This window comes from Episyrphus balteatus, chromosome 1 (genome assembly GCF_945859705.1).
Source record: "Episyrphus balteatus chromosome 1, idEpiBalt1.1, whole genome shotgun sequence".
NCBI lineage: Eukaryota > Metazoa > Arthropoda > Insecta > Diptera > Syrphidae > Episyrphus > Episyrphus balteatus.
Window position 1 is genome coordinate 88,998,772 of NC_079134.1, and position 144,179 is coordinate 89,142,950.

Here is a 144,179-nt window from a genome sequence, read left to right on the forward strand (position 1 = left end):
ATGGGTAAGGGAAGGGTTTAGGGAATTACGGGTTGGAGTTAGTGTTGTGGGCCTCCCTGAACCATCCTGAAATTTGGATAAATTTCAATATGTTTTTCAGTGGCAAGGACGAGACGTCATCTAACTCATCGAAGAAGTAATCTCCGAGAGTTGTTTTCCTACTTTTTGCTAAGCTGGGGCATTCACAAAGGAAGTGGTATGAGCCCTCCTCCGCCTCTTCGTCTTGACACCCTCTACATAAGTCTGATGAGATAATACCCATCCTACTCATGTGGGTTCCCATTGAGTTGTGACCCGTAAGGATACCAATCAATAGGGACAACTGAGGCCTGCTTAGCTTAAGTATGGTTTCAGTTTTGTTCTTAGAAATGGTCGGCCACAGATTTCTTGAAACACGACAGGTTTCAAGAGCTGACCATCTATCGTTTGCAGAGTTCAAGAAGCTTTGCTTTATTCTGCTTTTTTCGTGTTCCATCCAGCTCTGGTACACAGATCATATCCTGATACCATTCTGTACGATCGTGCACCACACTGCTGGAAGTGTAAGCAGAGGGAACACCGAAAAGAGAATTGCCGCCGACCATACCGATTGTTTTGCTCTTTTTGTGGAACAGATGGAAAGAATGGAAGAGGGCACAACATCCCTCCCCACCTGGAGGAAGAACTCAAGATAAACCGGATGGCGATCGACAAGATTAAATAACATATATTTATTTTTCATTTTCTTATAAATATATGACAATTCATTTCTTATTTATGTATTTATATATAAAATTCAAACCATTAATTGGGTCGACAGAACACCACGTAAAGGATTCTTCACACTTTGTGTTGATTCTCGGTAGCTTAAGATTCGAAGAGGATGAAGTAATGGTGAGCTTTGACGTCACATCACTTTTTACAAATGTACCTGTGCAATAGGTGCTGACTGTTATCAGGGAGCGTTTACCATCTACCAGCATCAACGACAACTACATGCCGCTCCTGGAGTACTGTCTATCCTCGGGCTATTTTTGCTTCAGTAAAAAGTTCTATTTACAAGTTGACGGGGTTGCCATGGGTTTACCTTTAGCACCCCTTGTCGCAGATTTGTGGATGGAGTATTTTGAAACAAAAGCCCTAAATGATTTTCTAGAGAAACCCAAAATATGGTTGAGGTATGTTGATGACACGTGTATGTTGATGAGACTACCCATTACTCAAGAACCTTTAGAAAGCTTCACCGTCCACAACCCGATTCATAACCAACTTCATCATGCCTGACGATTTCGAAGAAGAACAACCGACGGAAGAGTATAATCCATACAAAAACCTCGGATTTATTTACTTCCTTAAGAAAGCAGAACTCATCGAAGTTTTGGCAGCCAGAAATCTTGGCACCAGTGACAATATGCAAGAACTCAGAAAACGTTTAAGCCAGCACTTCAAAGACCTCCGAACTCATAAATCGACACAGAATTTGTGCGAGGAATGGGAAGGCATAGTCGAGGAGAGAAACAACCTCCCGAACCTCCCGAAGATAAAGAAGATAACTCCGCTGGCAAATAGCCTTATACTAGCCAGATCAACATTAATATTCCTCCGCCGCCACCCAAACCGCGGTTATTCATATCGTTCTCCGACTTCAGAAAATCGTTCAACGTACCAAAAAGGGCTTACCAGTCAACGTACTCTCCAGTAAATCAACCGCCCGTTTTTACAGACCAGTCAGCTTCAGGATCCATATCATACCATCAGCCCGGTCCACAACCGCATACAGTAAACCGTCCACAGGAAAGTTACGAGGCTGAAGTCATGAACACGGTCCGTAAATGGGGTTTGAGGTTCGATGCCTCAGGCAACCCGCTGGAATTCCTAGAAATAATCGAAGAGCTGATGTCCTGCTATAACATACCACTGAACGATATGATTCGCCCGCTACCCGAAATATTCAGAGGGAACGCTCTGGAATGGCTTCGAATTAAAAGAGATTGTATTTCGTCATGGGATGAGTTCCGTAAAATATTCCTGCAGCATTTCTTACCCGCACGTTACGTCTTCCGTCTTGAGGACGAAATTTACCGAAGACGCCAGGGTCCCAGAGAACGTGCAAAATAGTTTATAATGTCCGTTCAATATTTAATCCGCCAGCATCCCAGCCTGAACGTATCCGACCTCATAGACCGAATTTGCGAAAATCTCCGACCCGAATACTGTTACTATGTACGTCGTAGAGACTTCAGTACGCTGGACGAACTTATGACTCTAGTAGAGGAGTTTGAAATAGTAAAGAACTACGAAAATAGAAACCAACCCGCGCCTGCTGTCAGAAGCTCAGCTCCGATACAAAGGGCCGGACCAGCTGCCGTCATGACTATACGTGACGAAGAAGTTCATCTTCATGCACCTGCAAATTTCCATACGTCTCCAGCTCTGGTACACAGATCATATCCTGATACCATGCTGTACGATCGTGCACCACACTGCTGGAAGTGTAAGCAGAGGGAACACCGAAAAGAGAATTGCCGCCGACCATACCGATTGTTTTGCTCTTTTTGTGGAACAGATGGAAAGAATGGAAGAGGGCACAACATCCCTCCCCACCTGGAGGAAGAACTCAAGATAAACCGGATGGCGATCGACAAGATTAAATAACATATATTTATTTTTCATTTTCTTATAAATATATGACAATTCATTTCTTATTTATGTATTTATATATAAAATTCAAACCATTAATTGGGTCGACAGAACACCACGTAAAGGATTCTTCACACTTTGTGTTGATTCTCGGTAGCTTAAGATTCGAAGAGGATGAAGTAATGGTGAGCTTTGACGTCACATCACTTTTTACAAATGTACCTGTGCAGGAGGTGCTGACTGTTATCAGGGAGCGTTTACCATCTACCAGCATCAACGACAACTACATGCCGCTCCTGGAGTACTGTCTATCCTCGGGCTATTTTTGCTTCAATAAAAAGTTCTATTTACAAGTTGACGGGGTTGCCATGGGTTTACCTTTAGCACCCCTTGTCGCAGATTTGTGGATGGAGTATTTTGAAACAAAAGACCTAAATGATTTTCTAGAGAAACCCAAAATATGGTTGAGGTATGTTGATGACACGTTCTGCATCATCAAAAAGTCCAATATTGTGAGTTTCTTCTAACATCTGAACTCTCAACATCCAAAAATTAGTTTCACCATGGAGAAAGAAAAAGACAGTTCCATTGCATTTTTGGATGTGAAAGTCATTAGGAAAATAAATGGTACATTAGGGCACACAGTATATAGGAAAGAAACGCACACTAACAGATACCTACAGGCTACATTGCACCACCACCCAGCGAATTTAAGGTCGGTGGTTTCGACACTAGTTCAGCGCGCTCACAGAATTTGTGACGAAGAACATCTGACGGCTGAGCTGAATTTGGTTGACAATGTTCTCCAGGCGAATGGATATTCGAGGAAACAAAGAACATGGAAACCAAAGGTGTCACAGGAGAGGGAAGAAAGCAACCTGGACAAAAAAGCTTTCTTACCATATGTCAAGGGGTGACAGATAGAGTTGGCAAGGTATTAAAAAGATATGGAGTAAAATCCATATTTATGCCACCAAAAAAGATAAAAAACTATCTCCAGTCACCAAAGGACCAATTTCCCTTGCAAACACCAGGCGTGTATGCTGTTCCTTGTAGCTGTGGGTCGTGTTACGTTGGACAAACACAAAGAAGCATTGCCACTCGCTTAAAAGAGCACATAAGTGCGGTTAGCAAAAGCCAACGGGAAAAATCGGCAATTTGCGAGCACTTATTGGACAATCCAGGCGAACACCACTGGATACACTTCGACCAAGCGAAGGTGTTAGCTCAAGAGTCGCACTACATTCCACGGCTGGTACGCGAGGCGATTGAAATAAAAGGCCACAAAAACTTCAATCGTGACGATAGTTTTAAACTTTCGCGTTCATGGGATACCGTCATCAACACCTCACGGTCATCCCAAGTTGAAGTGATAACACCCTGTGATATAGTGAGCATTGTTTGCTCCCAACAAATTCAAATTCAAGAAGAACCCCAACAACAACAACAACAACCAGAGTTAGAACGGCCTACGCACAAATACAACTTGCGGAGCCGATCTAACCAACTTTAACATTTTATGGCAGTTTCCCGGTGACCACGCTCAATGAAATTTGATGCGAAACGTTCGGGGTGAGTGCAAAAGTACTTTCTTTGTTTAAAAAACGCGGCTAATCCGAGAATTTTAAAAATTATATCAGCAATACTATCAATTATGTAACTGTTTTGCAGAGATCTCTCGGCGTTGGAATATTAATGTTATAACCTAAATAAGTTATACCTTGGGATAACGCAGTGATTAATATTTGAACTACCCTTGTTAACGTTTTGAATGAGACTCAACTTGTCGTGTCATTCCGATAGTCGCGAGCCCAACTTCCTCAGTGGTTAGTCATCGGCACGTTTAAAGAGTCAGCACAATTCAACTGCAACTGGCCTTGTATCATTGCAAAAGTGCAAAAGTGTAAAATCTTACAACACTACAAAAACAAAATATACGGATTAAAATTTTACAACAGTCTTGCCGTTTGCTATACCCTAGACTATTGCAAAATAAAAATACAATAGAGTGAAATTATTTTTGACAGATGGCAGCTCACCGTCGCGTCGCCCATGATAAACAGTTTGTCTTTTTTATTTTGTTTATTATGGTTGTCGGCTTGTCGGTACTCATTTCCCGTAATTTAGTTTCTTTTGATGTAAAATAATTTGTGAAAATTAACTAACCCGAACAAAACAAAGAATTAAATTATAAAAAATGGAAAAAAGAAGAAGCAACAGTGGAGGAACAACCATGTTAAAAAAAAAACATCATGGATTTCATTCATGCTTCAATATTTACTATAGATAAGAAAAGGGGCGTTCACGACCTATTGTAAAAAAATAAAATTTTACATTTTTAATAGGCCTGTTGCACCAGATCGTGAATACCCCTATTGTCTTATTGCACTTTGATATTAGAGGATATAATATATATATTATATCCTATATATATATATCCTATATATATTATATCCTCTAAGGGCCAGTTGTACAAATTGAGGGTTAACTCACGGATCAGCTGAACTCGAGTTAACTCTTGAACCAGGTTCAACTTTGAGTGGGTTGTACAGTTGTGGATCAAGTGAGAGTCAGTTGAACCGCAGTTCAGGTTTATATACAAGAAAATTTTAGTATATATATACCTAATGTCACTGTCAGTTGTTGTTATTTTATAAAGCACAAAGTTCGTAAAAATATATCGTCCATCTAATAATTGTGATTTGGAAGAAAATACACAAAAATAAAGAATTATTTTAGTGAAAATAGTTTTTTGCCACTTCTAATGGTGGCCGGACCATCATCAAGTTATCTGACCAGGACGAGGAGGATTATCTTGGGTGGTTGTTTTATTTGTTTCATGTTATGTTTTTTTTTTTCTTTTTTGGAGAAAATTGTGTATTCATTTATGAAAATTAATAAAGTATTAAAAAATACAAATAAAAGTATAAAAGCTGTGTTATTATTTTATTTATTATTTAGCATCACAAACACATCCAAAACAAATAAAAAACAAAACACCCCAATCATTTGGGAAAACCATATAAATTTCCACCAGCTTTTAGCTGAACTGTCAAAAAACTCGGATTAAAGGGAGAAAGCAACACTTTTTCCCTTAAAAATCACCTGATCCATGGCTGAACCACTACTAACTCACCAATATCGGTGGGTAACTTCCGATCGTGGTTCAGCAGTGGGTTAAGACCTGAACCTCGATTGTACAACACTGCAAATGAGTTGAACTGAGTTCAAACGTTGATCCGAGGATGAACCACGTTTGTACAACTGGCCCTAAGGACCAGTTGTACAAACGTGGTTCAGCCTCGGATCAGGAATTTAACTCGCCGATTTCGGCGGATTAGCAGTGGATCAACTTTGGTTCAAGGATGGATTTAGCTATTTCAACCTTTATTGACCTAGAACCTGTGCTAAAACTCAAAACTACCAGCGAATTCAGAAGATAAAAGTTGCTGAACCACGGATTAAATACACTGTGCAAGTCGAAATTCTTGACAGGCGCGCGAATAACTGTTTCGCCCTATTTCGGACCCGAGAAATCCATTGGCATCATTTGTTTTTCGATTTATCGGTACGACTTCGAACAAAATTTTTTATGAAAGTTTTTTCAATTATTTTGAGAGTTTCCCACTGTTTTTAGTCATTTTTCAACCAAAAACAATATTTATATTGCTAATAATTCTGCTCAAACGTTATTTGCTACCAGTAGAAAGACATTATAAACAATTTTGAACAATTTATTTGAAAATTTAGTGATTTTTTTGAAAAAAATTAAAAAAATCGAAATATTTTACATTGTTAATCCTTTTTTCGCTGTTTTTGTTCTCTTTTGCACAAATACATGGCATGTTTTCCATTAAAAATTAATTCAACTGTTAATTTAGCGTTGGTTAAACTTCGACAGTCTATCGATAGCATCGATAACAAAAAAATATCGAGTATATCGATACTTCACAAAACTATCGATAGTTTCAATACTTCCAAATTATTTTACCACAAGGCTACCGATATTATCGATAGCTTTGAAATTAATTAAACACAATTTGAACTACAAGTTGAGTTTTCGTTTGACATTGGATAAAAACAACGAATTAACATGGTGTTTGGTAGATATCGATAGTTTCCATTATCGATTGTATCGATAGTTTTGAGAAAAAACTATCGATAATATCGGTAATCTTGTGGTAAAGTAATTTGGAAGTATTGAAACTATCGATAGTTATGTGAAGTATCGATATACTCGATATTTTTTGGTTATCGATGCTATCGATAGACTGTCGAAGTTTAACCAACACAAAATTAACAGTTAAATTAATTTTTAATGGAAAACATGCAATGTATTTGTGCAAAAGAGAACAAAAACAGCGAAAAAACGATTAACAATGTAAAAAATTTCGATTTTTTTAAATTTTTTAAAAAAATAACACTAAATTTTCAAATAAATTGTTCAAAATTGTTTATAATGTCTTTCTACTGGTAGCAAATAACGTTTGAGCAGAATTATTAACAATATAAATATTGTTTTTGGATGAAAAATGACTAAAAAAAACGGAAAATTCTCAAAATAATTGAAAATCTTTCAAAAAAAATTTTGTTCGAAGCCGTACCGATAAATCGAAAAACTAATGACGCCAATCGATTTCTCGGGTCCGAAATAGGGCGAAACAGTTAATCGCGCACCTGTCTCAAAAAAATTTTTCAACAAACTTGCACAGTGATATTTGTACAACTGGCCCTAAGACTTTGATTGACCCAAAACAATATCCGAATGGACAATCAATGTGAACATTATAATTGAAGTGTGCTGAGTTCAACGCACAAAATTCTGAAATTTGGAACATTTATTCAGAAAAGGATCACAAGCATTTTGGTACATAATTCTTAATTTGGTGAATCTTAAGTTACATGCGATTTTGTTTGTTTCGCGTGCGTTTGGGACCATTTTTGAACTTCCGCAGATGATTATTTGAAAAATATGATTCACCAAATTAAGAATTATGTACCAAAATGCTTGTGATCCTTTTCTGAATAAATGTTCCAAATTACAGAATTTGGTGAATCATTCTATTCAAGTAATCATCTGCGGAGTTTCAAAAATGTTCGCACGCGAAAAAAACAAAATCGCATGTAACTCTTGAATTAAGATTCACCAAATTAAGAATTATGTACCAAAATGCTTGTCATCTTTTTCTGAATACATGTTCCAAATTTTAGAATTTTGTGAATCATACTTTGCAAATTATATTTCAAATTATCATCATCGAAAATTGAACAATGTTCAAGAAGCATGCGAAAAAAAAACAAAATTTTTCTTAAGCCTTTTAATTACAATGACCTAAAAAGTGAAAAAGTGGAAAATTTACAATTTCTTTCTTTCTAGCGCTATTTGTTTTTGGAAAAAAAGTACAAAAATTGTTTTTAAACCAAAAAACAAGCTTTTTGCATCATTATTTTTGATATTGTGGTGGGAAAAACTGTCAAAAAATGAGTTTGAAAATTTTCACTTTTTCAATTTTTGCAAAAAGTGGCCGTCCCTACTAACAATTTTGCTTCTATAATGCTTTACAGAAGCAACAATTGCATCTGTAAAGCTTTATAGAACCAAAATTGTCTGTCGGGGTAATTATTTCTTTATGGGGAACTTCCACTGAATGTCAGTTCTGGGCTGGTGAAGATGTAAACAAACGTTTTTTGTATTATAAAATAGCATTTTTGTAGTAATTCGCATTGAAAATTTTCAAATCAAAGTCTACCTTGTAAATGAAAAACGTCACCTGAACGCATTGTCATAGTATACATATATATTAAGTGCGTTCAATGTGAAAAAATCTGAATTTAGGTTCAGTTTTGGTGTGTTGAACTCTGCCATTCTCATTGGTGAGGTTTGTGTAGTTACTTAGTTAATTTTTCTATTTTAGTTATTCATGTCTGTTAGCGAAGACCATAAACAAAAAATACCAAGACTGGAAACTCGGCGGTCAACTGACGTTTGCCAACAAGCTGCGAGGTGTGGTGAATGTCGTGAACCTATCGTTGTAATCGTGTCAAATGTGTGGTGAATGTCGTGAATCTATAAATGTGTGCGTGTTAACGTCATTTATCAACGTGGTGGCTTTCACATATATTCACAGACAGCACTGTTCACAAAAGGGTTTCGGGGGGAAAGACGTACGAAAGTTTCCAGTCTTGGTATTTTTTGTTTATGGCGAAGACGCAGATGCACTGCGGTGGGAGTGAGAGTCACTTTCACAAGAATTCGTATTACCGAAGCCGCCGGTGCGGAAGTCATAGAATGACATTTGGCTATGTACGTGTCAACATCGGCGTGATGTTCAACTAACCGTTTTCTATTCTTTTGGGCAAAAGTTTTTATTTCTTCGCGAACCGTGGGGATTCCAAGATCCCTGTGAAGATCTTCGTTTCGTATATAGGTACCAGGGCGCATTTTCAAATGATCTTAACATTGAATAAGAAGTACTGGAAGGGGTGTTTATCCAAATAAGTGAAGCCGCTTTTTATTAGTGTGAGTTGTACAGATGCACATGTATTGGTAAAGGGTCGGAGTGCAGATATATTGTTCACTAAGGGGCGCCAACAGAAATGTAACTGGTCTCGTGAGAGACTTCCATATAAATGCTATTTTTTATCATAATTATATACGAATTTTAAACTGTTTTTTTTTTCCTAAACTAAAAACAGACTGAAAATTGTTTTAAAATCATCAAGAGTAGCTAAAACATTGGCGGTCAATGATTGCATCGCCTTGTCATCACTAATAAGAGTGAGTTCGCCTCTGGAAAACGAGCTCAAAATTTGACAGATTATATAAAATTTTTGACAGTTTATATAAATTTGTTTTTTTTTTAAATTTTTTTGTGGCTTCACTCGCCAACTCTATAGGTGTGATATACACCCCTTCCTGTACTTCTTATTCAATGGATCTTAATAATTTATTTTCAAAAGTTTGTAATCCTTTAAATTTGTATCGCGGGTAGAACCCCAGAGTTTTAATACCATATATTGGGCTTTTAAGCAATCTGTCTTTGTCTTTTTCCTTTCTAATTTGACAGTTAATTAAAGAAGAACAAGACAAAACCAACTAAACAAATCGAAGCAATTCTGAGGAAAACAAAATAAATGCGATTTTCATTGCAAAAAGGCGGTCGAGTAAATTTCTCTTATAAAATTAATAAAATTAATAGTTTTCCGTGCTGTGACGTGTTAAACAACATAAATAAAATATTTTTTAACAATTCGATCGTGTTTGGGTTTTGATTTTCCAAAACTTCACAACTTTCTTTTAGATTCGAAATTCGATCAAATCAAATTCTGCCTTGAAATCTTCCTCAGAATTGAACTGTCAAAAAATTTTTTTTTCATTCTTGAAACTGACGTCTTGCTTAAAAGCCCAATCCAGACAGGCATAAGTACTTGCTTGTCATGATACAACTAAACAGATAGCGCACTCGCGTTTATAATTTTGTTTCGTTCTGCGCATCTACGTCACAGACTCTCAAAGAGCTTGACATTTCTTCTTCAGCATAGGAATTCAAAGCAATACATGTCAGTATTTTGGTTTGCAGTTTTCTTTTTTATATTAAAATGTTAATATACATTTATTTTTTCATAAATGGATTTAAAAGTTTAAAAAACTGTTTTTTTTTGTCGATTAAAGCAATTTTATGTTGTTTTTATCAATTAAACGCACCTTAAAAGTAAATACTAAATGCAATACCAACAGGAATTAGAGTGAAATCGCGCCAAAAATACCTACTTGCCTCAACTCAGTGACGTCATCGACGAGCACAAAATTGTGAAAAGCAACACCAAACATGCGCAATGCCATATCTTTGTGCCTGGCTACACGGTGATTTTTCAATCGCCTAACCAGTCAGGTTGTAGGCAAGAGGGGTGAGGATTTTCCTCTTTTTGACATTTGTTCCTACAAAATGTGAATTGGAACGTGATTGGGCACAACACTGTGTAGCCAGGCACTTTAGTAGTTGTATCATGCTTGCTTGTAAACTAATAATTTGTTTTCAATACTAGGTCTAGAATGTTGTCCGAGCAACCAGTACATTTCTTTTAATTTCATATTTAACTGATCACATTTATTTTTAACATGCGGTTTCTGTTTTAATTTCGCGTAGAGAGTCATCCCGAGATATTTTGCCTCATTTGCAAACGGGACCTGAGTAGTATTAATAAAATTTATAGATCAAAATAGAAATTTGCCAAACGAAAACCCCATCGGTATTTTGGTTGAAAACACAACAGGGAAGTAAGCTAAATCTGGCAGCTCCAACTTTGATGAATATGACAAATACAAATTTTAATTTTAATCAAACACGGGTATGCATTTATCTGAGAGCAAAGGAGAAAGAAAGTTCGAAAAAAGGGAAGGAAGATTTTCCACCCTGTGCGTCTAGGTCGAAAATTTTGAGACTCATTTTGACGTTTCTTTTTTGTTCTTTTTTTTTGCTGCTTTGCTTTATTGATTTCGTCGATTGCAGAGTTCGTTTCGTCGGATGTATTGTTGCTGGTCAGTGGAGGGGAGAGGAGCGTAGAAGAGGAAGAGCCGATAAGGCAGCAAAACTACCATACCGTGACAGGAACATCTGGAAAAGGAAAGAGGAACACCAGGAAAAGGGAAAGAGTGTCTACTCCCGAGAACTTGGCCTGCTTGCTGTGCGCAGCGTCAGCTCGTCGGATGTGGGGGGATCTTGTTCCCGGAATTAAACTTCACCAGCAGCCAAAAACATAAATCAGGCCGATAACTAACAACTAAACTCAAAATTTGACGCGGACGGACGTTCACCACCTCAAGGGCCGGTGTTGTTGCAGTGTGGCCTTTTACCCACCCAACCATGAGAATCCTCGGCCATTTTGGATTCTCCCAAATACGTTGTCGTTCCACGGGAAATCAGGTCCTTACCATCGTTGAAACTCAGCTACCATCTGCACCCCTGAAAATTTCTTTAAAGAATCATGGTTTCACCCAAGTGAAACAGAAACAAAACAACCAAAAAGTTTCTTTTTTTTTCCCAAAACATGGGCGTCTTTCAAGTTTTATTCTTTATGAAAATAAATTTAAGTTGATAAGAAATAATTTGTAACAAAATTTAAATTAACAAAAAAAATAAATTAACAAAAAGATTAAAGCAAAAAAAATGAACACTAAAAACAAAGGCAAAATACGACAAAAAAATGATTCCTTCGAGTCAAAGAACAACAACAAAAAAACTAGGATACCCTTTGCGGTACTAACACCAACCTAACAACAAAGAAAACGTCCCAGGATTCCCTACCCCTAGAGAGCTCTTTGGAGGTTGGTTTTTACCCCTAGGAAAAATAACAAAAAAAATTTCCGACAACGCGCCGACCCCTGAGGAATGATTTTCTATCACTTACAAAAATTATTTATAGGTATTTATGAAATTATAAAATAAGAAAAAATATATATTTAAAAAAAAGTAATTATTTTCAACTTGGACGCCAATAACAGTAAAAGTTTTAATAAATATAGACAAACACAAACACACAGATATTTTTAGCCGTCCGAATATTGTTAGAAACGTGGTGGCTTTGGTGAACTGCTCTTTCTTTATTTCTTTAGGTTTATATTTTTTTTGTTGTTTAAAGCAACTTACTGCGACTTTATTTCTGGTACTTAAGTAATTTTTTTCTTTTCTGTTTGTTTTAGGTTAATTAGTGGGTGCTCTTGAACCGACCGGCTCTCAAGTAAGCCGGGGGGAACTCCGATGGACGGCCACTAAACTGCAGTGTCAGATTGAACTCCTCAGTTAAACTCCCTCCAGATTGAAAAATTCGGAATAGTACCGGCTCCGGGGTTAAATGACTCCGAGCTCAAAAATTCGATTTTTTTGTTGTTTTCACAAAAAAAAGTTGAAAAATAATTTTATTCTATTTATGGTGCGGCGGCCCAGTCCTGGAATTATAATCTGGGACCGCCGAAAATCAACCTAAAAAATTATATTTTTTGGTAATACCTTTCAATAAAAAAACTAAAAGTTCTAACAAACTCACCACGTTCACACTTTTGTGAAATTTAAATTTTTTCACCACACCAAAAATCAAAGGAAGCGAATTTCCAAACAAAAATATAAATTGTTCTAAGAAAACAGGCAAAACAAAAAAATTATTAAGCAAACACTCAAAACTTTATTTTAACTTTAAATATACCTATAAGAACTTTACACTAATTTTAATTCTTTTTGTTTTATTTAAAAAAAAACTTTTATTTAATTAGACTTTCACTTTCAAGAGCAAAAGCTCATCCGATCAGCTTCTTGATTAACTTTGAAATGATATCGATTCACGTGTACTATGTATGAGATGTAAAAATTTCAATCTCATAGAAGAAAAAGGTAGAGACAATTTTGACATTTGGCGGAGAACCTCAAAAAATTCGTCACCCGATTCACATCTCTCAATATAAATTTTATATACACTCTTGTAAGTATTGGTGAACATTTCTATATCCCCCTTTCTATCTTCGAATTCGAACTTAATTATAGGGCACGTTCAGAAAAAAGGAAATTACCTTGTTGCAACCATCAATCAATAGATGGCTTGTAAGGTTAAGGGTGTGATTATATTGGCTTATTGGAGGTTTAAGTTTGGTTTGTACGTAAAACAGCAAGACTAACCGGTGACATGAACATAGACAAAAAGTACGTATTGAACAATTAAAAGAACTAATTTGAGACACCTTTGGACCCGTTTCTGAGCCGAATTCGGAGTCAGCTCCGCCCGAGGCGGAGCGGATTCGGACCGAGGTCGGACTTGTTTGCTTGAAGGGTAGGCACGAATCGGCCCATTCACCTCGACCCTCATGTAACCACATAAAGTACGAACTTTTCAAGCAAGAAAACGGAGTTCAGAAAAGACACTCCGACCTCCGACCGCGAAAGACGGGGTTGCACTCACACACTTGCAACTTTTTGTATATGAACACAAAGTCGAAGGAGAAATCGTGGTGAAAAAACCAATACATATAAAATCGGCTCCGCGGTGATTCTAATTTCCATACTAATTTGAGCCGCCTTCGGACCAGTTTCTGCCACGAAGTCGGACTCAGCTCCAGCTGAGGGGGAGCGGATTCGGACCGAGGTCGGACCTGTTTGCTTGAAGGGAAGTCTGAAAAATGGTTGGTCGGTGTCAGTCCATACACTATAATTTATGTCACATCAATTTGGAAATTCAACATGGTACGTAATTAAATCTTGATTTGTTTATTATTTTAGGCTTCATTTTATTGTTTATTGTACTAATAATTATTATTTTGTCTTATTCAGGTTTTAAGTTATGCTTCCAGCTGGAGTTTTCATCGATGGATATCGTCACAAGTAGGTCTTGGAGGCAGTTCAACAGGCGTCCGCAACAGTATATTATTTGGGTGTCGTGTATAGTAACTTTTTTCAATTTATTGAAATGTTTTCGTTGCACATAGAGCCATCTGGAGTTGTTTTTTTAAATATTTTTTTGTGCTTATTTTGAAAAAAAAAATACATATGAAAACGATAACAGATTAAAATAAAAAAAAATTGCTGTCAAATTTGCGTCGTATAAAAAATACAACGTGCAGAAGCGCGCGACGCCGACGCACCGAAGGGAAAATCAAAAGAAAATTCGAAGCTAATTTCTGCGCCTTGCATCTTCGTGTAGAAGCAGACTAAATTGTTGCTGACTGTTTAAAGCTGAAACACAATCACGCTTTGCCGTCGATTTTGACAACTGCGAAAAGTTCAACTATAGGAAATCTGTGTATCCTCACACAATGACGCTTTTCTTACGTACGCTTTTTTTGACAAACGTAAGGAAACGTAAGAAAGCGAGCAAAAGTTCAACCAGACTGAACTTTTGCTCGCTTTCTGACATTTAACAGACATAGTTACATTCACAGTACACATAATAAGGTAATATATTCCGAACGTTGTCAAAATTTGTTTGTCAAAAATGGGCACCAATCTGTCAAATCGGCCTTTGATTTTTATATTTTAATCGCAGTAAACAGGAAATTTGTTTTTGTATTAATTTATAAAATGTCATTTAAGATAATTATAAATGGGAAAATAACAAATTTTCTTGGTGTTTCTTCGCGGAAAATGGTCGATAATTGTTAAAAAATTAGTGTTGTGCGTGGTTTTTCGGTTTTTGTGCGTTTTTCGTCGGTATTTTAAAACAATTAAGAATTCGATAGCTGACGTTGGTCGCCAAATTGTCATGTTTTGACAATTTGGCGAGTGAGTTACATTCACCCACATTATTATTGCGCCAAATGTTAATAAAAAAAAATAAATTGTTGCAAAACTATGTGTGTTTTTTAATTTCTCTATATAGATTTTGCACAAAAAAACGACATCGAGATATTTTAAATCAAAACAATTTACGTATTAAAAACAAAAAAAAATTAATGATGTTTTAGACTGAGTTTTATTGTTAAAAACAATAGGGGTATTCACGATCTGATGCAACTGGTCTAGTATCATTGCAAAAGTGCAAAAGTGTAAAATCTTACAACACTACAACAACAAAATATATGGATTGAAATTTTACAATGGTCTTGCACTTTTGCTATACCCTAACCCTATTGCAAAATAAAAATACAATGGAGTAAAATTATTTTTGACAGATGGCAGCTCACCGTCGCGTCGCTCATGATAAACAGTTTGTCTTTTCTATTCTGTTTATAATGGTTGTCGCTACTCATGTCCCGTAATTTAGTTTCTTTTGATGTAAAATAATTAGTGAAAATTAATTAACCCGAACAAAACAAAGAATTAAATTATAAAAAATGGAAAAAAGAAGAAGCAACGGTGGAGGAAAAACAACACCATTCATGCTTCAATATTTACTATAGATAAGAAGAGGGGCGATTACGATCTATTGTAAAAAAAATTAAATTTTACATTTTTACTAGGCCTGTTGCACCAGATCGTGAATACCCTTAATATATTTTGATTGGTTTTGTTTTTATAACTATAGAATTAAAGAATAAACAAATTTCTATGCATTTTTTAAACACATTAATATCCTTTTTCATTTTCCACAATTAAATCAAGATAAAGACTTGGCCCAATAATTTTGTGAGTGACTGTGTTTTTCTTATTTGACAGCAGATTTTATGTTGCAATCAGCTGTTCAAAGTCAAAGTGACAGAAGCGCGCTTTGAGGATTTCTCAACGTAACGCAACGAAGCGACGCCCTAAAGCGTGATTGTGTTTCAGCTTTTAAAGACTCTTGATAAATTGATTTTAGGCCCCAACCCATAAAATCCGTTGCGTCAATCAATCCGTTGAAGTTGAAGGATGGAACAGATTAGGTGACTCATAGAATAAATCGTATAGAAGTAGTAGTAGTAACTTTATTGAGATTTTTCTTTATACACTTTTTAGTTATGGATGGATTAATACATTATTATATCAACTAAAGATAATGAAATTGTTGTCTAAATTATGACAAATCAATTAAATAGAAAGAAATTAACACTACTTTTTTTACTTTTAGAATTGTGTCCACTCAACAAGACACCATCTTTACAAAAGAAAACTTAACCTAAAATAAAAAGGAGGATAGCGAAAAGAGGAAATAACAAGAATGAAATGCAAACATAGATAGATACGACTAGTCGTCTCTATCTGAACACTATATGTGTGCAAGTGAAGAGGACAGATGGCCCTGTTTTAATTTTTGATGCTGCTTAAATCTATTTGTTTCATTTTCTCAACAATCGAGTTATTTATTAGCCGTTTTTTATTATCACTTGATCCATATATATCATTAATTAAAATGTATTACAACAACTACATGAGATCTTGCTTTTCATCAGGATCACGAATCGTGATCTTGCTTTTCATCAGGATCACGAATCGTGATCTTGCAAGATCTCATGTAGTTGTTGTAATACATTTTAATTAATGATCTATATGGATCAAGTGATAATACAAAACGGCTATTACATCTATGTATACGTAGTTTTTGAATTTTTACATTTTCTTTGTACTCTTTTTTTTTTTTTTTTGTATCTTTTTATTATTTTGTCTTATTTTTTTTTTTTATTTACATTTTGAAAGACGATTTAGGTGATAGCTTAACTTATGTTTATTAGTTTCACAGTAATTGGTATGGCTAAATTAATGAATTAATATCACCTATCAAGTTACTCTAGTAAAGTTACAGTCTTAAGGCAGGTTTTTTTTTGTTTTTCCTTATCCTTACTTAATTCTAGTTAAGCCTTAACTACATTCAACTTCAAAAAGTACAAAAGTGAAAAAATGTTTTGTCCTTCACCAACACACTGCAAAATTCTATCTTTCATCTCAGAAAAACAAAAGTGAAAGTTAAAACATTTTTAACTTTTACTTTTTCACTTTTTGAAAACACCAACACATGTAAACCAACAACTTAAAAAAATGATTGCTAGATGGCGTTGCAAAGGATAATTTTCAATGAACATGCCTTTTTTTGACAGATGATTTGTTGAAGACAAAAAAAAATTCAACAAAAATTTATAAATTCGAAACAAAGTCCAATCCAACATAATCTTTCAAAAGGTTTGTTGTAATTTCAAAAGGTTTTTCCTTTGTGATTTGATGTACAAATATATCATTTCTATAGCCTTGGAAGCTGTAGCTATGCCACATAACTTGATACAATCAGTATAATACAATAAATGAAACCCAAAACACATGTTTTTAATTTAAAATTTTTCTTTGCCCAAAAAAGGATGCATAATAATTGCTTATTTCACTTTTGTTTCTTTTTTGATTTGTTGCTTTTCCAACGACTGAGGAGATGGTATTAGCTCGATGCTAACCTCCAATTAGAAAATTCTCCCGGGCACCGCAACACTACTCCAATAATAATCTATCCTTAAAGCTTATCATAATGGACCACACCATCACCATCATGGTGTTTATTTCCAAAATTTATGTTTGCATGAATAGCGCAAACAAAATCCAATTAAAGTTGGAAAACACCATGTCGTGATGCTTCTCGGAAAAGCGGAGACTCTTTGGTTTGGTTGTTGTTTTCTATTCCAGTGACAGCGATGAGCTAGATGAACTACGGAAATGAATACACACAGTTGAATGATGAAGTTACTTTATGCATACATATATAAAAGAAATTATTAAATAAAAATAAAATCTTAAGAAATAAAACAAAAATTGTTAATACTCGAAAGACCGCAAGACAAAAACAAACTGCACATTGGACAAATTTTTTTTTTTTACAAATGACAGATAATCTTAAAGTTTTAAACACAATTCTGATACTCATTTTCGTATGAAGATGTCACTAGAAGTATGTGTGTATTTTTCACTTTTTGAAATCAAAAAGTGAATGTAGTTAAAAGGCTTAACTACATACACCACTTTTTGAAAAGGTACAAAAGTGAAAATATTTTTTTTTCTGGCTAGCGCAATTGTTTTGTGAAAAAGAGTATACAAATTGTTTATTAGACCAAAAAATAAGCTTTCTGCATCCCATAGAGGAAGGAATACCTAGAGACGCGACTTCGGTTGGTTTTTCTCTTCCACCCTACAAGCTGCAATGAGAGGAAAAACTCCACAGTGCTTATATGTGGTAGTTTTCCCCTGCATTTTAAATGGCACCAACACATTCAACTGTGGAGTTGAGCTCAAAGCAATTAAAAACAATTTAAGTGCTCAGTAGAGGAATTAATTCATTAAAAAATAATATAATAAATTCAAAACACGAACCTTTTTTTTTATTTCTGTACATATTTATTGAAAGTTGGGTGTCTGGAGTGAGCTATTTGAGCTATTCTAGTTCATGTACAAACCAAAATCATGTTTAAATTCAAAATTTGTGAGGACATCTACTGGTGAAAGGAACATTATAGCTTTCACACGTATTCACAGATAGGAAAACAAGAGAAAAATAAGAGAGATGTATACCAACTATCTGAAATTAAATTTGGGGGTGCTTTAGGCAAGGGGGGTACGAGTCGGCTCTCTAGGTATTCCTTCCTCTATGCTGCATCCTTTGTTTTAAATTTTCACGCTGAAAAACTACACAAAAATGCGTTTGAAAATTTTCTCTTTTGTGCTTTTTCACTTTTTGAGCCAATGTAGTTAAAGCCTTCCCAGCAAACGTAGAACTACAGAAAAAACCGGTGAAATATGTACTTAAAAGAAGTACTTCTTTTCCACTGAAAAAAGATAGGAGCTCGGGAAAAAACTCAGTTATATACTTTCTGTATATAAGAATACGTGAAGCAGCTATCTCTTTCTTGCATGCAAGATGAAATAAATTTCCCCTCCATTGATAGTACAGACAAATGTACTTCAAAAGTGCATCAGCGAAGCACTTCTGGAAGTGGTTCTGATGTACATTTTCCAGTACTTTTTTACCTACAGAAAAAGCACTGAAACTTGTACTTTTAAAGTACTTATTTGGAGCACTTTCATGGGTTTATATCCGTATTGCTAAAATCCATATTTTAATTTCATCTGAAAATAAAAAAATCTTCAAAACAAACAAACAATTCTTTAAAACAACTATTATTTAATATTTTATTGGAAAAACACAAAATAGTTTTTTTTTTAAACAAAATACATAAAAAAAAAGATCCTTGGGCACGCGACTGTGGCCTGACCAGTTGAGAAAAATGAAAAAGAAAAAAATACTCTGCAGTCTGCACTTTGGTGGTAGTTTTTGTATCTTGTTTTGACTTTTTTTTTTCTAAATGCTCAAGGCTGAAGCTGCTGTAAACTCAGTCAATGATGTCTGGAATTGATCGCCACTAAAAGACAGAAAAATCAACAACTTTATAATTTATCAATTTTATAATCAGCATACCTTTATTTTCCAAATCAATTGGTGGTTGTTTTTGTATCATTTTTGTATTACTTTTTTTTTCTAAATGCACAAGGCTGAGGCTGTGCATTTTGATGGTGGAAATAAATTTTTGTGGCGTGCCGAAGAATTTGTGTGGTAGATATTGTTTGGAGAAAATAGTTTTCACAAATAACACTCAACACTGAGAAGATTATATATTTTTTAAATTAAATTGTTTTAATTTTTATTCTTCAAATGGAGCAGCGAAAATTTTTTTTGATGTTGCTGTGGCTGTGGCTATTAAGGTTTTACTGGTTTCACTAGAAAATATAAAATGTAGGAAAAGTCAAATCAAACGCGAGCCGCCATTACAAAAGAGACAAAACTTTGTGCATTGCATACATCGCGCTCTTTTCCTCCCATTTATGAAAGAAGAGTTTATTTTTTCAGGAGAAACAAAACTTCTATTTTTGGAGGGGAGAGATTTTGGTAAATAAGGAAACACATACATCCTCAACATAAGCTTTGTTGGTGGTTGTATTTTCCCCTAAACTACTGAGGTTTGGTTTGCAGGGTTAAAGGCTTAAGGCTTAACTACATTCAACTTCAAAAAGTACAAAAGTGAAAAAATGTTTTGTCTTTCACCAACACACTGCAAAATTCTATCTTTCATCTCAGAAAAAAAAAGTGAAAGTTAAAACATTTTTAACTTTTACTTTTTCACTTTTTGAAAACACCAACACATGCAAACCAACAACTTAAGAAAATGATTGCTAGATGGCGTTGCAAAGGATAATTTTCAATGAACATGCCTTTTTTTCACAGATGATTTGTTGTAAACAAAAAAAAATTTCAACAAAAATTTATAAATTCGAAGCAAATTCCAATCCAACATAATCTTTTAAAAGATTTGTTGTAATTTCAAAAGGTTTTCCTTTGTGATTTGATGTAAAAATATATCTTTTCTATAGCCTTGAAAGCTGTAGCCCTCCTGCCACATATCTTGATACAATCGGTATAATACAATAAATGAAACCCAAACACATGTTTTTAATTTAAAATTTTTCTTTGGCCTAAAAGATACATAATAATTGCTTATTTCACTTTAGTTTCGTTGCTTTTCCACCGGCTGAGGAGACGGTATTAGCCCGATGGTAACCTCCAAAAAGAAATTTCTATTGGGCACCGCAACACCACCACCAATCACAATCTCCTACTCCAATAATAAATCTATCCTTAAAGCTTATCATACTTGACCACACCATCATCCAGCAAGTGGTGTTTATTTATAGCGCAATAACAAATTCCAATTAAATTGGAAAACACCATGTCGTGATGCTTCTCGGAAAACCGGGACTCTTTGGTTTCTTTATTGTTTTCTTTTCCAGCGGCGGCGATGAGCTAGATGAACAACGGAAATGAATGCATACAGTTCAATGATGAAGTTTATGCCCACATATTAAAAAGAAATTATAAAATAAAAATAATAAAATCTTAAGAAATAAAACAAAAATGTTAGTACTCACATCTTAACCGCAAGACAAAAACAAAAAACTGCACAATTTTTTTCACATTTGACAGATAATCTTAAAGTTTTAAACACAATTTTAATACTCATTTTTGTATGAAGATGTCGCTAGTAGTATGTGTGTATTTTTCACTTTTTCACTTTTTGAAATCAAAAAGTGAATGTAGTTAAGCCTTTAGGCTTAACTACATTCAACTTCAAAAAGTACAAAAGTGAAAAAATGTTTTGTCTTTCACCAACACACTGCAAAATTCTATCTTTCATCTCAGAAAAGCAAAAGTGAAAGTTAAAACATTTTTAACTTTTACTTTTTCACTTTTTGAAAACACCAACACATGCAAACCAACAACTTAAGAACATGATAGCTAGATGGCGTTGCAAAAGATAATTTTCAATGAACATGCCTTTTTTTGACAGATGATTTTTTGTAAACAAAAAAAATGTTCAGCAAAAATTTATAAATTCCAAACAAATTGCCTTGCAACATAACTTGATACAATCGGTAAGTACAATAAATGAAACCCAAAATTTATGTTTTTAATTTAAAATTTTTCTTTGGCCAAAAAAGGACACATAATAATTGCTCATTTCACTTTAGTTTCTTTTCCACGGACTGAGGAGACGGTATAAAGCTTGATGGTAACCTCCAAAAAGAAAATTCTCGGGCACCGCAACATCACCACCAATCACAATCTCCTACTCCAATAATAGAATCTATCCTTAAAGCCTATCATACTGGACCACACCATCACCCAGCAAGTGGTGTTTATTTCCAATATTTATGTTTGCATGAAGAGCGCAATAACAAAATCCTATTAAAGATGGAAAACACCATGTCGTGATGCTTCTCGGAAAAGCGGGGACTCTTTGGTTTGGTTGTTGTTTTCTTTCCCAGCGGGCGGCGATGAACTAGATGAACAACGGAAATGAATACACACAGTTGAATGATGAAGTTTCTTTATGCCCACATATTTAAAAGAAATTATAAAATAAAAATAATTAAATCTTAAGAAAAGAAATGTACTCACAACTCACAAGACAAAAACAAATAACTGCACATTTTTTTTTTCACAAATGACAGATAATCTTAAAGTTTTAAACATAATTTTGATACTCATTTTCGTATGAAGATGTCGCTAGTAGTATGTGTGTATTTTTCACATTTTCACTTTTTGAAATCAAAAAGTGAATGTAGTTAAGCCTTTAACTTTTACTTTTTCACTTTTTGAAAACACCAACACATGTAAACCAACAACTTAAAAAAATGATTGCTAGATGGCGTTGCAAAGGATAATTTTCAATGAACATGCCTTTTTTTGACAGATGATTTGTTCTAGACAAAAAAAAATTTCAACAAAAATTTATAAATTCGAAACAAAGTCCAATCCAACATAATCTTTCAAAAGGTTTGTTGTAATTTCAAAAGGTTTTTCCTTTGTGATTTGATGTACAAATATATCATTTCAATAGCCTTGAAAGCTGTAGCTATGCCACATAACTTGATACAATCAGTATAATACAATAAATGAAACCCAAAACACATGTTTTTAATTTAAAATTGTTCTTTGGCCAAAAAAGGATGCATAATAATTTCTTATTTCACTTTTGTTTCTTTTTTGATTTGTTGCTTTTCCAACGACTGAGGAGATGGTATTAGCTCGATGCTAACCTCCAATTAGAAAATTCTCTCGGGCACCGCAACACTACTCCAATAATAATCTATCCTTAAAGCTTATCATAATGGACCACATTATCACCATCATGGTGTTTATTTAGAAAATTTATGTTTGCATGAATAGCGCAAACAAAATCCAATTAAAGTTGGAAAACACCATTTCGTGATGCTTCTCGGAAAAGCGGAGACTCTTTGGTTTGGTTGTTGTTTTCTATCCCAGTGACAGCGATGAGCTAGATGAACTACGGAAATGAATACACACAGTTGAATGATGAAGTTACTTTATGCATACATATATAAAAGAAATTATTAAATAAAAATAATAAAATCTTAAGAAATAAAACAAAAATTGTTAATACTCGAAAGACCGCAAGACAAAAACAAACTGCACATTGGACAATTTTTTTTTTTTTTACAAATGACAGATAATCTTAAAGTTTTAAACACAATTTTGATACTCATTTTCGTATGAAGATGTCACTAGTAGTATGTGTGTATTTTTCACTTTTTCACTTTTTGAAATCAAAAAGTGAATGTAGTTAAGCCTTTACTTTTTCACTTTTTGAAAACACCAACACATGCAAACCAACAACTTAAGAACATGATTGCTAGATGGCGTTGCAAAGGATAATTTTCAATGAACATGCCTTTTTTTGACAGATGATTTTTTGTAAACAAAAAAATGTTAAGCAAAAATTTATTAATTCCAAACAAATTGCCTTGCAACATAACTTGATACAATCGGTATAGTACAATAAATGAAACCCAAAACTCATGTTTTTAATTTAAAATTTTTCTTTGGCCAAAAAAGGATACATAATAATTGCTCATTTCACTTTACTTTCTTTTTTGTTTCGTTGCTTTTCCACCGACTGAGAAGACGGTATAAAGCTCGATGGTAACCTCCAAAAAGAAAATTCTCGGGCACCGCAACATCACCACCAATCACAATCTCCTACTCAAATAATAGAATCTATCCTTAAAGCCTATCATACTGGACCACACCATCACCCAGCACATGGTGTTTATTTCCAATATTTATGTTTGCATGAAGAGCGCAATAACAAAATCCTATTAAAGTTGGAAACACCATGTCGTGATGCTTCTCGGAAAAGCGGGGACTCTTTGGTTAGGTTGTTGTTTTCTTTCCCAGCGGGCGGCGATGAGCTAGATGAACAACGAAAATGAATGCACACAGTTGAATGATGAAGTTTCTTTATGCCCACATATTTAAAAGAAATTATAAAATAAAAATAATGAAATCTTAAGAAATGAAACAAAAATTGTTAGCAGTACATAACGCTTATAAGAAACTCAAAAATTGCACAATATTTGTTTCTTATAACCGAGTGTTTCTTATATTCTTAGAACGGATATAAGAAACAAGTTTCTTATACGGATATAAGAAACAAGTTTCTTATACACATCTACTACCCAGTAGCATGGTATAAAAAGACAAGGTATGATCATTAGAGCCGCCATCTTACAAAATGGGGTAGTAAGGTTTTGACGTTTTATACTTGGCAAAGCCAAAAGCAACAAATAATTTCCAAGACAAATTTGATTACAACAATTTCAATAGGCATTGTCAAAACCTTAAGTAGCCATTTTTAAGTTTTGACAGCTCTCGATACAGAGTTTGTTCTAATGATCATACCGTCTCTTTTTATACCATGACCCAGTAGTATTACAAACTTATCTTCGCCTAAATATTCAATCCAATTATATAACTACATAATTATGTAGCTATTTTATATTTTTCACAGATTTCTTTTCTATTTTTTCCCGATTTAATTTATTCAAGGATTATGTATCAATTTAGTTTTAAGTGAAATATTAGCTGTGTTCCTTTGGCCTAAGTATCTACTGCTAAGTTGTTCTGCTTGTATTCAACTCCATTTCTTCAATAGAAAAAAATGTCTTTGAATGGATTCAGATGCACTAAAAAGTACTTTGCTGAGCAACATTTTTAGCAAAGGTAAACACAGCAGGGATATAAAGAACACAAACACAACAAATAACAAATTAACCACTGAACTGAAATTCTCTTCAAATAATGTCAAACTCAAATGACATTTGCACAGGTTGCTTTGAATTTTTCTTTAGGGCTTATGTTTTTTTAGTTTCGTAATTTTTTTGAAAGTTTCTTAAATCCAACCAACTTTATGTGTGTGCAAGAAAGTCCGTGGTTTGAAAAATGTTTCTTTTATCAGTGTTTTTCTTATAAACGTGTTTCTTATAAACATATAATTCAACATTAAAATATATGGTAAAGTACACGGTGATTTTGTTCGAGTTTCTTGTAAGCGAGGTTTTCTTATAAGCGTGTTTCTTATAAGCGATAAATACTGTACTCACAACTCACAAGACAAAAACAAATAACTGCACAATTTTTTTTTTCACAAATGACAGATAATCTTAAAGTTTTAAACACAATTTTGATACTCATTTTCGTATGAAGATGTCGCTAGTAGTATGTGTGTATTTTTCACTTTTTCACTTTTTGAAATCAAAAAGTGAATGTAGTTAAGCCTTTAAGACGATTATTTATTTTTTCAAATTAAATTGTTTTTTTTTTTTTTTATTCTCCAAATGGAGCACAGAAAATTTTTTTTTGCCTAACTTATATGTTGCTGTGGCTATCAAGGTTTCACTAGAAATGCAGGAAATGCCAGCCGTCATTACAAAAGAGACAAAACCTTGTGCATTGCATACATCGCACTTCTCCCATTTACCAAAGAGTTTATTTTTTTCAGGAGAAACAAAACTTCAATATTTTGAGGGGAGAGATTTTGGTAAATAAGAAAACACATACATCTAGAAAGTAAAGACTTTGTTGGTGGTTATAATTTTCCCTAAACTACTGAGGTTTGGTTTGCAGGGTAGGGCTTATTTAACACAATTCACACACGGCCTTATTCACGGATACAAACGAAATTACAACACGAAATTACCCTTCAAGCAAGAAAACGGAGTTCAGAAAAGACACTCCGACTTCCGACTGAGAAAAACGGGGTTGCACTCACACACTTGCAACTTTTTGTGTATGAACACAAAGTCGAATTAGAAGCGTGGTGAAAAAGAGTGAAAAGGAAAAAGGGACGTAGGAAAGACAAAGGCAAAAAACAAACAGCGTCATTTTGTTATTCCATTTGTGAAGTGTCTCGTGTCGTGTCTTGTATAGTTAATTGTTTTTAAAGTGTATTAGATAATAATACAAAAATATGTAAAATTTACTATGAAAAATGAACTATGAAAAATGTTGTGTTTGCAAGTCGCTATTTTCAATGTGCAACCGGGAAGTGGAAGTTCGAAAAATGAAAATCAAAAATATTTTGGCGTGAGACGACATCATTAGCGAAATGAAAGAATTTTGCTCAACACCAACAACCAGCAGCAACAACAAATTAATTAAAAGACTTATTGTATTTTAAGTTTTAAAGGCTTAACTACATTCCCAACAAACATTATCCCTTCTATAAAGCTTTACAGGAGCAACATTAACACCTGTAAAGCTTTATAGGAGCAAATTTGTTAGTCGGGTTCACCACTTTTTGAAAAAGTACAAAAGTGAAAAGATTTTTTTTCTCGCTAGCGCAATTTTTTTGTAAAAAAGAGTTTACAAATTGTTTTTTAGACGAAAAAATAAGCTTTCTGCATCATTTGTTTTAATTTTCTCAACTACATTGAGCCAATGTAGTTAAGGCTTAAGTGCCTGGCTACACGGTGATTTTTCAATCGCCTAAGCAGTGAGTTTGTAGGCAAGAGGGATGAGGAGTGAAGGGGGAAGATGCTCACGAAGGGAACTGAATTTTCTGAGGGTAGTACAGTTCCATTGCTAAATTTTTCCTCTTTTTGACGTTTGTTCCTAGAAAATGTAAAAGTGGAACGTGATTGGGCACAACAGTGTTTAGCCACCGCATGTGATTTTTCAATCGATTGAAAAATCACTGTGTAGCCAGGCACTAAGGCTTAACTACATTGGCTCAAAAAGTGAAAAAGTACAAAAGTGAAAATTTTCAAACGCATTTTTGTATACTTTTTCGGCCTGAAAAATTAAAACAAAGGATGCAGAAAGCTTATTTTTTGGTCTAATAAACAAACAATTGCGCTAGCCAGAAAAAAAATATTTTCACTTTTGTACTTTTTCAAAAAGTGGTGTATGTAGTTGTAGTAAGTTAAGCTTGTTCCAGAAGAATATTTAAATAAAATAAATAATTCGATGTGAACAGTTTGAATAATTTTAATGAAGTAAAGAAAAAATATTTTTCAATAAACAAGTTTGTTTGATAAGCTACTTAGATATTAAATTGATTATATGAGTACACAGTACAGTATTTCAACATCCCCACTTAATCAATACACTCATTAAAAATTAAATAAGTTAAAAAATTAACAATCTCAAAATATGACATGAACAAATTAAGTTTTAACAAACAATCTAGTATTTAAATAAATTATACAAACATTAACCAAATTATTTAAATAACAGAAAAATATGTTCATTAAGTTTCTAAATTAAAATAAACCCATATTCTTGTTTTTATGACGAAAATAAACGTTAGCGTCTGTTTTGGAACGAGTGTATCCAGACTTAACCATGACATCATTCAATTTTGCATTCCATTGACGAATGGCTTGCTTTAACCCATATATTGCCTTTCTAAGCAAACACTCTCGTCCACTTCCATCATCAAAACTTTCTGGGTGCTTCATATGCACCTTTTCTTTAACATCCCCCTGCAGAAAATAATTTATAGATTTTCTATCTTTGGGCTCCCAAGTCCGGTTATCTAATAAAGATCTCATTGCAAACTTCCATTCATTGCTATTTGAACTACTCAAAGCTTCTTCAACTGTCAATGGTTCTTCAATATTGCTACAGGCTAGATACGACACAAAGCCAGGAAATTCTTTCTTTTTTCGTTCTCTTGATGATCTTCTTAATTGTGTTAATTCGGTATTTGAATCACTGTCTGATAGAGTGTTGATTGAAGCATCAGTATCCTGAACGCTGTCAGATCTACTTTCAGATTGATTCATCAAAACATCATCAGTCGAACTCACTTCTGCCACCTGATCAATTTCCTGAACTCTTGTATCCGCAGTGTCAGAATTTTCTTCTTCGGTTTCAGAACTATCGTACACAACAAAATCGTTAGTATTATTTGAATCAGAAAAATTACCTTTTTCCAAAAAAATGACATCTCGACTGTTTATAGTACGGTTGGTTGAAGAATCATACACTCGATAGCCCTTGGTACCCTCCAGTGGCGAAGGGTTCATATAACTCGATTATTTCCGTCTTACCTTTTGAAATTCTCAAACTCAACAACATTAACTTCTGGCAACATGAATATAATTTCAATCAACATCTGCACACGCTGTCAACATTATTTCAAATACTCTTCTTTCAGTTCTACTCTACATACCTACCTGCTTTTCAACTCACTCCATAAACAAACACAAAACTAGAGGAAAAAAAGGTAACCCGAAAAATGCCGTCTTATGAACAATAGAACAAATTTGTTTTTTTTCCTCGTTTTTCATTTACTTATTACTGCCCTTGTGACCTCTCTGTTTAATACACGCTTTCTTATGGAAGAAAATAAGACGATATTCTTCGTCTTACTTTTTTGGTGAATTTTTATGTATCTCTCATAATTTTCGCTCTGGGTTAATGAATGCTCAGTGCGCATGTCAGTGTCTGCTTAAGGTAGGTTTCATTTTTCATAGGAAGAAAAAAAGGTAGAATAAGACGGTTTCCTCCGACTTATTTGGGGAATTTGTTTGTATCTTGCAATCGCTGAGCTGATGAGCCAAATTATGTTGCGCAGGTTGTGGGTGAGGTAAGTTTTATTTGAAGAAAATCAGTTAGGAAAATATAAAAGGTATAGAACAAGAAAATAACACGCTCCTTTTCGACTTATTATCTGAATTTTTATGTATCTCTCCACTGGGCTGCTGTGTCAAAGGTTTCCACTATGATAAGAAATATGCGTGGATGTTATATTTAATGTCATAAGGCATTTTTGTTGGCAGAAAGTGCATAAAATAAATGCAATTACCATAAAGTGGCACAACTGCCCCAATTGAATTCAGCAAGTCCCAAGCAGAACGCAGTGAAATTTTGAAAATAATAAAAATTTAGATGATGCAAAAAATTGTGAAAAGTTTTTGGATAGTAAGAATTGTTGTTTTGATTATGAATTTAATATGATTGTTCGACTAACAAAAAAGTCGAGAGCAAGAACTTTGCTATGGGATTTTTTTTAATTTAGTGTTCTGAATTCAGAAGTCACAAATTGTCATTTGCTAACCTCTATGATTTTGAAATATAAATTTTTATTTGCAATAATCTTTGAAAAGATATAAATATATTGTAACGATGAATTACTGAACTACTTTTAAGATAAAAGTCTGAACACACTACCTACTACTGCAAAGGTAGAAATGTGAACGGACCTTTAGTAATTAAGAAAAATATCTCACTGAACACATCTAAAAATATCCCACTGAACATATCTCACTGAACACATCTCAAAATATCCCACACTGAACACATCTCAAAATATCCCACTAGACTGGAAGCCTTCCTGGAAAGGAAGTTTCGAGAGACAGGGACGAGAGCCTTCGAGGACGTTCTCGAGTCTCGAGATTCCGGTATAAAAGGCAGCGTAGACACCGACCGGACACAGTTTAATCTTGAAAGTGAAAGAGTACAGTACAAAGTGAAATAAAGTGTTGCGAATTGTTAGTAGTAAATAAAGTGATTTAAAAGTGTGTTTGTTTGAGCGAATAATAAAAGTAAATTGAGTTGAAATAAAGTGTGTTCTTATTTGAACGGAAATATAAGTGGAAATTAAATAAGTTTTATTGTGAACCCGGAATAAAACATTACATTGGTGTCAGAAAAGTGGAATAAAACTTATTTATTTGTGCGAATCAGATAATTTCGCGAATAAAGTAAAAAGTGCGCGTGTGTTTTAAAAATAAACAAAGTTTAAAACATTTTGAAATAAGTAAAAGTGCTCGCGTTTTAAAAAGTTAAAATGGGTAAGACATTAAATCAGTTAAGTTTGACTGAGCTGAAGGCGGAATTAACTAAGCGAGGTCTTCCTACTGCTGGATCGAAAAATGACCTCATTATTCGTCTGCAGGATCACTTAACCCAGATAAACGAAAATTTGGACACATTTCAATTCGAAATTGAAATGCCAGAAGAACAAGTAAGTACTGGTTCCGCTTCCGATATGTCGTCCGTGATGTCTGTTCTCCTTGCTAAGTTCGAGAAAAATCTTCTTGAACAAATTGAAGCACAACGTAATGAACAGAAGGATGAACAGAAAAATCTTCTTGAACAAATTGAGACACAACGCAAGGAACAGAGAGAACAATTAGAAAAACAACAGAGTAGTGTTCTCGAAAAAATTGAGGCACAACGTACCGAGCAAAAGAGTGAACAACAGAATCTTCTCGAAAAATTGGAAACCCAGAAGAACCTTCTAGATGAACAGAAAAACCTCATCGAAGGTAAGCTTGATGCTATCGAGAACAAGTTCGTTGCTCTTGATGCTTCCATCAAAGGTGTTGAAAAACAATCTCAAGAAAAGTTCGAGAAAGTTGAAGAAAAACTCGAAAAAGTAGAAATAAAATTCGATGACAAATTGAAAGGAATGGAAGTGAAAATGCAAAGTTTTACCGAAGAACTTGACAAGGTTCGAAAAATTAAGGTGCGAGAAAGTTCTGGTGAGTATTTAAAGAAGAAGGAAATGCATCCACCAACCTTTGATGGACAAAGTTCTTGGTCGATCTACAAGAAACAGTTTGAGGCAGCTGCCACAACAAATGGCTGGGATGACGAAGACAAATGTATAGCGCTGACTCTTGCTCTTAGAGGTCCTGCTGCTGAGTTGTTACAAACGTTACCACCAGAAAAGAATGGTAACTTTAACGCTCTTGTCCAGGTCATTGAAAAACGCTTTGGAGATGGCCATATGCAGGAAGTCTTCCGCGTCCAACTCAATACAAGAGTCCAGAAAAGAGGAGAAACTCTGCAACAACTTCAAGCAGATATTGAAAGGTTGGCTCATCTGGCATATCCGACAGCAGGAGACGACATTATCAATCAGTTTGCGACAGAAGCCTTTGTACGTGCTGTATCTGATATAAATCTTCAGCGAGCAATTCGAACAGCTGGAAAACGTTCCCTTCCTGAAGCATTAGCGTTTGCACTGACTATGGAAGCAGCAGAACAGGCTTCTCAAGGCGTTCATCGAGCAAGAGAAGTTGCAGTGGAGGAATGCTCTTGTCAAAAACTCGCGTTCCAAAGAAACCAGCGAGACGGAGCTGCTCGATGCTGGAACTGTAACAAGACAGGACATCTCCAGCGGCAGTGCAGATTGCCACCAAGAAGAACTGCTTGCGAACACTGTGGAAACAGGAATATTGCCCAACAACAGGTAAGCGATACAACTAACACTCATGCTCATCTTGATTCCCGGCAGAAGCTGGTTTCTGGTATCGATGGCCCCAGAACCACAATTCAAGTCTCACAGACTAAACGAGACAACAAAAGTCTGACAGTGGAGGCAACCATAAACAACAAACATCACGTGGCTACAATTGACACCGGTGCCACCGCCTCCATTGTACGAAGAGACTTGGTGAAGATGACATGGCTACATAACACCAACAGCTACCGTCTGAAGACCGCCACAGGAGAAGCAGCAAGAGTGTACGGAGAAGTTCGTCTTACGATCCGTATAGCTGAACTAGAGTTTTCACATGTGTTTTTGGTGGCAGATATATGTGACGAGTGCATCATTGGAATCGACTTCATGAAGGAGCATGGAATCATTTTGGATATAGGTAATCAAGTCCTGAAATACAGAAATGTAGAGATTCCAATGGTCTATGGCAACGAAAACTCGACAACAATTAGAACTGTCATCAAAGAAGACATGTGCCTGCCTCCTTCTTCAGAAGTTTTTGTGTGGACCAAGTTAAAGGGGAACTTTGGAAGCCATCGATACCTCATGGTTGAACCAGAAGTTGAGCAAAGTTCCCAAAACATCATCATCGGGAAGACTCTTGTGGCACCAAAGAACAACATGGTACCTGTACGGATACTTAACATCAAACCGTACCCAATCAAGCTTAAGAAAGGAGAAGTTGTTGGGCAATGTGAATCTGTGGCCGCAATAACTAAGATCAACGAGGTGGATACACAGATGACTATGAACTCGGAGAAACTAAAGAAACAAATTCTCAATTCAGACAACCTGAGTCAACATCAGCTTAATGTTGCGGGAAGGCTTCTTCATGAGTATGCTGATATCTTCTCTTCACCCAGCGGGCAATACGGCCGAACACAACTGGTGCAGCATCGAATCGATACAGGAGATGCTAGGCCGATTCGTCAACCAGCAAGACGTCTCCCCTTGGCCAAACAAGGTGAAGTTGAAGAAATGATAACAACAATGAAGAAAGACGGGCTAATCGAAAATTCCAAAAGCCCTTGGGCATCACCGGTAGTTCTCGTCAAAAAGAAGGATGGAAGCACTCGATTTTGTGTCGACTATCGCAGGCTGAATGATGTGACGAAGAAAGACAGCTACCCACTGCCAAGAATCAGTGATACTCTAGATGCAATGGAAGGAGCACAATGGTTTTCGACTTTGGATTTGAAGAGTGGCTACTGGCAGGTGGAAATCCATCCAGAAGATCGGGAGAAGACGGCTTTCTCCACAGGAAATGGTCTGTGGCAGTTTAATGTCATGCCGTTTGGGTTATGCAATGCCCCAGCTACTTTTGAGCGCTTAATGGAGTGCGTTTTAAATGGATTAACCTGGAAATCTTGCCTAGTCTATTTGGATGATGTCATCGTTTACGGGAAAACATTTGATGACCATTGTGAAAACCTAAAGGCTGTATTCCAAAGGCTACGAGAAGCACATCTTAAGTTGAATCCAAAGAAATGTGCACTTTTCAAGACCGAGGTTAAATATTTGGGGCATATCATCTCATCCCAAGGAGTGAAGACTGATCCTGAAAAGGTTGACACTGTGAAGAACTGGCCAACCCCTCAGGACAAGCATCAACTTCGGAGTTTCCTCGGTCTGGCAACGTACTATCGACGATTTGTGAAGGATTTTGCGAGAATCGCCAAAAGCTTGCACCAACTTACGGAGAAGGGTAAACCCTTTAAATGGTCAGGTGAGTGTGAGAAAAGCTTTCAGGAACTGAAGCTGCGGTTATGTGAAGCTCCTGTGCTGGCCTATCCGACTCCAGGCAAACAATTCATCATTGACGCAGATGCAAGTAATGTTGGAGTTGGTGCTGTTTTATCGCAAGTTCATGACGGAGAAGAAAAGGTCGTTGCCTATTTCAGCAAGGTACTCTCGAAACAAGAAAGAAACTATTGCGTGACCAGAAGGGAACTTCTAGCTCTAGTATTGGCAACAAAGCACTTCCATAAGTACATCTATGGACAGAAGTTCCTTCTTCGCACAGATCATGGTGCACTAAATTGGCTTTTGAACTTCAAAAATCCAGAGGGTCAAGTAGCAAGATGGATCGAGATACTTCAGACGTATCAATGTCAGATTCAACATCGAAGAGGAAAACTGCATTCAAATGCAGACGCATTATCTCGACGCCCGTGCAAGCAAGACTGCAAACATTGCACACGAATAGAAGAAAAGGAAGTTGTCGCTGTTAGAAGAACGAGAGCTGATCCCATTTGCGGCTGGAGTAATGAAGAACTCAGAATGGCCCAACAGGAAGATTCGGACATCGAACCCATCCTTGCATGGAAGGAACATCAAGAGAAACCAGAATGGGCCGACATCTCCGACCGAAGCCCCACTCTAAAAGCATATTGGGCACAATGGGACTCACTTCATGTGCAAGAAGGGCTACTCAGGCGTAAGTGGGAATCCGCAGATGGTAAATCCTATGTAATGCAGCTAGTCGTACCTCAGTCAAAAGTAAATGATGTTCTCCGAGAGATGCACGGTGGAACTTCTGGAGGCCATTTAGGCATCAACAAGACGCTGGAAAAGCTACGACAGCAATTCTACTGGTTACGTATGAGAGAAGACGTTGAAAAGTGGTGCCGAAAATGTGATACTTGTGCCGCTAGCAAAGGACCAGCTAGAAAAATCCAAAGCAAGATGCAGCAGTACAATGTGGGTGCACCTTTTGAGAGAATTGCAATAGACGTAGCAGGTCCTTTTCCCGAAACCAACAACGGAAATCGATACATCCTTGTAGTGATGGACTACTTCAGCAAATGGCCTGAGGCATTTGCCATTCCAAACCAGGAAACCAAAACAGTTGTGGATAAGATTGTCTTTCATTGGGTGAGCAGGTTCGGAGTACCCATGGAACTTCATTCCGACCAAGGAAGGAACTTCGAATCTAAGATTTTTCAAGAGGTTTGCTCACTCCTTGGCATCAAGAAGACGCGAACAACACCGCTTCATCCACAATCTGATGGGATGGTTGAGCGATTTAACAGGACACTTAAGGAACACCTGTCAAAAGTAGTCAATGATAATCAACGAGACTGGGACCGACATATTCCATTATTCTTGATGGCTTATAGAAGTGCAACACATAGTTCTACTGGACATACACCATCGGAAGTCCTATTTGGCTCAACAATACGTCTGCCAAGTGAGATAAAATTTGGAAGTGTTCCAAACGAGCCACATGAAATGGATGAGTACGTAGATAAACTGAAAGGAACACTGGCTGACATTCACCAACGGACAAGGACAAATATAAAAGCGTCTAGTGACAGGATGAAAACAAGATATGACGCACGAGCGACAGCAACAGGGTTTCAAGAAGGAGAACTTGTGTGGTTTTACAATCCCCACCGACAAAAGGGACTATCACCGAAGCTACAACAAAACTGGGAAGGCCCTTACACAGTAATAACCAGAATTAACGACGTGGTTTACCGTATACAAAGAGGGGTAAGAGGCAAACTAAAGGTAGTTCATTGTGACCGTTTACATCGTTATAATGGTGATAGAAGCAATGGAGTTGTTCGGGACGAACAATCCTAAGAGGGGGGCAATGTAACGATGAATTACTGAACTACTTTTAAGATAAAAGTCTGAACACACTACCTACTACTGCAAAGGTAGAAATGTGAACGGACCTTTAGTAATTAAGAAAAATATCTCACTGAACACATCTAAAAATATCCCACTGAACATATCTCACTGAACACATCTCAAAATATCCCACACTGAACACATCTCAAAATATCCCACTAGACTGGAAGCCTTCCTGGAAAGGAAGTTTCGAGAGACAGGGACGAGAGCCTTCGAGGACGTTCTCGAGTCTCGAGATTCCGGTATAAAAGGCAGCGTAGACACCGACCGGACACAGTTTAATCTTGAAAGTGAAAGAGTACAGTACAAAGTGAAATAAAGTGTTGCGAATTGTTAGTAGTAAATAAAGTGATTTAAAAGTGTGTTTGTTTGAGCGAATAATAAAAGTAAATTGAGTTGAAATAAAGTGTGTTCTTATTTGAACGGAAATATAAGTGGAAATTAAATAAGTTTTATTGTGAACCCGGAATAAAACATTACAATATTTTATACAATAAAATACGAGTATGACTTTTTGACATCAAGAATTAGTTTTCTAAAAAAGTACCGAAAAATAACGTTTTCTACCAGTTAATATTCAAGTATTTCAAAAACGTGACGGTCCAATGCAATTTTCACTTCGGGAAAATCCTTTAGAAAAGTATGGTTTTGTTCAAGCTCTATTTTGTAACTTTATAGGTATTATTTTTTCTTAGAGGATTCAAATAATTTTAATCAGTTTAGTTTTATGAAGATAACAAAATTGTAGTTAAAGGACGCTCTTACTTAAAGTTTTGTATACACCTAGATAATTGTTGCTTCTATCGGCGGCGTCGAGAGATCTTTATAATTCTAAAGCGATTTCATGCATAGAAGATCTAGCATTGATCTAGCACTTATATTTATAGGTAGAAAAAAACTTCTTCTAAATTCTAATTACTAAGAGTAGACTTGACTTTTAAGAAAAAGTTCTTGCAGAGTTTTATGAAAGAAAAACGTAGAACTTTGCACACTTTTTAATGGAGACTTTATTAAAAAAAAATATATAAGTATGTATACATATATCTTATGTTTTTGACAATTGGTTTGAATTGCTTAATTTCATGGCTTGAAACGCAGAAATATATTAAAAATTTGGAATTGAATTTCTTGGTGACTAATTTTTATTCGACTTACCATTTGAAATCATTCACGCCTCGCCACTGGTACCCTCGCAATAACCAGTAAAAATCAATTCCTGGGATTTTGGATCAAATTTTCTTCTTTTCTCAGCAGGAACATGTACCATTGCACGCGACCCAAAAATTCTTAAGTGACTTATGCCCGTCGTACACTAGGCTTTCAACGCACTCAACGCGAATTTAACAAATTAATTATAAAAAAACGACGCCACTATACGTATACTTTTTAATTAATTCGTTTAGTAGCGATCACCAACTATCTAAAACTTTTTGTTTGAATATAATTGAAAGCACCATTAATTAGAATTTAAGGTTTTAAATTCGCGTTGAGTGCGTTGAACGCTTAGTGTACGACGGGCATTAGATTTGGTCTTGATCCGGTCCATATTTCAATTGGCGTTTTGTCGTTCAAGACACGTGATATTGAATGATTTTTTAAATAAGTCGCCGTTGACATCGCTTCAGCCCAAAACTTTTTCGGAAGATCTGCATCTTGTAGCATGCACCTTGCACGCTCGGTCAAAGTTCTTATTGTTCGCTCTGCAAGCCCATTTTGCTGTGGTGTGTATGGAGTTGACGTCTGCCGTTCAATACAACATGCCTTAAACAACTTATCGAACCTTTGATTGCAGAATTCAGTCCCATTATCTGATCGGAATTTCTTGATTTGGTTTCCAGTTTGTTTCTCAACCAATGCTTTGAATTCACAGAATTTAGAAAATGCTTCATCTTTCGATTTAAGAAAATAGGTGAAAGTTTTTCTGCTAAAATCGTCAACCAAAACAAATGCATAGCGAGCTCCACCAATTGAAATATTTTCCATCGGCCCTGTTAAGTCTGCGTGTACTGTTCTAAAAGCGCCATTGATCTTGATCCAGCTTTCTTGAACGGCAATCTTGATTGTTTCCCTTTCAAACAAGTGACACAAACATGTTCCCCACTGTCTTCAAGAAACGAAATGCCTTCAACAGCACCAGACTTCATTTTCTTCAGGTCCTGATAGTTCAAATGACCCAACCGCCGATGCCAAGTCTCTCTACTTTCAGCTGATGCAATTGCAATGAAACCGCAATGTTGCAAACTATTCAGGCGATATAAACCATCAACCATGGAAGCTGTTGCCAAAATGTTCTTCTGTTGGTCTCGAACTTCACATCGATCTGTAAAGAATTCAACAATATCCACGTTTTGTCATCTGACTTACAGATAGTAGATTCGCTGTCAAGTTCGGAATGCACAAAACGTTCTTTTCTTCGATCATATTCGGTTTTCCATTTACATCAGCTAGTAACTTCACCGAACCAGAAGATTCAACCTTCATTTTAGTGCTATTAGCTGCAGTTATATCAGATATCGCTGGTTTCTCTGCATTGAAAATCCAACTTTGGTTCATGGTAAGATGTTGCGTTGCGCCAGAATCAATATACCAATCACCTCGGTTGAAATTACCAGCCAAAAACGCAGCACTAAAAGAAGCTCCAGATTTAGTTTTTTCATCCACCTTGTTGGACTTCTTCATTGGACAATCGGGAGATTTATGTCCAAATTTGTTGCAGCTATAGCAACGTATTCCCTTTTTCTTAGTGAAACCCTTTTTATTTCCACTGTGTCCACTAAAAAAAATGCACCCTCACCACTCACTGAAGACGCTTCTTGCAACAGTTTGGTTTTTATTGCATCACTGGAGAGTTTGGTATATCAACATTGTCCAATGCCATGACCATTGGTGTGAACTGATCAGACAAACCGCACATCAGAAAAATTGCCAACCATTCATCGTCGACTTTGAATCCTATAGCATTCAAACGCTGAGCCGCCGTAATGATTGTAGCAACGTATGTTTCCATTGAACTGCAATTTTCAAGTTTTGTGCCTGTTAATTGTCTTGCCAATGTAATTCGGCGTGCACGACCCTTGTCTTCAAATGTGGACTTTAATTTATCCCAAACATCTTGCGCTGTTGAAGCATCTTGGATATGTACATAATTACTTGGATCAAGGCTCAAAATTATTGCTGCCCTGGACTGTGTTATCTTATCAGCAACTTTTTCCGTTCCAAGTACTGCAGCCCAAAGACCATTATATTCCAAAAATGTCTGCATCGCAAACTTCCATGTGGAATAATTTTCACGTCCCTTTAGCCTTTCAATCGAAGTCAAAAAATTCTTGTCGTTTCCCATTGCACGTAATTACAATTGATATCAGGATAACCAAAAAACAAATATTAATTATTCAATACAAATTCTTCTAGAAATTTGCTGGTCCCATAACCTGTAGTAAGTTAAGCTTGTTCCAGAAGAATATTTAAATAAAATAAATAATTCGATGTGAACAGTTTGAATAATTTTAATGAAGTAAAGAAAAAATATTTTTCAATAAACAAGTTTGTTTGATAAGCTACTTAGATATTAAATTGATTATATGAGTACACAGTACTTTTTTATTGTATTTAAGGCTTAACTACATTCACCACTTTTTGAAAAAGTACAAAAGTGAAAATATTTTTTTTCTCGCTAGCGGGATTTTTTGTAAAAAAGAGTTTACAAATTGATTTTTGGACGGAAAAATAAGCATTCTGCATCATTTATTTTAATTTTCTAGCCCGAAAAACCATACAAAAATGCGTTTGAAAATTTTCACTTTTGTACCTACTTTTTCACTTTTTGAGCCAATGTAGTTAAGGCTTTATTCTGATCATTTCTTTATTTTTTTGTTCCTTTTTCTGGTAGGTTTTCGCAGCTCCGACTCGGGTACGATTTTCACCACACCAATACATATGCAATCGGCTTCGCGATGATTATAATTTCCATACTAATTTGAACCGCCTTCGGACCCATTTCTGAGCCGAAGTCGGACTCAGCTCCGCCTGTGGCGGAGCGGATTCGGACCGAGGTCGGACTTGTTTTGTTGAAGGTCAGCTATTACATGAAGCCTCAAGAGGCTCGCCTCTTTTCAAAACTAATGAGTGCAAAAGAGAAAGAAGATAAAACAATAAATTATCCAACCGGAGAGTCGTGGGCCAAAATTCTGAGACTCTTTTTTGATGTTTCTTTTTCCACTCTTTCTTTTTTCAACATTCCCTTTCATTTCTTTTTGCTTCTTGGTGCAATACAACAACAATAATACTTAAATCAAAAGAGAAATGTCAAATTTGAGTCTTTGACTCAAGAGGCATCGTGTAATAGTACGCGCCTCACAGAATGATTATCAAAAGAAAATTCGAAAAAAGAGTCGCGCCTCTTGAGGCTTCATGTAATAGCTGACAATGAAACAAATTGATTTTGGGGGGTAAAACGTACGAAAATTTCCGATCTTCTGCTGTGTATCTCTGGTTTTGGCTTTATTTTTGCATTACCGTACTGTCATTTATCTTCCATCTTTCATCTTTGAATGTATCGCAAAATATCTCCAGCTTTAAAGACCCAAAAGGTACACATGAATTTGTTGTTGAAGCTATAATTGGGTGAGTTTTGATTTGGGTTATTTTTGCTGACAAAACATTATAATTTATAGCAAAAAAGACTTTTTATGTAAGATTTGTATTTATTTAAATTCAATAAAGGAGGAGGTATTTTACACAAATATTCAGTTACAAAATAAGAAGTTTGTAAGTATTGATTTTCCTAAAATAGATTTATTATCTTTTATAATCTATATATTTTTATTGACTATTCTATTTCTGTTAAGTTTGAAAATACTAGTTGATCACTGTACTGAGTTTTATAACTCAATAAAATCGTAAATGAAAATCAATTTCTTTAGATAATATTAAGGAATATACCTCTTTAATGTACAAAGTTTTTGTGTTGTATGAAGAAAAACCCTTGCCTCCAACCTTATCTTCAATTTTTCAGTTTGTGTTCTATGAAGTTTTTCAAGTTTTTCTGCTCTGACTTTTGTATACTCATGTCGTAAAGGAGTGAAGGGACTGATTACTTCTTATTCTCAGAGCTAAGATAGCTTGCCAAAGCTAAGATAGCTCGCCAAATCAGCTACGAACCATATAGGTTGGCCAACAAGCAACAAAAAAACGTGAATATTGAAAAGAGGAATTATTTCTTTTGAAAAAATTAGTTTTTTCGTATTATCTGTGTTTTATTTTCCTCGTGATCCAGATATTATCATTGTTTTTTATTAGCTTTAAAACAAAAGCAGGATTTTGTTTTGTTATTGTTTCGCAAAAAATACTATGATCACAAGGAAAATAAAACACACCTATTGTTGCATACCACTTGCATAATCGATTTGAGTTTATTTCTTGCAAATTTATTTTATTTTCAAACAGAAAGGACAGGTTATATCAGCTGATCACTCTACCATACTGCTTATTTTGATCATAATTTCTTCTTGTCAGAGTTCCCCAAGGGTTTTCAAATGGGTTGCAATCTGGTGAGCGAGCAGGCCGCTCCGTTAAATTGAAATTGCGTTCTTGAAACCAATTTAAGCTTTGACGATTTACGTGGATTCGAGCATTATCTTGTTGAAAGATATGCTGAATCCTAGGAAATCGTCTCAGATAACGCACCAAATTGTCCCGAAGAACTTGTGTGTAAGCTTCACTATTCATTCGGGTAGAGGTGAAGGCTAGATCAACTTTACCGCGGTCACAGAAAGCCCCCCAAACCATTCAGCTGCCACCTCCGAAGTTGCTCTTGGAATAAAATTTTTTTCTTTCCCTTTAGGTCGTGCCAATATCCGTTGAACCCATTAGTAATTTTCAGTGACGAAAAAAAGTTTAGCCTCGATGGTCCTGATGGGTTCAACGGATATTGGCCGAGGATTTACAATGGCATTGGCAATTAAATAGATTGTTTAACAAAACTTATTACTTAGTTGTTTAACATTATTTGGTAGATCATTGAAAAGTTTAAACCCTTTATTTTATTATTATTATTATTAACTTCTTTATTTAATAATTTAAATTTCATTTACAAAAAATAATATTTTAAACCCTTGAAAATGTGGTTTAATAATTACATTAGCCGTGTTTTATTGGTAACTTAGTACTTAGCTCAGTAAAATTTTACACGGTTAACAACAACAAATGATTGCTAAGGATAAACAAAAATTTTTTATGTGTTAGTTTACGGAGAAAATTTTTTTCTAAACTTATACATTTTTGACCCTTCAACAATAAAAGATTATTAATAATAAATAAAAGTAATTGTTTATTGTTTTTTACAGCATTAAATGTTTCCTCAGTTAAATACTGAGTACCAATAAAACACGGCTATTATAAATGTTTATAGCAGTAATAGTGTTTACTTGTTTTCGAATTCATCTAAGGAAACCAACTTTCTTTGAAATTTTTTTTGAAATATGTTGTTCAAAACTTAATTTATAATCAATTATAACACCTAAGTACTTTATTTGCAAAACTTGTTCAAAAGTTTCTTGATCTATAGTTATGTTAACATTAACATTATCGTTTTAAACCATACACTTTGTTTTTGATACATTAAGTTTCAGTTTATTAGCCTTAAGCTATACATTTAAAACATCGAGATCTTCTTTTAATATTCTTTCACATTCCTGTGTTGATTCCGCTTCGACAAACAATAGTGAATCGTCTGCAAATAGAGCAAGCTCATACATATGTTCATATTGTTCATGTAGTAGTTAAAAAGGATTGGACCAAGTATGGATCCTTGCGGAACTCCTAGATCAATTGGTTCAGGATCAGACAAAACTCCATTGATTTCGGTTGGTTTGTTGAGAACAGCCCAATAAATAACTTTGAAACCAATCAAACTCAACACCACTGATTCCATACATGAACTGCGAACTGTTTAGAGACAACTTTTTCGATAACTTTTTCGTATGCAGGTATTTTTAATTTTTTCAGTATGTGTTACGATTGAATTTTTCCATCTGCATGGAAAGCAACCCTCTGTTAACAATGTATTTATTATGTTTAGCAATGCTGGACCAACTACATCAAGAGCATCAAGGAGAAGTTTCGGGGATAGAAGGTCACTGTCTTTTTTATTATTTAGTTCTTTAATTGTTTTCATTAGAACAGTTTGATAAAGTTCTTTTTTTTTAATTATTTTTTACACGTTCAAGTTCTTTGGAATAAGTGTTTCGAATAACTCTGAAATTAAACCAATCGTCTAAACTATTCGTAAACAGAGCTTTTCTTTTAGCAACGCGTTTTTTATGTTTAAGCGAAAGTAATGGTTGATTAAACCATGGGTTTTCATTTTTGTTTCTTATGTTTTTGTAATTTTTAAACTGATTTACTACAGTAAGAAGTTTTTTTCTAATGACTTCCGCCGCTTGGTTAACATCAGTTACTTTATTTATATTTATATCACTTTGTTCAAATGCTAATAGTAAATTTTATTTTAAAGTTTGCACTTTGTTTAGTTTTGATTCATGATTTGATTTTTCTTTAAGGGATATTTTTACGCAAAGGGATTCATGATCTACAATATCAAAATCACTATTGACTTGAGTTACTAAATGAAAACAATTTGAAACAACATAATCTATTAAAGTTCTAGAATTACTAGTTATTCTTGTTGGTTATGTTATCAACTGATTGCATCAATTTTCGAGAATTATTTTACAACATTCACTCCTATAAATATTATTTTCATCGAACCAGTGAATATTAAAATCACCAATCAGAATAACATTATTATTGTCTTGAACCAGATAATCCATCAACTCAATGAAATTATCACAAAACTGTCTATTTGATGACGATGGAGATCTACAGTGGCGACAAAATAAATAGCACATGTACCCTAAAATTTCTAAAATGAAAGTTTTTCGCACTTTTTTAACTTAAAAGAGATGTTTTTTAAATGAGGAAGTAAGAACACAGATATATTTGATTTATTAAAAAAGAAATTAAGTACATTGAATTCTTTAACAGAAAATAACAACAAAATCATTAATACAGCTCAAGTTTTTTAGGACAAAATAAATAGCACACTTCCTAAAAACAAAAACAAATTAACAAAAATTTTAACACAGTTAAAAGAAAATAACTAGTATTTGGTTGGGTAACCCTTATTATTTATCACAGCATAAAACCAGCGGTTAATAGACGTAACAAGACTCCGAAATCGTTCAAAAGGTACTGATTACCAAGCTCGTCGAAATTCCTGCCAAAGTTTGTCCAAATTTGAGATATCAGACCTGTTAATCGCTTTTCCCACGTCACTCTACAAGCCCTCAGTAGGATTCAGATCTGGGGACTGGCTTGGCAATTCCATAACACCGATTTTTTGGACGGATAGCAATTGTTTCACAGACTTAGTCTTATGTTTTGGGTCGTTATCCTGTAGAAATGTCCACTTTAAAGGCATTTCCTTTACAGTAAAAGGTAGAATAGTGTCCCTTAGGATCTCCTTGTACTTAAGGTGGTCCATAATACCCTCTATCCGATGAAATGGCCCACACCATGCCAAGAAAAACATCCCCAAACAAGAATACTGGCCCCACCATCCTTAACAGTCTATATTTTATACTGCGGGTCACATTTCAACTGCCCCACGCGGGGAATTTCCGTATGGGGCATTTCCAAATGCCCCTATGGGGCATAAGAGGCATTTCAAAATGCCCCATACGGAAATTCCCCGCGTGGGGCAGTTGAAATGTGACCCGCAGTATAAAATATAGACTGTTAAGGATGGTGGGGCCAGTATTATTGTTTGGGGATGTTTTTCTTGGCATGGTGTGGGCCATTTCATCGGATAGAGGGTATTATGGACCACCTTAAGTACAAGGAGATCCTAAGGGACACTATTCTACCTTTTACTGTAAAGGAAATGCCTTTAAAGTGGACATTTCTACAGGATAACGACCCAAAACATAAGACTAAGTCTGTGAAACAATTGCTATCCGTCCAAAAAATCGGTGTTATGGAATTGCCAAGCCAGTCCCCAGATCTGAATCCTACTGAGGGCTTGTAGAGTGACGTGGGAAAAGCGATTAACAGGTCTGATATCTCAAATTTGGACAAACTTTGGCAGGAATTTCGACGAGCTTGGTAATCAGTACCTTTTGAACGATTTCGGAGTCTTGTTACGTCTATTAACCGTTGGTTTTATGCTTTGATAAATAATAAGGGTTACCCAACCAAATACTAGTTATTTTCTTTTAACTGTGTTAAAATGTTTGTTAATTTGTTTTTGTTTTTAGGAAGTGTGCTATTTATTTTGTCCTAAAAAACTTTAAGCTAAGATTACACGGTCAACGAAATCGGTCAACGCGTTGACTCTCTGACGTCACAAAAAAATCCATATTTTCTCTGTCATCTCACCGTCAATGTTCACAGTGTCAATGCATAAAGCGTTGACTATCACACTATTGACACTATTGCGTCAACGTTGTCCCAAATTACGTTGACGCACAGGTGTGTCAACGTGACGTTTACTTATTAGAATCAAGGCATTGACTCGTAAAACTTTGACGATCACACGGTTTGACACAAAATAAAAAGTCATAACCGTCAAAAAAGAAATTTTTTGTTGAGGAAATAAAATAAATAAAGGAGTTTATTAATGTATCTACATAATTATACATAATTAATGTACATTATATATATATATAATCAGAACGTGTTTTCAATTATATACAAAAAATCAAGACTTTGCAATAAATATATATTTCCGATGGTGTTATCCTTTAGACCCATACATATATTCCAAGGCGATTGGCCTAACTTCAGCGCTAATTTTTGTATCATCAAACACTGTGGTTTGGATGCCTATCAGTCGAAGCTTCTCAAATTTCCAATCGTCACGATTGTTCTTCCATTTGAGAAGATGTTCTTGTACGAGCTATCTCTTTGCTGGGACATTTGCTTTTCTGTTCCTCTAATCGTTGTTGGTGTTTCAGTTTTTTCTTCAGTCGAACTGTGAGTATCGCTTTTTTATTTTCAGGCTTCTCACTTTCAACAAGTTGTTCAGCGGTAGGTTCTCGAAAGAATTCATTTTCAGCGTCATCGTCAACCTTTGCAGGAGATTTTTGTTTTTTGTGCTTCTTTTGATCGGTTACAATCAGGCTGACTGCTTGGCCATTGGATTTTATATTAGGTTTTTTCGTAACTTTCTTTTTGGTGGCAGGGAGCTTCCTTGGATCTGTTGAGGGTGGTGATTTCTTTTTTTGAAAACATCACTTTTCTCAAATTTGTTGTTCTTTTTAGGACTTTTAGATATTTTTAAGCAATCTTCGGGTGATTTATTTATTTTAGCCATCGTCGATTCGTATCAAATAAAAATCAAAACAAAAGAAATAAAAATGAAGAAAACAGAAAACACGTTGAAATTTATATCGACTTAACCGAACTCGTCGTATAATTAAAAATGTTTTTGGCATTATGTCGGCTTTAAAATTTCAATATTTTTTTTAATAAAAAACCCTGTCAAACTGCTACGATGACACGAAATTAAATTCTGCCTCGTCAACGCTGGGACAGGGTCATTGCGATGACACTCAGTCCTGAAACTCCGTCAACGCGTCCCGGTGGCATTGACAGAGAGATTACACGCTCATCAAAAATAGGCAATGCGTTGACCCAAAAATGTGTGTCAACGCGAGTGTCATCGTACTCGTCAACGCAATGACAGCAGTTTTCGTTGACGATCACACGACGTGACACTCTTGGGACAGATTGTGACGTCATTTTTACGTCAGAGAGTCAACGCGTTGACCGATTTCGTTGACCGTGTAATCATAGCTTTAGCTGTATTAATGATTTTGTTGTTATTTTTTGTTAAAGAATTCAATGCCTTAATTTCTTTTTTAATAAATCAAATATATTTGTGTTCTTACTTCCTCATTAATAAAACAGCTCTTTTAAGTTAAAAAAGTGCGAAGAACTTTCATTTTAGAAATTTTAGGGTACATGTGCTATTTATTTTGTCGCCACTGTATATAAACCGGGCAGTACAAAGTAAAATAACCCACATCGTATTTTAATAGATAAATTCATATTCTTTATTAGGGTATGTAATTGTTCAAACTGCAAATTTTCTTTGAAATAAATGGCAAAATCACCTGTATGCAGGGCTTCCTTCGTAGCGTTTCAAAAAGAGACCAAAAAAGAGGATTTTGATAAAAAAGAGGCCCAAATAAAAAATTGTGAAAATAGAAAAAGTTAAGTACGATAGTCACACGAAATACCTCATTTGCGCCTTTCCCGAAAAAGTGTAGGGAAAGTGGATTGGGTGAAAAAAAGAGGAAAAAATCCTCTTTAGAGGCGCAAAGGTAGCCTAGCCTGTATGCCTAGATAAACTGTCACATCTGATTACTTTGTAGTTTTAGATATTAATTTCACTATCTGAAATATTTTCAGAAAACAGGTTTCGCTTAGCACAATTAAAACAAATTTCATATCTATTACACTATGTTCAAGTTCATTAAAATTAGCTATAAAACTTTGAATATTAAAGATAAAAATTACACAAGAGTAATTTCGGTGGGTTGCTAATATTAAATTTTATTCTTTTGAATTTGAACTTTCGTTTTGAAAACCGGACATTCACTACTACGACTATCATAGTCAAAATCAAGATTGAGTTAAATTTGCATTATACTGCACGCAATTAATACATTTATTTTTGGCACTGTAGTTCTTTATGGAATTCACCACATCTAGGACAGGGTGCATCATTTGTACAATTTTTTGTTTCATGGTTATAACCCTAACTGTTTTAGAATACCAAACTGCGCACGCAGCACCCTATTATTTTGTTATCATAAATTGTATTCTCTTAATTCTCACTCTCTTTATGTGTTAATTTTGCGCTTCCCGCTATGCACACATCATACGACTTTTTTTCTATTAAGGGGGGTTTCCATAGCATTTTAATGGAAGATGGTTGACTAATTGTTGTATAACTTTTGCAGTTTATAAGATAATCGTATGCAACGTACTTTTTTGAAAAGGCAATAAACGTATGCACATTTTTGCATCATTTAAATTTTAGAAACATATTATCTTTATTTATGAAAAGTAAAAACACCGTTATATTGAAATTACAAGTTTTAATTCAACAACTTCTTAATTCAAAATAAACACTTTTTATAAAAAAAACAAAAAATTAAATTTATTTAAATAAATAAAAACAATACATTTACATAATTTTTAACAAAAAAGAAAGAGAAATTATGAAAAAGCTAATAAAAAAGAAAGAAAAGAATTTTTACAATAACAATAACATTACAAAGTAAACAAATAAAGAGCACAACAACATCATCAAAAACAATGAACCAACGAAATCTGCCTTTGCACTGCACGCATTACAAGAACATCATCTAACAACAACAATCAATAATGTAAAGCTTTTGAAATGCGTGAACGAGAGCCGCAAACTTGATGCATACGAAAGCCTTTACATACATAGAGATGACTCAGCGTTGAATGCAGATTTGGGGAATATAGAGGCAAACCGTGATTATTTTTAAAAATATTTTTGAATTTTGTAACGGGAAGTTAATAAAGTTTTTCATGCATCCAGTTTGCCAAAAAAAAATATTTTTTTTTATTTACACACTAAAAATTTGATTTTAATAAACCAATATTTGCATCCTTTTTTTGATTAAGGGGCAGTCAAAGCATCCACAATTTATTTTTATTATTTTTTTTTTATATTTCAAATCAGTTTCAAAAAAAAAATATACATATATATTTGTTCACATTATTTTTAATATAAATTGTTGAAAAAGTGTCTATTTTAGCTTTTTTTACTTTGAAAATTCCATTAATCACGCACACATACAAATTTAGTTCAAGAGAATGCCACTGCATAAGCTGGCGCTGATGAACTCTTTCTTTCTGTTCTTTACTGTTTATTGAAAAAAAAAACTTGCTCTTGCGCTCTCATTTTCTCGTTATATTTTGTTTATTTTTGTGTTTACATAATACTTTTTTTTGTTTCCTATTTTCTCACTCAGGCAGGCAGAAATCATTCATGAAATTATGAAGATGCTGCAGAGAGTAGGTAGATAGTAGATATTTTTTGCAAGATCATTATCTTTGGTTTTCAAAAAGGGTTGTTTTGTTCTTGTTGACTCTTGGGTTTTTCCTAACAATACATTTCGTGTTTATAATATCGCACTCGCGCGTGCGAGTTGACATTTTTGGGTTTTTTGTTCTGTTCTTTGCATTGTGTAATATTCACATGGCTCGTGCGGGGATATAGGTAAAGGATTAGATATGTGGGTACATTGGTAAATATGCACTTGTTTGTGTGTAAAAATGTGTATTGGCATTTGACATGTACTCCAGTCAAAGCGTCATTTGACCTTGCGCAGATAGGCACTGTCAGTTTTTATTTCATGGATCGATAGGAGTATATTTAAAAGGCTGAAACCCAATTTCTCACCACCTGATCATACTTATTAGCGGAGTTATTCGCAAAAATGCAATTTTTGGGATATTTTACTTCTAAGCTAATATCTTTGCTCCAGATTGTCGTAGACCAAAAAATAAACATACATTTCCTTCCTTATAATATTTTCTATCGTTGTATGTAATTTCATTGTATTTGAGTGAGTAAATACAAAATGGCAGCCATTTAAAGTCAAATTCTTGTTGTTAAAAAACACATTTTTGTCATTATTTCGAAAAAAGCTTATATCATGATTGTCATTTTACTAATTTATTTTGTAGCCCTATTCATGTCATGCATTTTACCGAAAAAATCAGCTCTTTATCACCAAAGATGGCCGAGCAATTGATAAATGAACGCATGCAAAACCGGTGCGAAAACACCCAAAAATGTCGTTTTTTTTGGGAATAACTCTGCTTCAGAATGTCCTACGACAAAAAATAAAGCTAATGATTGTTCGTTACAACATTTTCTATCGATTAGGTGCACATTATTTTTGTTGAAACAAACAAAAAATGAGTAATATTAAGTCAAAGACGTTTTTTTGTTTAGCAAACTCTTGGCTTATTATTTTGTAAACGGTGCGAGTATTGGCTAAAAAAATAAATTACTGTTGTAGTCCTTTAAATTATCTACAATTTAAAAAAAAAATAGCTCTCTACGACCCACACGTGCCGAGAAATTAATTTTTTAAAAAAGTTCCAAATGCCCAACGAAAAACATGAGACAAATCCTCTTATAACAAGAAACAATGAAAACAACCCCTCTCACTGAGAACTATTATTCGACTTATAAACAAAGGGAAATTTTTTTAAATTTTCTTACGGAATGATGCTTTCTTAAAATTATAATAATTCGGCTCGTGTGGGTCGTAGAGAGCTAATTTTTTAAATTGTAGATAATTTAAAGGACTACAACAGTAATTTATTTTTTTTTATAATAAGGCAAGAGTTTGCTAAACAAAAAAACCTCTTTGGCTTAATATTACTTATTTTTTTGTTTGTTTCAACAAAAATAATGTGCACCAAATCGATAGAAAATGTTGTAACAAACAATTAATAGCTTTATTTTTTGTCGTAGGACACTCTGAAGCCGAGTTATTCCCAAAAAACGATATTTTTGGGTGTTTTCGCACCGGTTTTGCATGCCATCATTTATCAATTGCTCGGCCATCTTTGGTGATAAAGAGCTGATTTTTTCTGTAAAATGCAGGACATGAATAAGGCTACAAAATAGATTAGAAAAATGTCAATCATGATATAAGCTTTTTTCGAAATAATGACAAAAATGTGTTTTTTAACAACAAGAATTTGACTTTAAATGGCTGCCATTTTGTAATTACTCACTCAAATACAATGAAATTACATACAACGATAGAAAATATTATAAGGAAGAAAATGTTTGTTTATTTTTTGGTCTACGACAATCTGGAGCAAAGATATTAGCTTAGAAGTAAAATATCCCAAAAATTGCATTTTTGCGAATAACTCCGCTAATAAGTATGATCAGGTGGTGAGAAATTGGGGTTAAGCCTCTTAAATATACCCCTATCGATCCATGAAATAAAAACTGACAGTGCCTCTCTGCGCAAGGTCAAATGACGCTTTGACTGGAGTATATCTAACTACCGCACAGTGTGGTAATTCGCCAATCTGACTGGACAAAATAGAAAAAAAAAAGTTTAGCCACATGATTTTAAATCATGAGCAGAGCTTCTCAATACAATGGGTAACTGTAATTCATGTTTGGTTTTTTTGTTTTCATCTCGGATTATCGTAAGCTAAGCTTGAAAGTTGGTTCTTGTCAATAGTTGGATGGAGATAATACAAAGTATTCTATTTTTCGCTTGAGTTTGGTTGACGACTAAAAACGCTGTGGTAGTTTTTTTGTTGTAATTGTTTTTTTTTAATTGTTAATCTACATTTGGGGGTAAGGTATTATAATTTTTATTTATTAATTACCATTGCAACTATTTAAAAAAAAATAAATTCTGTATGAAGGCTAGGAAGTGCAAAAAAAAATATCTTTGTTTTTCAAATAGAGGTAAAGTTAATTTTTCCGCATTTTTCCGGTCTGAAATTAATTAATTAGTGTTTGGTGGAGTGTTGTCATTAAGATTAGCTAGTTACATGTCTCGCGTTTTCTCGACCGCCATACAACTTTTTTCACTTTTCAAAATGAAGTCAAGATTTTCAAAAAAACAAATTTTCGAAAAATGTGTCAAAACTGCCAAATAAGATCGAAAAGACAGTTTTTTTGATCTTTTAATGAGCAGGTATCATCTTTGGAACATTTTTGACAATAAATAAAAATTTATATAAAATTTTTATATAAAAGTTTTGTGCTTCAAGTTAAGCGAAAAAAGACAAAAAAGGTGGAAGACACTTTGGACCACTCTTTAAACATGAATTTCATTTTGCTTGACCAATATTATGTGATAACTACATAAACAAAAACAGTAGATAGTGAAACAAAAGTAGAAAAGAATTTTTAAAAACTAAAAAGTGAAGGATCAAAATGTATAAAAGATTAAGTTCTGATCCTCTGGAACCACCTGGAACCACTAGACCACTGGAATTTTCAATCTAATGAGGCATTATCATTGATGAATGTTGCTTTTCTGTCGGAACATCTTAACCCTTTGCTCCCGGACAAAAAATACAAATTTTTTGAAAAAAGTTTTGTTATTTTCTAATTACACACTAAAATGAAAAAATAATGATTGTACTAGTAATAACATTGTATAAGGAATGTTTTGAGCTGAGAGTTCAAAAGGAGAAGTCCATTTTTTAGTAAAAAAACACTAACAAAGTAATAAGTAGGTGGTTTCATGCGGAAACCACTAGGAAGCAAAGGGTTAAACAAGTTCAATGCAAAAAGCAAGCAAGTGTAAAAGGCCAGAAATAGGGTCACGAAGAAATTTAGAGAATTATTAGCTTGAAAAACATCGAAGGTAATATAAACACAGCTGTTTTTAATAGGCCCTTATGTTTCAAGTTTGCATCGCACAAAAAGGAGTTACTTTTTTAAATTATCTGCAGATATTTTTAAAGGTGATGCCATTTTTTTATGATTGTGAAGCATATTTAATTAAAATCATTGCTAAAATTTTAATTTAAAGCATGATATTGAGAAAATAAATCATGTATGTCACCTGGCAAAAACGTGTGTAAAAGTTCTATTTCTTAATAAAACCTAATTATTCTGCCTCTCTTTTTTCGTGAATAGTAATAGAGTTTTTATTTATTGAGATTTTGCAAGCGTTTTTTAAAATAATTAAGTATATCCATAAGAATATGTTTACGGAATCATAAATTCAAAAATGCATTTTCTTCATCACTATTTTAACCCACTTTTTGCAGAAATTAAAGATTTCTTTTTAAAAAATCTTTCTTTTTTATAGAATTTTATCTATTCACATTCATTTGTTTAAAACTGTTTAGAAAAAAAGTCGATTTAACGCGAGTTTTTAATTTTGTCCAGCTAGATTTGTGATTGGCCACACTGTGTACCGTCGAAAAAAAATTTAAAACAAAAAAAAACTTATCAACCTTCTTCTGCTTACACGTATACCTCAAGCACACCAGTCACTTGCTAAAGTTGTTTTTCTTCTTTTTTTCATCAATCTTTAAAACTAGCCATCTCGTCTTCGTCCTGCTTGTGCGAAGCAATCCAGTTGTGAAAAAAAATATATACCCGCACGACAAAACGATCCTTTTTGTTTTCATTTGTTCCTATTCAACTTACATCTCGGTCCTTCGCATTTAAGAAATGTATTAAAAGTAACTCTCTCTTTCCCACTCATGATAAGAACTTTTTTTTTAATGTTGCGAAGGATTTCTGCTTTATTATGATTGACAATTTGAGGGTTAAAATTCATTTTCACACAATTTTGCTTATACACTCTTTTCATATATATATCTAAAATTGTTCTTATTTAAATTATTATTTTGAATCATGTGTTGTTATCAGTTTCCTGAATAATTTAAGAAAAAAAAATAATTCATAGGTTCATTCTCGCAGACAAATGTATTTTTTTAATCTTTTCCTTATTCGTGTCAACATTTAACTACTATCTCGCTTCCTCCCATTAAATAAATTCATCTATAAAAATCAACCCTCTCTTTTCTACGCAGTAATCGAAAAATTTAAAAATGTTTCTCAACAATTTAATTCTTGGATACATGTTTTGGACCTATGGGTAAAATCTGATGGTAGAAAATTTCAAGCACAGGACTTTGTTCTACGTGCGACATCTTTACTAGTTATATGATCTTTGATATAATGTTGCTTTTGTCTGTGGACGTTGATGTTGACGACGCAAAGTGGCCCGTTTTGACTTTTTTGCTTGCAAAATTAATATCTTCTAAACAAATAATGATATCGCCACAATTTTTTTTTTTTTATCTTGATGAAAATTGTGAGTTTCAAAAAAAAAACTTTAAACGGTGTTTCAGAATTTGGTGTTAAAGTAAGAAGTTATAGATAAGGTTGTAAACATAATGGTATTTTGATATACAATAGTCAAAAATTAATTCCTTAAGTAATCTGAGTTAAGTGACAAAGTGGGGAAAAAGGAAATGAACCAATTCGAGTGAAACAGTGGGGAGAAAAGTATTTTTTTTGTTTTTGATTTTTATGCAATTTTTTTATTTTTCTTTATAGAAGAGTACATTTTTAATGTACTTCAGTGATATATTACAAGTCAAACAGTGGAAAAAGATAAGAGTAACAAATTAACATATAAAAAACACTAGATTTCTTTAAAACTATCATCTAAGTCCGGGGTAATTTGTAATAAACTTATCATTTCTGGAGAGTATTGTTCTTTCATATCTTTTTGGTTTCTTACATGCCTTAAGGAAGAAATAAGTGTATCCGATGAGGTTGCAATCATGTTAAATAGGTTTTCATCTGCCGAATCCTTGAAACTTTGCACGTATTTTGATATCTGTACTTCTTGTGTTCTTTAATTTTGCACTCCTGGGCTTCTTCTGACAGTTCTCCGAGTGGAAGTGATTGATATTCGATGATATTTTGACTATGGACCAATATTTTGTGAAGAGTAGGCGTGAGTAGTTTTTCAGGATACTTTTTTTTAGAAGCTCTGCTGTTTTCTTAGTATACTCTCCAAATTTAACTGCATTCACTACTTCCCTACAATTCAAAACATTCAGTAGATATTATTTTCAGCATCATAATAACTTCTCCATTGACTCCAGTTATTCGAGCGGTTGCCTCTGATTGTTCTCCTTGAAGTGTTTCCATTATTAGTATTTCCATAGCCTTGCTTTGGCTTATCCACATTAAGTCCAAGCTCTCGAAAACGCGTTTAGATCGCTTGTTTTCTTCTCTTTTCCATCTTCTTGGTCCCAATATATTCATCAGAATCTTCTCCTTCTTATCGAAGGGTATATACATATATTCTAGCATGCAGTGGAGATATTCCATATTGGATGTTATGTTCGTCCTCATTTGATTCATCTTGATTGTTGAAGCTTTTTTGTGTCCTTTTGCATATCGGACATGACCGCGTAGACTTTGTTTCTGTCAATTCGTTTAAAATTTTTCCGTCAATCATCAGGCAGAAATAAACTCCTCACAAGTCCTAATGTTGACAAAAATTTCAAACACATATATTAGGGTGGGTCAAAAAAATCGAAATTCTTTTTTTTTGATTTGGTACTCCGAAAAATCGATTGCTAGACCCCTCTAGAATATACACACCAAATATGAGCTCTTTATATTAATGGGAAGGTCCTCCGCTTTGCAATTTTCCATTTTTACATCAAGCTTCTACTTAAAAAAAATATTTGTTTTATTAATTGACTTTTTAGCAAATTTCCTTTCAGATTCTTGTAGGAAATTGAACGCTCTACAAAAAAGGTCTTGTACACTTTTTTCGTTTATCTAACCGTTGAATAGATATTTGGAGTAAGAAAATCGAGACAATCTTTAAAAATTCGTTTTTTGGTCTTAATTTTGTAACAAACTGAAAAATTATAATCATCAAACGCGCAAGACATATTCTTATTGGAAATTGACTGCTCCACAAAAAAGATCTTGTTAACTTTTTCCATTAATCTAACCATTCTAAAGATATTCGAGGTCAAAGTTAAACAAAATTATGAAAACATTTTATATTTTAAAAAATTTTCCAGTTCACTGAAAATTCATTATTTTCAATTTAGCAAGACGTATTCTTGTAGGGGCTTAAACGTTCTACAAAAAATTCCTTGGCATCAAATTGATTGCTTTAACCGTTTAGAAGATATTCGTATCCAAATCGCAATGCATACGGGTCATAAGAAAACTATTGAAATCAGTGAGCATTGGTTTGGATACGAATATCTTCTAAACGGTTAAAGCAATCAATTTGATTCCAAGGAATTTTTTGTAGAACGTTTAAGCCCCTACAAGAATATATCTTGCTAATTTAAAAATAATGAAGTTTCAGTGAATTGGAATTTTTTTAAAAATATAAAAAGTTTTTATATTTTTTTTTAACTTTGACCTCTTATATCTTTAGAATGGTTAGATTAATGGAAAAAGTTAACAAGACCTTTTTTGTGGAGCAGTCAATTTCCAATAAGAATATGTCTTGCGCGTTTGATGATTATAATTTTTCAGTTTGTTACAAAATTAAGACCAAAAAACGAATTTTTAAAGATTTTCTCGATTTTTTTACCTCAAATATCTATTCAACGGTTAGATAAACGAAAAAAGTGTACAGGACCTTTTTTGTAGAGCGTTCAATTTCCTACAAGAATCTGAAAGGAAATTTGCTAAAAAGTCAATTAATAAAACAAATATTTTTTTTTAGTAGAAGCTTGATGTAAAAATGGAAAATTGCAAAGCGGAGGACCTTTCCAATAATATAAAGAGCTCATATTTGGTGTGTATATTCTAGAGGTGTCTAGCAATCAATTTTTCGGAGTACCAAATAAAAAAAAAGAATTTCGATTTTTTTGACCCACCCTAACATATATCTATGATTGCAATTTAAACACAAAGAAATTGATACACCAAAACATAAATCTAGGATATTTTTTTTTTAAAGAGCTGAGCAGCGAACTTGTTTTTATTTTAATTTTTATTTATAATTGTTTGCTTATGTTTTGCTATCTAGATTACATTATTTTAATAGCTAAATAAATAGTTAAACAAATTTATACTTCTATACATAAAGTAATCACCATCACTTTCGGAAGAATTATGCATATTACAAAGATCTAACTCCATGAGTAATTCTGCAATTTAACTATTCTTAACCAAGTAAAATTTATATTTGGGTCACTTTTTAAGGATTGGAATTCAGCATTAAATCTGATGCTTTAAATTTAAGGATCTGACGTAATAAGCAAATGATTAATCAAGTCAATAATTGAATTCAACATAGAACTCTTTTGAGTATGATCCAAACTAGCTTTCCATATTTTTTGTACCTTGCTTCCAACAACGCTTCTATCGAAAGAACACCTAGGTATAGGTAAATCAAAAAACCTTATTCTTTTCCGTTAAACTGCCAAAAAAAGCCTCGAAATTTCTTTAAATTTTTTTTTCTCCTCCATTAAGCTCTTCCAAACCAATTAACTGCTAATATTTTGAAAACTCGACTTAAAATTTGAAAATATTTTGTTTTCTCGTATCGCAATAACACATTTTAAATCACCATTAAAAAAAGCCTCACGAAAAAACTATTTTAATTAAAATACCTTGACTATTAATATACACAATTATTAATCCAATTTTTACAGGAGAAATATATTTGCACAGCAATTAGCTGGAACAAAAACACCTTAAAACTCTTTATAAAAAAAAAAAACGGAAAAAAGGCTATGTTCACGTGTATGTATATAACTTATGGACTAATAAATAAATGCAAACATTTTTAATGCATTTTGAGCTTTCATATATTTGGTATAACTTACCAATTAATTTCAAGTACCGCTAAAATAGTTTTATTTTGTAATTATTACCATGAGTCGTCCCACTGTGCGACGACGACATATACGACCATCGCGTCCGCTGACGACCTAGGAGATCGTGTTGACTCCTCCCTCACTTAAATAAAGGCCGTCCTCGGTCTTCTTCGAAGCCTTGATCATGTTTTGCAGGTCATTTTTTCGACGTCGCACATAGGAGTTTTCTGGTCGATTTTCTAAAAATCAAAATTTTTAATTAAATTTTTTACAAAGCGGATATACATAAATATACAGGGGCTCATATGATGCACCTCTTTTTTTTTGTGGTAAATTGTGTGGAGTGACAAAACAAGTTCAAAGTTAGTTGTTTATTTTCTGATTTTTTTTTTTTTAATTTGTGGTGATTTGGTGAGCATTGTTAGGAGACTGATTGTGAGCGAGTGTGCTTTTAAACATAAAATTTTCAAATTAAAAATACAATTGCAGGTATTGAATAATAATTATTATTCAATAATAATAATTATAATTCAATAATTATAATTAAAGAGTAATTATGGAAATATTAAATGTTTTTTGTTCAATTAAATGACAGTTGGAAAAGAGTCTGCCACATATAGATAATTTTATTGATTTTTTTTTAAGTCGTAAGTGCTTTGTCTGCCACATATAGATAATTTTATTGATTTTTTTTTAAGTCTAAGTGCTTTGTTATAGTATACCCTACTATTGAAACATAGATTTATGATAACTTTGACTATTCTTTTAATTTAATATCAAAAATTTGGGTGCGATTTTTTGCGATTAACAAAATAATTTGCGAATGAAATTTTCACTTGGAGTAAAAAACACTCATACGCCCTACGTTTGTTTTACTGGTTGTTAACATTTTCCAGAAATTTGTGTTATTGAACTTGATGCATTTGGATTCATTTAGCCTAAAAATCACAATGGTTCCTTTCTAGAAGCTCTTATAATTTAGATTTTTTTAATTTTTCACATTTTAAGTGTATGAAATTTCATACTATTTTTTTTAGTTTTTCTAATCACGAGCGTTTTTAAAGTTTTTCAACTTATTTACATAAAACCGCCTTTCATTGCATAAATAATAAGTTCTAGCATAAATAAATTGTTTTACTTCAAAAAATAATTTTGTCCAGGTTTTTAATGGAAATACTCCTATGTGCGTCGCGACGTTCTTTTTGAGGCTGTTTGAGTTTAGCAAAAAAATGTAAATTACTCCAATGATTGAAAGAGTAACGCAGGAGGCTATAAATGGGTGAGTCGTCAATATTCTTTTCATTTCACCAAAGTGCAGTTTTTGAGCACATGTCTTGACAGAAACTTCTTTACAGAATGTAGATGCTGTGGTTTCCACACAATTTTCTATTGCCAGTACATCTTTTCCGCATCCTGCGACCACATTATTGCCGTTGAAGTATATAATTTTACCTTTATGCGCAACAGGGAAGATAATTACCTTCTTACAAACTACCTTAGGTTTAGAATACTTAATTATAGAATGCAATACATTTTAATTTTGTAAAATCTTAACACTAGAGGCTTCCATTAGTTCTACAATGCTTAATTGCTTGTTCACTGATTTTAAATCAGCATTTTTCAAAATAATTTTTATTTTATATTTCATATGGTTGTGCAAAAAAATGAATTCTTTTAATCACAAACTGAAAATCACCACTTTGAAGAGCTTTTAAGAAAGCTCTTTTCAATGAAAAATTTGAGAAAATTTAAAATGCTTATTTTCTCTTTGGAATTTTGATTCTTTATTCTCTGATTCTCTTTTACGTGGTCTTTGAGATTGAGTATCATGTCATCATGTGTTTTCACGGCTCTCAGTCAGACAGAGCGAGAAGATCTTTTTGTATGGATAGAAAAGAAAAAAAATCATGGGCATAACGTTCTTGAGTTGGAATCGTTATTTTTCTGTATCTTTGATTTTTTTTCTTGTATTCTTGTTGTGTTTTTGCATTGCAAAATCCCGTTTTAATTGTTTCTTTTTTAAGGCTTAACTACATTAGCCACTTTTTGAAAAAATTTCAAAAAGTGAAAAAGTGAAATCAGCATAATCTAACAAATTTTTGATCAGGAATTCTTCAAAATCAGTCATAATTACTTTGATAAACTTTATTTATATCTTGAATTCGAAGAATAATTTACCTCCATTCATCTTTTGAGATTTCAGTTGAGCTTTATTTCTCAATGCCTCGGCCAGATTTAAAATTGAAGGTAAATCCCTTTCTCTAAATTTATTATTTGAAAAATATTTTTCAATCAAGAAATAGAAGTAGATCCTGAAAAAGAGAAGTAGGGAAGTAGATTTTATTTTTTTCCCAAAATCGAAGTAAATCTACTTCGATCGAAGTAAAGACCGAACCCTGGTAGGTACATACCTATGTCGATCAAATAGTAACTATATACAAACTTTACTTAACGTAGGTAGAACACAGGTATACTTACTCAAATAAACTCTTTTAAACCGTAGTCACTTTCTATACCTATCTATTTGAATCTTAACTAGCGTAAAAGTAAAAGCATTTTTGAAATATTTTGCTGAACTTAGGAAGTAGAGGTTACAACTCGATTTTTCAAATTCAGACTTGATATATAATTTCTTTACATTGACATTTAATAATAAATAATTTATAATTTACATAAATCTCATCAAAGTAAATTTATGATTTATCTGCTGGCTGTTAAAACCATTGATAACACTCCCCAACACACAAAAATTTTCCAGACCGTTGTTTATCAATTCTTACTAAATTTAGGGTGCTGATTCCAAGAACAACATTATTTTTTTTTGTAGCAGCTCTAGTTTTTAAATTATTCATACATGAAAAGGCATAGAAATTTATACAATTTTTTTTGTTACATTTTTTTTATTTAAACATTTTTTTTTGTATTTTTATTTAACTAACTGAATCGAAATACATTACATTAGAAACAAATTTTTCCTACAAAACTTTAAGAACGCTTGTAATAATAAAATCTAAAAAAAATAGTATGAAATTACCCCAAAAATGTGGAAAATTAAAATATTTAAAAAAATAGAGCTCCTAGAAAGCAATCAGTGTGATTTTTAGGCTTAGTGAACCCAAATGCATTAGCTTCGATAAAAAAAAAATTTGAAAATGTTAACAAACAGTTAAAATAAGCATAACTTTAAAATTAGTACGAAATTACTCCCAAAATGCGGAAAACTTAAATATTTCAAAATATAGAGCTCCTAGAAAAAAATTAATGTGATTTTTAGGTTTACTGACCCCAAATACATTAAGTTTAATATAATTTTTTCTGGAAAATTTTAATAAACGCTCAAAATAAGAAAAAACTTAAAAATTATATTTACTTCCCCAAATATGAAAAATTAAATATTTCAAACTAGAGCTGATAGAAAGAAACCAATATTATTTTTGAGCTTACTGAGCCCAAATCTATAAAATTTGATATAAATCGTTCTGGAAAATTTTAAAAAATTGAAAATTGTTGGCCAGTGATCTATGATATTTTACGAAATAGTTTTTTGTATAAGGGGTAGGAAGGCTTCTACAAAAATTGTTTGCTCGCTTACGCTCGCATGTTAAAATATATAAAAAAAAATTTTGCTCTGTCTGAGCTAACCCCTCCCAAAATGAAATCCTAGCTACGGCTATGTATGTAGCTGATAGTACGTATCTCATTGTTGTAGGTACATTATAATAGGCAGGTTTTTGAACTTAAACTTGTTTTTATCAACTTTAGGTTTTCATCAACTACCTACGATTTTAATTCACAAAACAGAACATACAAATTTATTTTACAAAAGAAATTATAAATTCTAGGTACAAAATAACAACACAGAGATTTTTTGGGGTCCGTAGCCAGAATCATGTAGAGACAAAAAATATTTGAAAATAAGTAGGTAGGTAGGTATGTACTTACGAATTTTCAAAAACATAAAAATCTTTAAATTGAAATACATACCTAGCTGCATTAAAAATACCTAATATGTATAAATATGCTAACAAATTTAAGGAGTAGCTATCTACCCATATTAATTAGCTTTTATTTTTAACTTGGAAACAAATCGATATCTTTAAAACATATTTTTAAAAAAATCCTGCAAGTTAGATTATCTATAAAACAAGAACAGCGGAAACGGAGAACATTCAAATGACTGGTTTGTCTTTGATCCATATTGCAGAAACAAAATATTTAAATAACTAAATACCTACTAAATTGAAAAAAAAAAAAAGGAAATAAATTCCTCCTTTCTTTAGTTCTGTTATTTTTCATGTCTTGTAGATAAACGAAGAGAATTACACATTCCAATTTTGTTGTTTCGTTTGTGTAGAGTTAAGGAAATTACTAATTTAATAATAAAATTATTTAGTGGAGTAACTGAACTCAAAAATGTTGTAAAGGGCGGAAACAGATCCGATATTCATGATCTTTTCTTACAAACGTCGGTAATTTAAAAATATTCTTATCTCTATGAAAAATTGCACTGCTTCCCTTTTGCTTTTAAAATTTAAATTACTTAAGACTTTAATTTGTGTTTTCTTGGTTTAAAAAAAAAATCCTGAATGATATGAAAAGATTGCCTGGGTTATTTGAAGACATTGTTTAAGCGACAGAAGCAATTTTCTAACAAATTGACAAATTTGAAAATCAAGTACGGAAATTGAAAGCAGTGTATTTGAGAAACTGGTCCCCAAACTCAGGATTTTGAACTTATCTTTCATTTCTTTTAATATTTAGTAGGTATAACAGAACGGTCACGTAGTGAGCAATTACAGTGAAATTTAAACCTATAAAATTATGAAAATTATTATTAGATACCTAAACCATAAAAAATGATTTAGTTACTTCACTTATCAATTTAATTCAGATGATAATTTAATACAACATGTATTGATTCTGCATCAGCTTCTAAGTACATTAATCAACAGTATTTATTTCGCGCAATATTCTTATAGTATATGCATACAAGAGTGATTTATATGTATAATTAAGTATGAATAAAACAAATTTTTCAAAAAAAAAATCAAAAGTTTTTGAGAAACCCAACCTTTTCTATAAAAGGTTTATTTTGGTCCTAAAACAAATTGATTTTCCCTCTACGGAATCACAAAAAACTCTTAGTTACCAATTTTCAAGTAGGAAAATCGCTACAGATCGAGATAGAGACAGGCAGACAAAATTATTGCGAGACCCAATTTTTCGCTTTTTGTTATCTGGGTAATTCCATGAAAAAGTGGACACGAATTTTGAACAAATTTTGCAGTCTTTTTTACTTTTTTTTATTAGCAAATTACTATTTACAAACGGCAACTCCTTATGCAAGTTGCAAGAAAAGATTCTTTGTTGTATTCCCTTATGGATAGACATAAAATTCAGGGAGTTTAATAATCTTAAAGCATTTTTATAGCATAAGCTTGCCAACAACAGAAGAATTTCACATGAAAATGACGGAAAAACAAGCAAACTGAAAATATGATGAGTCTAATAGTAACCATGACAATATCCCCTCGTGAGCTAAAATAAGTTAACATGTAAGCAAGCTTCGTTACACACTATTCGATAAAAAAAAACTTGAGTGAAAATGCATCTTTTCTTTACTTTTGGAATCAGAAATCGCAGGTAACATGAGTTACCAAAATAATGTAACGTGAGTTACCTAAATATTTTAAAATTTTTCCTCGAAATATTGAAAAAATGTTTGGTTTTGTCACTCATATTAAAAGCTTGTAATTCTGTATGTATGGAATCTTCATTGAAAACAAATTAAGATTCTTAATTTCACATAAAAACTTCATACTGTAGGACTCTTAAAATTCGTGTCCGATTTTTGTAACGTGAGTTACCATCAAATTTTTATTTTTCCCAAGCAAATGTTAAAAATAAAGACAATTTTTTTAGTTAATTATGAAAGTAATAGTTATGCTCCATTCATGGATAGTAATTTCGTATCAATTTACATTAAAATTGAAAAAAAAAAAAATTATTTATGTGTTGGAAATTTTTGTGAATGTAACGTGAGTTACCATGGAATTGCCCATCTCGAGTTTGAATTTTGTACGATTTTTTAAATTGTCCGTAAATCGTAAACCGCAAGTAAAAAAATGAATTTGAAATTTAAAAGAATATTTTTTGGAAAAAAAAATTTAATTGAAAAAAAAAATAACAACTGAAAAAAAAAATGCATCAATAAAAAAAAATTGTATTAGGTACAGTGACGAGCAAAAGTGGTCAAATGTTTTGCCTTTTTTGAAAAAGTTGTTTAAAACTTAGTGTTCTTTACATGAATTAAATCGTTTTTATTTTATTATTTTTCTATATTATGCCAGCATTTGTTTTCCTGATTAAATTTTAAAAAATGCTTCATTGTCCAAAAATGGAGAGTATCATATTGGTATTTGGACTTGACCAATTCTGCTCGTTTTGGAAAAAGGCTTTTGTTTCAATATATTGAGTGTACTAGAATTAATTTTTACCACTTTTAACCACTTTTAAAAATGCCTCGAGATAGGATCTATCAATCTGTGAAGAAATAATTTTGAAATTCGGTCGTATTTCAGCTTAATGGAAAGCTCAAAGCTCATCGCTTTTAGACTTGTGTTTTTTTACTGTGCTTACAATTTCTTCAAAAATTTCAACAGATTTTCAGCCAAAATAGGTCAGGGCCTTATGCTGACTACGCAACTGTCTTAAATTTCTGATTTCCGAAGCAATATTTTACAATTTTAAAGGTTTTGGTGGGGTCTTCATGTAGTTGAAAAATGATATCACACGACACGGAGTCTTCTTTTGCCAAAAAAACTTGTTAAATTGTACCGTTTTATACCAAGATAGATTCTCCTCTTCATCATATCTTTAAATTTTATCAAAGGTCGGGAACTCCCCCCAAAAAAACAGAACATCACCAAACCTTTAAAGTCAAAAATCTTTAGGTTAGATGAATTTTTACTAAAACTTTAACTATAACCACAAAAAAGAATCAATAACCAATGGGAAAAGTAGATTGGATTGACGAGAACACAGAAGAAATAGAATGTAAATCTAGTTACTATCCAAAACTGGAAAAAAACATTTCAGCAGTATCAAGTTTATAGAACGGACATAAATTATTATGGACTCAAGATTATTTTCCGGTGTTATATTGTGGATTGCTAGCTAATTTTGAAAAAATAATGAACAAGCGAACCTATCCTGATATAAAACGGTACAATTTAACAAGTTTTTTTTGGCAAAAGAAGACTCCGTGTCGTGTGATATCATTTTTCAACTACATGAAGACCCCACCAAAACCTTTAAAATTGTAAAATATTGCTTCGGAAATCAGAAATTTAAGACAGTTGCGTAGTCAGCATAAGGCCCTGACCTATTTTGGCTGAAAATCTGTTGAAATTTTTGAAGAAATTGTAAGCACAGTAAAAAAACACATGTCTAAAAGCGATGAGCTTTGAGCTTTCCATTAAGCTGAAATACGACCGAATTTCAAAATTATTTCTTCACAGATTGATAGATCCTATCTCGAGGCATTTTTAAAAGTGGTTAAAAGTGGTAAAAATTAATTCTAGTACACTCAATATATTGAAACAAAAGCCTTTTTCCAAAACGAGCAGAATTGGTCAAGTCCAAATACCAATATGATACTCTCCATTTTTGGACAATGAAGCATTTTTTAAAATTTTAATCAGGAAAACAAATGCTGGCATAATATAGAAAAATAATAAAATAAAAACGATTTAATTCATGTAAAGAACACTAAGTTTTAAACAACTTTTTCAAAAAAGGCAAAACATTTGACCACTTTTGCTCGTCACTGTAGGTACAACAGAAAAATATTTGCATTAAAAATAAAATTATTATTGCAACTAAAATTGTAAGAAGTTCGAGGTTCGACGAATATTTAAAATGAACTATTTATTGCCCACACCCCCTAACTTTGCATTGATTTGTTTTTTCTATGGAGATTTTTTTTAATTTGCAATAGGTACAATTTTTTTTTTAAGGCAAAATATTGTTTTTGTCAATAAAGATGGTGCAATAGTATTTTTTTAATGCAAAACATTATCAAGTTGCAGTAAATATTTGTTTTAAAAAAGATTTTTTACAACCCTGCTTTATTTTTTTTATTTCTTGCTTCCATAAAAAAAAAATAAAGTTCACCTGGATGAATGCAAAAACATGAATAGAATTCGCCAATTCATTCACTCTACTCTATCTAAGAACCTGCTTACCTACCTATCCATCTACCTAAATTTTCAGACCCATACACACCAGACACCACACTTGTTTGCACAACGTAGCGAACACACAAGTATCTTGTCTATGGGCCGCCTTATGCACGCAGACGTCATGACGCCCAACGACATCGGCTTTATGTATACGCAAATACCCATACTATGCTCATGTTTATATTTTACCAACACTCTGCACCTCATATGTATGCCTAGATGTCTACACACAATTGAACAATCTGATCGGTGCCCAGTGCCCATGAAATCTCAAAACCAACCGACACTCTCTTATAAACTATTTTCAATTACATACAGTTTATGTACCTACATATCGTCGGCGTAAAGCAAAACTGTTCTAAGTCCTTAAGAAATCCTATGTACTTAGAACAATTGAGGAGCGTTTTTTCAAAACTCAACAAGTGCATTTTTCAAATTTTTCAGGAGAAGGTTTTTTCTTTCCCATTTGAATACAAAGTCGAAAAGTAGAAATGAGGAGTTATTCTTTCTTGAACAGCTAATCGACAGGCTTGATTGCTATTTCAATATTTGGGAAGATTCGTCCGTATTTTGAACACGAAAACACCGCGTTTTTTCAAAACGCAAAAAATACAGGGGGGTCATTCCGTAATTTTGAAAACGATAATCGAATCGATGATAATCGTTTTACAGTTTGAGAATCTTTATAGCTATTTTAAGTCAATTCTGATTCAATATTTCCTAAATAGTTTATATAAATAAAAGTTTTCGTATCCTTAGAAGTCGTATTAGTCTAGGTGATTTAGTAGTTGCCTCTTACTCGGGTGTCCCAGGTTCGATTCCGGAAATTGAAATTGTTTTTTTTTTTTTTATTTTCTCAATAATCGTCAATAAATAAACGAAAGCTAAATAGGTCTCGTTTTTGGAGAATTTATTCGTTTTTGGATGCAATATTTGATTTTTTAAAAGTGTTTATTAATTTATTCCAATCACAGATTAATTTGCAAACTCCACAAACAAAAAAAATATTAATGAATCGAATAAAACCAATAACAATATGCCTGGACCGTCATGTAAAAAGTTATTACACTCTTTATAAATAGTCAATTACTTAAAGGAGTGAGGTGCAAAAGTAAAAGAATGAAAAATAATTGTGCAGTTTGTGATAAAAGGATCAAATTAATAGGATTGTTAGTACAATATATAACCCTCATTTTAAGATATTGGGCCACTTCTTCTACATAAAGTGGAGTTAGCTTGTTACCTAATCTTCTGTTTGCTTCACTAGGACTCTTTCTCCAACATTGAAAATTCTATTCTTCCTTGTTTCATTTTCTCTTTGCAACTGTAATTCTTGAGTCTTCTGAATTTTATTGTTTACCTTTTCTCTAAAATCTGCCGAAGACGAGTGTATTATATCAATAGTTTTCATGTTTGTTACGGAATGGACGATCCTGTTGTATTCTACTGTTGCTAATAGCAGTAGTTCGACTGTATCTTCGACTTTTCTATCAAGTTTTAGACATCTTGCGTTTTTTAACAGAGTGCTGTGGAACCTTTCCACTTGGCCATTGGATGTGCTGTTTAAAGGTGGAGCATTTTCAATATCAGCATTGAAATGATTGAGCAACATTGACCTTACTGTCTCTGATTTTAAAGAAGCTTCATTGTCACAGAAAATTTGTTTTGTATTGGGAAAGATATTCAATATCTCCATAATTGGAATTTTTACGTCTGTAATTGTACGTGATTGTATTGGTTTTACAACCGCAAACTTAGAAAACTTGTCGATGCATGTTAAAAAATATTTTTTGTCCGTGGAGAATATGTCGACATGAAGCATCTCTCCAGCATACGAGGGTACTGGTGTTACACCAATCAACTGTTTTTTAGGATATCTATCGTACTTTGACTTTGAGCATATTTTACCATTTGTCACAACCTCATTTGCTTGTTTGGTCATTTTTGGAAAGAAGTAGTCACATAAAATTTGCTTTACGTTCTCATGAGCTGCTCGGTTATGTTCCGTAATTATAATTTCTTTTTGCTCATTGGGGTCAAATATATGTATCTAATACAAATTTATTAGTATGCCAAAACTTAGTTGATGGAAATAACTCGACCAAATTGTTTTGAATAAAAGCCAGAATTGGTAACTCACAATGAATAACGTTGACTACATCTGTTTTTCAAAGTGTCAACTAAAGTATTTTTATCGGAAAAGTTTATGAAATGTCTAGTTTTCTTACCAAATATTATAAATGTACGAGTTGAAGCGCTTGGAGCTTCCTCTATAATAATTTGATTTCTGATGCAGTTTAATGGCTTATCTGTTGTTTCGATTGTATAAGTTAGAGATATTTCTCTATGCATTGTGGCAGCATTAGAAGATGATTCATTATCCAATGCATGAATGTTTTGTCGTGAAAGCGCATCAGCGACATAATTCTCTTTTCATGGTTTGTAAAGGCTCCCGGAAATTACGCCATAGGAAATTACGCCAGATTTTTTTTTGGAAAAAAAGCCAAAAAATTTTTCATACAAAATCTGGCTTTTTTCCTAGGCAAAAAGTGCAAAATTTTTCTGGGAATATTTCCAGAATTTCTGGCATTTTTTCCAAAAAAATGTCTGGTGCTTTTTCCATTTCATAAAATGGAAAAAAGCCAGACAATCTAAATTGGAAAAAAAGCCAGAAACCATTGGGCGTTTTTTCCTTTTTTGTTTTTGAAAAAGAGCCAGAAAAAAATACTAAAATAATTAAATTTAGTTTTCTTAACACTCACATACGGTTCACAATGTTGGACAATGTACAAAAAGTATGAGAGTAAGTTAACGGCAGCTGATATGAAGATGCTTCGCATGACAGCAGGAGTAACAAAGCTTGATAGAATTAGAAGTACGAAGATCCGAGGAAGCCTTCATGTTAAAAATACCATCTCCCAAAAAATTGAACACGACCGACTCAGTTGGTATTGCCATGTTCAAAGGAGAGATCCTGAGAACCCCGTAAAAAAAGCGATATCATATAACGTTCCAACACGAAATAAAAAGAAAAGTAGGCCTAAAAACTCCTGGTACAAGCAAATGCAAAAACACCAGCATTCAGTTGGCCTTAGAAACGGAACAATACAAAACCGGGAGGCTTGCCAATGTGGTTGCAACCCGTTACCCGGTCCCCATCCTCCCCCCGTAGTAAGTACACAATCGATCACTTCAGATTACAGCTTGTTTTATTTTTACTTATTTTTTCAGTTTTTTGTTAGAATTAAAAAAAAAAAAAATTTCTGGCCTTTTTTAATTTTCAGGCTCTTTTTCCAAAACGAAATGTGGAAATTTAGCCAGAATGTATTATTTTCTGGCCTAATTTCCATTTCATTTTCCGACTCTTTTTCCATAGCTGTCTGGCACAATTTCCAATATTTCTGCCTTTTTTTCCAAACTATTTTCTGGTGTTTTTTCCAATTTTGACCAAAAGAAATATTCTGGCGTTTTTTTTCCAAAAAAAAAAAATCTGCCGTAATTTCCTATGGCGTAATTTCCGGGACCCGTTTGTAAAATATACAAGGATTATGCTCGTCTACAAAAGCTTTCCAGCGCTTAATTTTTGCGTTTGTGTTTTTGTCTGAAACTGAAAATGAAAGAGGCTGATGATCTGTAAAGATATTAAGACGCTTTACTCCGTAAAGTTAATTACGTAGGTTTTTTAATGACCATACTATGGCCAAAAACTCTCTCTCGTTGGTTGCAAATTTTAACTCTTTGCCCTTGAGAGTTCTTGAAATCATTGTTATCGATTTCCCGTTTTGAGACAAAACCGCTCCGAGTCCGTACGATGGAGCATCCGTCGTTAGATCGAAAGGCTTCGTGAAGTCTGGGTATAATAATATTACGTCTTCTGACGCTAAAATGTCCTTTAGTTTATTAAATGCATCAAATTGTTTGGGACTCAATTCTATCTTAACTTTTTTTTGATTGATTAGCACTTATTTTTCCCTTTTTAGCTCCTAATATATCAGTCAGTGGTCTAGCTATTGATGAAAATTCTTTTATAAAACATCTATAATAACTCGCTAGTCCCAAAAAAGATCTGACTCCAAAAAGTGTTAAAGGTTGAGTGAAATTTTGTATTGCTTCCACTTTATTAGGACATGTTTTTATACCATCTGTAGGTACCATAAATCCTAAGTATTCAACATTTGTTTTGAAAAAAAATGATTTTTCACGTGAAACCCTCATATTTGCATCATACAATTTTTTAAAACAATACTGATATCCTCTACATGTTCTTCTTCAGTTTCAGAAAAAACTATTACGTCATCGACGTAAACATAGCAAATTTTCCCTATATGTTCACGTAGAACATCATCTATGGCCCTTTGTAACATGCTGGGGCCATTTTTTAAACCAAACGGGAGGCGACAAAATTCATATTTCCCTCCATTAACAGAAAAGGCTGTCTTTTGCCGATCTCGCTCGGCTAATTCGATTTGATGAAACCCTGATTTTAAGTCTAAGGTTGTAAAAAATCGCGCCTTGCCTAAATTTGACAGAATTGTTGTGACATTTGGGATGGGATACTTATCATCTATGGTTCTCTGATTTAGCTTTCGAAAGTCTATTACTAGACGTTTCTTTTTATTTCCTATTTCATCAGTGCCCTTTTTATCAACAATCTAAATAGGATTGTTGTAAGGTGACCTTGATGGTCTAATTATGCCATTCCGTAGAAGATCTTTGATTTCATTGTTAACAAAATCTGTTACACCCATAGAATAGGGGTAAAATTTGGAGTAAATAGGATCTTCACATTCGGTACGAATTGTGGCAACTATATTTGTATTGTAAGGCAATGCCTCGTTTGGATCTGCAAATGTTTTAATTCTATTGTTAATCATTTTGTTAAAGTCGTTTTCTATAGATTTTGGTTCATCTATATCCTCTACTCTTGTAAAGTTCACATTCTGACAACTATAAAAACTAATTTTTTCAGATCCAGAAACGAAAATGATTGAGCTTTCCCTTAAAGAAATTGTGGCATTAATTTGCGTTAGCAGATCGAAGCCAATTATCCCATCAAATTTTTCGAGATGTGGTAGTATAAAAAAAGTACTTGTTACCCAAAAAATTTCAAAAAACATTTGGATTCAACACTATTGAATCCATGTATGGACTTAATTAATAACGGAGTATCTACTGGAACAACATTTTTTATTTCGAAAAACTATATTAAGCCGCTACCTTAATATAGTTTTTCGAAGCTCCAGTGTCAATTTAAAACTTCATTATTATCCCTCCTACTTTTCGGTGGATGAATGGAAGGAGGGATCTTCCACTAAAAAATGGAGAATTTGGTATTTCACATTCAAATTCGTTTGATTGTTATTCTGCCAAGGGCTGATAGTCAAACTCTTCTTTCTGAGACGGATTATCCTGCCAGATGTGATTTAACCTCTGACGTCTTTGTCCAGATTGTCTCTGAACACTATTTGGTCTTTTGAACACTTGGCTTTTGTTGTATGAATTGATACCACTTTTGTTTTGTTCAAAGCTTGTAGGCTGTCTAAATCACAAAGATGTTGGGTCAACATCCATTTCCTCAACAGGCTCATTACTAATTTTATATTTTTTATTATTACTATTACTATTATTTGAAAGAAATTGATTGTTCTTCGATCTATCTTGACTAAAATAAGGATTATTTTTATAGTTATTAGCCTGATTGTCAAAGTTATTACCGTAGTAATTTTTATTTTGATGTTTATTCTGTGAGTGTTTTTCTTCAATATTACGTGCAAAATTTGTTGTAAATAAGAACCTTTCGTTATTGGACTCGATTTCTTGAGCCAATGCTAGTGCTTTGGGGAAGTCAGTTGGACAAGCCGAAAATAAAACGTCACTCAATGGTTTCCTCAAACCTGATATAAACACTCGCAGAGCGTCTGATCTATATTTTTCGTTGAAAGCAGTAGCTAATGCACTGTCATATGACATTAGTTTTGTTTGTAAGGTGGTTAAGCTTTTTTTCAATCTCGTCATAATATTCTAGAAGGGTAAAGTTCCCTTGCCGCAATGTACTGAGCTCTTGCTCAATTAAATAAATCGGACGAACATCGGCGTACGTAAAATCTAGCCTAGCTATAAAAGCTTTAGAATTTAAAACTGTACTGAATGAAGCTAGAGCGGCATCGGCTGGACCTCTTATTTTGTTTCTTATTATCCCAACTGCTTGGTAGTGCCTGGAACTACCATCGTATTTTTCAAACACTTTATAAGCGGCGTGTACGGCTTTACGCCAAGAAACATAAGTGCCCTGTTTTCCCTCAAATTCTGGCAACGATTTAACTATATCTAAAGATTCTTCACATTTAACACCCTCTCTTATTTCAATGTCTTTAAAAATTTCTATTTCATTTTCACTATTGCTAACACTTAAACACTGAAAAGTGTCATTAAGTTTTTTCTTAAACTCCTCCTTTTGCGTAGCTAAAGCACCACGAACGGCAGCCTCGATTACAGTTTTTAACTCCGACGCTTTCATTGTTTCTTTCTGTTCTCTTGTTATATGATCACTAATTCTTAAGTCTTTCTAAAGCTTCATCTAAACTTCTACTAGTATCTCCCATGAAATCTAATAAACACACAATAACATTTGCTTACACTGTATTGAACTTGCTTAACAGAATATTATGTTAAAACAATAAACTAATTTGATAATATAATAATTAATTTGATAAAATAATAATAATTTTTTCTTACATTGCAGAAGTTTAATTGATTAAATAAAAGATTATTCAGCTTCATTAAAACATGTAGGTATTTCCAAATGAACGTTGATTCAGCTTCTTTAAAATATGAAGGTATTCCCAAATAAACTTTGGTTCAGATTCCTTTTAGGTAGGTTCAGTTTCTTTTTAAAGTTGGGCGCCAGTAACAACAACACGTTAATGTTATTTTTGTATTATTTGTTTATTGGTTTGAATCTCTAAAAATACTAAAAACTTATATTCTATCCTAATGCTATTTTACCCTGCTATTCTACCAGGAATGATAATATTTTGCAGTGTGTGCAAGATATTACATTGCCTTCCTGTTGCTTGTGGCTGACGACGCACTATGGGACGAAACGGAGTTGAACGTCTCAAAAATCTCTAACTTTTTTGTTTCTTTGAATATTTTAATGAAATTTGGGACATATAATCTTGAATATGTAAGGAATTAATGTATATAATTTTTGTTTACGGTTCATAAATTTTATAGATAAGAAAATGTGTTCAAAGTTAAAAAAAATATTATTATTATATTATTATAAAATACAGTACATTCTCGATTAACGCAACTAATTAAAACAAGGGTGGTTGTAATGACCGAGGTTGTTGCAATGACCGAGTAAATAATTTTTAGGTTCAATATGAGATGAAAAGCGAAAATATCGGAAACGCAACACTAACAAATATATTTAATGCAACAAATTTCTGTCCAATAAAATATAATTGATATGAAACGAAACAAATGGAAGTTAATTCATTACGATAAGTACGTAATTATGAATGTTTAGTTCTTTATCCAAATTTAATTATTTTATTTCGAAAAAATGGGATATTTTTGTTTGGATTTTTTAGTTTGTTAGATTTTAAAAATTGAACAATCAACATTTTTTCAATCAGGGTTAAATTTTGGTCAGTTCATTGTATTTTTGTATTGAAAGTTGCACTTATCGAGTCAATTTTTGTACAAGAGTTGCGATTACTGCGTCAACAATGATAAAAATTGGGGTGTTGCGAAAATCGAGGAGTTGCGTGAATCGAGAGTTGCGTTAATCGAGAACGTACCGTAATATTATTTAAATTAATTTTTTTTTCAATGAAGCAATCGAAAAAGATAAAAACTCGTACGGCACGGTTGCCATTGTTACTTTTTACTTCTTAAATCTGAAAATGAAATAAAACATTTTCCATGAAACTTATAATCTAAAAAAATTCTTGTTGTCATAAATCAGTTGAGTTTTTTGCAAAAAAATATTAAATACTAATAAAGTATTGTGAGTAAGATGACATAAATAATAGTTTAATCGTGTTGTTGTTGATGTTTTGAAAATTGAGTTCATAAAATACAAATAAAAAATGTAATTCATAATAAAAAAAATAAATAACTATAGAAAAATTAATGACCAAAAAACTTGAGTTTCTAAGAAACAATACCTTAAAAAAATTCAAAACAACAACAACTTTTGACCATGACCAGACAATTATAATAATTAACGAAAAAATACCCAAGAAGAATTATTTTAAGTATTTTTTTTTTTTATTTCTCTCAATCACTTTGGAAATCAGAATCAGGATCTTACGATTTGTTTACCGTTTGGTCTGCTAAATGAAATATATCAAATCAATGAATGAAAACGAGTGAATTTGGTCCATAAGTTTCTTCAATTAATTATACCGTTATTTTTTAATTTTTAACACAAAATTATATTTATTTTCAAAGCCAAGAATATGAACTTTTATTGTGCCAAATTTGAACTTTTTAAATTGAAAATTGCAAAAGTAATAGATTTTTAAAGCTTAAAATAAATAAAAAATAAATTCTCTCATTATTCAATTTCGCTTGTAAAACGAAAAAGGATGAAAATGGGAAAGTTTTTATTTTTGTTTCTTAATCTACAACAAAAATAGAATGCAAAACAGTCATTAACTCAGCGGAGGCAGCCGGAGCCAACATAGAAAACTCTAGTTGAAAACGAAATAATGAAAAAAAAAGTTCACCACACTCAATTTTTTTTTTTAAATTAATTGTTCCATTAAATAAAAAAAAATCTTATAGTTTTGGAAAGAAGAGATTACAAGCTTTTCTAAAATGTATAACATTAATAAAGTTTATTAAAAAACTAACGAAATATCTGAGTTCAAAATGTCTCTTTTTAAAAATAGCAAAATATAAAATAACAAAATGCGGTGTTTGAAGGTTGTTTTAAGTACCTACATAGAATAAATATTATGTGGAAAATATTACTGTATCGCAAAGAGCTCTATTTCTATATAATAACCCCATCATTAGATTTTTGGAATTGCGAAATTCGTGAAAACCATTTTTGAGACGCTCAACCCCCTTTCGTCCCATTGTGCGACGGTGTGAACGACTTCGTTTATAGAAGTCGTCGTGTAAGCATATAATGTTGCTGTTCGTCTTATGATCCCACCATAAGACGAACTACCCTCATCGTTATACCAGTTGAGAGTTATATTTTCTTAAGGGTAGTGTCTAAACAAACAGTTTGCACATAGGTTATTTGGCGACATCCTGTCAAGGCATAGGGTTCCCACCCTTTAAAGGTCAAATTTTTTCGACAACGCCACCCTGCTTATATGCTAAGTCTTCTATCACTTTTTGTTAAGGAAATAGCTTTTTGGACTTTTTCTAAATTCACCAATTTCAAAAAATGTATACATTTTTAAATTTAATTTTCTCTGTTATAATATTTTGTTTACATCTCTAAGACTTAGCATATAAGCAGGGCTGCAAATGCGGTCGCAAATGCGAAACGCATTCCTTTTTTTGTTCCTTTTTGTGGTAGGTTTTCGCTGCTCCGACTCGGCTACGAGTTCGGCTCCATTTTTTTGGAATGGAGAATTTCACCACCCCAATACATATGCGTTCGGCTCCGCGGTGATTATAATTTCCATACTAATTTGAGCCACGGTGGAGCCCGTTTCGTTGTCGAACTCGGACTCACTTCGGAGCCGATTCGGATTGATGTCGGACTCGTTTGCTTGAAGGGAAAAGACAAAATGGAGAGCTCGCCCTTCAAGCAAGAAAACGGAGCTCAGAAAAGGCACTCGGACCTCAACTTCCAACTTTTTGTGTATGAACACAAAGTCGAAGGAGAAATCGTGGTGAAAATACCAATACATATGCAATCGGCTCTGCGGTGATTAAAATTTCCATACTAATTTGAGCCATAGTATAAAAAGACAAGGTATGATCATTACAGCCGCCATCTTACAAAATGGGGTAATAAGGTTTTGACGTTTGGCATTTGGCAAAGTCAAAAGCAACAACAATTTCCAAGACAAATTTGTTTACAACAACAATTTCAATGGGCTGGGCTGTCAAAACCTTAAGTAGCCATAAGTTTTGACAGTTCTCGATACTGAGTTTTTTCTAATGATCATACCTTCTCTTTTTATACCATGAATTTGAGCCGCCATGGGTCCCTTTCGTAGTCGGGTTGGGACTCACGTCGGAGCCGATTCGGACCGATGTCGGTCTCGTTTGCTTGAAGGGCGATTGAACACGTTTGATAAAAGAATGAAGTGTGAATGACATATTTAAGTGAAGTTGGTGGAGGTTGAATGATAGAAGTGCAACAAGGTAGGACATTTCAAAAAAATGTGTAAATTCAGAAATTATTGTAGAATTAAAAAATGATGATGATCAATATAATGAAAATAACTAAGTTTTAAGGTGTTTTAAATAATGCCAAAATTAATTCTGTAAATTGGTTGGAAAAAGTATATTTTGTAAATTTTGCTAAACTCATAGATTGTAAAATAGATACCGGTGCAGATTGTAATGTTATATCTGTAGATTATTTAAAAGGGTTAAATGTTAAAATTGAAAAAAGCAATACGAAGCTTAGTACTTTTTATGGTTCTATATTAAATATTATAGGGTACGTCATAATTGATTCAAAAATTAAAAACGCAGTATATAAGGTGAGATATTATATTACTAAATGTAAATCTATGCCGGTTTTAGGGCTACCTACTATTATTGCAACAAATTTGCTGCAGAGAATTGATGTTATTTCTAATTATAATGATATTTTTGAAATTTAAAAAGATTCTTTTGAGGGTCTGGGCATAATACAAGATTTTGAATACGATTTTTTATTGAAAGAGAATTATGAGCCAATAATTGAACAATCACGCAAAACTCCTTTTCCAATAAGTAAAAAAGTTAAAACTGAGTTATATAAGATGGAATCTCAGGGCATAATTAAAAAGGTCGATCAACCAACAGACTTTCGTTGAGAATTTGTTTAGATCCACAAAATTTAAATTCATGTTTAAGAAGAGAGCACACTAAAATGCCACGATTAGCCACGCAAAATTATTCAGTACTCTTGATTGTAGTAAAGCATTTTACCAGATTAAACTATCTGAGAAAAGTGCTTTGATGACTACTTTTTTAACACCTTACGGACGCGTCCACGGTTGTCCAAAATGACTTATCTCGTTGCAAAAATCATAACTTTTGAACGGATTGAGTTAGCGGTACAATTTTTTTTTTATTTGAAGGACATTTCTAGGGCTGTTATACCAATGAATTTCAATAAAATTATTTCACAGGGTGTTTCGGAATCATCGGCCAAAAACAGATTTTCTTAAAAAAAAAAGTTTAAATTAAAATTGATATGCCATTTTGTAGAAATCACTAATCCACATTTAAAAACAAAATTTCAAAAAAATACAATGTCCCGTTTTCGAAAATTTTATTTTTCAAAAAAAAATTTCAAAATTTTTTTAAAAATCCAAAATTTATTTTTTTTTAATTTTATTTTTGGCTTATATTTGAGTTATATAAGTGCTTCTTCACAAAAAGTTTCGTTGAAATCGAATAAGCCGTTTCGGAGAATATCGGATTTGAAAAAAAAACGGTTTAATGGCAGGTACCGTAAAAAATCCATTCGGTTCCATGCATTAAGCCGAATAGGGTGTGTACCAATCAATTGTTGATCCAAAATAAAAATATTTAGCTGCGCATGCTTGCGCACTGCCGAGATTTTGTACTTTGAAAAAAAAATGAAGGCAGAAGGAACAGATTTTCTTTAAAAAAAATGTTTAAATTAAAATTGGTATGCCATTTTGTAGAAATCACTAATCCACATCTAAAAACAAAATTTCAAAAAAATACAATGTCCCGTTTTCGAAAATTTTATTTTTCAAAAAAAAATTTCAAAATTTTTTTAAAAATCCAAAAATAATTTTTTTTTTTAATTTTATTTTTGGCCTATATTTGAGTTATATAAGTGCTTCTTCAAAAAAAGTTTCGTTGAAATCGAATAAGCCGTTTCGGAGAATATCGGATTTAAAAAAAACCGTTCTATGGCAGGTACCGTTGATAATGATTTTGCAAAAAAATTTTTTTCATTAGAAGATAGACCTTGTTTTCAAACTTACATTTGAATTTTTTAAACAAAATCGTTGGAGCAGTTTTTGAGCAATTACAGCTTTACTGAAATTGGTGTATGACAAGTACCGTTATTTTTGGCCCAAAAAAATTAATTCCAAAAACCCCTCTGGAGGGTCTCCAAAAAATGCTACATACCAAATTTGAAGTCAATCGGTCCATCCGTTTAGGCTGTAGATCCTTATACAGACAGACGGACTTCCGGGACCAACTTTTTTGGCATTCTCTATAATCGTAATATCATGGAAAAGTGTAATCTGAACTTTTTTTAGATGTGAATTAGTGATTTCTACAAAATGGCATACCAATTTTAATTTAAATATTTTTTTTTTAAGAATTTCGACCGATGATTCCTAAACACCCTGTAAAACAATTTTCTTGAAATTCATTGGTGTAACAGCCCTGGAATTTTCCTTCAAATTAAAAAAAAAACTGTACCGCTACCTCAATCCGTTCAAAAGTTATGATTTTTGCAACGAGATAAGTCATTTTGGACAACAGTGGGACGTTACTGTTTCCAAAGAATGCCTCACGGTATAAAAACGGCATCAGAAATTTATCATAAAAAATTTAAAAATATTTTTGAAGGCATAGAAAATATAGAAATTTATATTGATGAGATAATAGTGTGGTCGGAAGATGAAAATCAAAATCGAAAAATTTTAAAAGAAGTTTTTGAGAGAGCAAAGTTACATAACATAAAATTTAATAAATCTAAATGTAAAATAGAACAGAGTTCAATAAAATTTTTAGGTCACATTTTTGACAAAAACGGTATTAAAATTGACGAAGATAAAATTAAAGCAATAAAAGAAATGGGTAAACCGAAAGATAAAAAAGCAGTTGAAAGATTTTTAGGTATGATCACAAAATGTATTCCTAATGCATCAGTTTTAACAGAATCTCTAAGAAAATTAATAAGAAAAGACCAGGTATTTGAATGGGATTCTGAACAACAGAAAGCTATTGATAAATTGTTAGAAAGTTTAATACAATAGAAAGTGCTAGCTTATTATGATACAAATTTACAATGTACACTTAGTGTCGATGCAAGTGATACAGGAGTAGAAGCAGTTATTATGTAAAAAGGGAAACCAATTGCATATGCTTCAAAAGCATTTACAGATTCTCAAAGAAACTGGGCACAAATAGAAAAAGAAATGCATGCAATTGTTTTTGGATGTGAACGATTTCATCAGTATATTGCAGGTAGAACGACAGTAGTAGAAAGTGATCACAAGCCTCTAATTCCAATTTTTAGAAAACCATTAAATAATGAGAATGCGATTACAACCTTACGACATAAATGTTATTCATAAATCAGGAAAAGAATTAGTTATAGCAGATACATTATCTAGGACACATAGTAGCGAATCGGAAGAAGATTGTGAAATGAATAATTTAGCAATTTTATGGTTATAATGTAAAGAAAATATATCAGATCAAAGATTACAAGAACTAAAAATCGAAACAGCAAAAGATAAAGAATTACAAGATTTGAATAAATTAATAAAAATAGGTTGGCCGAATGAAAAAAATAAAATACCGGATATTCTAAAAAAATACAATACTTTTAGCAATAAAATATATGAATCGGATGGACTTATTTTTAAAAATAACACTATTATAATACCGACAAGTCAAAGACAAGAAATGTTAAAAAGATTGCATTATAATCACATGGGTTTAGATAAAACAAAAAATAGGGCTAGAGAAATAATTTTTTGGCCAGGAATGGCAAAACAGATTGAAGATATAATATTAAATTGTTCAACATGCTTAAGATTTCAAAAAAGTAACCCGAAAGAAGAAATGATTGAACAAGAAATACCAAAATCACCATGGCAAATAGTAGGTACAGATTTGTTTTATTTCGAAGGAAATAATTACCTAATCGTAGTAGATTATTACACTAAATATATTGAAATGGCCATACTTCCGGATATGTCAACATTTTAAAATCTATTTTCGCTAGACACGTTATACCATTAGTAGTGATAAGTGACGGAGGACCTCAATACAATTGTCCACACTATCCTAAAAGCAATGGCATGGTTGAAAGACACATTGAAGAGACTATTAAAGAAAGCCAGTTATGACAATAAAGATCCATATTTATCTTTACTAGAGTACAGAAACATGCCAATATCGTATGATATACCTTCACCCAACAAACTCCTTTACGGAAGAGAAGTTCGAGGAATATTACCTCAGAAAATAGTACCAGCACAAACCTATGACGAAAACCTTAGAAAGAGACAAATTAAACCAAAACAGTACTATGACAAAAATTCAAGAAATCTTCCTGAATTTAAAAAAGGAGATAGAGTTAGAGTTCAAAATCAAAAAACCTAGATCATATAAAATACTTAAAGAAAATAATAAAATACTAGATACAAATAGAATTCATCTTAGAAGAGATACAAACAAAATGTCAAAATTTAATATCGAACCAAATATGTATTTTGAAAAAGAATTTGAAAACCAGCCAGAAATTAATGTAAACGAAAATGTAAGCACAAATGCATATAGACAAGACTCAAAAGAAAATGAAAATATTAATAATGAAGAATCAAATGTAGTAAATGAATATGTTAATATTAAAGACTCAAATGTAAATAAAAATGTCAATGAGCAAAATATAAATAGAGAAAATGAAACTATAAACAATTTCAAATAGTGAGGCAGCTTAGCATTAAAAAAAAAAGTTCAATCGTGCACTTTGTGATAAAAGCATGAAATTAACATCGTTAATAGTACTCAATATAAGAGTTATTTTGAGATATTGGGCCAAGAGGGTAGAAACAAGAGCTTTTCTGTGTTGCACCCGCATTGTTGCATATCATAGTATAGCTAATGAAACTTTTTTATTAATATAATACATGATTTCGAAGTAATTTTTAACGCCCGATCGAATAAAACCAATACCAATGTGCCTGGACTGTCATGTAAAAAGTTATTGCACTCTTTATAAATAGTCATTTACTTAAAGAACAAGTGCCAAGTGCACCACATGGAAATTTTTTGCATTTTTTTGAACCGCATATATATTTCTGTGGCCAATAACCGCTTAAGTGAGTTAAGATAAAATTTTTTGAGAGGTCTTATGATGCTACCCAATGCTAAATCTACATCTTTTTAATTTTTTAACTATTAAAAACGATAGATTAAAACTATCTAGATCGAGTTAAGAAAAGATTGAGTTGTTTTTGAGGCAAATTAAAAAATGCGGAGCATTATTGTAAAACTAAATTTTGTTTTTTTTTTTCGATTTAAGCGGTTATTGATTGAGGCCACAGATTTTATACATCGTATGAGAATCAAAAATAATCAAAAAGTGAATTATATTTTACTATGGAACATTGAATTTTCATGAATAACCTAAATAGCTTGCTTTTATTTTTTATTGAATTTTAATACAAAATAATGTTTTGAGAGAGTGAGGTGAAAAAGTAAAAGTATGAAAAAGTAATTATGCATTTTGTGATAAAAGGATCAAATTAATAGGATTGTGTAGAGTGGTGGACTGCCACCAAGCAGATACGAAGTTCGATTCCTGGGTGTGGTAAAAAATTATATACTTTTAAAATAATTATTAATAGATACACTAAAAACTAATGGAATGTTATACATAATGTTATAAATAATTTCAGATTATCATGATTTAAAATCAAATCAAACTAATTGAAAAGAAAATTTCTTTTTTTTGTTTTTGTAGTTGTTTTTTTTTTTTTTTTTTCTATAATAAGACATGTATTAATGAGCTATACAAGCTCTTCCGAAGCTATCTGTCAAATCTTAAAGCTTCGGTAGAGCTTCGGTAAAGCTTCGTTTAAGCTTCTTATACACATTCTTATAAAGGGTCAGACTTGTATAACCTTCTCCTTTTTACTTGCGATATAGGTACTATAGGGCAAGTTTAGGATTCGTAAAAAAAATCGAACTCGAGATAACAATTTTACATGACATTACGATGATGGAGAATGCCAAAAAAGTGGGTCCGGCAATTCTGTCTGTCTGTCTGTCTGTCTGTCTGTCTGTCTGTCTGTCTGTCTGTCTGTCCGTCTGTCTCTATCTGGAGCTGCAGCCTAAACGAGTGAAGCGATTTTCTTCAAACTTGGTGGTTAGCAGTTTTTGGTGATTCCCTAGAGGGGAAATTGAAATTTTTTTTTTATGACCAAAACTAACGGTACCTGCCATATAACGGAAATAGAAAAGTTAATTTTTTTCAAAAACGGCTCTAACGATTTTGATTAAAATTTTTGTGTGTAGTACTACACATAATAGCCAACTTTTTAAATAAAAAAAATATTTTTTGTACCGTTATTAACGGTACCTGTCATAGAACGGTTTTTTTCGTTTCTGAATATCTCGTACAACATTAACCCGATTTAAATGAAAATTTTTATACAAAAGTGTGTTAGTAAAGATAATATTAAAAAGTCCGGGCGGCCACTGCAGAAACGCTCAACTCATCGAGCTCAAGAAAATTTCAAATGGGAAGTGAAAGAGGGCTATTTGTAGTTACGAAAACCACAGGTCTTCCCGTTCGCATCCTGGCACGATTGGCGTGGTAAAGTGCATTGTGCATCTCATAGAGTTAAAAAACAATATTGGTGTCAAATTAAAGGTGATATTGTCAGCTATCAAAATTCAGAGGTCTTCCGGGCGAAAGTCGGGCAGTTTTGTCATGCAGCCCGTTTTAAGGTTAGAAGCGATGAAAGTGAGTTTTTTCATAAAGTATTGTTTTTTGGTATTTTGGTGGATGAGTTAAGGAGTTTTTTCACTATAAAATAAAAATATGAGTTATTAGCATTTAAATATAAAACGATGTTTTGGAAATTGCTTGATAGTTTATTAACAATGACCCAAAGTATATGCAAAACTACGAATAATTCACGAAAAAGTCTCAAATAATACGCTGCGCCCCTTACAACTTACCGAATTAAAAGTCGAATTTAATTTCAAATTAAAGCTAATAATGTCTTTTTTTGAAAACCAGAGGTCTTCCAAGTTACTTTAAGCATAAGAGCAAGTACGTGCGACCCCAGTCGTGCAATTTATTTTTTAAGTTTTAATTTTATTTCAGTATCTTTTCACTTGATAAAAACAAGAAATAAAAATCACTTGAAGCTTGAAACTTTCTTTTAAATAATTTTCTTGCAAATTGTTGATTTTGTTTGTTTTTTTTTTGTAAAGGTTTGTTTGACTTCTTTATCTGTCAATTTTAGACGTGTTCAAATAAAAATTTGCTTACGTTACGTGTCCTCTCTGGTTAGAAGAGTTGTTTAAAGTGTTTGAAAATCAAAAAAAATTTCTTGCAAATTGTTGATTTTGTTTGTTTTTTTTTTTTGTAAAGGTTTGTTTGACTTCTTTATCTGTCAATTTTAGACGTGTTCAAATAAAAATTTGCTTACGTTACGTGTCCTCTCTGGTTAGAAGAGTTGTTTAAAGTGTTTGAAAATCAGAAAAAGTTAGACGGTTATTTAGAACTAAACGAGTGATCTAACTAGAGTAGGCTTTATCGCTTAAACGATCGCTGACTGAAAATTTGCGCCATTGTATCTTGTTGAGTAATTATAACAATAAACTGAAACTGAAGAATATTACTTATAATATATGTATGTACCTTTCATTGGTGAACACCATTAAACTCTCTTTTATACCAATAAAGTTATTACATTAAACATCATATATTTCTGCATCCCATGTACAAAATTAATATAAAAATGCCAAACTTGAACGTTTTCTTTTTTTTCAGATGATATAATTAATATCTTTCCGTTCGTTTGGAACAAGAAGAACGGAGAGCAAGCAACATAATGGCTATGTCAAAGATTTTTAGAATTTGGGAGAAGTCCGTTCCACCAAATCCTCATAGCGTTTTGTTGGAACATCGAACGAAATCAGACAGCATACTGTTTGAATCACATTCCGTAGCAAAATTAAGTTCGCAGGAATGTGAAACTGTTCGTAAGCAATACACAAAACTTTGTGATGCCTATGGCTGTTTAGGTGTACTACAACTGAATGCTGGCGAAAGTACTGTTCTTTTTTTAGTGATGGTTACTGGCTGCGTATCTACTGGAAAAATTGGGGATGCTGAAATATTCCGGGTTACCCAAACGCAATTCGTATCATTACAAACCCAAGTTCCACATGAAGACAAAGTCAGTGAAGTTCGAAAACTTCTTAATTCTGGTGTGTTTTACTTTTCGCATGCTGTAAACGCAAACAAACAATCGAGCAGTTGTTGCAAATTTGATATAACACTTTGTGCCCAAAGGCGACAGCAGACTTCTGAGACTGATAACAGATTTTTTTGGAATAGAATGCTACACATACATATGCTAAGGTATGGAATCGACTGCTCGGCATGGTTAATTAAAGTAATGTGTGGTTCAGTTGAAATTAGAACCGTTTACATTGGAGCTAAACAAGCCAAGGCTGCTATTATTTCTCGATTAAGCTGCGAACGTGCTGGTACTCGTTTTAACACACGCGGAACTAACGATGAAGGCCATGTTGCAAATTTTGTCGAAACAGAGCAAGTTATCTATGTAGACAATGATGTAAGTAGTTACGTACAAACCAGAGGATCAGTACCATTATTTTGGGAGCAACCAGGTGTGCAAGTAGGATCTCATAAAGTTAAGCTTTCGCGAGGTTTTGAAGCATCGGCTTCAGCTTTCGACCGACACATGCAAATAATGAAAGATCGTTATGGTCTTCAAATGATTGTTAACCTTCTTGGAACAAGCCAGATTGGCAGTAAAGAGGGTGAAGCAATGTTAAGCAATGAATTCCAGAGACACCATAATATGTCTAATCATAAAGAGGTTCCACATATAATCTTCGATTATCACCAAGAATGTCGAGGAAGTAACTTTTCAGCATTGTCTAAACTTAAATCTAGAATTGATGCATGTGGAGTCAATTTCGGCTACTTTTATGCAAGCAATAATAATATTATCCGTGAGCAAATAGGAACTATCCGCACAAACTGTCTTGATTGTTTAGATCGAACTAACTGTGTGCAAACATTTTTAGGACTCGAAATGCTCAATATTCAGATAGAATCTATGAGGCTTGGTGAAAAAAAGCAAAACTTATCGCGGTTTGAAGAAATCTTCCGACAAATGTGGGTGAACAACGGTAATGAAGTGAGTAAAATTTATGCCGGCACTGGAGCAATTCAAGGTGGTTCAAAATTAATTGATGGTGCTCGATCAGCAGCCAGAACTATTCAAAATAATTTGTTAGATAATTCCAAACAAGAAGCCATTGATGTTCTGCTTCTCGGATCAACATTAAGTTCAGAACTCGCAGATCGTGCACGAATACTTTTACCATCAAATATGTTACATGCACCAGTTACGGTTTTGAGGGAAATGTGCAAACGTTATAATGAATACATCAATATTAAAAATGTACGAGTTGCTGTTGGTACGTATAACGTGGCCGGGGGAAAAAATTTCCGGGCTGTTGACATGCAAAACTCTCTCAGAGAGTGGTTGCTGGATTCTTTTACCCAAAGTAGCTCAAAGGAACTGGTGCTTACAAATGAAGGTACTGAACAACCTGTAGACATTTATGCTATAGGTTTTCAGGAAATAGTCGACTTAAATGCAAGTAATATTATGGCTGCCAGTTCAGAAAATGCGAAGATGTGGACAGAAGAACTACAAAAATCTATATCTAGAGATAACAGCTACGTTTTACTTACATACCAGCAATTAGTGGGTGTTTGCTTATACATTTACATTCGTCCAGAGAAAGCTCCATACATTCGAGATTTAGCTATTGATTGTGTGAAAACTGGCTTAGGAGGGGCAACAGGCAATAAAGGAGCAAGTGCTATTCGTTTTGTGCTGCATGGCACCTCCATGTGTTTTGTGTGTGCTCACTTTGCTGCAGGACAGTCTCAAGTAAGTGAACGTAATGCCGACTACGCTGAGGTTACTCGAAGGTTAGCTTTTCCCATGGGGAGAACTCTAAAATCTCACGACTACGTTTTTTGGTGTGGTGACTTCAATTATCGAATTGATATGGACAAAGAAGAACTGAAAGAAGCGATTGAAATTGGAAGATTGGAAAGTGTTTTAGAGAACGATCAATTGCGAAAAGAACAAGAAGCTGGCAATGTGTTTAATGATTTTCTCGAGGGGGAAATAACATTCGATCCAACCTACAAGTATGATATGTTCAGCGAAATGTACGATACGAGTGAAAAAATGAGAGCTCCGGCTTGGACAGATCGAGTTTTATGGCGTCGGAGAAAAGCACTTGCCGAGTCTGAGGTAAGTGCCGACTGGAATCCGGGAAAACTTATTTATTATGGTCGTTCTGAACTTACTCAAAGTGACCATAGACCTGTCTTAGCTTTGATAGACTGTGAAGTAGTTATTATTGACAGCACCAAGCGAAAGAAAGTGTTCCAAAATGTAATAAATGACTTAGGTCCACCTGATTCTACAATCATAGTTCATGTGAATTCCAAAAACAACGATGAGACAAATGATGATCAATCACTTTATGATGAAAATGTTATGAACTTTATAATCCAACAACTATCGAAATTCGGAGAAGTTACCTTAGTGCGATACGTTGATGATACAATGTGGGTTACATTCCGTGATGGGGAATCAGCTTTGAATGCAGTAGCTCAGAAAACCGCAACAATTTGCGATCTTGAATTGAGTTTTGAGCTAAAATCTAAAAATTGGAATATTCTTGTTGATCAGGAAATTGCATTATGCACATCCAATACAATACCGCTGTGTGCTCATCCTCTAAAGAAACAATGTGATGATAGCTATGTACCAGAAATACCACAACGACCAAAACAACAACCGCCACGACCGCCAAATCGTCCACCTTTGCCATTGTCTCCTAAAAATACTCCACATAATTCTCCTCATCGTTTACCACATGCTGGTGTCATAAGTATTAGTCCCCAGATGCAACAGAAAGATGGTGAAGTTTTGTCAACGCCTCAGCAGCAGCAACAACGTCCTATCAGGCCACCAGCTTTAGCAGTTGCTGAAGCTATAGAAGAATTTCCTAATTCAGGATTTAATAAAGCTTCTAATGAAAAGCAAAATTGTTCACCGACTCATAATAACCAAAAATCTGTTGATGAGGTCTCTAATTTGGATGATATATATGAAGAAATTACCGTGAGCACAGAGTATTCTGCTGCAATGCCACATTTTACTCCACCAGTGTGCCCCGAAAGCTTAAAAGACGGAAATTGTTTCCCATTGCTATCAGCTGCAAGCGTTAAAAGCAGTATTGAAACAACTTTCAACAAAACGCAAAGAGCACTTCCGCCTTTGCCTAGTCGAAATCCGCCGCCAATTCCAAGCCGAAATACTGGTCCACCGCCATCTGCGCGGCCGAGTGATAAATAAACTTGATGTGAATCAAAGTATTAAGTAAGTTATGTTCCTTGATTATAAGTAAGTTAATATTTTAAAGTAATTAAATTCAACCTTTGATTTATGTTTAGTTAGTTTTCACATTATTTATGTCAATTGATTTGCAGCTGTAAAAAAAAAAATATTTTGAAAGCAAAAAGTAGAATATTTCAGTTTTTATTTTGCTTTTTATATTTATTTATTTTGACAGTTAAACGTAGCGTATATGTATAATATATTTATTTCATATCTTTCTTGGAACAGTTTGAAAACTTACATAGGGTGTTTTCATAAACGTCGGAAATCTGCGTTAGTGCAATCGTCTTTCTGCTTTGTTGCATTAATGAACACACCAACTGTGCAGAATGTTTGCAGGCCTGCGTAAGTACAATTTTCTGCAGTCATTGAGTAGTCAGGAAAAATATAAAAATTGACCACAGAATGAGTTTTGTTTAATAAGTAAAAAAATATTTACCTTTTCAGTTCCCGAAAATATTGTTTTTAAAAACACAGAAAAGAAGAGTGGGCATTTTGGCCCATTGGTGTAACACATTGAGACATACATCAAATGAAAGGTCTCGATGAGTGTACTATTTGTTTGTATGGGCACAAGTCTGTATCTAGTGCAGGGAAAGTGCAGTGATGCATTTTATGTTCAAAAATTTATGTAATGAAATTCAGAAAAGTATACATTTTGACTAAATGCTCAATTAAATTGATTCAAAAACAATACATAACTGTCTTGGAAGTTGAATTGGGCAATTCCATCACCAGTTTTCACCCATGATGCAATGCTTTTTTCGGTTTTTAGAACACTTTTTTATAGGACGTGTCTCTATTTTGTAACACATTGAGACATACTTCAAATGAAAGGTCTCGATGAGTGTATTATTTTTTTATATGGGCAAAAGTCTGTATCTCATGCAGGGAAAGTGCAGTACCTAATAAAACCTTGTTGGTTTTAAAATAATTTAAATATACGAAGGTTGTGACTAATTTTTCAAAAATGCAACTCAAACTATAAGTTATATTACTAATAAAATGCTGGTAGGTATTATGAATTTAAACTACAAACCATACAGATTTAGTGTTTTCTCCATCTTTTTTTGCTCTAAAAAAACAAACATGTAAAATAACCTTAAATACATTTTTCAATATAAAATGCACCAATGCACCTTCCACGAGGTAGAGTTTCGTGTCCATTTAAAGAAATAATGCGCTCATCAGTACCTTTCATTTGATGTAAGTCTCAATGTGTTACATTTATTTTTGAGCATAAAATGCACCACTGCACTTACCCTGCACGAGATAGAGTCTTTTGTCCATACAAAGAAAATATACGCTCATTGAGATCTTTCATTTGATGTGTGTCTCAATGTGTTACAAAAATGAGCCACGTCCCATACAAAAGTGTTCTAAAAACCGAAAAATGCATTGCATCATGGGTGAAAACTGGTGATGGAATAGCCCAATTGAACTTCCAACACAGTTATTATAATGTTTTTGAATCAACTTAATCGAGAATCTAGTCAAAATGTATAATTTTCTGAATTTTATTACATACATTTTTGAACATAAAATGCATAATAAAAACAACGAGTGGTTCGCATTTGAAACAAATTACACGGTGCGACACTGAAAATACACCCGAGAAATAACATAGTGTAGGCTGTTCGTATGGTCGAATAATGCATAAAAATATTTTTGTTATATTTTTGGAACCCTCCATTTTTTTTTTATTTACAAAAAACCATTTTTACAGACCTTACGATGTAATCTATCCATATTTCAGTCATTTTTCTAACAACTCTCAATATGTTATATGTTTTTGGAAAGAGGATTTCCAGATCTTTTGAATGATGTATATAAGTCTATTTTTTAAACAAATTAAGTGTAGGTTTTTATCCCACAAATCTTGAAAAAGTGATTTTTTTCCCAATTTTTTCAACTTTACCCAATTTTTTTTGCAAAATAAAACAAACAAAAAAATAAAGTAAGGTTATATTCTGAAAGAATATACATTTAGGCACAAATTGGCGTATTTTTTTATTGAATTTGACCAAAACTGCAGAATCTATGCTATTTTTTCGTAAATAGAAAATGTGGCTTTTCATGATGTGAATTGCAAGGTGCACAATAGGGTGTTCATTATTTTAAAATAATAAGAATGTCTATGCTCCTAGGATCTTATATGGTTGGAAATAAACTAAAAAAAATATTTTCCAAGTTTCAAGTCTCTAACTTATATCTAACCTGTGCCGCCAAGCGGTTGAAGTTTCTTATGGGAATAACATGGGGTTTCTTGGACCTTGTTCGATCAATTTTAAATTCCAGCCAAACCATTCGTTCAAAAAATTTAAAACTTTACAGACTCAAATTTAATAAGTGTAGCTATCATGTGAAAATTTTTCAGATTTGTAATTGTTAGCTTGGTAAAAAAAGTCATTTTTTCAGACTTTTTCAAAAATCGCTTTTTACCCGTTTAATGTCAAAAAATTAAAAAACATACATTTTTAAACACAAATAAGCGTAGAATGTATATTTAAAATTTATATTCAATTCAAAGTTATATAATTAATTAGTTTTTTTGTTTATTTACTACAGTACTTTTTCTTAAATCGGGAACACGTTTTTTGAATATCGATGTGACTTGAAGAATGAATACAAAACTAATTTTTTATATAACTATGAATTGAATTTGCATTTTAAATATACATGCTATGCTTATTTGTGAATAAAAATGTATGTTTTTTAAATTTTTTGCATTAAACGTGTAAAAAGCAATTTTTGAAAAAGTCTGAAAAAATGACTTTTTTTACCAAGCTAAATCTCTAAAATTATAACAATTACAAATCTGAAAAATTTTCACATGATAGCTACACTTATTAAATTTGAGTCTGTAAAGTTTTAAATTTTTTGAACGAATGGTTTGGCTGGAATTTAAAATTGATCGAACAAGGTCCAAGAAACCCCATGTTATTCCCATAAGAAACTTCAACCGCTTGGCGGCACAGGTTAGATATAAGTTAGAGACTTGAAACTTGGAAAATATTTTTTTTAGTTTATTTCCAACCATATAAGATCCTAGGAGCATAGACATTCTTATTATTTTAAAATAATGACCACCCTATTGTGCACCTTGCAATTCACATCATGAAAAGCCACATTTTCTATTTACGAAAAAATAGCATAGATTCTGCAGTTTTGGTCAAATTCAATAAAAAAATACGCCAATTTGTGCCTAAATGTATATTCTTTCAGAATATAACCTTACTTTATTTTTTTGTTTGTTTTATTTTGCAAAAAAAATTGGGTAAAGTTGAAAAAATTGGGAAAAAAATCACTTTTTCAAGATTTGTGGGATAAAAACCTACACTTAATTTGTTTAAACAATAGACTTATATACATCATTCAAAAGGTCTGGAAATCCTCTTTCCAAAAACATATAACATATTGAGAGTTGTTAGAAAAATGACTGAAATATTGATAGATTACATCGTAAGGTCTGTAAAAATGGTTTTTTGTAAATAAAAAAAAAATGGAGGGTTCCAAAAATATAACAAAAATATTTTTATGCATTATTCGACCATACGAACAGCCTACACTATGTTATTTCTCGGGTGTATTTTTTTTTTTTTATTTTGTAGCACAGTGTTATCGATGAAAAAAAAATATTTTTAATCAGGGTGTTCAAAAAAGTTTTTTTCGCGTTTAAAAAAATTAATTTTAGTACACAGAAAGTTTTTTAATTGTTTTCTTTTTTTTTGCTATAGTAATATTAAATTCATATCAAATTATATAAATTGAATTTAGTTAAAATTCAAGCCTAAATGTAAAATATACCATTTTTCTGAGCCCCCTAAATCCGAAAATACGTACCCAATTTTACATTATATTTCATAAACCATGTTTCTCTGCCGTGAAAATTATTTTTTTTTTTTTTTCAATTAAATAAAAAAAAAATTTGAACCACCCTAATGAAATTTTTTTTTAAACTTTAATTTGGTCAAAATATTATCCACGTAGAATTTTTTAGAATTCCACAAGCAACTGTCGAAGTTAACATTTAGAGCCACCCTAATACGAAAAAAAAAACAAATTAAACTCATCATATCAAAAACACGATTTAGAAATTTTCTGTCATTAAAATTTAAATTTTTGGAAAAATGAAAAAAGAATCATTTTTTGCACCACCCTAGTTAATACTTTTGCTTTTCAATATTTTTTTTAAATTTACATTAATTAACAATAAAACCATCGAATCAAGAGCCAAATAAATTTCTTCGTGAGTTCTGCAGCAATCAAATTTTGGCTGCGCAATCTGCCCGACGTTGACGACATAATGACGTTTATGAAGAGCAGTACTGCAGATGGACTAATGTCGTTTTCTTTCACTGCAATGAGAGTACCCTTTTAGTACTTATTTTTGCACTTTTGAAGGTTTTATGTTCTTTGACGCCACAAAAGTGTAAAAAAAATTACTCCGGAGTAATTTCAGTACTACGGAGTACCCCGGATTTACTCCACATTTTTAGTCAGATCTACACCGATTTGCACACACACTTATGAATTTGAAGTTTGACATTTTAAAATTTTGTTTGAAAAGTGAAAAATGCGAAAAGTTTTTCTTTCAAACTCTTTTGTTATTAACAAAAACAACCATTATGATTATATTTTTGACTGTATTATATTCCGCCAGATATATTTTTTCCATTTTTTTCGTTAATTCTTCACTTTTTCCAAAATGAAATTGAAAACCGAATAAAAAAAATTTTCAGCCATTGCTCTTCATCAATAAAAAAAAATCCTGTGCCAGATAAAAAAAAAATCCCATTTTTTTCTGCGATGATGGGATATTTTTATTTTACAATTATCAAACTAAGGGTGTGTGTCAATTAGGCTGAAAAAACCGATCAGAAGTATAATGAAAAATATACCAAAAGTAAAATTAAGTCCGCTTCTACACGAAGACGCAAAGCGCGAGACGCACATAAGAGCAAGGGAGAAATAAAGTTCGAAAAAAAGGGAAGGAAGATTTTTTACCGTGAGTCTCCGGTAAAAATTTTGTGACTCTTTTTGACGTTTCTCTTTGATATTGTTCTTTTTTTTTTTTGCTGTTCTTCTTTATTTTATTTCGTCGGTCGCGGAGTCTGCTTCGTCGGTTGTGTATTATTTGCGTGTATAGTAACGTTTTTAATTTATTAAATTTTCGTTGCACATGGACCCCACTGGAGTTGTTTTTTTTTTGTATATTTTAGTGTGTTTTTTTTTTTTTTTTTTGAATTAAAATAGGTACGTAGTCTGCTTCTACACGAAGACGTAGACGCACAAGGTGCACATAATAGCAAAGGAGAAATCGATCTTTCTCTCTCCCTTGTTCTTATGTGCATCTTGTGCGACTACGTCTTCCTGTAGAAGTCGTCATACGAAAACAAGAACAAAATAAAATCAAAGAAAATAGCTGTCAAATTTGAGTCTTCAAAAAATACTACATGTAGAAGCGCGCGACGCACCGACACGAAAATCAAAAGGAAATTCGAACATAATTTCTGCGCCTTGCATCTTCGTGTAGAAGCAGACAACAAACGCTTATTATGCTTCATATGTTATCAATATTAATTTTTTTTTTTTCAATTCATAAAATTTTTCCCTAGGCCTGTTATCACTATTTTTTTCAAGGAAATTATCCATTTTGGCCTTGTCACACACACAATTACAAAAAAAAAATACTCTCATTATGTTCTTTCACTCTAGAAAAAGGAGTAGTCCGATCGCAGATCTGACTTTTGAACACGACTAACGCAGGCCTAAGTTAGGCCGACGTTTATGAAAACACCCATACTTAAAGCCTAAAGTTTACAATGCAGTGCTGCCAGGCATTTAAGAGTTCATTCCAGATTGATGCCTGCAATTCGATCGAAAGTGAATCACTTTTCAATTTCACGTGAAATGATATAACATGTTCTACATTTTGATCGATTTTGAAAACTTCGATTATCATCCATTTTTATTTTGTTTGTAAAGTGAAATTACTGCTGCTTTGAACATTAATGCAATATTATTGGCAATTTTGAAGGAAAAAAGGAAGCAGAATTCAAAAGCAAAAACAAGAAAATATAATAGATTTAGCGGAATTAATGACACAATTAAAAAAAATTGAAGCGTTAAAGGCTTAATTTGTATGTATATTGAGGTAGTATTAATGGCATTCCAATGTAGAGTATTAAACAGTGCACTGCCCAGTGAGCCGAAAAAATCTTTCCCAAAAAAGATTTCATGTCATATGTTTTTACCTAGGTCTTTTATAGTTATAGGTTAACTAATAAATACTAATTACGGAACTAATACAAATATATGTTTTTTGTTTCATAGTTTGCATAAAGATGCACAGTAATAAAAATACTCCAATTTCACGAAGCAGAAGCAATTCAATTCGATCAATTTAAAACTACAAAATGCCGTCGACACAGTCAGAGCTTGGACCGAAAAATGGCGTATCAAACTCAATGAAACAAAATCTTCACATATAAACTTTACAAATAAAAAGATAAACAATATTCCAATATTCATTAATAACACTGGTCTACAAAATTTAATTTTTTTTTGGTGCGGGCACTTAAATATACTTTTCTATAGGTCTTTGATGTGCTGAACTCGAATCTGAAGTCAGAAATATCCCATCAGCTCCCGTTTTTGAAATATTACTGTTTGAAAGTTAAAAAAAATCGTGTTTTGACTTATTTTGAAGTTAACAAGATTTTCCCCACATGAACCAAAATATACATTTCTGAAGGTTTCAGGTGTGCTGAACTCGAATCCGAAGTCAAAAATATCCTAGCAGCTCACGTTTTTGAAATGTTTTTGTTAGAAAATGTAAAAAAATGTTTTTTTACTACTTTTGGTGCTATGCCTTAATTTGAAGAAAATTTTTTTAAATATAAATCATAACGGTTTCTATAAGAACTATTTTCGTTCTTCCAAGACCCGTTTAAATCTTTGCAATATCTTTTTTACTGCGCGAGATATCTTAAAATGAAGTAAGAATGTTTGGCTTAATTTATAAAAAAAGGAGATGAAAACGTGATACATTACAATAAGCCATAAAACTGACGATATCTCGAACAATAAAAAAGATATCGAAAAGATTTAAAAAATTCTTGAAAGAAGGAAAACAGTTCTTACAGAAACCGTAATAAATTGTATTTAAAAAAAATTTCTTCACATAAAAGCATAACCTCAAAAGTAGTTATGTTTGCATCTTCTAACGGTAATATTTCAAAAACGGGAGCTGATAGGATGTTTTTGACTTCAGATTCGAGTTCAGCACAACAAAAACCTTTAGAAAAGTATATCTTAGTCTCGGCACCAAAAACGTTGTTGACTTGTCTAATCAAGCTGTACCTTACGCCAATACGGCCAAATACCTTGGAATGACTTTGGATGCAAAGCTAAAGTGGAAAGAGCACATCAAAGCACTAAACTTGAAATATAGAAAAATGTACTGGTTACTTGGTAACAACTCTGATTTATCAACCCAAAACAAAATAATGCTGTATAATCAAGTACTAAAGCCTGTTTGGACCTATGGTATCCAATTATGGGGCTGTACAAAGAAAACAAATACCGGAATCATCCAAAAATTGCAAAATAAAGTCCTTCGTGGAATAGTTAATGCACCTTGGTACATAAGAAATAGCGATCTACATCGTGACTTACAAATAGAAACGGTTACAGAAGTTGTTAAAAAATACGCTGTATCGCATAATCAGAGACTGCAAAGTCATACCAATTCTGAAATGGTGTCTGTCTTGAAACCATGTTCGGAGATTAAGAAGAACCAAGCCTCATGAGCTTATGGTCTAAAAAAAACATGGGAAAATATTAAAAGTTTAAACTTCCCCCAAAGTGATTTTACAAAGTTAAGAAAGAAAAATCTGGGGTGGAATCGTGTAAGCAGATTTTTGATAGTTGACTGTCAAATTCAAGAAAATTCGTCTGTGTAAGATGATAGTCAAAAGTGACTATCATATTTTTTTGACTTTTTCAGCTGACACCTATTTAGGTGTCAATTTGATACAATTTAACATTTGTAGCATATTTTTTCTTGGTTTTCGTGGTGCTTTTACTTTGTTTGGGAAAAATGAATATTTTTGTGTATTTAAAGCCTACATAATTAAAATAAAGTAAATGAATATGAAATAGAAAATAGAAGAGTCAGACTTGAGGAACAACTTAAATTATATTTTACCTCCCAGACTCAAAGTAATGTAATGTACACAAAAAAAAATACATAATTTCAAAATAATATTTTGTGTATTTAATAGACTCGTACAAAATTTTCGAATAAAATAAGAAACTTTTTTGAATGTATTCAACATTTTGGATATGCCATCTGAATTGAAAGTTTATACAATATTGTGTGGGATTCTTTTTAAGCGATCCTTTTCGAGTTTTGTTTGCTAGGTAGATATTAAAGTTATAAATTATTATTTTAAGCGTTTTCAAAAATATTAACTTACGTTTTTAATAAATTGTCTTCTCAATTATTGTAGCTATGGAAGTGAAAAACTGAAACTCTTCATCGGTTATTTTGAAATTTACTGACGTTTGACAGATGTCAAACCCAAGTGATACCAAGTAAACCAACATTAAAAATGATCCCAAAACGATCACCTTACACAGATGAAAAATAGTTGACTATCAAATTTGATAGTAAAAAATATGATAGTCAAATATCATTTTAGCCGATTCCACCCCTGATGTCGATCTATCAAGATTGGTCCTGATAAAGAGGTGGTTTTAGTGGTTAAGAGTCCCACACTCCTTGGTGTCGAATACTGCCAAGTGTCTTTTGAAGATTTCCTCCCGTCAAAAAAAAAATTTCGATCAGAAAATGTAATTCACCGAAATGCAGATCAAGTAATTTCACTTCCGGGATGTGAACTCACAAAAAAATGAAATTCAGAACACCGGCATGTAGTCCAGTAATTTTAGGTTTTATCTGCGGAAAAATTCCTACTGGGCTGAATTTTGGTATACAGCTTAATGACGGCTTTGTTATGAAGATGTGAAAAATCGACATTGATATCGTGTCCGCGTTAAGAGTTATAGGGGTCAAAAGGTCACAAAAACTGGTTTTTCACGATTTTCAGCAAAACGGTAAGTCTTATCAAAAAATTTTCAATGCTAGAATTGTAGACCAGATTATTATATATAAAAAGTGTCATGAAACTTTTTTTCCTAAGACCCACCGTTTCTTAGGTATAACGATTCAAAAAGTTGAAGTTAGTTGTAATCGTCATAATCCTATTCCTGAAAAAAAAACTCCTAACTGAAAAGTTCCTGAAATTTCATTATTTTTTTAGCTTGAATTTCGTTCCTCAACTGTTAAGAATATGGGGAAACCAAAAAAAAATGGAAATTTTCGCCATTTTTCCGATTGGGGCCCTTCTCCCGAAACCATTTCCCTGGGAATTTTTGTTTAGAATATGTCTGAAAATATACAGGGTGTGCAATAGAGAATGGACAACCCTAAAACGGCTTATAGCTACACTTATGATTGTTCTAAAAACAGATAGAAAAAAGTTCTATCGCAACCAGTTCATAAAATATGGACTTTTTTTCGTTCAGTGTATTTTAAATTTTATCATCTTATGTTTTCGTTCACTACAACCACGAATGAATGAATTTTATTTATTTCTTTTTTTATAATTTTCTATAATAATTGGATGAGTACATAAACACTTTAAAAATTTCATAGCTATTGCACATTTTCGTAAAAAAAATTTTGAAATCTGTTTTTTGATGCAAAATGTAAAAAAAGTATTTTATGAAAAATTTTAAACACCTGTGGTATAAAATAAATCTATAGAAACCTAGGTGGCCATCTTTCTTAAAAATATTCTCCTTATACCAGAATATTTTTAAGAAAGTTGGCCACCTAGGTTTCTAACTCTTAACGTGGACACGATATCAATGTCGATTTTTCACATCTTCATAACAAAGCCGTCATTAAGCTGTATACCAAAATTCAGCCCAGTAGGAATTTTTCCGCAGATTGGGCTTAAAAATGACTAAAATGACTGGGCTAATGAAAACTTATTTGATTGGACAATTTTGAAATTGGGAATCCTAAACTAAATAATGACAAGGAGAGAAGAGTTTCTTTTATCTACAACTGAAATTTTTGTTTTTTACAGAAATCATATACACTCTTGTAGTTAACTTGTAGTCTTATGTAAAAGGCAACTGATGTTCGCATTTTAATTATAGCTTTTATTTGTTAATATAAATGAATTTATGAAATTAATTCAAAAACCGCCTTGTGTTTAATTGTCGTATAAACTTGTGGCTTGTTAATTTTTTTTTTAAATCAAATTAAATTTATATAAGTAAAAATAACTGACGACAAAAACATTTCTTTTTTATTTTCAGTTTCCTACTGTATGTGAATAAATACTTAATGCTTAGTATCTAACGGCTATGTGATTAACATTGTCTTTAATCTTAATGCAAATCAAAATCTGGTAGATGTCTTCTAGTTCAGCCTGGGTGTAATGATGATTTGAAAACAAAACGACACTATCAAAAATGAAGAAACAACCTAAAATGAAGATTTACTTATTAAAAACAAATTTTAATCAATGTCAATGCAAAGCAAACTTTGGTAGATGTGTCTTAGTTCAAAAACATATAGGTATTACAGTTAGAAAAAAAAGTTGATTTGAAAATGAAAGATCATTTTTTGTGATGTTAATTAATCTTAACCGAGCACACACATTCAGAGTACGCAGATGTACCTAAGCTTTTAATGCGCGTCTTATGCCGATTTCCTTTCAACAAAATTAAAATCGATCTCAATGCGTTTTACGTGAAATAAAAAAAAATTTCAGCTGTTAAAAATTTAATGAGCTCTGGGACCCGGTTAAAATTTAGGTTAATTTTTTTTTGTAAATGGTTTTGTTTTTATTAAAAAGGAGTATCTTAGCAGAAAAGAGGTAGAGAAAAATGTATGTCGTTTTCTTTCACTCTATTAAGGAGTAGGGGAGAGTGGGGCACTTTTGAACACGGTGCACATTTGAACACTGCATATAAAATTTAAGTTTATCACTCTTTTTTAGAAGTTATTCGATATTTGAACCCGTTAACACCATATCCATAAACGTCAATGACTTTCCTTGGTTATCTCAGATGGCTTTCAGATTTATAGGTGGAAGGTGTTTTTATAATGGTTTTGCATTATTTCAGTTTTTTAGTTGTAAGAGTTTAAAAAAAATTTGGTGCGTGATTTCAAAACGCAATAAAATTTTTGTTAATGGTTAATTCATTTTAAACTAATTCACGGTGAATTTTTGAATGAATATATTAATGTTAAATATTTATTCAACAATTCATGTCGTTGACACTGTTGGGGCAGTTTTGAAAAAGTATGTTGGGGCACTTTTGAACATGTTCAAAACCGCAACCAGCAGTTTGTATCAGATATTTTAAGGAAACTTTAATCTGTTTCATTTAAAAAATCGTAATGTTCTTATAAATAGAATAATGAAACTATCAATTGTGGGCAAAATTTAGGAAAAAAATGGAAATATGTACAACATTTTTGAAGATTGAAAAAAAAATTATTGAATTCTTCAAGTTCTGTGAGTACTAGACTGATCTCGATGAGAACTCGATTATATACCGCTTAAGCGGTATAGAAATTAAAGTCAAGCTGCTTACACCAATTAACGCTCCTGGTATATGCAGAGCATCCGCTTTGTTAACATTTAGGAAACATTTGCATTTAATGTCTGGAAATATAGGTTGACCACAAAATAAATCTATTTTACTCTGAGAAGCATAAATGGTATGAATTCCATTTTTCTAAGTTATGTTTTAAATGAATTTTTCTTGTTTTTTGTTTTTCTTTTCAACTAATAAATGTGATAACTATAGTTTAAATTTAAAGGTTATTTTTTCAGAGTTTTTATTATTTTTTGGTTCCTTGAATATGATCTAATAATTAATTTTGAGTTTGTGTATGTTCTTATTGTTCTTATTAAAAAACTAATAAAAAGTTAAGTTTTATTTATTCATTACAACGAAACTAATACTGCTGTTCAAAATTGCCCCTTCCATGTTCAAAGCTGCCCCATACATGGGGCACTTTTGAACATAAGAGCCCATATTGGTTAAACATCAAAATTTAATATAAATATTTCGTATTACTAACCAAATGTTATTTGAAATCGAAGTTCAATGTTAGTAAAATTTACAGTTTTCATTCAAGCAGCTGCGAAAGCAATAAGTGTTCAAATGTGCCCCACTCTCCCCTACTCTAAATTTTTACTCCTTTTTCTGGAGTGATAGAACATAATGAGAGCAATTTTTTTAAATTGTGTGTGTGACAAGGCAAAATAGATAATTTCTAGGAAAAAAATAGTGATAGCAGGCCTAGGGAAAAATTTTATGAATTAAAAAAAAAAAAAAATAATATTAATAACACATATGAAGCATAATACTGCCCATAATCTCTCCAAGGCTCTAACTACAAAATTTTCGATTTTGATTTGTTAGCATATTTGGAGTTAGGGCATTGTCTCTGAATTATTCTCATTGTTTTTTTTAGCCTAGGTCTTCAAATAAGTTAGAAAATTCAAAATGTACTTTTGGTTTTTTTCATTTTTAAATGCAAATTGCGATATTAAATTAAGTGTTTCGCTCTATAACTCAGAAGTAAGAAAAGTGTAGTTAGTCTGCTTCTACATGAAGACGCACGGCGCAGAAATTATCTTCGAATTTCCTTTTGATTTTCCCTTCGGTGCGTCGCGCGCTTCTACACGTAGTATTTTTTATAAGACGCAAATTTGACAGCTATTTTTTTTATTTTATCTTGTTCTCGTTATCGTATATATTTTTATTTGAAAAAAAGCACCAAAATATACAAAAAACAACATCAGGGGACTCTATGTGCAACGAAAACATTTAAATAAATTTATAAAAGTTACTATACACCCAAATAGTATACATCCGACGAAGCGAACTCTGCCACCGACGAAATCAATTAAAGCAAAACAGCAAAAAAAAAAAGAACAAGATCAAAGAGAAACGTCAAAGTGAGTCTCAAAATTTTCGACCGGAGACTCACAGGGTAAAAAATCTTCCATCCCTCTTTTTCGAACTTTCTTTCTCCCTTACTCTTCATTGAATCTTGACTTTTACGTCTTCGTGTAGAAGCAGACTTAGTCTGCTTTTACATGAAGACGCAAGGCGCAGAAATTATCTTCGAATTTCCTTTTGATTTTCCCTTCGGTAAGTCGCGCGCTTCTACACGTAGTAATTTTTATAAGACGCAAATTTGACAGCTATTTTTTTTATTTTATATTGTTCTTGTTTTCGTATCTATTTTTATTTTAAAAAAAGCACCAAAATATACAAAAAATAACATCAGGGGGCTCTATGTGCAACAAAAACATTTAAATAAATTAATAAAAGTTAGTATACACCCAAATAATATACATCCGACGAAGTGAACTCTGCCACCGACGAAATCAATTAAAGCAAAACAGCAAAAAAAAGAACAAGATCAAAGAGAGACGTCAAAATGAGTCTCAAAATTTTCGGCCGGCGACTCACAGGGTAAAAAATCTTCCATCCCTCTTTTTCGAACTTTCTTTCTCCCTTACTCTTCATTGAATCTTGACTTTTGCGTCTTCATGTAAAAGCAGACTTAGGGCCTTTACGAGATTATGGTCAGATTAAGCGTTCGTTGATAAGTCTGCTTTTACATGAAGACGCAAAAGTCAAGATTCAATGAAGAGTAAGGGAGAAAGAAAGTTCGAAAAAGAGGGATGGAAGATTTTTTACCCTGTGAGTCGCCGGCCGAAAATTTTGAGACTCATTTTGACGTCTCTCTTTGATCTTGTTCTTTTTTTTGCTGTTTTGCTTTAATTGATTTCGTCGGTGGCAGAGTTCACTTCGTCGGATGTATATTATTTGGGTGTATACTAACTTTTATTAATTTATTTAAATGTTTTTGTTGCACATAGAGCCCCCTGATGTTATTTTTTGTATATTTTTGTGCTTTTTTTAAAATAAAAATAGATACGAAAACAAGAACAATATAAAATAAAAAAAATAGCTGTCAAATTTGCGTCTTATAAAAATTACTACGTGTAGAAGCGCGCGACTTACCGAAGGGAAAATCAAAAGGAAATTCGAAGATAATTTCTGCGCCTTGCGTCTTCATGTAAAAGCAGACTAAGTCTGCTTCTACACAAAGACGCAAGGCGCAGAAATTATCTTCGAATTCCCTTTTGATTTTCATTTCGGTGCGTCGCGCGCTTCTACACGTAGTATTTTTTTGAAGACGCAAATTTGACAGCTATTTTCTTTGGTTTTATTTTGTTCTTATTTTCGTATGACGACTTCTACAGGAAGACGTAGACGCACACAGAACAAGAATGTGGAGTAAATCCGGGGTACTCCATAGTACTAAAATTACTCCGGAGTAATATTTTTTTTTACACTTTTGTGGCGTCAAAGACCACAAAACCTTCAAAAGAGCAAAAATAAGTACTAAAAGGGTACTCTCATTGGAGTTAAAGAAAACGACATTAAACAACGACATCACCTCAATAATGTCAAAAATTTAACAGAGGTTAAATATTTAACCTAATTCTAGTACGTAGATCTGGAAAAATCTAGGACGCTGCTCATGCAAAACGAAAAATACCATAAAAAATGTCAAAACGAAATCATAAATGAAAAACTGTGTTCGAATATTCGTTATGCGGCGATCAGAAATTGAAAATTTTACCAGTTTAATTGTAGAAGCCGTCATCTCTTTTGCATACAAATAATTGCCGGGACACTAATGGTGAGCATTTCTGAGATGTCTTTTATTTTTTTTGGTTTTGAAATTTGTGATATTTTAAAATAAAATGTTTTCCTTGAGATTTCGCAGACATTTTTTGCCAAGCGTCGCGTCGTGGCTCGTGGAGACCTAAGAATAAGAAGAACTTCTTATTCTTAGGTGGAGACCGACGGAAATTTTGTTTTGCTTAAGCAGCGTACCTACTATAGCCCTGTTCCTTTTGGAGGTGGCAAAGTCCTACTAGTAGTTTACTAGCGATTTTCAATGGAACGCACTTTCAACAATTTCAATACAAATCGTATCTACTCGGGAAGAAGAGCAGAGCAAAGAGAAAGGAATACCTAGAGACGCGACTTCGGTTGGTTTTTCTTTTCCACCCTACAAGCTGCAATGGAAAAAAACTCCACAGTGCTTATATGTGGTAGTTTTCCCGTGCATTTTAAATGGTACCAACACATTCAACTGTGGATTTTTGTCCAAACGAATTTAAGTGCTCAATTAGACTAATAAATCCATAAAATGTATACATTAAATACAAAAGACGAACCTTTATTTTTATTTCTTTACATATTTATTGAAAGGTGTGTGTCTTGTCTAGAGTAAGCTATTTAAGCTAAATCCAGTTCATACGCAAACCAAAATCATGATTAAATTCAAAACACAAACCTGTTTGTGAGGGCATCTACTGTCGAAAGGAAGATATTAACGCTTTATACCTTTCTCACGTATTCACAGATAGGAAAACAAGAGAAAAATAAGAGAGATGTATTATCTGAATTTAAATTAAATATATATGGAGCCATAGAGGAAGGAATACCTAGAGAGCCGACTCGTACCCCCCTTGCCTAAAACACCCAAAAGTTTAATTTCAGATAATTGGTATACATCTCTCTTATTTTTCTCTTGTTTTCCTAGCTGGTATAATGCGTTTAATACCTTTCCCTCGCCACTAGATGCCCTCACTTTGTGCCCTAGGTTTGTGCTTTGAATTTAAACATGATTGTGGTTTCTGTATGAACTTGATTGAGCTATCTGAACTTAATAGTGAGGCAGCTTAGCTTTAAAAAAGAGTTCAATCGTGCACTTTGTGATAAAAGCATGAAATTAACATCGTTGGTAGTACTCAATATAAGAGTTATTTTGAGATATTGGGCCACCTTGTATTCCATCCGGAAGGGTAGATACAAGACTTTTTCTGTGTTGCGCTCGATTTGTTGCAATAGGCAATGACACATTTGTATTAATATGATGCATGATTTCGAGGTATTTTCTAACGCCCGATCGAAAGAAGTCAATATCAAAATGTCTAGACCATCATGTAAAAAGTTATTGGACTCTTTATGAATTGTCAGAATATTACCAAGTACTCCTTGAAAAAAAGTGGTAGGTTGATAAAATTTCGTGTGGAAAAAAATAGTAAAATATGACCATCAAAAGATTTCAGGTCAAAGGGTGTTTTTTTTTTTTAGCGAGAAAGAACACTTTTGAAATGGTACCATTGCAGCACATGGAAAATTTTTGCATTTTTTTGAACCGCATATATATTTTATAAATCATATAACAATCAAAAATAATCAAAAAATGAATTATATTTACCATGGAATATTGAATTTTCATGCAAAACTTAAATTGCTTGCTTTTATTTTTTATTAAATTTTCATACAAATTGATCTTTTGAAGGAGTGAGGTGCAAAAGTAAAAGTATGAAAAATAATTGTGCAGTTTGTGATAAAAGGATCAAATTAATAGGATTGTTAATACAATATATAACCCTCATTTTAAGATATTGGGTCACTTAATATTTCACCTTAAAGCTAGAGAATCCATGGGCGGCGAGCACCCCAGACATAGTAAGAGAAATTCTCAGGTAAGTTTTCAGGTGTTATCAATGAAAAAAGTTGATCAATTCAGGGTTAATCCAATACTGTATCACTTTATTGTATCCTTACTTAAGTCTGAATGTTTAAAAAATAATTGAAGAATGGTTAATGTTTCATAAATTAATTTATCAACAAGTCCAGCCACGTAAAAACAGAAAATAAAGAGGTTTTTTTAGAAAAAAGTAGTTTTGGTTTTTTGTTAATCTCTCGAAAATTACAAGATATTTTTTGAATCGGGTTTTCTGTTTATGTTTAAAAATAAATAAGAGCATCGAATTTTAAAAACTAAATTAGTTACATAAAATTTTGAAAAAAATTAGTTTGAAATTTTTTTTTCCAATTATTTTTTCAAAATTTTGATTTTAAACATTAATTTTTCAAAAACTATGCCATTAAATGGCTTTGTTTAAAATTTTTGTAAAAGACTAGGGGTTTGGCTTTACAAAAAGTTAGTATTTTTTAGTATTTAGTATTTATTTATTTATTCATCAATCAGACAAAAATATCTTACAGACTACTTGATAATAACTTACATAAATAAAAATACATATAATGGGTAGGGTAAAACTATACAATACGCCCCACTTTTTTTGAATCTTCAATAAAACAAAAAAAATAAGGGAAAATAATAGTTTTTTTGGTCAATATAAAAAGTTAGTCTTTTTTCTTACTTTTGGCATATTAATATGTAGTAAAATATGTTAGCATATATTCAGCCCTATCGAGGTATCCGTTCGGAGAAATTTTTTTTCCGATTTGTTCGAAATCGGAGAATTTTCTATCGAGGTATCCGTTCCGATTGTCATATCGGAGATTTTTGAATTCAATCGGAAATTCTCCGACATAAAATAGTTGCGGAATATTTTAAGAAAATTGGAAACTTCACAGAAAAAAATATAAATAATATGTAAATGTAAATATAGTTTTGATATTTTAGTGCAGGTTAATAAAAAATACGCTGACACAAGTGTCAAATTATTGCGATTGTATACTTTATTTTTTTTTTATTCAGAAGTGGATACCTTGATAGAAATCTAAGTTCCGATCGGGACGGGCTATCGTTTCGGAAATTTCTCCGAACGGATACCTCGATAGGCCTGATTATATATAAATCGTTTAAGAAAAGTTCAAGTGGGGCGTTTCTTAAGCATATAGCGAATAAAAAAAAAATGTTGATGAGTATTTTACTTCATAATTTACTGGGGCATTTTGTAAATTTGGAAGTGCAATACGCGCATGCAAAAATATAGCAACCCAAACTGATTTCAAGGAATTACCAAAAAAACAACTAAGAAGCCCATTTTTTGAACTTTCTAAATATATATACCAATTTGATATGGTCTTTATACTTTCTGAAAAAATGAAATTTTGTCTGCGCTCTCCGCAATATGTTTTGGTGCCAAATTTTTGTTTCGCATTTTTTTTCTTTTCAGGGCACACAGAATACTACAACTCAATAACACAATTGACGAGCAACTTAAATTAGTTTAAACAGTTTTCGTTTTTTTTGCTTAACAACACCTGTGTGCGTACGAGACTGGTGGGGCGTTTTGCAAACTGGGGCGTATTCGGAATTTCGCTCATCTGTCAGTACCAAAAGAACAAAAGAAAATAGAAAAAAATATCTCCTAAACTGGGTGAAGATCAAAACAAACCAAATTTTTCAAGGACGCGCGCAATTTTAAAGAACTGTTGTTTGTAAAAAAAAAAACTCATACAAATCGATTTCAAGTGTTTTTTTGGTAGTAACGTTCTACTATAACTTAATTTAGTGTCTAAAAATCGAAAAAATTACGGAATTTAAAATATATTTCTATGCTGTATTTTTTGCTTTTTTGTTTTGTTGGTTTGTTTTTGCTGGTTTGTTTTGATTTTCGCCGAGTTTAAAACGTCAAAATGGTAACTGTAAATAGAAAGAGAAGACAAGGACAAATGTTCGAACTTCCCTATTGTATAGTTTTACCCTATGTACATAGTATTTTGCTTATTTCAAAAATTAATTATAAAATGAGGTTGTAGATTACATTTAAGGGTAGAACGATTACTATGAAAGTCAAAATCAAAAACACCAGAAATACGATTAAAGCTGAAACACAATCACGCTTTGCCGTCGATTTTGACAACTGCGAAAAGTTCAACTATAGGAAATCTGTGTATCCTCACACAATGACGCTTTTCTTACGTACGTTTTTCTTGACAAACGTAAGGAAACGTAAAGGCCCCAGCCCATAGAATCCGTTGCGTCCGTTCCGTCGAAGTTTTTGACTGACAGCTCGATAAAATACACACGTTCTTATGGGAAGCGACCCATAAGCGACGGATCGGACGGAGACGGACGGTTTCGACGGAAGAAGTTGCCCAACTTTCTACTTTTTCATCCGTCGTATGGTTTGACATTGGTTGTCAACAATAGATCTGTTCATTTTTCTGTTTGAGAGTGCACACCGGGGAATTTCAGAACTAAATGAACTGCGTTCTTTTCTTCTCCGATTTTATGAGTTGTGAAATTTCAGTATTCATTAGTAAATTAATTGTAATAAAAGTAACATTTAATGATGTATCTTATAAATTATATCAATTAAATACTCAAATTCTGTTGTAGAGTTCAATTTTACTATGCCAAAGTCATATCTACAAATGATAATCTGTTATTAAAAATTGTTTTTAACTGAAGAGCAAGTACCTACATGAAATCTAGTCGCGCATTTTATTTTATTAAAAAAAAGAACAACAATAATAGTTAAAAATTTCTTTCATCAGAACTTCCTTAGTGCACATTCAGCGATAAAATATCGAACACACCTCGGAATTTGAAGTGAGCTGTCAAAAAGCAATCCGTCGTACGACGTATTCTATGGGTCACCCCTTTCTGTCCCAAACTTCAACTTCAACGGATGGATTGACGGAACGGACGCAACGGATTCTATGGGCTGGGGCCATAAGAAAGCGAGCAAAAGTTCAACCAGACTGAACTTTTGCTCGCTTTCTGACATTTAACAGACATAGTTACAGTCACCCACATTATTATTGCGCCAAATGTGAATAAAAAAAAATAAATTATTGCAAAACTATGTGTGTTTTTTAATTTCTCTATATAGATTTTGCACAAAAAAACGACATCGAGATATTTTAAATCAAAACAATTTACGTATTAAAAACAAAAAAAATTTAATGATGTTTTAGACTGAGTTTTATTGTTAAAAACAATATATTTTGATTGGTTTTGTTTTTATAACTATAGGATTAAAAAATAAACAAATTTCTATGCATTTTTTAAACACATTAATATCCTTTTTCATTTTTCCACAATTAAATCAAGATAAAGACTTGGCCCAATAATTTTGTGAGTGGGTGCGTTCACGTACGCACAGATACCCTATCCAAGATACCTAAGTATCCGATACGTTTGTGAACACGAATCAGCTGTTCTTCAAATCTCCCATAAGATACACGAGAATCCAGAAATTTTTAGGATACCCTTGGATTTTTTTGCTTGTCAACACATGTTTACGATCAGCTGAGATTTTATATGGGATTACAACAACACAAAGGTATCCAGATACCCTTAGATCGGTACGTGAACGCACCCAGTGACTGTGTTTTTTTTTATTTGACAGCAGATTTTATGTTGCAATCAGCTGTTCAAAGTCAAAGTGACAGAAGCGCGCTTTGAGGATTTCTCAACGTAACGCAACGAAGCGACGCCCTAAAGCGTGATTGTGTTTCAGCTTTTAACTTCACGGACACAGCGAGTTACTGGCTCATTTTTGGCATAATTTGTCCTATGATCGCTTTCAAAAAATAAAAATCTAGTCCTCAGAGGACGACTTGGAGCGTACAAATCAATTAAAGACAGAAGCGAAGAACAATTAATACGATAAGACAAAATATCACTTACAAAAAATACAGAGTACATTTTTCTACGGTTTTCGAGTGACTGAATATCAATTAGCTTACATCTAGTTGAATAAGAGGGCGTTTCAATATTCCAGCCAAGTTTCCAAATAACGAACCTAGTGAACTTTTTCTGAACATTTTCAATTCTAGTAGAATGAATGTTGTAATGAGGGTTCCCTATAACACATCCATACTCTAAAATAGATCGGACATAAGCATTATACAGGCATTTTAGAGTATAGGGATCAGTAAAATCAGATGAATTACGTTTTATGAAACCAAGCATGGTGTTAGATTTTGCAATGATGTATTCGATATGTTTTATAAATTTTAATTTATAATCAAATATTATTCCCAAATCTTTTTTTTTTCAAAAACTCTTTCTAGAATATTATTGTTTATTTTGTAGTCGAAATTGATTGGATTGGGAATACGCGAAAAAGTAAAACACTGACATTTGGAGGCATTCAAAAACAAGTCATTAATGGTGCACCAATTAGTTAAACAATCAAGATCGTCTTGGAGTAGATGGCAGTCGCGAGAGGATTTAATGCTTTTAAAGAATTTAAGATCGTCCGCAAAAAGAAGGCGGTGTGAGTTTTTAAAAACGTTAGGCATGTCATTAATAAAAATCAAGAACAATAACGGTCCGAGATGACTACCTTGCGGTACGCCAGAGGTTACCAAAAAAGGAGAAGATTGAATGTTATCTATAGAAACAATTTGATAACGTTCCGTTAAGTAGGAAGAAAACCATGATAGCATAGCAGAGTGGAAACCTGCGCTTTTTAGTTTTGATATTAGTATCAAATGACTCACTCTATCGAACGCTTTGGCAAAATCTGTGTAGATGACATCAACCTGAAAACCGTCTTCTAGTTTATTGAGGACATAATTTGAAAATAGAGCAAGATTGGTGGAGGTGGATCTTCCCCCCACAAACCCATGTTGGTAAGGCGATATTATTTCTTTGAACCAGAACGATAATTTATCGTATACAATCTTTTCAAAAAGTTTAGGTATCGCTGAGAGTTTGCAGATCGGGCGATAGTTTGATATTTCCTGTTTAGAACCTGATTTGTGTATTGGACTAATGAAGGATTTCTTCCACTCAGAGAGAAATTCTCCTTTAGAAAGAGAATTATTAAAAACAATTGTTAAAGATTCGAAAAGAGCAGATGCACATTTTTTTTAAATAACTGGAGGAATTTCATCTGGACCAGCATTTTTATCGCAGCTTAAGCTACGTAATGCATTTTCAACTTCATTTGCACTTATATTCAAAAATCCAATACTTAATGCAGTTTCGGAATTAATTGTTTGTAAAGGATATCCCTTTGGAGAAGTATAATTTGATTGAAAATAAGCTGAAAAAACATTACAAATAGATGCAATATCGGAGTATGTGTCACCTATATACTGCATTGTTTTTGGTAACCCATTACATTTTTTTTTTATTCTTTATGAAAGACCAGAAACTTTTACTATTATGCTTTGATTCTCTCTCTATTGAAAATATATAATTGTTATAAAGAAACTTATTTAGAACATTGAATTCTCTATCCAATTGGTTATAGCTGAATTTAAGAAAAGAATTATCTAATGAATTTCGATATAGCTTATAAGCTTTGTTCTTTTTATTGCTAAGATTACATAACCTTTTATTGAACCATGAAGGTCGATTACATTTAATAGGCAATTTCGGCACGAATGTATTAACTGCACTTTTCAACGAGTCAGTAAAAAATTTGTAAGAAACCGATAAATCAGAATAATTAAGCTGAGAATTCCAGTTAAATTGAGACATATATAACTACGGTGACCATATTTCTGGAAGCGAAACCCGGGACAGATAAAAAATTCGTTGGATCGTTTTGAAAATATTGATTTCCAAAAATAATTTAAATTTTTTTAAATGAGTTTTCATAATTTTTCTTTATTTTGATATGAAGATTTCCTAAATGATTTTATGGGAGCGTTTTTGTTGCAATCATTTAAGTCATTTACGAAAGAAATGAAGAAAATGGTTTTATAATAATGTCTGTTCATAACTTTAAAAAATATATTTATTTTTAATCAAAATCGATTGAGCTGTTTTTTAACATTTTAATTTCATTTTAAATGATTTTGAAATTGTATGGTCTTTAACACAACTTTTAACATTTCCTTAAAAGTTTTGAAACTTATCTGGGTTCTTTACTCTTCCTTATGTTGTTCTTTATTCGAAAACATTTTACCTGGTGTAGCAACCTGACAAACAGAAGCTGGAACTAAATAATTGACGAACATTTAAAAAAAAACTAAGCCTAGTCTAGAGGCGAAACGAAAATTTTCATACAAAACCAGCACACAATTTTGCTTTTCGTTGCACAATACGCAGCTTAGATAACGAAATTCTTACCTGTGCTAGAATATATGGAGATTTTTCAATCGTTTGTCACTCCCATATATTTTTCCAGGCAATTTTTCATGCAACAAAAGTTTTTTGACTTTAGAAACTTAGAAAATTTTTTGTTTTGCTTCAGCAGCGTACTAGGCTTAATGCTTAATCCGTAAAATTAGAAACATTTTAATTTCCAGCTACTGACTGTTTTCTTGTTTTTCGTAGTATTTAAAATATTGAATACAAAAATCAGAGAATGACCAAATACGGGACAAATTACAAAATACGAGACACTTATACGTCCCGGGTTTCTTAAATAAAAACCCGGGAAAAGCTGCAGAAATACCGGACAGTCCCGGGTAGACCGGGACGGATGGTCACCGTACATATAACTCACTATGCCCTGAATATTAGCCTTGTGGTACATTAATTTAAATTTTTAGAAAATTTATTTTTAAAATATTCAATATATTCAAAACAAATAGATAAAGCTTTATGATGTATTGAATTCGGAGCAATACCCAACTAGCACAACAGCTTCTATAAATCGAGATCTTACAGGTACTACTTTTTATACAGCTTGTATTGAGCTTGCTTCAGAATTTAATTGCTTATAGAAGTTCGAACGTGTTTAGCAACTTCTAATAAGTTGTTTAAATACTGTTAAAGAAACTTAAACGAAAAAAGCTTGTTTTCGGAAAAGCCTGCTTAATGAATTTATAGAAGCTTTATAGAAATTACCAAGTTTATAATTAGATTTTTGATATTGAATAATCTACCTCGGACACTTTTTGGTTTTGACATTAAATAATTTAGCTCGCACATTTTTTGTTTTGGCATTTCTGCTATTTGAACTGATTAAGTTTTTGACTTCATTAATTAATAGGTGTGTTTTTTATTACCACCGGTCTTAACTGGACAAAAAAAACCCAGTCGGGGCTAAGCAATTTACATGTTAAATGCAACAACTCTTTAGCCCCTTGGGCTTAGTTGTTTAGCCCGGAGAATTCTCTGGGCTTAACTTTTTCAACCGATTTAAATCTGTGCTACCAAATTAACTTGTTCGTAAATTGTTTAGAATTTGTTTAAAAACATCAAAACTGATGTTTGGAATGACAATTATTATTTTAAATATTTATTTAACAGTTAGTTAAACTTTTTTTTTTTTAAAACAAACAAGAAACCCCAAAAGCGAAAAATATGACAACTTTATATTTTTTTGTGTCAGCTGATTTCGGAACATTTAGTATGCAGTGCTGCCAATTTTTCTCGCTAAGCCCCGAGGCGTTTTTTTTAACCAGTTAAGACCGGTGGTAATAAAAAACACACCTAATATATTACGATGGCCGAGTGGGTACAGTGGCAGAATGCCACGAAGCAGATACGCAGTTCGATTCCTGGGTGTGGTAAAAAAATGATATACTTTTAAAATTATTATCAATAGGTATACTAAAAACTAATGGAAAAATTTATATAATTTCAGATCAAAAGATAAAATTCATGATTTAAAACCAAATAAAAACCAGTTAAAAAAGAATCCTTTTTTTGTTTTTGTAGTTGTTTTTTTTTTAATTTCGATAAGACATGTATTAAAGAGCTATACAAGCTCTTCCGAAGCTTTCTGTCAAATCTCAAAGCTTCGGTAAAACTTCGTTTAAAATTTTTATAACGTTCTACTTTTCTATGCCCAACAACCTTACTAAAGTTTAAAAGAAGCTGAAATGTAGCTTTTGTAATACCTTAACCGAAGCTGAAATGTTAGTTGGGTAGGAGAAATTGAATTAGGTACTAACGGAGATTTTTAACTCCTTGTCAACAAAAATAAGTCTAACAATTTACCTGGATTAGATTGTGACACAAAAAAGAGTCAACAACCTCCGTTTCATAATCCAATTTTACATTAAATGGAACTAAAATAAGGTCATCCGAATCATTTACTATTACTATTACTATATACAATGTACAACGCACATAAATGTACGAAGTACAGACATTTAACAGCACGGGCAAATGAGACCATTTGGCTAAAACAACACAAGACAATGACACAAGAAAGAGACAGATAGACACTAAGAAAGAACATATAACATAGAACTACGTGGCACAGGGGAGGAGACATAGTTGAAAATTGTCTCATATTATCGCACAGGTGGCTTCAGTTAAGCTGGCGATTTAGAAAAAACTTCTGAGCCGACCGTTGGGATTGAACCCACGATGTCTGGCTCTGAAGTCATCTACCTACGAATCATTTATCCAATCAACGTTGGGCAAATTATAATCACCAAGAATCATTACACTTTGATTGTCTTTAATTTTAGATAAATAAAATAAACAATTGTTTACATGAACTTTGTATAGTTCTAACGAACTTTTTTGAGGAGCACGTTATTGTTAGTACCTATATCCGTTGATTATTAATAATTTTTTTCCAAAATAAGTCAATTTTTTTTAAATTGTTCCTCCCGGCTAAACGAGGGGGGATAGACCCCCCCCTCCCATACGATTTTTTTGTCTCGACCTAACCTACACGCTCTAGCTTTTTGGCACATTACTCCTGAATCACCCTGTATATGCGGTTCAAAAAAATTCAAACATTTTCCATGTGCTGCAATGGTACCATTTCAAATGTGTTTTTTCTCACTAAAAAAATACCCTTTAGCCCGAAATATTTTGATGGACATATTTTATTATTTTTTTATATGGCATTGTAAACGTGCATACAAAATTTTATCAGCCTACCACTTTTTTTCAAGGAGTACTTGGTAATATTTTGGCTCTTGTTCCTTAAGTATATAACTATTTATAAAAAGTGCAATAAGTTTTTACATGACGGTCCAGAGAATTTAGTATTGACTTTATTCGATCGGGCGTTAAAAATTACCTCGAAATCATGTATTATATTACTAAAAATGTTTCATTAGCTATACTATGATATGCAACAATGCAGGTGCAACACAGAAAAACTCTTGTATCTACCCTCCTGGATAGAATACAAGGTGGCCCAATATCTCAAAATAACTCTTATATTGAGTACTACCAATGATATAAATTTCATGCTTTTATCACAAAGTGCACGATTTAGATGCTAAGCCGCCTCACTATTAGACCGAGAGCCGGCAGCATATATATAAATGGCTCACTCCAGACACCCACCTTTCAATAAATATGTACAAAAACAAAAATAAAGTATCGTGTTTTGAATTTATTATTATTGTTATTTTATGAATTAATTCGTGTAATAGGGCACTATAATTGTTTTGAGCAAAACTCCAGTTGGATGTGTTGGTGGCATTTCAAATGCACGGGAAAATTACCACATATAAGCACTGTGGAGTATTTTCTCTTGTTGCAGCTTGTAGGGTGGAAATGAAAAACCCCTGAAGTCGCGTCTTGTATTCCTTTCTCTATGTATGGAGCAGAGCATGAGCAAGTTGTACCTATATAATTTTTGTCAAAAATCAAAAATGGCAGAGTTATTCACTAAAACGTGTTTTACCTTTAATCCAAGATGGCGGCTTTGGCACAAGGTCGATTTTCTCGAAAAACTGGTTTTAAGCTCTCAGTCATCCCCTCTACCGTCCTTTGAAAAAAATTGCACGATCTAATTTTTTCCATTTCAGCTTAATTTTTTGTAAATCCCGACTGCCCAGCAAACGTAGAACTACAGAAAAAACCGGTGAAATATGTACGTAAAAGAAGTACCTCTTTTCCACTGAAAAAAGATAGGAGCTCGGGAAAAAACTCAGTTATATACTTTCTGTATATAAGAATCAGGGATGGGACTTTGCTGCAATTGCAGTAGATCTACTGCATTTTTTTCAAGAAACAAATCTACTGCCTTTAAATAAAATCTACTGCACTTTTTGTTTTAAAATAAATCAGCGATTTTCATGTGAACAAGATTTCACCCGAAAAAATTCAATTTTTCAATTTTACTTTTACCCTATTATAAGTTCCGTGCGGAAAGTTGTTCACGTTCAGAAAACTCCCCGTAGTTTGAACTTTTTTTTCAAGTAATGAGTGAGGTAGTCGACAGGTCTTTTCTAACTAAAATTTTAGTGACGTACAAGGAACTAGTTTTGCCGAAAATATAAATTCCATTCGGGGGAAACTTACAATATATTTTTAATTTCTATGCGAACAAAAATGTTTCGGGTTCACGTGAATCTCATGTTAAAATGTTATGAACATATTATTTTTGTTTGATCGTATTTCTGATTGCAGTCAATGCATAGGTACATTTTTCTTTTGTTCTGTTTTTGTTATATTTTCTTAAAAAGAAATAAATGTTGAGTTTTTGTTAATTTTTATGAAATTTTATACAAAATAGCGATAAAAATGAATCTACTGCGTTATTTGTTCAAATCTCCTACGACATTTTTTTCAAAAAGTCCCAACCCTGATAAGAATATGTGAAGCATCTATCTCTTTCTTGCATGCAAGATGAAATAAATTTAAATGTACTTCAAAAGTACATCAGCGAAGCACATCTGGAAGTGGTTCTGATGTACATTTTCCAGTACTTTTTTACCTACAGAAAAGCCACTGAAATTCCATGGCTCCTCAAATCTAGAAGTACGTATAGTACAGGTAAATAAGGCATTTATAAAAAAAAATTGTTCCACTCATGAAACTTGGCAAAAAGTTTGCTTTTGGGATAAGAACCAAGTACAAAAAAGTCTATAAAAAAAAGTTGGGTGGAAGCATGGTATAAAAAGAGAAGGTATGATCATTAGAAAAAACTCCCCTTCAAGCAATAAAACTGAGTTCAACAAAGAAACTCCGACCCCAGACCGCGAAAATCGGGCTTGCACTCACACACTTGCAACTTTTTGTATATGAACACAAAAGTCGAACGACAATCGTGGTGAAAAAGTGCGAAAAGGAAAATTGACGAAGGAAAGACAAAGGGAACAGAAAAACAAAGCGTCAACTTCATTTTATTTTTTTTCTTGCAGTGTTTGTGGGGTGTCGTGTCTCACCTTGTTTAATATTAAATTATTATATATAATATGGGATCATTTTAAGCCAAAAAAAGAATTCATCGATAAAATATGGATGAGTGTGCTCGCGCAGTGATTTTTTAAATAATGAACTAATCATTTTGTGTTTTTCTTAGGAAATCTCCTTCGGCAGCCTGACGCCACCAGCACCCACATACATTCAACATCCACAATTTGTCGAATTACATCGAGTTCTCCTGCCGCTGGCCTTCACCAGAAAATAATTATAAAAATTGTGTTTGTGAAAATAAAATAAAGAAAATAAAAAAAAATAAAACAGTTTCAGTGAAAAAAAAAAAATCTGGTTCTTTTTTTGGTCGCAAATGCGAAACGTCATCCCTTTTTTGTTCCTCTTTCTGGTAGGTTTTCGCTGCTCCGGGGGACCCTTCTGCTGAAGGGGACCCTTCAAGCAAACAGGTCCGACCTCGGTCCGAATCCGCTTCGCCTGAGGCGGAGCTGAGTCCGACTTCGGATCAGAAACTGGTCCGAAGGCGGCTCAAATTAGTATGGAAATTATAATCACCGCGATGTCGATTGCATATGTATTGGTGTGGTGAAAATCTCCATTCCGAGAAAACGGAGCCGAAGGCGGACCCGAGTCAGAGCAGCGAAAACCTAACAGAAAGAGGAATAAAAAAGGGATGACGTTTCGCATTTGCGACCAAAAAAAGAACAAGATTAATTTTTTTTTTCACTGAAACTGTTTTATTTTTTATTTTATTTTGGCAAACGAAATTTTCACAATAAATACAATATAAGATACAATACATTTTTTTCATTTTATTTTATTTGTTGCTACTGCTGTTGTTGGTGTTTCTTTAGATGCCCAATCGCATGTTTCACCTTCTGCCTTTTTCTTCATCATTAGAGATTACATCTACAACACAAGCAGAAACACATCACTTTAATCCAAACACTTTGAGCGATATATACAACATACCTTTTTTTGTTTCCATATTGTTTATAATTTGATATAATTGTTTATAATTATACTAATATTATAATAACAACGACACGAGACACGACGCGACGCGACTATACACTTCAACGAAATATAACAAAATGACGCTTTTGCTCTTGTTGGCTCCCTGCAAACCAAACCTCAGTAGTTTAGGGGAAAATACAACCACCAACAAAGCTTATGTTGAGGATGTATGTGTTTCCTTATTTACCAAAATCTCTCCCCTCCAAAAATAGAAGTTTTGTTTCTCCTGAAAAAATAAACTCTTCTTTGATAAATGGGAGGAAAAGAGCGCGATGTATGCAATGCACAAAGTTTTGTCTCTTTTGTAATGGCGGCTCGCGTTTGATTTGACTTTTCCTACATTTTATATTTTCTAGTGAAACCAGTAAAACCTTGATAGCCACAGCCACAGCAACATCAAAAAAAATTTTCGCTGCTCCATTTGAAGAATAAAAATTAAAACAATTTAATTTAAAAAATATATAATCTTCTCAGTGTTGAGTGTTATTTGTGAAAACTATTTTCTCCAAACAATATCTACCACACAAATTCTTCGGCACGCCACAAAAATTTCCACCATCAAAATGCACAGCCTCAGCCTTGTGCATTTAGAAAAAAAAAGTAATACAAAAATGATACAAAAACAACCACCAATTGATTTGGAAAATAAAGGTATGCTGATTATAAAATTGATAAATTATAAAGTTGTTGATTTTTCTGTCTTTTAGTGGCGATCAATTCCAGACATCATTGACTGAGTTTACAGCAGCTTCAGCCTTGAGCATTTAGAAAAAAAAGTCAAAACAAGATACAAAAACTACCACCAAAGTGCAGACTGCAGAGTATTTTTTTCTTTTTCATTTTTCTCAACTGGTCAGGCAACAGTCGCGTGCCCAAGGATCTTTTTTTTTATGTATTTTGTTTAAAAAAAAAACTATTTTGTGTTTTTCCAATAAAATATTAAATAATAGTTGTTTAAAAGAATTGTTTGTTTGTTTTGAAGATTTTTTTATTTTCAGATGAAATTAAAATATGGATTTTAGCAATACGGATATAAACCCATGAAAGTGCTCCAAATAAGTACTTTAAAAGTACAAGTTTCAGTGCTTTTTCTGTAGGTAAAAAAGTACTGGAAAATGTACATCAGAACCACTTCCAGAAGTGCTTCGCTGATGCACTTTTGAAGTACAGTTGTCTGTACTATTAATGGAGGGGAAATTTATTTCATCTTGCATGCAAGAAAGAGATAGCTGCTTCACGTATTCTTATATACAGAAAGTATATGACTGAGTTTTTTCCCGAGCTCCTATCTTTTTTCAGTGGAAAAGAAGTACTTCTTTTACGTACATATTTCACCGGTTTTTTCTGTAGTTCTACGTTTGCTGGGCTATGTCTGTTTCACTTTTTTTTCCATTTCTCACTTTTCACCACGATTCTCGTTCGACTTTGTGTTCATACACAAAAAGTTGCAAGTGTGTGAGTGCAACCCCGATTTTCGCGTTCTGAGGTCGGAGTATCTTTGTTGAACTCAGTTTTCTTGCTTGAAGGGTCAGTATCGAGAACTGTCAAAACTTAAAAATGGCTACTAAAGGTTTTGACAGCTGCCCATTGAAATTGTTGTTGTAAACAAATTTGTATAGGAAATTGTTGTTGCTTTTGACTTTGCCAAATTAAATTTCAAAACCTTATTACCCCATTTTGTAAGATGGCGGCTTTAATGATCATACCATAAACAAAAAATACCAAGACTGGAAACTCGGCGGTCAACTGACGTTTGCCTACAAGCTGCGAGGTGTAGTGAATGTCGTGAACTTATCATTGTGTTCGTGTCCGATGTGTGGTGAATGTCGTGAATCTATAAATATGTGCTTGTTAACATCATTTACCCACGTGGTGGCTTTCACATATATTCACAGACAACACTGTACACAACAGGGTTTTGGGGGGAAAAACGTACGAAAGTTTCCAGTCTAGGTATTTTTTGTTTATGGATCATACCTTGTCTTTTTATACCAGGGGGTGGAAGGGTGTTTTTTCGCGGACAAGAGGGAGGAGCGGAAGGTCAAAAATATACTGAAAAAAATTGTTTGTTGAATATCATCATACACATGTTTTGAAGGTATTTTTTGATGCTGAACCTAATGACATAAAAAAAAGTCAATACGATTGCTCTAAGAAAAGTTATTTCCGATTAAAAACCAGGGTGCTTGTTTTTTTTACCTCAACAGGTAAAATGTAACCGAAACCCATGTGAAAAACATGCTACACCGACAAAATTCGGGATGAAGGTTTAAGATAAAACAGGGACAAAGGATTCATAAAGTTTTTAAAAATATTTTGGGTGAAAGGGTGTTTTTTTGATAGGTTAAGTTGTGTGTGAGAAAGGTATCATAACAGCTAGCTTATATTTTATTAATTTTTAAAACTTGTTGAAATAGTTTTGGTTGGTATCAGAATTAAGAATCTATAAAAAGTAGGTAAAAAATTATTTTGAGTGAAAGGGTGTTTTTTTTTCAAGAAATGATGAAATTCGGAATTATTACCACAAAAACTGGGAAAAAATTGTTACACCAATGAAAATTGGTAAAAATATTTCATTTATAACAGAAAGCAAGAACTCAAAAAGTCTATACAAATATTTTAGGTTAAAGGGTGTTATTTTGGGAAATAGGAAAAAATCCGCGATAAGTCCGATAAAATCAATGGTATAAATGGTACCCTTACGAAATTCATTAAATATGTTCTCTTTCCCATGGGAACTACGAATAATTTAAGTCTATAAATTTTTTTTTATGTGACATTGTGTTTTTTTTAGAAGTATAGAAAATATGGGTATATTTGAAAAAGTGTGAAATACTAGAGTAATATTAGTGGTACCCTATTGAAATTTAGCAATTATGTTACTTTTAAGATAAGACCCAAAATATTTTTAAAAACTCTATGAATCTTTTGTGCCTGTTTTATCTTAAACCTTCATCCCGAATTTTGTCAGTGTAGCATGTTTTTCGCATGGGTTTCGGTTAAATTTCGTCGCCTCAATAAAATATTGTCGTATGTGCAAAATTGAGGTTTTGAGATTTGAATGCAGTTTTGCTAATTGATTTTTTCTCCTTCGTTCTGTGAAATCCGTATTTCGATATCTGTATCCGCTTTCGAGATAATCGCTATGCATTTTGTCGTATGTGTAGGCTTACAAACATTTTCAGTAGCTTTTTGTCGTAAGTGCACGGAAAACGTGCACATACGACAAAAATTATCACATACTACAATTTTTTCATACAAATCAGTGTTTTTCTTCGTTCGGTAAATTACTGTCGTACATATATGCTGTTTTTGCAACACATACAACAATATTTTACTGGAATTTCAATAAACGTTTGTCGTTTGTCCCATAAGGAAATACACTGACGATTTTTTTACTAATTTACCTGTACTAGTAATTAAGTGGTGAAATTTGTACGTAAGAGAAGTAGTTTGTTCCTAGTAAGGCCGTGTGTGAATTGCCTTAAATAGTTAACACCGTGTAAAATTTTTGACACTATTGAGGTGAATAAAAAAATTTCAGCTGTTAAAAATTTATTGGGCTTTGGGACCTGGTTAAATTTGAGTTAAATTTTTTTGCGGATGGTTTTGCTTTGTTTTTTTTTTATTAGAAAGGAGTATCATGCAGAAAAAAGGCAGAGAAATTAATGATCCATAAAGCTGAATTTTTACTTGCTCTATAGGGCAAGTATTGGTTTCGTGTAGAAAAAAAAAATCGAGGTTTTAATCAAAACCAACATTACGATGATGGAGAAGATCAAAAAAGTGGTTTTCGTCATGCCGTCCGTCGGTCTGTGCGTGTGTGCGTCTGTGCGTCTGTGCGTCCATCTGTACATCGAGCTAGGGCCTAAACGGGTGGATGGATTTGCTTGAAACTTGGTACAGATGATTTTTACGTAATTCCCTAGGTCCTTTTTTTTATTTTTTTAATATCTCCATTTTAACGCATATCTCCCATATAACATTTTCGAGGTATTGCAAATTTCTCGAAAACGGCTCTAACGATTTCGATCAAATTTGGTGTGCGGAATACTCTTATTGATTCTAACAAAACTGCGTTTTTAGTTTTTCTCAAAAAATGCCGAAAGCGGAAATATGGCGTTGCCGTTTTTCAAAAATTGACATGTTTTTTAAGTTCATATATTTCATCAATGCATAAGTCAATTTTTTCAAAAGTTACAGACATCATAGGTATTGAAGTGTAAAATGTAAAAAAAAATTAAAAAAAAAAAGTTTTTCAAAAAATATTTAAAAAATTGAATTTTTTTAACTTTCGAGTTTTTTTTTGTTTTTATTTTTTTTTTCTCCACAAAATCTTAAATTTCCAATAGATATTTAAGATAAAGATGCTTTGAACTACAAGAGCAAGTACGTGCGACCCAGTCGTGCATTTTATTTTTATTAACCTCAATAGTGTCAAATATTTAACACGAATTTAACTATTTAACGCAATTCACACACGGCCTAAATCTAAATCTTTTGAAACTACACATGAAATTACAAATAAACTCTGAAGTTGAAACTTTGGTTAATGATTTAGATTTATTCAGATGAATTATATATTATCAAAACATATGCACTACTTTGGTCTGTTCTTTTATTAAACAATGTTAACACTGGTTGTTGTGTCAAAAAAATCGTTGTTGTTGTTTTCGTTAGAAAATTTCAACTTCTATTTAGGAAGGACTAATGTTACATATTGTTGATCTGTCAAAACAAATTTTTTGAGATCAATTTTATGAATAAATAAACAAGAAATAATTGATTTGGCACCGAAAAAATTCTTTCAAATTGAATTCTTAGCAAATTGAAAGAAAAATATGCATTAAATAATTTCAAATATGAAAACAAACAAAAAACTCTCTTCTCACATCATCCCCTCTCTTCCCCATTTATTTGTGTTTGACAGGTTAACATTGAAACTCAAGTCCAGAAGCTGAGTTGGAAAAAGTTACAAAATGTAACTATTTGACACTTAAACATTGGATTTAGGAACGATGTTGTGACGTCACGATGTTACATTTTGTAACTTTTTTCTCATTTAGGAACGATGAAAGTTAACTATTGTTAACAATAGTTAACATCGGCGAATAAAAGAACGCACCAAAGTGTGACACTTTACTTCAGACCACTATGAGGAATGTTGGCGTTGAATTTCTCTAAAATCTTTCATCTACGTCAGGGTTTTGGAAATTATTTATCCTTTAACGAAGGAGATTCGTTGCAGTATCTTCATCCTTGGAGGAACCTTTAGAACGGTAAACTCAGTCATTGAAGTCTGGAATTCATCTCCACTAGAAGACAGAAAAATCAACCACTAGGTATATAATTTATCAATTTTAAAATCAGCATACCTTTATTTTCCAAATCAATTGGTGGTGGTTTTGTATCATTTTTTTATGATTTTTTTTTTTCTAAATGCACAAGGCTGAGGCTGTGCATTTTGATGGTGGAAATCAATTTTTGTGGCGTGTTTAATTATTTATTTTTATTCTCCAAATGGAGCACAGAAAAAAAAAATTTTGCTGTTGCTGTGGCTATGGTTTCACTGGTTTCACTAAAAAATATAAAATGCAGCAAAAATCAAATCAAACGCGAGCCGCCATTACAAAAGAGACAAAACTTTGTGCATTGCATACATCGCGGAGAAACAAAACTTCTATTTTTGGAGGGGAGAGATTTTGGTAAATAAGGAAACACATACATTCTCAAAATAAACTTTGTTGGTGGTTGTATTTGCCCCTAAACTACTGAGGTTTGGTTTGCAGGGTGGGATACTACTATCAGTAGACTACCATGGTATAAAGCCAGAACTATAATTGGCGGATGGAGTCGGATGCTACTGTCAATTGTTGTTGTTTTCCATAAGTTTTCATCCGTCGAGTGCGGTTTCCAAGACAAATTTGTTTACAACAACAATTTCAATGGGCAGCTGTCAAAACCTTAAGTAGCCATTTTTAAGTTTTGACAATTCTCGATACAGATCTGTAAAAAACTCGAGTTTTTTCTAATGATCATACCTTCTCTTTTTATACCATGGTAGACTACCACCTCCAATGGAACAGGGCCTATGTTTAAATGTTTACACTTTAAATCGCTATCCGCTGTACAAAAAAGTCTCTTGAACTATACTATTATAGGATACCCTCTTTTCATTCCTCGAATTAGAAGGTGGCAAAACACTTCAAGTAAATGAGTCCGACCTCGGTCTGATTCGGCTCGGAAGTGAGTTCGAGTTCGACAACGAAACGGGCTCCACGGCGCACAGTGTGTCGTCCCCTTATGATAAATCAATTTTTTTTTTGTTAAAAATTAATATTTTTGCTATTAAAATATAATTTAGAAGTGTCAACTCATATGAAAACATATTTATCTTAGAAAATAACCCAGGTTATGTATTCAAAATAAGCTCCGAAACATGAGTACCTCGGAAATCGAAAATATTTTGAGGAATTTATGGGAATCTTTGAGTGTTGTTGTAAAACGTATAACAAAAAAAATTAAATTTATAAAATTATATATGAGTTATTAAAATTTCTTTGATAAATGGCCAAAAAAAAATTTAATTTTTAAACTTAATTTAAAAAAAAACATATAAAATCATATCGATAATTTTTTTATATTATTTTGCCTTAGGCCTATACTTAATATTGGCAAAGTTTGGTCTGCTTCTGTTTGCGATTACCAGAGATATTCACATTTATGTGGTACGAGTCAAGTACTCAAAATAATTCATTTTTTGAGAAACATCTTCAAGGGGATCACAAAAATGAAAAAATCGATGTTTTTAATAATTTTTAGCCATACACAAGTAACAAAAAGCTGTTTATGTAATTAAAAATATTTTAAATATTGTTTTCAACAAGAAAAAAATTATATTTTTCTGCATACTAAATTTTTAATGTAATTACTTGACCCGGCCACGCTCTACTGTGTATTATAGCGTATTTACCAACCTCGCCGATATAAGAATTTACCAAAATGCAAATAAAACGTTATTTCGAAATTTGAAAGCGATTGACAAAAAACTATTCTAGATTTGCTATGAAACGCAAATAAACATACGATTTTTTTGTATAGAGAAGATAAACCAAACAAGTTGACTTCAACTTAAGATTTCTCAAAGTAGAAAAAAGATATTGAAAAGATTTAAACGGGCTTTAAAAGAAAACATTTAGTTCTTTTAGAAACTGTCACAAATTTATTTAAAATAAATCACCACGTTCAAGAACATAACCTCAAAAACTGTTAAAAAACGACATTTCAGATTTTCTAACGGGAATATTTCAAAAACGTGATATGATAGAATTTTCTGACTTCGGATTCGAGTTCAGCACACCAAAAACCGTACGAAAAGTATATTTTTGTTTACATTTAAAAAAAAATTAATTTTGCTCACAAGTGGCTTCTTCAATAAAGGTTAATTTCATAAATTATACTAAAAAAAAAGTAATAGGTTGTTTAATTTGTTAATTTGTAATTTTATTTTCTATTCCTGCCATAAAAACACAAAAAAAAGATATTAAAACTCCAAAAACTTAGCTGCAAGTATTTATGATAAACTTTTGTATGGGCTCGACACACTGTGCGGCGGCAAAAATTGGAATGGAAATTATAAACACCGTGGAGCCGATTGCAATGGTGTGGTAAAATTCTCCATTCCGAGAAAACGTAGTCGAGCTCGTACCCTTCAAGCAAATGAGTTCGACCTCGGTCCGAATCCACTCCGCCTCAGGCGGAGCTAAGTCCGACTTCGACTCAGAAATGGGTCCGAATGCGGCTCAAATTAGTATGGAAATTATAATCACCGCGGAGCCGATTTTATATGTATTGGTTTTTTCACCACGATTTCTCCTTCGACTTTGTGTCCATACACAAAAAGTTGCAAGTGTGTGAGTGCAACCCCGTTTTTCTCGGTCGGAGTCAGAGAACCAAACGAGTCGAGGATTGTTTACGAACATCGAGTACTTACTCGAAAAAAAAAACGATCTCGAACAAACAGAATCAACACAACTCAAATATGTTCGAGCTTTCCTGTTTAGGAGTATGATGACTCGTAAGTAATCCTACATTTCAAACGAGTTCAAACGATCATTTTTCTGTTCGAGTAAAATCGAGTAAAATGATCGTGAACAAAATGTTTATGATCAATGTGATCGAAATTACTCGAACTGGAAAGGAAATGTTCATAGTGTTCGAGGGTGGTTTTTCTTGTAGAATAAATAAAAGGGAATCAGTTTGGTACACAAAAGCATTTGTTATATTTAAATTAATTAATTTGACAAGATAATGAAATGAAGAAAAACATATTAGAATAAAATTAAATTAAATACAAAAAAAAAAAAAGAAAAATTAAATAAAACTTAATGCTAGATACAAAAAATTGAATAAATTAAATTAAGTTAAAAATTATGACACTTCTATTTATGAAAAAAAAAAAATATTTAAATTGGATTTATCTTTATGTTTGAATTCGCAATCATCAAATTATTTACAGTTTCTGGGTTCAACCTCGATCGTTTTTCTGTAATTATATTTCCAACCTGTGAAAATGCTCGTTCTGATGCTGCTGATGTTGCGGGAATACGATTCAAGATTTTATGTGCTTCATAAAGGTTTTTGAATTGGCCTTTATTTTCACACCACCATTGAAGAATATCCACAGGGCCTTTCGAATGAAACTGAATGTATCTTTCTATTTCAATATCAATAGAGTTCACGCTCGTTGTTGTATTTTAATTCATAAAATCCGAGAAAATATAACTGGCCCTGGAACTAGTTGTCTGTTGTTTGTCCAAAATATCTTCAGATGCCGCAGCAGTACCAGGAACTATTGACTTTATGTAATCATATATTTCAGTCGTTTCAATTGGGGCCAATAATTGCATTTTATTGCACGGGGGATATAAAAATTTCGCACTTTTGAATGACATTTTAATTTCGGGATAAAACAAATTCAGTAAATAATGTTTTACTTTGTATTTTAAATAACTTAAATTTTCTGAATTTTCCAAAATGTCAGTCCACAAATCTGTTGTTGCCGAAAAGTTTTTAATAAAACCGAGTTCTGTTTGACTATTTCCACTAATTTGTCTTTAATATTTTTTTATATTGTTGCTTATGGTTGTTCCAGTGGGAAGCTTGTCTTTCACGTTAATTATTTAATTTAATTTAATTAATATTTAATTTTTCTTTTTTTTTTTTTGTATTTAATTTAATTTTATTCTAATATGTTTTTCTTCATTTCATTATCTTGTCAAATTAATTAATTTAAATATAACAAATGCTTTTGTGTACCAAACTGATTCCCTTTTATTTATTCTACAAGAAAATAGAAAATAAGAACGAAGTTGATGTCATTGCTACAGACTTTAGCAAGGCGTTTGATAGAATATCACATAAAATTATATCGTTTAAACTTAAAGCTCTAGGATTTCCTCCCGGTTTTATTCAATGGATGAATTCATACCTTTATAATCGTAAATATCAAGTACTTTTTAGATCTTCAATCTCAGATCCATTTATTGCAAAGTCGGGCGTCCCACAAGGAAGTCACTTAGGCCCCATAATTTTTATTTTGACAATCAATGACGTAGAATCAGTCATTCAGCATTGTGAAGTCTCTACGTACGCAGATGATATGAAAATCTTTAGGACAATTTCATCGTCAAACGACCCTTTGCTTTTGCAAATTGATTTAGACAATTTCTTTGTTTGGTGTCAGAAAAATAACTTAGATCTTAATGTTGAAAAATGCCAAGCAATCACATATTCCCGCAAACGACTCCGTCCTCCACCACGTGACTATTTTATCAATGAATGTATTGTTTCAAGAGTAACAACCATTAAGGATTTGGGTGTAATTTGTGATAATGAACTTAACTTCAGATCCCACTATGACAATATTATATCTAGGGCTAATTCTGCTTTAGGTTTCGTCAAGCGCTGGTCTAAAGAGTTTTCTGACCCTTACGTTACGAAATCACTTTATACCACGTTTGTGAGGCCTTTACTTGAATATGCTAGCCAAGTCTGGTCCCCTTATCACCAAGTCCACATCAAGAGAATTGAAGCAGTACAGCGTAGATTCCTCCGTTTTGCCTTAAGAGGACTTCCGTGGGTTGATAATTTCAACTTGCCCCCTTATCAAGAACGTTTGCAACTCATTAACTTACAATCTTTAGAAAAACGTCGCGAAGTTGCCGATGTTATTTTCATACACCAAATTTTATGTAATGTAATTGAAAACTCCACCCTCCTCGAGCAAATTAGTTTTAACGTAAGTTCCTATTCTCTCAGAACGACCCCGCAATTTCATCAAGCTCTTCATAGAACTGATTATGGCAAAAATGAACCGATTACGAGAATGTTAAGGAATGTTAATAAAAATTGTAATATTTTTGATTGTAATAACAGCAAGATCACACAAAAAAACCTACTATATGGTATTTCATAGCCCTCTTGGACCTAAAGATTAGTAAAGATTAGTAAATAGTGAAATAGTAAAAGAGAAACTGAAACTGGACTTTTTATTTTTTTTACTGATCTAACAAGTGCATAAGCATGCTTTTTTATTTTATTTATTGTTTTTTTTTCTACACTTTTTTAATTTTTTTACTTATTTTTAAATTTTAACTTTATTTAATACTTTATTTTAATTCTTTTTCTATATGGTTGTATGTTTCCCCATGCTCCCATATAGTTACATATTTATTTTTACATTTTGTATCTGCTTGTAATAAGCAGCCCCGCTCTTATCTCGTGTTTATTTTTTTTCTTCAAAAAACTCTAATTTAAGTGCCGATATGACTAGCCACCGCAAGTGCCATCATACTCGGTGTAAATGGACCCCAGCGCGTGCGGTATCTGGGGGGGAAAGAGGCGTGGGATAATTTAATTTAATTTAACATGTTCTCCGTATTTAGCACCGATTTTTATACACTCTTTAACAAATGCCTGCATTCCAGAGCCTTCTACAGTAGAAAACGGTCTAATATCTTCAATACACAGCTTCACGGACACATCAAAACTGTTTTCTTATAGGCCATCGACACAATCACTTCTTTGTTTATATTTGGCAAGGTTTCTTTAAAACATCTGTGCCTCAAAAGGTTCGTCGTTGTTTTAAAATTTTTCATCACTTTTTTGCACGATCTGCATGCCACAAAGTTTGGTAGGTATAGTATCACCATTTTGATTTTTTATTTCGCCAAAAGTCCCCCATACCTTACTTCGGCAGTTTCTTTTGTCGCAAATAGAAAATATGTTATTATTAAGATTTAAGCTAATACTTTGTTCTTCCATTGTTTTTTTATAAACCAATTACTTTTTAAATGAACTCAGAAGATCACTATTTTCTCGCAAGAAATCAGCTTTTGAACTAAAATATTTCATTCATAACTTTCCCTTTAACCCTTTCATGCTGATTTGTAATTTTCCCAATATACATACCTACCCGAAAAAATAGTAATTTGTTTTAAAAACAATCATCCCAAATCGCATTATTGCATATGTTTTAGGGATATGTTTCTACTACGCACCTACCTGCACAAATTAACTGTTCATTCCTCACTACCCTATTTGTATTGTTACCTAACGACTAATTACTTTTTTATTTACTCAGTCATTGAAAATCCCTTTCTAAAACCACAATTGTAAAATTAAAATAACCTACTTTAATTGCAGTTGTTGTACCGCAAACAACCAACCCTCAAAACCTAAATAAAAAAAATATGCAACAGGTACCTAGAGGACGTAGAAATTGGAAGTGGCTGTTTTCATTGTTCAAACTGTTCATAGTTTTTCGATCACGTTCGAACACTTCGATCACTTTCGATCATTTCGAGTAAAGCCTAGTGTTTATGAACAGTCGATCTGTTTACGAGTAATTTTGTTGGTGGGTATTGAGGATCGAGTATACTCATGAGTTCAAACAATTTGTATGGTTTTGTTTGTGAGTATTTTTGTTAATGAGTAAGATGATTTACGAGCATAGAGAGAAAACGATCGAGCACGAACGATCATTTTAAAAAATTGAAATAGTTCGAACAGGTTCGAACATACTCGTTTGGATCTCTGGTCGGAGTGTCTTTTCTGAACTCCGTTTTCTAGCTTGAAGGGTAGACTCGACGTGAGCTTAGAGGATATAATATATGGAGTGCTTGTTCCTATACCTAACACATTGTAACGCCATTTTTCATCACTATGCATGGATAGGGGTCGCTGCCTTCCTTTTTCAGTGAGAGTCCGGTTCCGCAACTGTTAATAAACACGCTTGTTGATGGCAGCCATCAAATGAAAATAAAATGGAGGCATGCACTCATCGAAAAACTTAAAGAAACTAGAGCCCTCTATAAAAGCTTCACGGAACTAACAGCACAAGCTCTCCATATATTATATCCTCTTAGCACGCGAGACACTGCAATCTGCAATAAATAACAAATTGGCGCTTTGTCATTTTCTTGCCTTTGTCTTTCTTTCTTCAATTTTCCTTTTCGCACTTTTCACCACGCTTCTCCTTCGATTTAGTGTTCATACACAAACTGTTGTTAGTTTGTGAGCGTAAACTCGTCTAATCTCTGATTTGGCGTTTCCAAATGGAGCAAAATTTCAGCTGTATGGCTTATTGTTTTATATTTTTCTTTGCTTATTTTCTGCCATGATACTCCTTTATAATTTAAAAAAAATGAAACGAAACCGTCAGCAAACAAAATTTTACCTTAATATAAGCCTAGTATACAGTTCTTTTCGATAACAAAAAATGAGTAGTGAAGAAAAAATTTTTTTCTTGAAAAAAAATAAAAATATCTTGGTGATGACAGTTTTAAGTTTTTTCCGCAAAAACAATGGGTGCGTTCACGTACGCACAGATACCCTACCCTTCAGGCGAACGAGTCCGACCTCGGTCCGAATCCGCTCCGCCTGAGTCCGACCTCGACTACGAAACGGGTCCGATGGCGGCTCAAATTAGTATGGAAATTATAATCACCGCGGAGCCGATTTTATATGTATTGGTTTTTTCACCACGATTTCTCCTTCGACTTTGTGTTCATACACAAAAAGTTGCAAGTGTGTGAGTGCAACCCCGTTTTTCTCGTTTTGAGGGCGGAGTGTCTTTTCTGAACTCAGTTTTCTTGCTTGAAGGGTAATAATCCGATACGTTTGTGAACACGAATCAGCTGTTCTTCAAATCTCCCACGAGAATTCAGAAATTTTTAGGATAATTTAGGATTTTTTTGCTTGTCAATGTTTTCGATCAGCTGATATTTTATATGGAATTACAACAACACAAAGATATCCGGATACCCTTAGATCGGTACGTGAACGTACCAATGAGCTGCACATTGTTTTGCGAGAAAAAAAAACATGGTGAGTATAATTTTTTTTTCGATTTTGGTTTACAGCTGTGGTGAGTTAAAAAATATTTTTTCTCGGAAAAAATCTAAAAAATTTCTCCCATAAGAAATGCATTGGTTTTTTTCTGCTGGAAGAACTGTATACTTAGCTTTAACCAGGTCCCAGAGCTCATTAAATTTTTAACAGCTGAAAATTTTGTATTCACCTCAAAAGTGTCGAAAATTTCACACGGGTTTGACTATTTAACGCAATTCACACACGGCCTAAATATTTAAAATATGTCAACAGAAAATAATAGAATAATTGAAATTGATTAATGTCGATTCCATAATACATATGCCTATTCGGAGTCAGATTTCTGTTTCTGCCCTTCAAGCAAGAAAACCTAACTCAGAAAAGAACACTTCGACCTCCAAACGCGAAAAACGAGGTTGCACTCACACACTTGCAACTTTTTGTGTATGATAACAAAGTCGAAGGAGAAATCGTGGTGAAAATACCAATACATATGCAATCGAGCCGCCGTGGGACCCGTTTCGTAGTCGTGGTCGGACTCACGTGCATCGGAGCCGATTCGGACCGAGGTCGGACTCGTATGCTTGAAGGGTGGCAGCTAAAAGAGGGGATGAAGAGGCGGAAAAAAAGCAAAATTTCAGACTTCATGTGCTTCAAACTAAAAGAAAAAAAAGCGAACAAAATTTTCTCTAGATTCACACATAAATGTCACACACACTCCTCTGCTGACATTAGTTGTTTTTTATTAGGTTTTTTTTTTTAACAGAATAGAAGATGAAATCTATTTTTGTAATTGTGTGCGAAACAATTACAAAAATAGATTTCATCTTCTATTTTTCAGGGAGATTTGTGTATTTTTTAAATAAATAATCAAGAATTAAAAGAAGGCCGTGTGTGAATTGCGTTAAATAGTTAACCCCGTGTAAAATTTTTGACGCTATTGAGGTGAATAAAAAAATTTCAGATGTATGGCTTATTGTTTAATATTTTTCACCTCAATAGTGTCAAAAATTTTACACGGGGTTAACTATTTAACGCAATTCACACACGATTCATACACGGCCTAAGGCCGGGGTTAATGTGTTCTGCTGTTTCTTCGTCTTCGTTACACATTCTGCAGGCATCGTCTTGTGTTATGCCCATGGTTTTGAGGTGTTTTTTTACTCAGCAGTGTCCAGTAAGAAAGCCTGTGGTTATGCGAATCTGACTCCTGGTTAGTGTAAGGAGTTGTTTCGTTCTGGCGTGGGAGATACTTGGTATAAATTTTTCGGCTTGTCTGTTACCTTCGGAATGCGTCCAGTAATGATTAGTCATATCTCTTAGCCATTTGTTTATGTAATGTTTTGCAGTACTTGTTGGTATGCCACAGAATGGTCTTGGCATCATGAAAGGAGATGCGGAGCCTTTTCTGGCTAGTGTGTCTGCTATTTCATTCCCAACGTGACCGCTGTGACCAGGTATCCAAATGAGTTGAACTCTGTTTTTACTGGCAAGCTGGTGTAGAAGTTGTATACAGTCCCATACCAGCTTTGAGGTGACTTCATTCCTCCTAAGAGCTAGGAGTGCGGCCTTGCTGTCAGAGAGAATATACATTTGTTTGTTTATTACAGCTCTGTTTAAGTTTTCTCTGAGGCAGAGTTCAATTGCGAATATCTCTGCTTGGAATACGGAATTGAAGCTGTCCATGCTCTGGTGCAGATAAGTTTTGGTGTTCATTCCGAATACTCCGGCCCCAACACCTTCATTTGTTTTGGAGCCATCTGTGTACCATACATGAGACTCGCTATTGAAGATGGGTCTGTTCTGTTCCCACTCATGTCGTGAGGGGAATGTGACTTTATAGTTTTGGATGAAGTTATATCTTGGGAGACAATTGTCTACTAGAGATATTTTAAGTAATTCTTCCCTATTTAATTCAGTGAGAATATCAGGGTGAATTATCTTGGATTTAGAGTTATCTTCTGCGATGAGCCTGTAGCCGTTGGCCATGGCTTCTTTCTTTAGTAGGAGATGGAGTGGTGGTAGGTCTGTGATAACTTCTAACTCTGCTGTGGGGGCTGTTCTCATTACTCCTGTAATATTTATACAGGCTAGTCTTTGTAGTTTATTGAGATTGGCCTGTATTGTTTTTTGTTTTGTTTTATGCCACCAGACCGGTGTGCAATGGCGCTCAGTGTATTTATTTCATACAAATTCTGCTTTTTCAAGCTGCCACTAGAGTTCATAAGATCGTATTTCTTCATGATAGTACTATAGAAATATATGTATATACAATAGTACTCATACTCATACTCACTCTCAAAAGTGTTTATAGACCACGCACGTATAATAGAATCAAAAAATAAAGAATTGAAATTCCAATGAGAAAAAAAGTCATTTTAAAATTTCTCAAATTTTTCATTGAAAAGAGCTTTTCAGCTCTTCAAAGTGGTGATTTCCAGTTTCATATGTCACTTTTTTCTATGAAGATGAGATATTTGTAATCTGTATATAATTATTTGTGATATTAGTTTACATCATTTTTTTAGGGGCACTTCCTCCTGCGAGGAATTGACATTCTCCAAGAGTATCATTGTCAAGGAAAAGAGCATCTCTTTTCGGACACTTAGATAAATTGAAGGTTCCTTCCATTCTTGCAAATTAATAACACGCACATAAGAATAGTTGAGTTGTGAATCAGTAGGCCTTACCTTCGTGGGGTGTCATGCCACAAATTAATTTTTATTTTACAATTTTCATAGAAATTGGTTTAAGTTTCTAGGCATAGAGGATGCTTTTGGCTCACCTCACACGCCGCATTATTTGTAAAAAAGTAGGTATAAATAAATAAATAAAATGTCCTCAGAGAAGTGTTCTACGGGAGACGAATATAAGACGAAATTTTGAATCCAGAAAACCCAGAATCCTGAAAATTCAGATTTCGGAAAACCCAGAAACTCGAAAATTCAGAATCCCTCCAACCCAAAATAAAACAAAAAGTAAAAAATCTTCAAAACTAATAAAAAGTATTCAATGAGTGCCAGTTGTACAAACGTGGGTCAGCCTTGGTTCAGGAATTTAACCCGCCGTTTTTAAGTTTAATTTTAAGTTTTATCAAATTGTTTATTTTTAATGCAGTAATTATCTATGATAACGGGACAACTAAGTGACAGTAAGATTTCTCATTAATAATTAGTTGTTGGTTCTCAGTCGCGTCACGAAGTTGAGTGTTTTTCGCAGTTTAGAAAAAAAATTATATCTGAAAATACGAGTTCGCATTAATCAATTTTTGTAGAGTGTTTAAAGTTAATTTTGGAAAAAAGGTGATTGGAATATTAAAAAATATATCATGAAGGCATTTTGATAGTTTTATTTTTTAATTTTTTTTTTTTTTTTTGTACATGCATTAGAACTCATCCAATTTTTGTGTTTTTCTCATTTTTGGTGTTTTTCTGAGGAAAAAAAACAGCAAATGCCGCTAAATGCCGGTTATCTCTTACAAATCAAAATTTTGTGCTCTTTTTCTTCTTTCAGAATATATATGACTTATTGAGCGCAGATTGGTGCAAGTCTAAAAATTTTGACCAGCAATAAAACACTGATTTCCACTTTTTTTTTAGATTCAATCAATATGACCAAGCGAATCGATATTTTTAATATTTGGTACTCGGCTAAAAAAATTGGCAGTGCTACAAAAGCCAACGAAACTTGGACAGTTTTTAAACAAACTCATAAAATTGAAGATTTGCAAGCAAAGAAAAAGATACTTAATCTTTGTAAATGCTTTCAAAGAAGGTGGGAGGCCTGCTCAAAGAAGAAAAACGTACTTTTATCTAAAAACAGTGCTTGGCTTGATGTCGAGGAAGATTTTAGTGCTGTACAAGACCAACAAGATGAGAATATCTCACAAAAACCTCATGGCAGACCAAAAAAGTAAAACATTCAATATTGCCTATAGGGCAATTTACGGAGGAGGCAGCTGAAGCCAAAAACAAAGATGTGAAGTTTTTCCGTTCGAAAAACACCCGAAAAACATCAAGGACGTCAACAAACACGGATTTGTTAAATAGACTATTATTAACTTCGGACCCATTGCTTTCTAACGAAAGAAATTAAAAAAAAAATCAAAAATCGAATCTATCCAAGGAGATTTTAAATTTATTGTTGTAATTCTATTAAAAATAAAATAATTTATGTAAAAAATTACTTTTTTAATAATTTAATTTAGTTTCCATCAGTTTTAGTTAAATTTAGAGTTTTGACCGCACTTCCCATACAAATGGAACCACTGTGCTTCGGTTCAAGCATGAATGTGACTATTTTTACATATATGGAACTTGAACCAGTGTTAAAACTCAGCTTTACTACCGATTTCAGCAGATAAAAGTTGCTGATCCACGGATTAAATATTTGTACAACTGGTCGTAAGACTTTAATTGAAACATAAAATAAAACACTAATTAAATAACAACTTAAGACTGGGTTCCCTTTTTCAGCAAAGTCAAATCTCATGTAAAAGCATTTGTGTGTATTAGTGAATGTGTTTCGCTCTCTCGCCATCGAATTCTCTGGTTTTTTACTCTCAGGATGTTGGTTATGGTTTTCATTCATTGTCTCTTTGTGAGATCGCCATCGCACTCACGCGTGCGGGGTGACATGCAAATGGATGTAGGTATACTACATAGATCTTTATATGGATATGGTGTTTGTGGACGAAAACTGGTTTGAAATTCAATATTTTCATGAAAGATTTCTGGAGTGTATACCTATTTATTTTTGAAATGAAAACTTATTTCCATGTTGCTGTTGTGGATGGCATTTGAGTTTTTTGTGTATCAGAGAAATTTTTTGCATTATAATAATAATTATAGTTGTTCAGCGGAGAAGCAGGTAGAGGATGTGTTATATGGGTGCATTGATATAATATACTTGACAATATCCTTTGTGTAGTTTGTATAAAAATATGAGTAGATGCGCAGAAGGATTGGTTTTCAGGTTCTTGCTCACTTTTCAGTTGTTCTTCGTTGAGCAATTTTTTATCTCGCACACGCGCGTGCCGGCTGACATGGAAATGTATTTACTTACAATATATAGAATGTTTAGGTTCTTATCTATATGTTGTTTGAGGATGGACTCGATATCAATCCAATTTACTTTCAACACCTTTTTAATAAAGATTTTTTTAGAGTCACCAATGCAATGAACTCAGTTGAATCGATTTTGTTTTTTATTTACCTATACCTACATTATTAGGAAACAAAAATAAGGCAGCATTAATAACACTGGTCAACAAAATTGAACTTTTTTTTTGCCACAAGAACCAAAATATACTTTTCTATAGGTTTTTGATATGCTGAACTCGAATCTGAAGTCAAAAAAAATTTGATTGGCCTCCGTTTTTGAGATATAACCGTTATAAAATCTGAAAAACGTCATTTTGGCTCTTTTCTAGCTTCTGTTTTTATGTGGGGTAATTCATTATAAACAAATTTGTTGCCAATAGCATTTTTCTGATTGCGCATTCGAGTTCAGCAACTCAAAAACCTTTAAAAAAGTATATTTTGGTTCTTGTGGCAAAAAAAGTTTAATTTGTTTGGCCAGTGCTATTTCTGAGTCAAAGACCACTCCTTAAATTTTAAATATCTCGGGAAGTAAAAAAGATATCGGAAAGATTTAAACATTTTTTGAAAGAATAAAACCAGTTCTTATAGGAACCGTTACAAATTTTTTCATAAGGAACTACCCCACATAAAAACATAACCTCGAAAACAGCCAAAATGACGTTTTTCGGTATTTTCTAACGGTAATATTTCAAAAACGGAGGCCAATAAACATTTTCTGACTTCAGATTCGAGTTCAGCATATCAAAAACATATAGAAAAGTATATTTTGGTTCTTGTGGCAAAAAGCTTGTTGACCAGTGTAACTTATAAGTTACTTTTTTTTAAACCTTGAAATTAATTTTTCAACTATGTAATCAAAGTTTAGGGAAGTTTTCAAAAATAATTTTCAAGCTCAACACTTTGAAAAAAAAAAATGATCTATTTTTTCAAACTGATATTTTATTTATAAATTCAGATAGGCATTAGCTACTTTTTTGCTTGTTTCCTCAGTAGGTGTAATTTTAAAAACTTTGTTTTTGCTAAGGAAACATACTGAGCATCTTCACCTATTCAAAACTATTTCTATAAATACCATCAGGTGCATTCTAACCACAAATACACTTATATAACCCTTTACACATTCCCCCGCGAAAATATAACTATTATACCTACAAACCTACAAAAAAAAACCGAATCCGCAACATATAAACAAAGACAATGAAAGACAAAACGATATATTTATATTATATAACCCCGCACGCACGCGAGTTAAAGTTACCGTGGAGCGGTAGCTTAAAAAAAACGAACTTTCTACTTCAACAGACAAACTTTAATTAAATTCCAAATCAATAAAATAAATACAATATTAGTACAAATTGTTAATTAGGCAAAATACATAATTCTTTAGAATTTTTGTTAACAATTCTTGGAAACGATACATCAATGCATTAACCTTTGAGGAAATGCTTACTTTGTTAAATTAATATGAATTCATTAGAAATAAAATATTTAAATACAGAATCGCTTATTTAGCGAATTATTATAAAAGTAAAATATTTGAATCAGGTCAGCAGTTACGGTGTGGGGGAAGTTTGGTTGCACATGTAACTCCTCCCCCCTTAGAATAGAGCGACGGCCACAATGACGTAATTGGGGATGGAGCGAAAGACATCAGTGTTGGTTGTTGATTTTCGTTGCGATGGGTTTTTCTTCTGAGGATGATAATGGCTATGATGATGATTATGATGGTGAGTATTGAATACAACGCTGTAGATGCAGATATAAGGTGCAGCACTTCTGTTTTTCCATAAAATTTTGCAAAGTTGGAGTTAGTGATGAAGTTATACTCCTTAAGTTTTTCCAGGTTAAGGTCTTCTTTGACGACTGTAGCTTTTATATGGCTGCTTGGGGGTGGTGGAATGTGGACCTCGTCCCAAAAGGTGTCGGGATTATCTTCATATGTTAGACCATTGATTTCGATGCTGCAATTCTGGAAATGAACAAGTGCTGTGCCTTCTAGCACAGAAGTTTTTGTGCTGCAAGTAGAATTAATTAGTAGTTTTGGTGTATTAAATATCAAAATATAATTTTTTTCTGGTTGTAAAATCTCTGATGTTTTGCCTTTGTCGGTGAAAGGGCAATTAGCTGCTTCATTCCTCATCAGTTTTCCCATGCATTCGGAGTTGTTGATGTCTTCCTCGTGATGTGCATTCGTGCAGTAGAATATACCTTCTATCTTGGGGCAAGGTTTTGTAAAATGCTGTATTTTGTTTTCGTTAATGTTTATGTAAGGTTCAATTGTAAGGAATTTTGTTTGATTTATTGGAAGAGGAACTACATGATAAAAAAAATATTTTTCATTAGACAAATTTGGAATTCTTACATTAAATATAATTTTAGAGCCATTGTAATATGCTTGTAAGCCTAGAAAATCATAAATTTGCTCGTTAGATTCGATTTTAACATTTTGTTTGACAAATTTATTTTCAATATAATAGAGTTCTTCTGTATTTAATAGAAATTTAGGAATTATATTTAATTTACTGAGAATAACTGCTTCAGCAATATTTGAAATATGATTTGTTAGTAAATCAATGTTAAAATTTATTTCGTTTAGATATTGTGTTTCTAGAAAAACATGATCTTCTCTTTTTACAGCATTATAAGTTTTTAAAAGGAATTCTTCAATTTTATTTTGTTGGTTATTAATGTGTGAGGTGATGTTTTTAAATCTCTCTATTGTTTGAGAGTTAATTGCGTTTTGGGATAAAAATGTATTAGTAATATTGGTAAGGTTTGAATTGAGGTATTGAATTTGTTCGTTTATAGTTTGTGCGTCTTGCGCATCCATGTTCCCGGTTATGAACTTAATAGTTGAACCAAGTCCATTAATAAGACCTCTTTTGTTTCTTTTCATAGGATATAATGTAGCAAATTTATTTGTTAGTTCTTTAAGTTTTAGTTTTGTTACGTGAATTGAATTAGTATATGTAGCTTTTTTTTCGAAAAGGTTTAATGTGTTAGTAATTTGTTGTATGTTATTTTCATAGTCTTCTAGGTTAACGATATGGATTAAATTATTGTAGTTAGTAATTGATCTGGAGGGTCCTAGTCGTAGGGTAAGTACGCCGCGATCTTTCGGAAAATTGAAGATTTCTATTAGTTGTGTTACTACCAACGGAATGCTGTAAAAAGGATTACATAAAATTTGTTTTAGATTTTTTTTTGTTAGTTTGTAATTAATATGTTATTCTATAAAATTTGTTTGTAAGCTTTTAATCTGCGATGATGTTGCTGTAATGTTACATTGATGTTCAGTGAATGTATTTATGTTTGTATTTATAGGGGTATTTATATAGGAATTTAAAATGTTTATTTTAATATATTTAAGAAAACGTTATATGTAATATAATTATTATTATTTTATATATTTTTTTTTGTTTTTTTTTTTTTGTTTTATGTATTTATATAATATAAAAGCTTTGTATATTATTTGAATGATGTTAACCATATTCCTTGGTTACATATTCTTAATATAAGCTTAGTTATTTTATATTATTATTATTTTTTTTATTTATTTTTTTTTTTTTTTTGTGTTTTGTTTATATACAAGCTTTGTATTATTTGAATGATGTTAACCATATTCCTTGGTTACATATTCTTAATATAAGCTTAGTTAAACTTTTTTTTTTTCATTAATTTTTTTTTTTTTTTTTTTTTTTTTTTTTTTTTTTTTTTTGTTCTATATTTTTTTTTTATTGTTTGTTTTTTTTTTTTGTTTTCTTCTCTATCCATGTGCTTTGGATAAAAGAAGGGTTTACAAATGCACTAAATTCTCATTAAATTGTAATGAGGTTAAGGGTTTTTTTTTTTTTTTTTTTTTTAATGTACCACGATTTAAAGTTCAGATATAGAAAAAGGAAGTATAAGAATAAGTAGTATTAGGATAGTTAAGAGTTTTTTTTTTTTATTGTTTTGTCATTCGTCTGATTTTACTTTAATGTAATTTTTTGTTGTTCTGAGTAATTATTGTAAATTTGTTATTTTGTTTAACTTTTTGCTTAGAAAATCTAGGTGTGAGTTTATTTCGTCTACATTCTTTGCGAAAGATGGTGTCTTCGACTTCTAAGTCTTCTGGTGTTTCTCTGTTATCATTCAACTTTTCGGTTCTATTTTTTGTTATGGTATCAACATTTTCTTTGATTTTAGGGTAGATGTTATCAATAAACTCATTTAATTTAAGAAGGTACTCGTGTTCATTTGAGAATTTAAGAGTTTTTAGAAATTTATATGGTCTACCGAAAAATAGTTCATATGGTGTAAGTTTTGTAACGGAATGTATAGCGTTATTATAAGTTATGAGTGTTTCTGATAAAATTTCTTCGTGGTCAACTTTTAATTTTTCTTCTATTCTTTTTGTATAGATGATCCTATAAATTTCAGTAAGGGTTGAATGGAGTCTTTCAACTATACTATTACTAGAGGTTTGTTGGAACGATGTAAAATGAAGGGTGATTTCATGTTGTTTGCAATAATCTTGGAATATGTTCGCGATGAACTCGGAACCTTGGTCGCATATAATTTTCTTCGGAATGCCGTAAAGGCTTATGAAGGTTTTGAATTGTTTGAGTATGGCTACACTTTCTCTACAGTTGAGAGGAAATCCCCATGCGAATCTTGAAAATTTGTCAATTATTGTTAGTATTTGACTTTTATTTATTGTATATATATCCAAATGAATAATTTCTAGCGGTTTTAGGGGATTCTCGGGTTGGACATATTTGATTTTTGGAGGGTTTCTATCATATTTCAGTTTTTTACAATGATCGCAGAAGTTTAGGGTTTTTTCTATTTTCTCCTTCATATGAGGGAAGTAGTATTCACGTTTTAAATGGAGTAATGTTTCGTTTATTCCTCTGTGGTTCGAGCGATTATGGTAGTCACGTATAACATGCTCTTGTTCATCCGGTTTTCTGATGTCTTTAAGGATCTCTGTGCATCTTAATAAACGGAGGCTTTTGTTTTGGGAAAAATATTTGGAAAAAGTTGTTTGCAATATAGAGAAGATTTCATCTGTAGTATAAACAGCAGTTTGTTTTCTGTGTGGAAAAAATTTCTTGAGTATATCTATCATGATATTCTCGTCATATGTCGTTCTACGTATTGTTCGTCTTTGTCTATTTTTGAAAATTGTTTCCACTGTCATCGGGGAACCTTTGTCATTCATTTCTAGTATGACTTGCAAATTAAATTCATTTAACGGTTTCTCCGATATTGGGATTCCGTCGTTTAGATTTTCTTGAGCACTGTGGACTGTTTGAAGGTCTTCATCGTTATTGAAAATTTCATGATAAGTTCCATCCGGATTTATCAATCTAATGCGGCTCAAGGCGTCGGCGTTTGTGTTTGCTTTTCCCTTCTTATAAACGATTTCGAACTCGAATTCTGCTAGCTTTAAACGCCATCTAACTAATTTTGAATTTGGTTCTTTAAGGCTCATAAGCCACATTAATGGTTTATGATCCGTAACAATTAGAAATTTTCGTCCGAAGAGGTAGGGCCTGAAATATTTGGTCGCCCAAACAATAGCGAGAAGCTCTTTCTCTATTGTCGAATAATTGCATTCGGAAGAAGAAAGAGTTCTGCTTGCGAAGGAGATGGGCTTGTCGCTTCCGACTCTGCCTTGCGACAGAACTGCGCCTATTGCATAGTTACTAGCATCGGTAGTAACTATGAAAGGTTTTGAGAAATCGGGGTGGACTAAGATGGGGTTATTCGTAAGAAGGTTCTTACATGTTTCAAACGCTTCTATGAATGTTTGATCTATGGTTTGATCGGCTCCTTTTTTGAGTCGATTAGTGAGTGGTTTAGTTATTTTTGCGAGGTCTTTTATAAATTTTCTATAATAATTAATAAGACCTAGGAATGACTTTATTTCTTTGTTAGTTCTAGGGAGTGGGAAATTTTTAATAGCCTGAATTTTATTTGGGTTAGGTTTAGTTCCTTCCGGTGTGATTATATGGCCTAGAAAGGCAATCTCATGTCGTAAGAACTCACATTTGTCCATTTGGATTTTTAAGTTGGAGCTTCGTAGTCTATCGAAAACTGTTTTTATGCTCTCGATATGTTCTTGTAAGGAAGTGGAGTATATAATGATGTCGTCTAAATAGACGAGACATATTTTACCTACTAGTTCTTTGAGGACGTTGTCCATCACTCTTTGGAAGGTGGATGGGGCGTTTTTCAGCCCAAATGGCATCCTAAGATATTCGTAATGCCCACCTTCTACCGTGAATGCAGTTTTGGGAATGTGAGCTGGGTCCATTTCAATTTGGTGAAAACCGCTTGCCAAATCGAGGGTGGTGAAGTACATACATCTACCTAATTTATCTAGTATTTCGGTGATGTTGGGAATTGGATACCTGTCTGAGACTGTTTTTTTCATTGACTTTTCTGTAGTCAATCACGAGTCTCCATTTTTGTTTTCCACTGGCATCTGATTTTTTGGGTACTATCCACACAGGTGAACTCCAAGGGGAGTAGCTTTGGCGGATGATTCCTTGTTCCAACATTTTTGAAATCTGATCCTGTACTTCTTGTTTATGTATATATGGGTATCTATATGATTTCATATAGATGGGTACGTCATCAGTTGTGTTAATAGTATGTTTGATTTGATTAGAAAAGGTAAGTTGTTCTCCTTCTATGTATATGATATCATTGTACCGTTTACACAATTTTAGAAGTTGATTTTTCTCTTCTCTATTTAGATGATCGGTACGAAGTAGATGCTCTATGTTCTTCCTCTCAGTAGTTTTATCTTCTTCCGGTGTAATGTGCAGATTGTTAAGTTCTAAGTATTCCTCTGGTTGGTACTCCGTTGATTGTAATGATTCTTCTAATAGTATATTTTCGTCGGATTCGGAGTAGTTTGTTATCTCGACGGTGCTGTAGCCATTAATTGCTCTGTAGATGCCTTGTGATATAAAAACATCTGGTTTAAGTTCTATGGTATTTAAAATTATGTCACCATTCAATTTATTCACGGGAAGTTTTGCTAGAATCTTGGATTGAGCTGGGACATTTAATACGTCTGATGATTCATTTGGTTTAAAATGAATTTCGACGACAGAGTTTTTCGTGACAAGGATCTTGTTTTCAAGGTCAATTTTAGCGTTTAGTTGCAACAGTGTATCTAAACCGAGGAGGCCATCAAAGAAATTATGAAATTTGAATATAAGGAATTTAAGGAGACCATCTTGATTGAATTCTTTAAATATTTTGACGTTAGTCTGGGTTTTAAGTTCGTATTTCTTAAATACTGTTGTTATCGTAACAGGGTCACAATGAAGAAGTTCTCCATGTGGTATGTATTCTGGATTGATAAAGGATGCTGATGCACCTGTGTCTAGAAGGAATCTCAAAGGTCGACCAAAGGGAGAGGATATGTTAATAAAAGGAAGTGTGGTTGGGTGAGATTTTGAGTCTATATATCCGGTGGACTCTTGGAGGCTGTATAGAAAAAATTTTGATTATCATTAATATTTGTGGGTTCATTGTCAAAATATTTGTCTAATTGTTGGAAAGAGCCTTGATTGTCATCTTGAACTTCTTGAAGATTGAAGTTTGTATTCTTTACTTGTTGGCTGGGACTGGTTTTGATTTTTGGGAATGAATTGGGATTCTGAAACTTATTAAATTGAGTCTCTTTCTTTTGGAATGTTCGGGAATGACTTAGCTCATTAAAATTTTGTGTATTTCGCATTTGAGGTGATTTAGAAAATGGATTATTTGATTGCCATTGGTTTTGGTTATTATAGTATGTCCTTGATTGATTTTGGCCTGAACTGCTTGTATATCTTGGATTTTGTCTTGGATTATATGGATATGTTTGGTTTTGGTCTAAATTATTTGTATATCTTGGATTTTGCTTTGAATTATATGGATATGTTTGATTTTGTCCTGAATTGTAGTTATATGGTCTGTATCTATACTGTTGTGAGTATCTTTGATAAGATATATTTTGTTCTTTAATGCAACAAGATAGGGCTGTAGCTAATGAGTCAGGTTGCATGGTTCTTACTCTCGAACCAAGTGGTTCATTAAGTCCACTCAAAAATGAATTAAGGCACATTTCGGAATACAAATTCTTTTTAGCTTGAATTACAGACGGGTTTATTTCCTGAATAAGGATATTATTGCATAAAGCAGATTGGATTTCAATTATTTCACCGTAGAAAGATTGAATCGTTTTATTATACTGTCTTATATTATGGAGGTCTCTAATAAGGGATGTTTCGGTTCGTTTGTCGGAATAGTGGAGAATCAGGTTTGTTTTTATATCATCCCAAATTAAAGGGGTCCCGTACATATTGAGTATTTCATTTGCTTGACCTTCAACCTTGTTCCGGATAGCCCTGAGAAGTATTTGGCCGTAAGGCGTGTTATCAGTTCCTCTAATGTGAAGAAGAATTTCTTCCACATTATTTAGGAATTCAAATAAGAGACGAGGGTTCCCGTCAAACTTGGGAAGATCTTTAATGGCATCGGGTATCCTAAGAGAATTAAAAATTTCACTGTGATTTGTAGTTTGTTCTGTAGTTTGTGTTGTGTTATCTTGTTCGGTAGTCATGTTAAATGATTCAGTACTAGAGAATGAAGAATCTATATTTTCAGGGATGGAATTAAGACTTCTTGAAAAGCGATTTAGATTATTAGAGAGATATTTAAAGTTATAGGGGAAAAATGAGCGTCGTGGTTTTACAGGAGGTCCCTTTTCTTTAGGCATTAATTCGATTTTAAAAGAATAAATATTCTATGATTTTGTTCAAATTACATGTATGTATTCTTAAAAATAAAATTCATATATTGTTTTGAAAATATTGTTTTGAGATTTAAAATATGTAATATAATTGAGATATATTTATAATTTAATATTTAGGAAATGATTGATAAAATACAATTTGTAGTAGCACTCACAAACACATGCACCCAAGAAGAATTATCCTTTGTTCCATTTTTATTGGTATGTGTGGAAGATTCTTTCGGTGATAAAGGGTCAAAACCCAACAGCTAACAGTTCCAAATAGTTTATTTTTTTTTTATTAAAAACACACTGTTCGTAAGAGTTTGTACTTCTTTTTTTTTTTCTTTCCTTTTTATTGGAGTAGTCGATAACACTGTTTTTTTTTTTTTTTTTTTTATTATTTATTTTTTTGTTGATTTATTTTTTTTTTTTATTATAATTTTCACATCAAAAATGTTTTAGCTATTCACCGTGGACTAACGACTGCGCCAGTTAAAGTTACCGTGGAGCGGTAGCTTAAAAAAAACGAACTTTCTACTTCAACAGACAAACTTTAATTAAATTCCAAATCAATAAAATAAATACAATATTAGTACAAATTGTTAATTAGGCAAAATACATAATTCTTTAGAATTTTTGTTAACAATTCTTGGAAACGATACATCAATGCATTAACCTTTGAGGAAATGCTTACTTTGTTAAATTAATATGAATTCATTAGAAATAAAATATTTAAATACAGAATCGCTTATTTAGCGAATTATTATAAAAGTAAAATATTTGAATCAGGTCAGCAGTTACGGTGTGGGGGCAGTTTGGTTGCACATGTAACTCGCGCGAGTGTAGTATAATAAACAATACAACCCAGAAATCAACCTAAATATAGAAATCAATCATTGTGCACAAGCACATGTCAAATGTCAATACACATTTTTACACACAAACAAATGCATACCACATATCTAATCCTTTACCTATATCCCCGCACGAGCGATGTGAATATTACACAATGCAAAGAATTTCGCTGACACCAAAAAAAAAAAAAACCCAAAAGTGTCAACTCGCAACCGCGGGTGCGATATTATAAACACGAAATGAATTGTTAGAAAAAAACCCAAGAGTCAACAAGAACAAAACAACCCTTTTTGAAAACAAAAGATAATGATCTTGCAAAAAATATCTACTATCTACCTACTCTCTGCAGCATCTTCATAATTTCATGAATGATTTCTGCCTGCCTGAGTGAGGAAATAGGAAACAAAAAAAAAAAAAGTACATATTATGTAAACACAAAAAACAAAAACAAAATATAACGAGAAAATGAGAGCGCAAGACCAAGTTTTTTTTCAATAAATAGAAAAGAACAGAAAAAAAGAGTTCATCAGCGCCAGCTTATGCGTGGCATTCTTTTGAACTAAATTTGCATGTGTGCGTGATCAATGGAATTTTCAAAGTAAAAAAAGCTAAAATAGACACTTTTTCAACAATTTATATTAAAAATACTGTGAGCAAAAATATATATATTTTTTTTGAAACTGATTTGAAATATAATGAAAAAAAATAATAAAAATAAATTGTGGATGCTTTGACTGCCCCTTCCTCAAAAACAGAATGCAAATATTGGTTTATTAAAATCAAATTTTTAGTGTGTAAATAAAAAAAATATTTTTTTTTGGCAAACGGGTTGCATGAACAACTTTATTAACTTCTCATTAAAAAATACAAAAACATTTTCAAAAATAATCACGCTTTGCCCCACGACCAAAATGCTAAAAAAGTGCATTTTGACACCTTTCCTTCAAATTAACCGTTCAAACTAACTTCAAATTAAATTTTAGAAATTTTATTGGATTCTC

The 144,179-nt window shown here is 32.8% G+C and overlaps 2 protein-coding genes and 1 long non-coding RNA gene across 7 annotated transcripts; 2 read left to right on the forward strand and 1 right to left on the reverse strand.

The window, feature by feature from the left end:
* The first annotated feature begins 13,052 nt into the window (after nt 1-13,052).
* On the forward strand, nt 13,053-14,949 carry LOC129906426 (uncharacterized). 2 transcript variants are annotated; one of them, XR_008770785.1, is made up of 3 exons: nt 13,053-13,092; nt 13,155-13,847; nt 13,935-14,949. It is a non-coding gene; the product is annotated as an uncharacterized LOC129906426 (long non-coding RNA). The 2 variants fall into 2 exon arrangements; XR_008770784.1 differs by lacking the exon at nt 13,053-13,092 and having other exon boundaries at nt 13,099-13,847.
* Nucleotides 14,950-39,243: 24,294 nt separating this feature from the next.
* On the forward strand, nt 39,244-101,442 carry LOC129907296 (synaptojanin-1). Of its 4 annotated transcripts, none has more exons than XM_055983431.1 (3): nt 39,244-39,366; nt 82,382-86,057; nt 96,474-101,442. In XM_055983431.1, the coding sequence occupies exon 2, from the start codon at nt 82,443-82,445 to the stop codon at nt 86,031-86,033; it is 3,591 nt and encodes a 1,196-aa protein (XP_055839406.1). In that variant the 5' UTR covers nt 39,244-39,366; nt 82,382-82,442; the 3' UTR covers nt 86,034-86,057; nt 96,474-101,442. The 4 variants fall into 4 exon arrangements, with proteins under 4 accessions (XP_055839406.1, XP_055839392.1, XP_055839398.1 ...); XM_055983417.1 differs by having other exon boundaries at nt 39,257-39,400; XM_055983423.1 differs by having other exon boundaries at nt 39,257-39,400; nt 92,412-96,511.
* Nucleotides 101,443-139,887: 38,445 nt separating this feature from the next.
* On the reverse strand, nt 139,888-142,149 carry LOC129908283 (uncharacterized). Its single transcript, XM_055984688.1, has 2 exons — nt 141,157-142,149; nt 139,888-141,043 (listed from the first exon to the last, which is right to left on the reverse strand). The coding sequence occupies exons 1-2, from the start codon at nt 142,147-142,149 to the stop codon at nt 139,904-139,906; spliced, it is 2,133 nt and encodes a 710-aa protein (XP_055840663.1). The 3' UTR covers nt 139,888-139,903.
* Nucleotides 142,150-144,179: the final 2,030 nt, after the last annotated feature.

What these genes read in the sequence shown, in the direction of transcription:
- LOC129907296 (XM_055983431.1), top strand. Translation starts at nt 82,443, where the DNA reads ATGGCTATGTCAAAGATTTTTAGAATTTGGGAGAAGTCCGTTCCACCA.
- LOC129908283 (XM_055984688.1), bottom strand. Translation starts at nt 142,149, where the DNA reads ATGACTACCGAACAAGATAACACAACACAAACTACAGAACAAACTACA. An exon ending in AAACCAGTCCCAGCCAACAA is followed by an intron (nt 141,044 to 141,156) that starts GTAAAGAATACA and finishes TGATAATCAAAA; the next exon opens with TTTTTTCTATACAGCCTCCA.